Genomic DNA, 121,896 nt, shown 5'->3' on the forward strand with positions numbered 1-121,896 from the left:
GTGGTAACTTAAGATGTAAAGAATGGAGACGAATATATGCACATATATGTATGACTGAAACACTATGCTGTACACCAGAAATTGACACAACATTGTAAAGTGACTATTCAATTACCAAAAAAAAAAAAAAAAAAGTGTGCTCTCAGCAGTCCTGGCTCCAGTTGTAAATCCAAATGAGGGATCTGTGGCTCTGTCATGGCCAGTCACTAGAAACACACATGTGTTCCTCACACACGCTCACGTGTGTGCAGCCTTGGGCCAGGGAGCTGCAGAAAGACCATGTTTCTTTAAGACCAGAGTCGCATTTCTGGGAAATTGCAATAGTTTGATCTTTTGGTTATGGGATTGTGAGCGTCCTTCTGGGGGTAGAGTCAGGATGCGGCCTCTGTCCTGTTTTTCTGTAATACTCCTGAAATTAGACGTTAAGTTTAGCACAAGGAAAGAGGAGGGAGGGAGGGAGGGAGGGAGGAAGCAGGCTGCATAGCTCTGTCCACAGGGTGGACTAACCACAGTGGCCGGGCCTCCCTGCCTGGGTAATGGGGCAGTTAGGGTGCACGAGGGGCCTGTGTTTGTGGAGCCAAGTCACAGAGTCGATCCTAGCGCTCTCGGCAGAGGGGCTTTCATGAGGGGTCACTGGGGAGCTAACCCCAGGGTCATACCAGGTCACTTCCAGTCCCCACTGGGTGCTCTCTTCCTTGTAACGGGGTGCAGGTGGGGAGCCGATCTGTGGGCCCATTTTCTAAGGGAATAATGTGCCTGTGCTCCAGTCACTGCGTGGGTGGAGGGACTGGTGTGGAGAGACCCAGAAAGTTAGCAGAATCGGACGTTGGAGAGTGCCTCTGACGAATTCCACTTGGAAGGCGGCTGCCAGCATGGGAAAGGCTGCAGCACTGGGGCTCTGGCCCAGCTCCCCGCTCTCCTCTGGCTTCTGAGTGGACAGCAGTCCTACGGACAGTCCTGGAGCGAGCGCTGCACCGACAGCGGGGCGTCCGGCTGTCTGGGCTTCCCGCCAGGGTCCCAGCATCCACACCCCTGCTGGCTGGCTGCTGGGAGGGACAGAGGCTGCCTCAGGATTGACAGCGTGTGTGCACTTCAGGGCCTGGAGCGGTGCTGGGATGAGGCTGTGGCCTGCAGTGGCCGTTTCCCATTGGCTTCCATCGCTCACCTTCCTAGTGTTGGAAGGGAACCAAGGCCCTCTGAGTGGCAAGTTCCCGGAGAGGGAACCAGTGGCCCTGTTGTCCACCTAGGGGTGCCCTGCATGCTGACCGACCCACCCACATGGGTTCCATCTTTCCTGCTTGGTCCCTAAGTTCTGGTTTCTGCTGTTATTGTTGTTTGTTTTTGCTTTAACTGCCTTCAGTTTCTTTTCTTTCTCATTCTCCAGTTACTACACACCGATGTTTTCTGTGAAAGGAGATGATTGTGAGTCTTTAGTGTGAAGGAGTGGCTTAACAAGCATGTGTCTGTGACGGGGTCCACAAGGAGGGTGGTGCCTAAGAATGTGTGTGAATGTGACCCTAAAGGGGGCTGAGGTGTTTGTGTGGGTTTTCTGAGGAAGGATATCCTTGGAGTAGGCGTGCTGCTATGTGAATGCATGAGATCAAAGAGGGTTTGGAGATGTTAGGTAGTCAGATAAATGGGGGCACTGGGCAGGCAGGTGGAGGAGAGGGAGGAGGGTCCGGAAGATGGCATTAGGCCTGCCTCCAGCATAAAGGGACTTTATTTCTTCTACGTGTGTGCCAGCAAGAAACCGGTTAGAACCCGACAGCCGCAACTGCACGGTAGAGAGAAGAACTTAACTGGACGTGGCCCAGTGCTCATTGTATTACAATTAACAATGCAGTTTAGGCCCCCCACCATGGGTTTCTCTGTGTGTATCATGGGTAAGGACATGTGCAAAGGAAGCAAGCATGACTAAGCATTCCAGGGACAAGAGCATCAGTCACTCAAGAGACCACCTCTGAGCGAGGTCGCAAGAGGAAGGGACAGACAAGACAACTGCTCTTCCCCCTGAGACCAGCCCTCCTGCGGTGCTCGGGGGTGTGCTTTCCTTTTCTAAGTAAGTCCTGTAGAATCTTTCCCCACACACAGCACACTGTCTCCTGTCTATGACCTTATCTTTCAGCTACGACAAGAACTGGGGTCTTTTCCCTTTCCCTTTCTGAAGTAACAGAGAGCTTCTGAATCTTGGACCTTCTCAACCCGAGGACAGGGGAGGACACAGTTCTCATTCAGGCTGGCAATGCTGGCCAGTGAGGTGGGCACTTCTCATTTCAATTTAACTCGTTAAAATTGAATAGCATCATCTGAGTCAGCCTCAGGACGCTGCTGAGAGACAGCCAGCTTGTCCAGGATCACCAGGTTAGAGACCCAGACCATATCCATTCACCCAGCACAGTGGCCTCCTGGGACCAGGCTCTGCACCTGGTCCCACCACACAGCGCGCTCAGTCTGCACAGAGAAGGGTGCACCTGGCAGGATTAAGTGGATGATGGGGGCACGCCCTCAGGAAGAAAGCTCATCTTCAGGAGGGCAAGAGGCAGCCCCAGGTCACACGGAGGAAAACGGAATTTTAAGCTATATTCTAAGGACATTTTTATAACATTTCCTGCTTAATAAAACTTATGAATGACCATCTGGGAAATTTTGGAAATTACAGAAATCTATAATGGAAAAAGCCATAACAATTTCACCACTAAAAGATAATCTTATTACATCATTTTATACTCTTTTTTTGAACATTTTTTCTTTTTTTTATGGTGGAAGTCATATTGCCTGCACGATACGATTTATTATTTCCACCTTAATATAGTATTATCTTGTCAGTCTCCATTTTATAAACATGAACAGTCACCCTATATTCTACAATATAGACATATCATTCATTTAACTCCAAGAAGTTTACCCATGTGCTCTCACACACAAAGAATGGGCAGAAGGAAACACCAACTCCTGCTGAGCATTTGCTGTGAGCCAGGGACCTTTCCCAGCAAGTTCACACATGTTAATGCTCATTCACTCTATGAGCAATCATGCAGCTCAGGAATGACTGCTATCCCCCTTTTGCAGCTAAAGAAAGCAGGATTGTTTAAAACAGCTTCCTATTGTAAAAAAAATATATACGCACTTGAAAAATTAACTCAGGAAATTACAAAGACATATCCCTCTATCCAGAGGTGACCACTGTGGCCGTTTTGGACAAGCCCTTACAGGTATGGCTCAGCACATTTACGTACTCATCTCCGACTTGATTAATACCTAATGTCTATTGGTGAAATTTTAGGGTGTTTTACTTTTACTAGAATTTCTAAGGTATATTAGTAAATCTTGCAAAAAAAAAAGGTGTAATTTTAAAATAAGTGATAACATATGCTTTAAGATGCTTTTACTTCACTTCTTTGGGGTTCACGAGGAGAGCAACTCAGTTCAGTCATGGTCACACTGCTCAGCCTCTCCTTCTGGTTCATTCACCTTGTTTTCCACGGAGCTCAGGTAACAGACAACCCGACAGCCAACGGGATGAAAGCTTGTCTCTGCATCAGTTCTAGAAGCAAAGAGCGTGCATTTCACCCTTAATTCTAAACATGATAAATGTGGAGGGTCTGCAGTGATTTACTCACTACAAATGTATTAGATTGACAACTGACAAGCAAAAACTGGGTCAAACTCTTTGAATTGCCCCAGACAAATCCCACTTAGACTCTAAAATACACACACTTCCCCCATGGAAAATGGGCCTAAAACTATGTTAGTTCAAAAATAAATTACACTGCCCGATGGCCTGGGACTTCCAGAATGACTGAGTGAAGAGTTTGGCAAATCCTCTTTCCAAAAAAGAAATGACAAAACTTTAAAAAACAACAATCATTTCAGGACTCTGGAAATGGGCCCACAGGCAGGCAACAAACTGAGAAGCACTTACTCAAGGAACTACTAACCCTTGGACAGAACAGCAGAAATCTGCAGCAGTCAGCCGGTGGCCGCTGCTGTCCACCCAACCCCAGCTGCTCCGTGGTGTGGTAGTTCCACTGGGAAGGGCTAGCTTGATTTGGAGCCGAGTGTTGTCAGAACAACAGCGGCCTCAGAGGTGTCCCGTCAGGGAAGGCCAACATCGCAGCTGCCTGCAGCTGTGCTGCTATTCGGGGCAGATGCAAGCCAGGAGACCAGGTGGCACCTTGGCTGAGAAGGAGGACCAGGTATCACTGGAGTCCAGAGGTTCTTGGGAGTTTCGAAATGCACAAAGCTGCAGGCAAGCTCAGGAGGAGCCAGAGAGGGTCCTGGCTATGCCTTGTTCCTGGATGAACGCGAAGGCTTACAAAGGCTTACACGTGCAGAGAGTGAGGGCCAGGACAGGCCTGTGAGCTGTTGGAACTTTTTACATGGTCTGAAATGACACACAGATCCACTGGCCAAGGAGGAAGCTTCGCTGCCTCGTGGCGTTTCTGTGGACTGAGCTGTGTCCCCAAATGCGTGTGCTGAAGCCCTAACCCCCAGTGGGACTGTTATTGGAGGTGGGCCTCTGAAGAGGTGATTGCAGCTAAGTGAGGTCACAAAAGTGGGGCCCTGATCCCCTTTGACTGGTGTCCTGAGAAGAAGAGGGAGACACTGGGGTTGCAGATAAATGGAGGGAAGGCCATGGAGGACACAGCGAAAAGAGTTTCCACCTCCACCCAGACTGTGAGATGGTAAGTGTCTACTGTTTAAGCCACCCTGTCGGTGGTGTTGGCTACGCAGTCTGAACCAACTGACACAGTGTTTAAGTACAGCTTCCTGACTAATCATTGCCTTGGGCAATTTCAGAAGAAAAACATCTTGTGGAACAAAGGCTTACCCAGTAGACTGTAAGCAGAAGAGAAGGAGATGAATCGGACTTATTTACCTGTATCTGCATGGCACCCAGCACAGAACCCAGTACACGGCAGGTGTTCTGGATATCTGCTGATGATGGGACGCACAAGTGAACCACAGAGCTGAGGTCCAGCCCTGTCTCCACCCACATCAGAACCTCAGAGAGCTCCAAGGGTCAGATGAGGGATCAGAGGGTCCTCTGCTCTGCCCAAGACGATGGCTGGAAGGGCCCTCTGAGGTCAGGCTCGCCCTCTTTGACTGAGCCCAAGGTTCAGAACCTGTGCCCAGGGGAGGGGAGGCCCAGAATCTGCAAGGATGTGCAAGGGTTTGGGGTCGCCAGGTGCAGTCTCAGTGTCCAGACTCCTACAGGGGTTGATGCTTGCAGCACATCCTCTTGGTGGTTCTCCAAGACTGAGCTTCTGGAAACAGATGGAGAGATGCAGATTTGTTCACATGATGCTGCAAGGAAAAGCTGGGTTGTGACATGGTTTGGAATAGAAAAAGGGCCAATTTTTCCCAATATATTTTAAAAAATAAAATTTAGGGCCCCATTACCAATGGATAGAGTCGTTATGTAAACTGCTGGCCAGATTGTAGAGCCTGGAGCGAAAGTGCCAGCACCATCAACCTGTAGTTTAAACAACCTGTTCCTCCTCCTCTCTGACTCCCAGAGCCACCTCCCAGCCCTCCTGTCACCTCGACCCGCCAGCCACACTGGCTGCCCTCTCCAGGTCTCTCCTGTCCAGCTCAGCCCATCTCTCTCCACTCTTGCCCCCTCTGGTACATCTGTTTCTGCACCAGAGCCCCTGCGTGAGGAGACGGCTCCAGCATCAGTAGTGTCCCTGAACCGTGTCCATCCCCACCTCACTCCAACTCTCCTCAGTATATAAAGAGAGCCTCATAGTCAGTAACGAAAGGACACAGGTCCCAGTGAAGATGGGCAAAGATCAGACCAGAAAGTCACTCAAGAAGCAGAGGTGTCGGTGAGAAGTGAAAGACACGTCCAGATAGGGGCTTCTTCCATCTTTTCAGGCTCTAAGCCAGCATCCTATCTCCGAAGCACAGTCAGTGGCACATTTATTTGAAACATGCCTTTGCCTGTATACTTGTGACCAAACGTGGGTTATCTATTGTTCATTTTTTCAGATGCAAACGTGAGTTTTGCTTTCATGCTTGAGGAGTGGAAATGTTGGAACTTCTGGGACTCTGAAATTAGGATTTCTCAAAATGTATTTCTTCCCATAGTCAGGTGAAACACAGGCTGACCAGAGGGAGCTGGTCCTGCTGGGACAAGGCCAGAGGGCCTCCCTGTCCAGCTCACTCTGGGCACTCTGGGCCCTTCTTTTGTCCTGCACCCTGAAGTCTGACCAGGATGACCATATTCCTTTTGGAGCAAGTGCTCTGAGCTCAGCCACAGATTACTGCTTAGCATTGAGACACACAGAACAGGCTTTACTCTCTGCCCTGAAAATGTTGCAGGTACGTATGGGCCTGGGAGCAACCCAAAAGCTTTAGAAGACAAGTATTTCAGTTTTCTTTGTAGCTTATTCTATAAAGAATCACTAGGGTCTAAAAATAGTAAAGCAAGAGGCAGAGACCCCAACTCTTGTGTCTGGGAAAATGGTTCTTAGGACAGTTTGCAGAAACATGTACTGGAAACAGGTCTTTTCATCTGATAACTTCAACATGGTGAGGGACATTCTTAGAGAATGCCAGGTGCCTTTGGGAAAACTTCATTTGCCTTAAAATTTCCCACAAGCACCTGGTTTCTGACTTCCTGCCTGAGTCAGAATGACTGGGGCAGGGTGGAGGGTGGGTAGGGTTCTGACATTTGGGAGCAGAGACAGGCATTGACATGGTGTCTTGGAGACCCTGAGGTGTAGAAGCCCCCTTGTCCAGAACACTAAGTCGCCACCTTCAAGGCACTTTCAGAATTGGTAAAAACAAACCACCATGAAGGAAAACCAGTGAACCATTTTCACACCTACATAATTTATAAGTAGGAGCAATACTCAGTGTGCTGTTGAGTTAAATCACCCCCTTTGACCTCCATTCGACAGTCTTTTACCGAAACTAATCATGTCATGACCACATCCAGGGCTTATGTGCTCAAAGGCTGAAGAAAAGAGCAAACCCAGTGACTCCAACAGGGGTCCAAAGAAAATGAGTGTCTTCTCATTTCCACTTCACATTTATCTGCCCATCAGAGGTCTTGCAAGACCTGCCATGAGGCCAGCCTGCCACCTCCACGTGCCAGGCCAGCCCAGCCCTGCCATCAGCCTGGAGCACAGCAGCGCCTGGTGGTGGAGAGGGTCAGGGATGCAGTGCTCAGCCCCTCCCCAACTACGTCTGCGCTGCAGCTCCCAGCACGCAAGGCTGGCGTGAATCCTGGCCCAGGGCCTGTGTCCCCATAAAGCTAAGGCTTCCCCCCCCCCCCCGGGAGGCCCCATAAGGCAGTGAAACGCACCTCACTGGACCTCCAGTTTTGAGGCCAGACCCCAAGCTGCAGCCCCGCCGCAGGCCTTGATGTAGGTAGGGTTCTGCCCACCAGGAACCACTGCTGGGACTGGCGCCTGTGAGGCCAGGGCCACAACCCCCAAGTCTCCATCCATCCCTTCCTAACTTCCCGAGGCACCACTTCCCCAAGCCTTAGGCCAGCCGTCTGCGGTCTTGTAGGCTTCTGCTTGTGGGTCTAGACCTCCAGGTATGATGTGGGCTGAGCTCAGGCAGAATCACGGCAGCTGTGTTGGACCCAGGGGAACTTTAGAAGGAGGGCTGGGTCTGGAATAGAGAAAATAAAGGCTCTTTCCAAGGTGGGCAGTTAATCGTGTGACTGTGGAGTCCCCCTGTCTTGGGGAGGGGTTGGATGATAAGACAACAGAGTCCTCCCAGCACTCAGGTCCTTTGGCACTCTCTCGGGCCACCTCACTGGGTGTTGGGGAGGCAGTGGGGGCCGGGCTCACAGCTCAGAGATGAGAGAGGACACCCATGCACATCCATGGGCTCCAGCACCCACTTGGTCCCCAAGCCTCACCAGCCCCTTCCTCAGGAAGTGTGTTACAGGAATTAACCAACGAGGCACAAGACGTGCTCAGAGAAGGACCAACCCTGGCTGTAGGAAGAAATCCACATTCCTATTAGGGTGCGGGATAGGGAGCCTGGGGATATGAGACAGGAAGACAAGGAGGCTTGTTCCCCACAAAGAGGGGGAGGTAGTTTGTGGGGTCAGCCTCCATGTTTCATTCCACCTCAGAGAGAGTGCAGAGGGGTGTGTGTGTGCATACATGTGTTTTTGTATGTGCACATGTGTGTTGCGTGTGCATGTGTGTTTCACGGAGAGGGCCGGCTCCCCAGCTTTGGCACATGGCTTCCGGTTGGCTTGGCTGTCCCTGACCTGCAGGGGGTCTGCCCCTCCTGTCCTCTGGGACCAGCCTTGTTGAATTAGGGTCTCCAGAGAGCTGTGCTGCCTCTTCCTTCCTGCAGCCTTGGTTCTCAGCCTGGTGCACCCAGGGACTGGAAGCTCTGTAGGGGCCGGGCAGCCTGGGCCCTGGGGAAGGGGTGGAAGGGGTGGTTTCTGGCCTGGAGGGAGGAACGGGCCTCAGTCCTGCCCATCCAGCTGCCTCACACATGCCTCAGGCCTCACATCTTCAGTCTTGATTTTGCTCTTCCCTCATTGTTCTGTGGCCCTGACGTTTTTCTTACTTTTCCTGCTTCTTCCCCACTGATTTGTTGATTTGCTCTCAGACACCTGTTCTGGGTTTTCCAAGGACTGCTTGTCTGTGGAGTTCTCGTCACAAGAGCTCTGTTCTGTCCTGTCCTGTCTGACCCTCCATGCCCCCTTCATTTAACAACAGTGCCGCCAGATTAGAGCTCACTCAGCCTCCACATGCTTCCTCATTTGATCTTCCCAGAATCCAGGGGTCACTGGCAGGGGTGGTTTTGCCAGCCCCTCTGGCTCTAGTGGCCAGGCCCATCCATCACATGTCCCACTCACTGCAGCGCCCAGTGAACATGGACAGAAAGGAAAGGGACAAGAGAGTGCCCAAGACAGTCACCTCAGGAAGTGTTGGTGGCCAGGCGCAGTGTGGTGAGTTTACCAGGAAGGGGCTGTGGATGGCCAGGCAGCTCCTCTGATGCCGCCCTCCCCCGTGGGCCTCCATGGCCACCCTAGACAAGTGGTGTGGGCGGGACAGCCATGGGGAATCCTGGAGGCCAGCTCTTCTTGTCCAGCTGGGACAGGGTGAGGGGCCCTTTGTTTGTAAGGAAGCGGCTATCCCACAGTGACCAGCTTTAAGGAGGACCAACTCTAAGGCAATAATCCAGGGGCTTAGCACAGCTGCTTTGTCGTGAGAGTAAAAGTTCATTAGATTCCTTATCAGAGTGATTTGCCATGAATTTGACAGGATTAAAATGGCACCACATACTTATGGGTCCACAGTTATTTCCTGGTCACACGGCAGCCCTGGCAGGGGGTCCCCTGGCAGATGGCTCTTTCCTGCAAGTCATTCAGAGACCAGGTGTGCCTTCCAGCCTGTGGCCCTGCCTTCACCTAGGGCCATGCCACCTGTAGCCAGGTGACAAGGGAAGAAGAGCATGGTGGGGGCTTGGCTGGCTCTCCTGAGGGAGAGAGGGAGAGCCAGGGCCTGTGTACCTGCTCTGGAGGAGAGTGGACTTTGGTGGAGAAACCCTAAAACTGTTCATGAGGAGAAGTGCTGAATAATGTTCTGTGTGTAAATGTGACTTTAGTTACAAACATTTGACTATCTGCTATTTAACCATCGGCAGATTGGTCAAAACTAACAACCTAACGTGGTATTTTGCTTCACACATCGAAACTCACGTCTTGCGTGAGGAACTACAAAGTGCTGGAGTCGGTACTGGGACAGCAGACACGAGTGTGTAGGGTGGACGACGCTCCCCCGTGACCTTTTACACTGCTCTGTTACCGAGGCCTGACATTCCACAGAGCACTGCAAGGTTTTCTGAAGACTGGTTCAAAGCTGGGTCCAGACACCTCTGTCCAGGACAAAGAGGCAGGGCCTCCCAAGCCTCAGGAGGACCTTGTGGGAGGGCCTGACTCTGTAGAGGGCTCAGCCTGCAGCCCTTCCCATGAAGCAGCGCGCTGCGGGGACAGCCTGTGAGGTCGCCACTCTGGACCCCTTAGTCTGTGCTCTTTGGAATGGCCCTCTCCAGCCTGAGGGAGCTCCCTGACCTTGTGCAGGAAGTATCAGGTTAGGAAACTTCAGACTCACCTCCGTGACAGAGCCAGGCTCCCTCCTCATGCCTGGTGGGGGTGCCACAAGGTTGGGCCACTCACCCTGGGGTGCTTTGTCTGAAGCCCACAGACAGCCTTGGTTGAGTGAAGAGAGGCTTTAGGGCAGAAAGAAAAGTGCAGATCAGGAGTGAAAAGGGAGCTGGGCAGGTTGGTCTCCGACTGGGGTAAAGAGGGGAAAATGTGCCAGCAAAGCGCAGAGGGCCAACAGCAGACATAGGTCTTGCAGGGCCAGCAGCCCCAGCCCGCGTCTGCCGGGCCTCCTGGGCCCCGACTGCAGAGGGTGCAGCAGTGAGGGGACACTGGTGTCAGGAACGCGGTGTCTCCTGGAAGCTGTGGCTCAGCGTGCATTCTCTGCCCACTTGGCCAGATTCTTTCCTTCAGGGCACAGAAGGGCCTTTGCTTTCAAGCCCTGAGGCCCTGGGAGCTCCAGTCTCCTTGCTGTGGCTGTACCTGAGGCCCTGGAAACAGGGACCGGGGAGAAGAGCAGTGGGGGAACCGGGAGGAGGCTGAGCCCTCAGGCCTGCCTGCAACTGTGGGCACAGGTCACAGGGAGATACCCGATCAAAGAGGCTCCATCCTGCCTGCCCCACACAGGCCACCCATGGATTTCAGCTGTCCTCAGGAATCCCGGGGAAAGGTGGCTCTTTCTGTCTCTTTGGAACCAAGGTTTCCAGAGTGGAAACAGTCAAGAGTTCAAGAGGGGACATTTTGAAAAGCATTCATGGGAGAGAATTGCCTCCAGCATTACTGCTTTCGGCTCCCAAACAATGTGGGGTTTTTACATTTTTTTTTTAATTTTAAGATTTCTTTTTATTTTTTAATTTTCAAAACTAAAAAAAATCCTTAATTAATTTTTTCTTTTACTGAACAATGTGGTTTAATGATATTTGTTAACTCATCTTTCATGAATAAAATGGTCGGATTGTAGGAACGCTCAACTCACTGTGCTGACGCTATGTTTTAGTTCACAGAGGCAGACTGAGTTGTCAAGGTAGGTTTCATAAATAACCTCATGGAAATTCTCAGACATCAGCAGGGCAGGTGTCGGTAAGCTCAGGGTGGGGCCCTGGAGTCTGGCGGCAGGAGGGACCCCGCGGGGGGTTGTCGGAAGGAGGCAGGAGGCGGGGGGGGGGGGGGGGGCGGGGGCGGTGCTCAGCACAGCCTCATACCCAGCTGAGGGTCAGGGTCAAAGGTGGGACTCCAGCCCCTCAGCAGAGCAGGAGGCGGGAATGGGTTAGGTGGCTCTGGCCCGAGGGCCTCTCTGCAGCTTCGGGCTGAGGGCAGTGGTCAATCTGAAGGTCTGCTGGGTCCAGCGCAGGAGCTATGGCCACAGGTGGCAGCCAAGCACTTGAACTGGAGCTCCTTCAAATGGAGAGGAAGAGCAGACCTGACTCCATACTGGGTCTGTTTCTTTCACTTTAACCTTTACATCCCAAGGCTTTTGCTGCGTGTTAATGTGTTAATCGCTAAAGGGATGCTGCCTATAGATTAAAGAGTGTGCCTAATGGCGCACCCCCAGGAACCCTGCCTCCCACACTTGAGCCTGAAGCTAAAATACCTTTTCTGAGCTCACAGGAATATTTTGGCCAGGCCTACATTTGAATGTCTTCAAGAACAAAGACTTTAACACATCGCCTCCAGGGTCTGGCAGGCACCAGAAATTTGCAATAACTTTCAACCTTAAGCTCCCACTCTTTGCAGCACAAAACAAACTCACATCCACACCTGGGCAAGATGGTTAGTCCGCCACCTTCTCAGTCCCCTGGCTTTCCAAATAGAAGTGCTATTCCTTGCCTCAACACTTGCCTCTCTTGTGCAGCAAGCAGTACAAGCTTGGATTCGGTGACAAGCATGAGGAACACATAAATTTCCAAGACCAATGCAGAATAAACAAAACATCTCAGTAATTTCTCTATTGTATACATGCAGCCATAGCACTTCGGCTATATTGAGATACATAAAATATGGTATTGAAATACACTTCATCTGTTTAGGTTTATCTCTTTTTACCTTTTTAAATGCAGCTAGCAGAGACTTTCAGACGGCAGCCATGGTTCCCATTCCCCTTCTAGACCCTCGCCAGGGGTGGAGAGCCTGGCTCCCCTCAGCAGGAGTTTGTCACGGTTGCAGGCTTTGAGCTAAGCTGTTCCTGGTTACTGGGATCTTGTGCAGTGTATAGGACAGTGTTGATCATTGTGGTGGGCGACAGAAATTGACTGGGGCCGCCCACCAGAAACTGCTGGCTGCCACGGAAGAGGAATGTGACCCTAACAGCTACCTTCCCCACCCAATCCTGCAGTGAGGACACCAAGCAGGGTCCTCTTGGCTTTGTCTGCCCCATGGGGCTTCTGGTACCTTTTTCCATTCTGATGACCATCTTCCTGGAGCAGCTGCTTTACCTGATAAGGAACTCACAACAATATTGTCATGCTAAAGGAATTACACTGTAGCTGTGTCCTGGGTTTAAAGCCAGGTTTCTGTGGAATCAAGCATCATCACTCTTGGAGCTCTGCAGTTGGTTTGTGGGGGCATCACTGGCAGGTCATCCCCAGCATGTTCCTGAATTCGCTCTGCAGCCAGCCCTTCATCTCTCCTGGCCCTAACCACACCCCCTCCCCTATAGGTTCTAGTGATTCAGGGACAGGGACGGGTGCTGCCCTCCTGGAGCAAAGCCCTATTGGGGAAGGCAGATGTTAGCCAGACAGCTGACAACAGCAGCAGCTGCAGCCTTTGGGAGGGACCCAGCAGTTTGCAGAGGGAGGGATTAAGCTAAGATCTGCAGATGAGCAGGAGTTGGGGTAGGGGTGGTGGGGACAGAGCATTCCAAATGGTGGGAACAGCATGGGGAACAGCATGTGTGAGTCCCTGTGGGCACAGCTGGTCTGTAGGCTCTGTGTGCCCCTCCCAGTCACACTCCACCCAAGGCAGCTCAGACCTGACTCCAGAGCAGTCCACAAACTTCTGTAGCAGCTGATGTCGGGCCTCAGAGCCCTGCAGTGTTCTTAAAGCCCAGCCCAGCCTGGGCCTGCAGCATCTGAGCCCATAGCATGCTTTGTGTTTACATGGGTCCTTCCTGTCCTCCAAGGCAAGTCTCCCTGTGTGCTGAGACACACAGAAGGCCCTGCTCTGAAATAACGCCCATTCCAGGGAGGGGGAATATGTCCATTTGTGCTCTGCTGCATTGATGGAACAGTTGTGAGCAGACTCTCCCGCGTGGCCCACTGAGTGCCCTAGAGGGGACAGTAGCTGTGCAGGGTTACAGCAGGTAGATTTCATAATACTTGGTTTTGACTGTTTCTGAACTGAAACAATTTTAGTTTATATGCTGCGTGATGTTCTGCTAGTGATGGATGGTGTAGCTCCCATTTGTTTCTTGGAAGAATTAGCAAATTAACATGGTAGAAACTTCTAACATGTTTAAAAAAATTTTTTTGCAATTACATTAGAGTTTTAATCTTTATTGAAATTTGAAATGCCAATACTTTGAGACAAATACATTAAACATCAAAGCAAAACTTTTAAACAAATGCAGCTCTTTTCTTGTTGTGCTTGAGTAAAACTTTCAGCTGCTTCAGACAGGCACCTGTGGATCGTCTTTGTTTTCCTACTTTGTCCACAGTGAGCAGATGTTTAAGTGCTTTTGGAAAAGCTCAGTCAGGGAACCAGGACATGGGGATTTCCCCTCAGGCTATGTGGACGGGGCTGCCAGGGACACAAACCCTCTCAGCGAATCAACAGCGCCCAGTGTGCGTGGTGACCTACGAACAGGGTCGGCGGCCAGTACCTTGTCACCAGCAGGGCAGACAGAGCGAAAGCCTGGCCTTGGGTCCAAGGAGACTGCGTCTCTCTGCTGCTGTCCCTCAGCTGCTCTTGATGTTTGGTGACTGCGGACATATTTGCTGTGATCTATTGAAACAACAAAGGCCTGAAATAACATGAAGTGAACTTGCCAGTTTTTACATGTGAGGTCTGTGAAACAAAAATTATGAAAAGTTAAAATGTTCCACAAACAAGTAAATGAAGAAGCACAGAGTTCGCAACAAATTCGGGGCACTGAGCATGCTCAAAACGTCTCTTTATTTAAGACTTCTAAATGAACAAAGAACAGAACCTTGAAGTTCAAAAAGTACAAGCTAACAGCAGCTGTGGCCCACAGCCCGCCAGGGTCGTGACTTTTGGTGACAGAGCCTCATAGTCCTCTCAGCAGGGGAGTCCTGTCCCATTTCCAGACACTTCCTATTCCTGTCACTGACAGCCAACAGACAGCCCAGGTCACCCCCCAGGACCAGCCAGAGCCAACGGACAGCCCAGGTCACCCCCGGGACCACCCAGGGCCAACGGGACAGCTCAGGTCACTCCTGGGACCACCCAGGGCCAACAGACAGCCCAGGTCACCCCCGGGACCACCCAGGGCCAACGGGACAGCTCAGGTCACCCCCAGGACCACACAGGGCCAACGGGACAGCCCAGGTCACCCCCAGGACCACCCAGGGCCAACGGGACAGCCCAGGTCACCCCCGGGACCACCCAGGGCCAACGGACAGCCCAGGTCACCCCCGGGACCACCCAGGGCCAACGGGACAGCTCAGGTCACCCCCGGGACCACCCAGGGCCACACTGGCTGTGTCTCCAGCCCCCTCACCCACACACCCCTCGCCAGTTCTGGGGCACACTAGCTCTTTGTGGTCTCAGAGCACACTGTGTTCATCCTGCCTAGGGGCCACCCTGCCTGCTGTTCCCTCTGTGAGGTGGGCTGACCTCTGACCTCTGGGCAGTGAGCCCCTTTCCCCTTTCATCATCTACAGCTGAACCTTGGCCTACTCCCGCTATCTTTCTTCCTCGTGGCGCCCCTCACAGCTTGTTTTGTCTTTTCATTGGCTGAGGCCTCTCTTCCCAGGGTACCGGGGGCCTCTGAGGGCAGGGCTTGCATCTGCCCCTGTGAAGCTCAGAGTCCCGAGCGCAGCAGGTGCCCAGGAGGAGTTACTGGGCCCACAAGTGCCTCCTTCATCTCCTTGCTGCTTCCCTAGAAGGTAGACCTCACGGCCACCCTGGGTCGGAGGTTAACAAATGAGCTGCATCCACACCCACTCCACAGACACAGTTCCCTCTGTGGGCAGCCGTCTCACAGGACAGATGGGGCAAGCAGGGAAGGAGGCTGGGCGCAAGGCAGGTGAGTGTGAGCGAGCCCGCAGGGGAAGGGTGGAACCAGGATGGGGCTGGCCGACCACCAAGGTTTGCCGAGGCCCTCCCAGTACCCAGCTCTGCCCAGTGCAGCAGCTGCTCCATGGGGTGCACCCAGGCCTGCCCGCAAGGGCTGCCCTCTGGCCTGTGAGTGGAACTGCCTTGCAGTGAATCTGCACCACACTCTCTAGGTGTGCAGCCCCATCAAGGGGCTCCCTGAGCAGGAGGCCTGTGTGGATGGGGGCGGCATAGGCTGCTCCTAATGGAATTCTCATTTGATTCACACTCCATCCATCCTCGGCCTCCCCAAGACACCCACCTGTTTGTTTCGCATGTAATTGTTGTCTGCAGCCAGGACATTTCCCAAGATAATCTCTGATTACAACTTCAAGTGAAAGCAGAGCAAATGCAGAGTAGAATAGAAATTTAAATTTGAAAAGCAATGTGAACCATAAGCCCAGCCCTTGGCAGCTCCCATAGTAGAAACCCCAGACAGTGCACATTGCAACAAGCCTGGTGGTTCCTCATGCAACATCCCACTCAGAGAAAAGGCATCCAGGCCCCAGGGCCCCACAGCCAGATCTGAGCAGACACACAGGGTGCTCCTGGAATAAAACCTGTGTGTCACCTCACACAGGGCTTTACACTTTAACAGCACGAGCACGTGACGGTAGCAGTCCAGAGCACTGGGGGCATTTCTAGGGTTTTTACCTAAACGACACCATGCTGTTCTGGTCCCTTTGTAACTTGCTGTCCTTTCACTCAGCACCGCTTCTGAGGCTTCTCTGTATTCATTCACTTTACGTGCCACTCTCCTTTGCATAAAGGTCACAATTCATATTTTCACCCTCATGTTGATACGCCTGGGGTGTCTCTGAGCTGAGTTCTTTCAGCGCCGTGGGGAGGACTTCAAGCCTCCGCTGCCCAGCGCAGGCGCTCCACTCAGGTGTGTGCCCAGACGCGGTCTGCTGACCAGGAATTCACTGCGTATCCACCAACACTGGGCAAGCACCAAACACTTAGGATGTTTAAACCTCAGTATAGAAAAATATTAAGTATTTTAGCTTTGTGTTACATTTTAGAAAAAACATTTTTAACTTTAAATATTTTAGGCCTTAAGCATTTTGCTAAACGACGGGTATACGATGAGAGCTTGTTCACGCTTGCACTAGAAAGACTGAACATCTTTTGTTTATTGAACATCAGGGTTTAGTAAGAGTTTCAAAACTGACCTTTTGAAATACCAATTTACAACCTGCCTGAGTTCCCATTAGTCTGTCTTTCTTATTGTAAGCTTTTAGGCGCTCTTTATATATTCTGGATTCTGACCATTAGTTGTCCACAAGAGGTCCAAACATCTCCCATTTTGTGGGTCATTTTTAAATTTATCACCCAGAAGTATGAAACTTTAATGCAGTCAGATGTATCAATCATTTTATTCATAGACTGTGCCTTGTGCGTCTCATTTATTAAATACTTCCCTATCCCAACTTTCTAATGATCTTCTTTTCTAAGTTTTTGTTTGTCATATTTAGTTCTTCACTCTATTTGCAATTTATTTCTACTGAGGTGAAATTTATGTAACATTCACCATCTTAAAGTGCATAGTCCAGGGGCATTTAGTACATTCAGAATGTCGTGGAACTATCCCCACTACCTGGTTCCAGAGTGCTTTCATCTCTAGAAAAGGAAACCTTCTATTTAGCAATCATTACCATTTCAGCTCCTACTCCCAGCCCCTAGCAAACAATCATTTGCTTTCTGTCCCTGTGGATTGATCTACTTTACGTATTTCATAGATAGAATCATACGATGTGTGGCCTTTTGAATCTGCTTCTTTGAGTTAGCAAAATTTTTTTCAAGGCTCGTCCATGTTGTAGGGTGCATTAGAATTTTACTCCCACCTATGGATGAATGATACTCCATTGTATCATTCATGGACCATATTTTGTTCATCTGTTCATCTGTAGATGGACTTTGGATTTTTTCCACCTTTTGGCTATTGTGAGCAGTGTTACTATGAACATTTGTGTACGGGTTTTCATGTGACCTTACATTTCCATTTCTCTTAAGCGTGTACCTAGGAATGGAATTGCTGGGTTACATACTGACTCTATGTTTAACTTTTTGAGGAAACACCAAACTGTTTTCCACAGAGGCTGAACCACTTCACATTCTCAAGAGCAGTATACAAGGATTCCAATTTCTCCATTTCCTCACCTACATTTACTACCTCTGTAGTCATCCCAGTGGATGTGAAGTGGGGTCTCATCACGGTTTTGATTTACATTTCCCTAGTGATTGGTGATGCTGAACGTCTTGTCATGTACCTGTTGACTGTCTGTATATTTTCCTTGGGGAAATGTCTAAGTCCTTTGCACATTGTAAATGGGTCATTTGTCCCTGTTGTTTCTAGGAGTTCTTTCTATATTCTGGATGTCAATCCCTTACTGAATATATGATTCACAAATATTTTCTCCCATTCTATGAGTCGTTTTTTCATTTTCTTGACAGTGTCTTTTGAAGCACAAAAGTTCTTAATTTGGATGAAGTCCAGTTTATATATATATTTTTTTTCTTCTGTTGTTTGTGCTTTTGGTATCATATTTAATAAACCACTACCAAATTCAAGGCTGTTCAGATTTATCTCTGTTTTCTTCTAAGAATTTTGTATCTTTACACTTAGGTTTTAGACCCTTTTTTAATTAATTTTTTGTATATGGTATGAGATAAAGGTCCACCTTTATTCTTTTGCACGTTGATATCCAGTTTCCCCAGTATCAATTGTTGAAAAGACTGTCCTTTCCCCACTAAATAGTCTTGGATCCCTTGTTGAAAATTATTAGACTATATATGTGATGGTTTATTTCTAGGATCTCTATTCTGTTCCATTGGGGTATGTCTGACCTTATGCCAGTATCATACTGTTTTAATTGCTGTAGCTTTGTAGCAAGTTTCAAATTCAGGTTCTGTGAGTCCTCCAACTTTGTTCTTTTTCAAGATTGTTGTTGCTATCAGTGGCCATTTCCAAGTGGATCTGAGGATCAGCTTTTCAATTTCTGTGAAAAAGGCTGTTGGAATTTTTATAGGCGCTGTCTTGAATCTGTAGATCATTTTGGGTGGTACTGACATCTTGACAATGTGAAGTCTTCCTATACATAAACACCTGATGTCTTCCCATTTATTCAGGTTATCTTTAACTTCTTTCAGCAATGCTTTGCAGTTTTCAACATGCAAATCTTTCACCTCCTTGGTTAGATATATTCCTAAGTATTTCATTCTTTTAGATGCTATGTTATACATGGAATTACTTTCTTAATTTCTCTTTTGGATTGTTCATTGCTGGTGTATAGAAACGTGCCCACACTTAGAGGTCATGAGAATAGATGAGCCTCCTTCTCAAACTCTTCCAAAAAATTGAAGAGGAGAGAATACTTCCCTACTCATTCTCTGAGGCCAGCATTACCCTAATATCAAGGCCAGATAAGACATCACAAGAGAAGAAAATTATAGACCAAGATCCCTGATGAATAAAGATGCAAAAAATCCTCATCAAAATTTTAGCAAACAGAATCCAATAGCATACTGGAAAGATTATTCACCACGAACAGTGAAATTTATCACAGGAATACAAGGGCAGTCCAACATAAGAAAATCAGTTAATGTAGTACATCACATTAACAGAACAAAGGGAAAAAAACATGATCATCTCAACTGATACAGAAAACGTATTTTTAAAATTTCAATACCCTTCATGACAAGAGCTCTCAGAAAACTAGGATTAGAGACAAAAATTATTCAACAGGTTAAAAAATATTTATGGAAAACCCACAGTTAACATCATACACAATGGTAAAAGACTGAAAGCTCTCTCCTTAAGATCAGGGATCAGCCAAGGATGCATTTTGCTTCTTCTAGTCAACATTGTACTGGAACTTCTAGCCAGAGCCATTACAGACACAAAAAGAAATAAAAGACATTCAAATTGGAAAGTAAGACGTAAAACTATCTCTATTCACAGTGACATGATCCTATATACAGAAAATGCCAAAGAATCCACACACACACACACACACACACAAAAGGTTACTAGAGCTAATAGATAATTGAGCAAAGTTGCAGGATACAAAGCTAACACACACAAATCAGCTGTGTTTCTATATACCAGCAATGAACAATCCAAAAAAGAAATTAAGTAATTCCGTGTATAACATAGCATCTAAAATAATGCAATACTTAGGGATATATCTGATCAAGGAGGTGAAAGACTTGTATGCTGAAAACTGCAAAACATTTGCTGAAAGAAATTAATTTCTAACCCTAACCCTAACCGTGGTGCCTCTTCCCTTCTGTCTGCACATTCAGTTCCCTCATCCCTAGACACACCTACGTGTGGATGCTTCCAGGCCGATATTTCCTGACTTCCTCTCGGTGCCAAGCTCTCACAGCAATCCAACCACTCAACATGTCTAACAGCATCTCAGCACTAATGTGTCTTCTCCCAAATCTGCTTCTCCCATCTCAGTAAATGATACCAACTTCCACCTGCTCACCAGGCCTCAAATCCCTGAATCGCTGTCTTAGTGCTGATTCCTAACTGCAGAGAGCAGAATCCACTGCAGCTAATTTAAGCAGTATGGGAAGCTATCAGGTGAGGTATGCCATCTGTGACAGGGTGGGTAACCAGGAACAGCCAGTAACATCAGCAACCTGGAAAAACTCCTGACAAGTCTATAGCATCCTTTTAGGAAAACCCCACGGCCCTGTTCCCTCCTACTCAGCGCTAGCGCTGCTAAGGACAGGCCTTAACTGCCCAGATGAACCAAACACTTCAACCGCCAATTTGCTGAGACAGCCACCACTCCCGTGGTTCCTCCCACACCTTCGGTGGTGCATGTACGAGCACAAGCAGGCACATCTGCACCTCAGATGCAAAGGACCTGGGGCAAGTGGCTTTGCAGTTGCCAGCGTCTGCACGCAGGGAGCATGCACGGTGGCTGACAGGGGCCGAGATCAGCTAGTTCACTGCCTGCCACCTACCTCCTTGGCTTCTTTGTCCCTCACTCTCCAGACAGCTATCAGCCAGTCCTCTCAGCTCTACCTTTAAATGGATCCTGCTTCAATCATTTTTCACACCCTCTGTCATTCCCACCCTAACCAGCCCCCATCGCTCACTCGCCCCAGGATCACGGCAGTCACTTCCTGACTCACCCTGCCTCAACCAGCTGTGGTCTCCACCCTGAGCCAGGGTGAAAGGTTTGGAACATAAATCAGATAACATCACTTCCTGCCCAAAGTCTCTGCACAGTGGTTCCCCATGACACTCAAAATAAAACAAAACTCACCTCTATCACTACATATCCCTGCAGACTTTCCCATCTGGTCTCTTTCACCTGTGCCCTTGTTCACGGTGTCTTAGGTACAATGGTCTTCCCGTTGTTCCTCAAGCACACAGTTCTGTTCCTGCCCACCTCAGGGCCTCTGCACAGGTGGCTCCGTCTGCCTGGAAATCAGCTCCCTCCCAGGTCCCTGCACAGTCTTCCCTGGCTCAGCCATCTGCCTTATTCAGATGCGATTCTCTGTTCTTTGGTTTACTGTTTTGTCTCCCTCCATTGGAATGTCACACCCCCCAGGAACCTGACAGGTGTCATACAGTGGCTGGCAGAAAGGAGGTGGTAAGTACCTTCTGAGTAAATCAACCCATTTCAACAGTCCAAGTTTGGGGGGAAATTTCTTAGGAAACATCCCTGTTTCTATGCATACACAGCAAAGGACTCAGATCCCAGGACACTGCAGCTGGAGAGCACATGCGGACTCCCCTGTGCAGGCCCGGCTTTCCTTCTGCACAGCAGAGGTACAGCATCGGTGTGCCCCAGATCTCTAGTAAGAGCTGCACCCTGACCAGGCGTCCAGGTCACTGGTGACCTCCCCTGCTGCCAGCCCCTGGATCCTGGACGACAAAGCCCCCGTTCTGGAGGCATGCCAACAGTCCCGAGTTGTGTCCTGGCAGGACGGCAGAGGTTCACGCAGCGCAGCATGGCTCCTGTTCCTAGAGCGTCAGGCAGGTGAGCAGGTGAGAAGGTGGGGGAGGGGCTGAGGGAGGGGCACCCAGGTACCCAGCACCGAGAGGAATCCGGGAATCCTAGCAGAGGAGCCAGGCAGAGAGCCAGCAGAGGAATTCAAAACCCAGTACTGGGCGAGGGAGCCGAACTCAGGCCGCCACCTCAGCTTCCTTCACCCTATACCTGCCGCCCTTCGGCTCCAACACGACTGAACTTCATCGCTAAGTGACTGGCCTGTCCCGCAGTGGGCGGGCTGAGTCAGTGCCCCTGCTTCTAGTCCGGACGGCGTGCTGGATGAGACACCGGACGACGGGCGGGTGGCTCTGAGACCCCTGCGTTCCCCGCACACAGCGGGTGCTCCACGAGCCGGAGCCCCCGGCTCGGAGCTACAGGGAAGGAGCTGGCTTCCCGGGGTCGGGGAATACTTCGTTTTCGGAGGTTCTCCGCAAACCTAGGCGTTAGCGTCGCAAACCCAGAGAGAGCGCGTTCAACTCTGGCGCCCGACTCGCGAAGGAGGGGAACGTGGCCGCTCGCTCGAGGCCCAGAAGCGCCCAAGCTCTGTTTACCCCGCAGAGAGCGTCCCGTCCGGCAGGAAGAGAGGCCAGCCCATCCACACCGGCAGAAAGCGGTCCGCTCCATCTACCCCAGGGGGAATCGCGTGCTGTTGTCTTCACTAGTCTGTCTACACCGGCGCACGTCAGGTATGAGTCTGCCTACACTGGGGAAAATCACGGTGCGATAGTCTTCACCAGCACAAGTCAGGGTCCGGTCCACCCCCGCGGAAATTAGGTGCAATAATACAGACACTGGTCCGAGAACAAAATGGCAGGTCTCCAGCCCCGTGAGAACAAGAGTAACTGGGAACGCCGCCCCTGTCCGGCCCCCGCCCGGCGCTGGGTGGGGGACGGAGCTCGCCCCCACCCCGCCAGGTGAGGGCGCGGCCCCGGCACCCGCCAGGCCGCGGCCCCGCGAGCCTCCTCTCCCCCAACCCGGCCGCAGCCCCGGCCGCGCCCCGGCTCCTCCTCGGGGCGGGGAGAGGGCGCGGCCCGGGAGGGTCCGCCCCGAGCCCGGCGGGCGGGCGGCCTCGCGGCTCTGTCCTCCCCGCGGCCGGGACAAAGGCGGCGCCACCATGGCTCTCCGCGCGGTGCTCGGCCGAGGCTACCGGGGCTCTGGCGCCCAGGTAGGGACCCCGGGGACGCGGGAGGGTCCCGGGGCCGCGGCGGCTGGAGCGGGAGGGCGCTTGCGCTGTCGGTCACTTAAACGAAGGTGTAGCAAACTTTTCGCTTAACCTCATGAATATTTATGAGAGAAATACGCTTGTCAAGACAGATTTGCATTGCTGGAGTTTGAAAGGGGTGCAGGGGGAGGGGCTGTAGGACAAAAAGAGGCCTGTGAAATTGTCGCCGACAAGGAGAATGTTGCTAAGTTGTTCATTACCTCAAAACTGGTAGGGCAAACCGATGAACTTTGTGCACGAAGACAACGAATTTTACTTAAAAAATACCAGGGTAGGCTTTTATACTGGAACAGCCGCTGATTTAGACAACCGGCCCTGCCTGGTAAACAAGGCCCTCCGTACAGGTTCGGCAGAGTGTGGCGGGAGCGGTTTCCTACTTCACCTGATCTGCAAAAAGCGTGTTGGGCGCGTCTTTCCCTTTTTCCTGTGAAACGGGATCACAGAACAGTTTGGTACAGTAATTACACTCTCTTCTGTTACCCAACAGCACTTTCACTTAAGAAGTTTAGCTGGTACTTTCGGGTGTCTAATTAAGACTTAAAACATATAATTAAAAAATTAAGTTAAACATAACTGAAACTGCATAATTTACAGTGAGTGTCAAGTGAGCCTTGCTGCATCCTGAAGAGAGATTTCAGAGTGGGCAGAGGGGAAGTGAGGGTGGGCTTCCCCTTCTTGACCCTCCCTCGGATTCCCAGGTTCTCTGGGCCAGGAGGAACTTTAGAGACCACTATTTGCTCTCAGTGGACACGTTCAGACTTGGAGACGCTCCTGTTCACGATAGAGCCACATCCCTGTCCTGGAGGGCTGGGTTTCCCCCGCAGAGACCATGCACCCTCTTCTGAGGAGACACCCGGCTTTGATCTCACTGTTTGGTGTCCAGTCTGCAAATAGAAGGGAGGCCTGGGTTGGGTGCACAAGTGGACTGTCCAGGTGGGCCACAGAGGGCAGAGCACTGACCTTCCCAGAGGGCTGGGTACCCAGGTGCAGGTGACCTGTGGTTTCATCCTGTTAGAAGGGCCCTATGTGGGTCTAGTCTGAAATCACCTTTGTGAAAGGTAGGCCTTTATGTCTGTGGTATCTGTTAGTTCACGAGCCTGCTAGTGGTCTCACATGAATACTTTATTACTTGTAAACCATCCCAAATGCTGTGCTAATGAAATAAAGTTGGCCCTGAATTTGCCCTGAGGCTCTCTGAGATATGTGTTCACTGCTTGTATCATCCAAGTAAATACAGAAGACCCCAGATTCCCAGATCTCAGCATTTTTTATGAGAATCGTTCAAGCACAGCTCACATGCCTCCCTCCTCACAAACAGATAATGTGCCCTCTATTTGTGCTTAAACAAAAATCAAGTCACTCAGAGCCTGCTAGCCCTAACAGGAGTCTGCCACGGCAGGCTACCCATTCTGCAGATGGAGGGAGCCAGGCTTCTGCACTTGTCCTGTGGCTCCCAGCCGACAAGCAGCCTGGAAGCGGTGGCTTTCCTCTCCACACTCTGTGTCCTGAAGCAGTGGTGCCTCTGCCCAGTACTTACCCTCCTGCCCTGTAAGAATAGAGCTTCTGTGCCCTGCTCTCCGTGGGAGGGTCACTGGGGATTGCAGACTCCTTATCTGTGTCCCTCTGCCCCTGGCGGGGCCTGGCACTCAGTACACGTGCACAGGCCAGTGCTCACTGGTCCGGACAGAAGAATGAGCCCAGAGAGATGACTGGTCTGACCTTAGAGTCCAACACACTCCTGAGGGGGGAGTGAGGTGGGGGATGGAGGGGTGGGCTGTGAGGTGGTATGTCCTGTCCTCCACCTGTTGATCCTAAGAGGTGCTGGGAATCTGGGGTCCTGTGAGCAGAAGGTGTCCCTCAGTGGCCATTTACCCTACAAGAGGTCCAAGAAGACAGGTGCCCGTGGAGTGGGGAAGAGGCTCCCACCCTGACCCAGATTAGAGGTGCACCCACATTCACCCTCTGTTAGCTGTCGGCCCTGGGCAGGGAGTTCAGCCTCTTGGAGGTTGTCTGTTTACAGGAAGAACCTGTGCCCCACCCACCTCTTGGAGCTACATAGGCTCTAATTTTAAAATGGATGTGTAGGTGCTTCTTGAAAGGAAACCTAGGTCGTCACTTACCTGAACATTCCTGAGTTGAGGGCTGCCTCTGTGCTGATGTCTGGGACAACTTTCCAGGTGTCTCAGTTCACACCTGGGCCCAAGCTCTCAAAGACAGAGCTTTCAGATACTTCTAGACATCGTATAACCTTACAGAATTTTCCCCCAAAGTGAGATAATCAGGTTGTGCAAAAGATACTTTGTGGTGAATTTCTTCTATATGACATTAAAACTACGTCTGTTTCTGAGACCTGGGACAGGGATTAAATCTAATGCCAACAATGGTTTGGGACAGGAATTAATTCGAAGTTCTGCACTAGAATTGTTCAAGTCTGCCAGGTAATGAGTATGTGCACCCCCAGGAGGTGAATTCTCTTGGAGAAGTCTCACCTGCCTGCAGCTGCACAACCTGGGACCCCCAACCCTGGTAGGCTTCAGCCTCAGAAAGCCCCCTCTGCAGCATCCCCCCCCACCCCAGGCCCTTCCCTGCCTGGTTTCTCCAGACAGGATTTGAACCCACATCACCTTGTGCCTGACTCCTCAGTTGCCTGTCTCCCCAGGCGGCACTGGCTTTATTTCATTCCCCTGTTTCTCTGGTGCCTAGAATAGTGCACGGCACACAGTAGGTGCTCAACATGGTGACGACCCTGAAGCTCACTCTCACTCCCCCGCCCAGTGCTGGCCTCTGGGGTGGCACTGATGCACAGCTTGCCCTGTGGCCTGAGCTAGCATGATTCCTGAGACTTTTAAGAATAAAGTAGCAGCTTCAGAGGGAGTGCCAGGTTACAGCTGATTCTGGGAAACAACTTGTCCAAGTGTGATATGGAAAATAAGGCCCAGGACGCTTGCAGCAAATGGCTTGGCAAGACCTGGTGTGACATAATGCATGTGCTTTGTGTGTGGTTTTTGAGGTGGGGATGACGATGCCACAGAGCAGAGGAGAAGAAATGCCTGCATTAATTTTCTGGGACTTTATTGCCAAGTGGTTTGATAGAAATGCTCTGACCTGGAATTAGCTGCGGGCCATCAGGTGACCTTGCCCGGAGAGTGAGGAGGTTGGAATGAGTTTCTGAGAGCTCTTGGGCTCTGTCCCTGGCTAGACTGAGACATCAAGCAGTGTGGACGGAGGCAGAGGGCTCGGTGGTTGGGGATGCAGGCTATGTGGCCAGTGTGGCCTGGGATCAGTCCTGGCTCCCACACTGGGTGGGTGGGCAAGGAAGCCCCTCAACCTCACCATCCTTAGAATGGGGAAGACAATCACATTACAATGTGCTTAGGATAGTGTCTATTATTCTGTGATTCTGTGAGTCTGTGATAGAGAGGAAGAGTTTCATACAAATGGGAGATAAAAAGATTGAGTTACCATTTTTCTGTCAAATCATTTAAGGAAAGATATTTGTGAAGCTGTCTTCAAGATATGCTGATACACAAAGATATCCCCAAGGGAGAGGAATTGCAACTACGATTATGTGCTATTTTAACAATGTATTCGGGTAGTTTTTTAAAGAAATGCTTTGCACAAGTGCCAAAATCAGTATGTCATGAACTCCACTTGAGTTCAAGGGTCCCAGAACTCTCTCTATGGCTTAATCAGAAGGATGAAAGAAGACTTCATTGGAGCAAGCATTTAGCTAGCCCAGAGTACCAGGCCTGGTAACGGAGAGTGTTTAGTTCTCGGACTGATTCTTGCCTGTCCAGAGACACCAACAGTCTGTGACGGCAGCCCAGAGAGTCACGGTGACGTTGGCCTGAGCAGCCCAGCCTTGGAGACCAGTGTGACCTCTCCCAGAGCGCATGTTCAAACAGGAAAAGCATGTGGAAGGCTGCTGGGGACAGCGAGCAACAACAGCAACGAATGAGGAGAGAAGTGTCATCCCGATTTCTGGAAGGGGCTGGAACTAATTTTCATTTTAATTTTAATAGGGTTAAATTCACACAACACAAATTTAGCCATTTAAAGCAAACAATTCAGTGGCATTTAATCCATTCACAATATTGTACAGCCACCACGCCTGTCTAGTTCCAGGATTCCAACACCCGAAAGCAAAACCCCACAGCCATGAAGCAGTTTCTTTCATTCCACTCTCTCCCCAGCCCCTGGAAGCACTACTGTGCTCTCTGTCTCTATGGATTTTTCTACTCTGAATATTCCATATAAATGGAATCATAAAATATGGGACCTTTTGTTGTGTTAAAATACGTGTAACATGAAATTTGCCACCTAAGCCATTTTAAGGGTACAGTTCAGTGATGTTAGATACATTCACATTGTTTTGCTACCATCACCACCATCTGTCTCCATGGCTTCTCCAAGTTGTAAATCTGAAACTCTACACCTGCTGAACAACAGCTCCTCACGCTGCCCTGCCCCCAGACCCTGGCAACCACCATTCTGCTTTCTGTCTTTATGACTGTGCTACACTAAGTGCCTCTGTGAATGGGCTCACACAGTATCTGTCGTTTTGCAACTGGGTTACTTCACTGAGCACAAGTCCTCAAGGTTCATCCACATTGCAGCATTATCAGAACTTCATTCCTTTTTGTGGCTGAATAATATTCTGTTGTACGGATGGACCACATTTGGTTTTTTCATTTATCTGTTGATGGACATTTGGACTGTTTCCATCTTTTAGGTTTTGTGAATGGTGCTGCTATGATCATGCGTTTAAAAGTTTTTGACTCTAACTTCTCCCAGCAATGTTTTGTAGGTTTCAGTGTACAAATCATTTATCTCTTTGGTTAAATGTATTTCTTGATATTTATTCTTTTTAGATGCCATTATATAATGGAAACTATTTTCTTAATTTCATTGCTGGGGTAGAGAAACATAAGTGATTTTTGCATGTTGATCTTGTACCCTGCAACTTTGCTGAATCTACTTATTAGCTCTAGTAGCTTTCTTGTGGATTTTTCTTTGGGATTTTCTATATGTAAGATCATGTCATCTGCAAGTAGAGATAGTTTTACTTCTTCATTTCTAAATTGGGTGCCTTCAATTTTTTTTCCTTGCCTAATTACTCTGGCTAGAACTTTAAGGGCAGTGTTGCATAGCAGTGGAGAAAGTTAGCATCCTTGACTGGTTTCTAATGTTAGAGGAAAACCTTTCAGTCTTTAACCACTGAGTGTGAAGTTAGCTGTGAAGTGCCTTTTTATCATGTTGAGGAAGGTACTTTCTATTCCTAGTTTTCTGAGAGTTTTTTTTTTTATCATGAATGAGTGTTGGAGTTTGTCAAATGCTTTTTCTGCATTATTTGAGATGATTATAGGATTTTTTCTCTACGTTCTATTAACATAGAATATTATTTTGATTGGTTGTTGAACTACCCTTGCATTCCTGGGATAAATCCCACTTGGTCATGGTGAATAATCCTTGTAATATGCTGTTAGATTTGGTTTCTTAGTATTTTGTTGAGGATTTGGAACAAATGTTATAACTCTGCTTTTAAATTTCATTATATTATGCAAGAATACTTTTTTCAAGTATATATATATAATTTTAATTGGAGTATAGTTAGTTTACAATGTTGTGTCAATTTCTGGTGTACAGCATAATGCTTCAGTCATACATGAACATGTATTTATTTTCATACTCTTTTTAACCATAAGTTACCACAAGATATTGAATATAGTTCCCTGTGCTATACTGTATAAACTTGTTGTTTATCTATTTTATATATATTTGTTAGTATCTGTAAATCTCAAACTCCCAATTTATCCCTTCCCACCACCTTCCACCTGGTAACCATGTTAGTTTTCTACCTCTCTGAGTCTGTTTCTGTTTTGTAAATAAGCTCGTTTGTCATTTGTTTTTTCAGATTCCACATATAAGTGATATCTTATGGTATTTTTCTTTCTCTTTCTGGCTTCCTTCACTTAGAATGACAATCTCCAGGTCCATCCATGTTGCTGCAAATGGCATTATTTTATCATTTTTCATGGCTGAGTAGTATTCCATTGTATAAATATACCACAACTTCTTTATCTAGTCATCGGTCAATGGACATTTGGGTTATTTCCATGCCTTGGCTATTGTAAATAGTTCTGCTATGAACAATGGGGTGCATGTATCTTTTTGAATTAAGGTTCCCTCTGGATATATGCCCAGAAATGGGATTGCTGGATCATATGGTAAGTCTATTTTTAGTCTTTTGAGGAATCTCCATACTGTTTTCCATAATGGCTGCACCAAACTACATTCCCTCCAGCAGTGTAGGAGGGTTCCCTTTTCTCCACACCCTCTCCAGCATTTATTGTTTGTAGACTTTTGAATGATGGCCATTCTGACAGGTGTGAGGTGATACCTCATTGTAGTTTTGATTTGCATTTCTCTGATAATTAGTGATACTGAGCATTTTTTCATGTGCCTATTGGCCATTTGTATGTCTTCATTGGAGAATTGCTTGTTTAGGTCTTCTGTCCATTTTTGGATGGAGTTGTTTGTTTTTTTCTTATTAAGTTGTATGAGTTGTTTATATATTCTGGAAATTAAGCCCTTGTCAGTCTTGCAGATATTTTCTCCTGTCCCATAAGTTGTCTTTTTGTTTTGCTTATGGTTCCCTTTGCTGTGCAAGTAAAAATACATTTTAAGAATGTAAGTTTTGAAATAAGAAGTGACCTCTTTAAAAACAAATTGTTTCAAGGCTGAAACATAAAATTACTAGGAAATCTGCAGAAGTTTAAGACCAATTTTTAAGACTTCAAAATGTAGCAACTGGGAAAAAAGCCACTGGGGAAGGAGTGTTGTGAGGTGAATCCCTGTAAAATGCTTAAGCAGTGTCTAACAGGTACCAGTGCCTGTGGATCCTTGTGAGGATTCAGCAGCCTGGGTCAGGCCTTCTGCACTTGAAACACTGTCATCTGAAGGCACAGATGTCAAATGTTTACCACGGTCTAATTAACCTCCTGAGCCATTGAACGGACATGCAGACCCAGCAGTGACAGCGCTTCAAGTAGAGTCTTGATTAAGTGGGTGTTCAAAATATCCTGAATTGGTTTTAAACAGAATTATAACTGGAAACTACACAAAAAAACCACTCCTCACTCCCCTCCACCCTCGCTCACTTCCCTCCACCCCAACCTCCACCCCACCTCAACCCTCACCCACCCCAACCTTTTGTTCGATGGTGTACTCATTAGTGGCACCAATCAAAATGAAGATTCAGGATTAAACTTTGGTTACTTGAGCTGAGAGCTGTCACTTTATGGGCTCAAGGAAACCTATGTTACAAGCAGAGTGGGTCTATCACTTGTTGTCCAAGTTGAAACATTTTGAGGTGAAAAGAGAGCTATTGCCTTAATCACAAGTGAAAACCTGAACTATGTGGGAAGCCCTGGACAGGACTCCGGCCTATGACTTGGGGTATCACTACCTCCTGGAGATGGCTTTCTGAACAATGAGGGTCGCTCTCCACCGTGGATGGGGGACACTTATGGACAGGTGTCTGCCAACTTCCCCCCTGGACCAAGTGTGTGACTCCCAGTGTGAGCACCTCAGCTGGACGGTGTAGACCTGCTGCCTACATGGCCCCCCGTCAGTCCCCAGGGAGCCCCCACGTGGAGCCAGCTGGACCATCAGCAAGCGGGTCTGCACCCTGTCCTCACGAGCCAGCACCCGGCAGCTCTGCCTGGTCAGCTGCCCACACTCTGAGCCTGGCAGCCACTGGTGCTTCTCATTTGCACCGACACTGCTCTCTCCTGTGTTCACCCCTAGGGCTCTCCTCTGTGGACTCCAGGAGTCGTAAGCACCTGCCAGGCCGTTCTGAGTGTGGTTTGGGGCTCCAGGCTCAGCCTCATCACCAGACTCAAGATCCCACCAGTGTCATGTGGCATGTCTTTCTCTGTCCCTCTCTCAGGCCCCCACGTTGGAAACCCACCACCCACTCACATTGCAGCAGCCACACTCACCCACCTGCCTGTGCCTGGGACCTTGTGCTTTGTGGTCACTTTCTTGGGGCTGGGGAGGCAAAAAGCACTACTGAACACTCCAAGTACACTCATCACAGATTTCTCCTTAAACTGTCTGCTTTGCTGTTCTTATCATGCATAAAGGTATTTTGGAGGGGTGGGGGTGCTAATTTTGCTTAACTGTGCCGCCGCTTCCCTCTGCCTTCCTGCATCCCAGTGTCACCTCATGAGCTATCCCTGTAGAGCTTTCCCTGCCAGAACTTCTGCAAACTTAGTGCCTCCACTCCACCTTCTTTCTGAAAACCAAAGGTGCTTCAGCCCAGGCCCAGCACAGATTCCCGACAACCTCAGCCCAGGGTCAGCAGTCAACATATGTCCCACCAAAGCTGAAGATTAAGTCTAAATCACGAGGTCCTTTAGGAAAGCATGGAATCAGGGGTAATTTAAAAGCATATCTGTGGTTTTCCAGTAACACCAGAAATTGTGGGCTTCGTACCTTAATGGTTAATATCAAATTAGGACCTGGAATCAGCCGCCTTCAAGGCACTGTCAGGCAGAGGAGCACTGCCAGGCTGAGAAGCACTTTCCTGGGACTCCTGCACTCCCGTTTGAAGAGCCCACATCAGACTGACCCCGACTTTGCTCACAGCTGTGTCGGGGGTCCCCACTCAGGATGGTTTGGAAAGATGTTAGTTAACACTTAAAACTAGTAGTGCAAACATAAACTGTCACACTCCCACTTAAACTTTGTATCTGATGCTCTTGTCTGTGTAGGAATGTAATCTGAAAGTGTAAAAAAAACCAAAAACACAAACTTGTAATTGGTGATTTAGGTGAAGTCTGCTGTCATATCTACAGTTTAGAGAAATTAGTTCCAATCGTCCGTCAAGAGTGTCACTTGGAATTAGCTGTTTCTCCGTGGGAAACATGTGAACGGTGTGGGGAGGCCAGGTGTGCTGGCTGAAGCCAGGATACCAGGCAGACACCGGCCAAGCGGCTGGGCTCAAACAAAAGGAAACTTAATCTGCTTTTGAAGTTGTTCTGGTTTGGCTCAGTTTAACAGTGAGGTGAACGAAAAAGGACGACAAAAACTTGGAGGGGTGAAAATAAGTTTTCATCTTCATGCATGAGAAGCACACATCTAACTGAGCTGAAAAATTTCAGGAGCACTTTTCTCTCCTGCCAAAGGGTTTTCTAGATGCATTAAGCGGGAAAGAAAGGCTGTTACCCATGTTTCTCCGAAAGAACTGTAAGTATGGATGCAGAGACAACAGATGCGCCTTGGCCGAGCAGCCCAAGCTCGCCCACAAGCCTCCTTGCTCACTCACACTCTGCCTGTACTGCATCTGAATGGAGGAACCAGGGTAGGAAAGCTAAGTTTGTTGTCATTAAAACTACAGGAGATATTTTTTTTAGGTTGACACGATCTTTTCTGGTTTAGCCGTGGTTTAGAATAAACAAAACTCTTACTTCCAGCTGAAAGCATATTTCAGCATGGGGACACCAGTCTGTGCTGATGGTGGTTAACATCAGTTTTACACACTTTTTATCGGGCACCTTCAAAGAACTGAAAGAACTAAAGAACTGAGTTCACCCAAGCTGCCTTAAAAACCAATATTTCATTGTCAGTTTGCATTTTGTATTAAAAGATAAAAAGCTTTGAAGTCCTTTCAAGATGAAATACACTGTTACCCTTGTGGACTAATTGGTGAGTTAGATTCACAGTAACGTTCCATTGACAAACAAAGAAAGCAGATAAGCAGAAATGTGGGGGCTTTGTGCTGTGCCACCGCTGATAGAGAACTGGTTGACGTTTACATGTGGTGTCCCCCAGCCCTGGCCTCAGCCCAGAGACACAGCCCACCCTGGCTAGCCTCTTCATCCTCTGCACCTCCACACCTGCCCCTTGCTTCCTTTACTTCTTTGGTAGGTCCGTTTCCCCTTCACCCTGAGGGCAGGGCCGTGTGTGTTGACCGACCACTGCAGGATCAGCAGGTGAGCAGTAAGGTGGGGTCACTCCCTGGTCACTGCTGGCACAGTGGGCTCCTGAGCCCTGGGAAAGCCTTGATCCGGGACCTTGTGTTTGTAGCTGCTTCTGTCCTGGGTAAAGACCAAGTGAACATGAGCAAGGGCTTCCTGTGTGTATCCATCATTACCTAAAGGTAATGCTGCATGGAAAGCTCCTCCCAGGACTTTTACAGCTCCTGGGTTTTGAGCTCCTTGATGAGGCTATGAAATGCAAGAAAGGATAACTGAGGACTCTGCTTTTAGACGTTTTGCATGCACTTGACCATGAGGAGAAATCAACAAGCCCCCAGAGACAGAGGCAGTGGGTGGCCATCCCCTCAACCTCAGGCTCAGACCACTAACTGCCCAGCCTCCAAGCACAGAGTGAAATAAGGAGGGATTCCATGTCACCGTCAGTCATTTGGAATTTGTGTTGGGTCAGAGAATGGTGGTGTTAACACAGCACTTGCTCCTCCATGTCTTCACCCAGAAGGTAGCTGGGGCCCATGGGACTTGGCTCAGGAGGCAGAGTGGGGCTGCCTTGTCCTCTGTTCTCATGCCCCTCGCAGCCTTGCAGGGGTTCCTTCCCAGAGGTGGGGTCAGCAGGCTTGCAGTGAAGGGCCAGACAGAAAGCAGCTGAGGCTTTGAGGGACCGTTGGGTCTGGGTCCTAACTCCTCGCCTCTGGCTGTGTCACAGCAGTGACCGTGGGCAATACACAGAATGAGGGTTGCTGCATTCCAATGAACTTTACTTATGGCCACTAAATTTGAATTTCAGATAATTTTCACATGTCACTGACTAGTGTTTTTTTCCCCAAGCACTGGTTCCATGGTTTGCCAGCCCCTGAGCATCAGGTAGAGAGCTGGAGGTCACCAGGGTGCCCCCCACACCCCTGGTGACGTCCTGGGTACCCCATCTGCTGGGTGGAGGCTGAGAGGCAGCCTCTGCAGAGAGCACCCAGAGGAAGAGTCTGAGTGCATCTGGTGGAGGGCGACTCACCAGAAGATAAAACAAGCCAATTCTGTGAAGTCGGGCTGACTCAGGGGTAAGAGGGGGGCCACCGTCATGCCTGCAAAATTGATGCGGCCTCCTAGGCCTAGCCTGCAGCAGAAGAAGGTGTGCAGGAAGAGAGGCAGGCAGTCCAGGTGTGCAGCTCCTGTGGGAGAGTGGCCAGCAGGAAATGGCCCCCACCTGCCCACTCGGCTTCCCCACCTCTGAGGAAAGGCGCTCTGATGTTCTGTCCGGGGAGGACTGGTTTTAGAAATGCTTGAGAAGTTATGTTTATTTGATTTTGTTGTCTAACCTAAGGTTGCTTCTGTCTGTGATTTGTTTAATGCCAAGCCTGGATAGGAAAGCAGGCCCCTTAAAACATGATTAAAATGGGGAAATGAGATCCTGCTTGAACAGAAAAGGGAATCGTGTTGATAAAAGGCCTGTGGCTCTGGAGCTGAGGGCTGCAGGGCGTGTTGGCGGGGAGGGTGCAGGTCTGCTGCTCGTCCCCGGAAGAGAGCCTCTGGTGGGCCGTCTCAGATGCCCACTTGGCACCTGCGTGGCCAGGCCCCCTCCTGAGGCCCAGCCCTCCGTCCTTGCAGCCACTCTGTGTAACCGCTGAGGGAACGGAGGTGAGACCCCGCGAGCGCCGGGCCTCGCCTCTTCCTCACACCTCGGTCCCCCGGACACACGCCAGGGACCTGCGGGGCTCGATGGGCAGGTGTGGGGGGGTCCCGAGTCCTTCCCGCAGAGCAGCCTCTGCCCACCATACTGCCAGCCAGCTGGTCTCAGCGAGTCCCTAAACCTCGCGCTGGTCTGGAGTCTGGGTGGGCCTGAGGAGCGAGGATCAGTTTTAAGGCGAAGTAGGTGGGGTGTAAGCCTTCCTTGCTCAGGGTGGACTCGGGGGTGGACTGGGGCATCTGATGCAGGAGGAGAGTAAAGGAAGTGCAGCCTCTATCTGCTCGGCCCCAGAGAAGCGGCGTACCAGCTCCCCGCTGGCAGAGTGTCCAGCGCTGGTGGATTTCCAGTGATTACACGCCAGCTTTAGAATTATCAGTCAGAGATAGCGTGATGCAGCCTCAGTAAGTCATGTGTAAATTCAGAGAAGACATTTTCAGGGTTTATTTGGAATCATTATTTTCTGGATTCACCTGCAAGGCCTGTTACAGAAAGTACAGCCCTGAAGCTTGAACCCTGAAATAGCTCCTTTGTTTTGGCATCCTCCTAATTTGGCCCCGAAAACTGAAAAGTGTTGGTACCATGAAAAAACAAAGTCTGTGGATGAAGAAACTCTGTGTGGAAATGTTTCTGGAACACTGTCAGTCCCCCCACCCCTGGAAATACAAACACCTAGAGCCACCAAGCCAACAGGGAGGCTGGAGCCCCGGGTTCTGCTCCCACCCCTCCCCCCAGGCTAAGTCCACCAGAAAGCTCCAGCTCAGGATGCACCCATGTGTCTGCACACAGCTGGTCCTGCAGGTGCACTTATCAGGAGGGCACCTCAGTGTGGGTGTGGCTACCCTCGTGGGAGGGGTCCCAGATGCTGCAGGCACCAATGCCCTGGCTCCCAGAGGGCATCACATCAGCTTCATCTGGGATCTGGGGTGCTGCCCAGCTCGCGGCAGAGGGAGGGGTTCGAGGCGGAGCATGGGTCTGCTTGCAGAGCTTCTGCTCAAACCGTGTGTGCGCTGCCACCACGTTTCCTTGCCAGGAGCCACTCCTGGTGCCAGTGGGTGGGGGCGTGCCATCCTCCCAGGGAGGCAGAGATCCGTGGATAACTGTCCCCACAGAGGGTGTGCAGTTTCTGCCGGCTCCGTGCCCATGTGGAAGGCAGGTCCTCTCTGTCCAGCACCCTGCAGGACCGGTGTTCCTCAGAAGGGTCTTCCACGTAAATTCAGCTCCTTTACAGCCTGAGCGTCTTGGTCATAAGATTTGGTTAGGCATTTCCCTGCCTCCCTCTTCTAAAGATGCTGTAGGTGTAACTCAACTCCGTGAACGGTCCGGGCGACCACATGGTGCACTGGCTGGGAGCAGACCCTGGTTTTGGAGACATGGGCCCAGAGGACAGCTAAGCGCTAAGTGAGAGTCTGAGCTTACAAGAGAGCTCTCCTGGGTTAGGGAGGCTGAGAAGTGTCTGTGGAGGGTGTGCAGTGAGCCACTACAGCCTGGGGTCAGTGCTGGGAGCACTGGCCAGAGAGAGAAGACCTCAGCCCAGGAAAGGCCCAAAACTGGAGGCTGGACTGGGTGGTCCAGCTCCTGCCTCCTCAGCCCAGGACAAGCAGGCCACACCAATGTGGATCTTGCCCCTGGGCCCTCCATTCAGAGGCAGCTGCAGCAAGACCATCCTAAACCTCCAGTCCCCTGTAGAACGGACGCCTCCCACCCTTGGGGCCCTTCACACAGGGACGTCACTAGAGCGGCTCCTCTGTGCATCTCGGACGCGGAGACCTGCCGGCATCTAAGACTGGCAGGTGACAGAGGCTGCCAAGGCTGCTTCCAGAGTCTGGCAGTATTTCTGCTCCTTGTTATGAAGCCCCTGCCCTGATTCATAGTTCACTGAATCCTTAGAAAACAACTCCTGGGCATCTGCTCAGAGGAGCCAGAATTTCCCTGGAGACAGCTGCCTTCTGCATCTGTCTGGACACCTGCAATGTGTTTAATTAAAGACCACATCTCTGTTAGGCCTGCTGCTTCCTCCACAGGCCGGTAACCTTAGCAGTGTTGCCATGGCTCACTGACAGAGCTGTGGCAGGTCTAGTCCAGGAAGGAAGTCGCGGATGCAGGAGTCCTGATCAACATCTGCACAAGACCCGTGCTGTTAGTATCAGAAAGGAGAGCAACGAGCTCAGACAACAGGCTCCTTCAGAGGCTCTACTCGCTGCTATGAAATTTACGGACCCTTAGTTTGAATACGGAAGAGCTGGGAATAGCCTAGTCTGCTTCCTTTCCTGAGAAGAACACCGGCGGGGCCCCGTCCAGCACTTGTATTTTCAGATGAAGGTCCTGGTCCTTAGATTGAAATTTTGCTTTTGAGATTTTAAAAACACCTTAGGCTTAAATACAAAGTTGTTTTTTAACATTTGCATGTCTATTTATTTTAACACTTTTTTGTTTTTAGTCTGATAGAAAAAATTGTATGCAGTGTTTAATATCATAATTTAATAACTATGTAGTATTTAATAATGTAGTATTTCATTACACACTGCACTTTTAAAAGTTTCGAGTTAGACAGTATTTTCTCATGACTGTCTCTGCCGTCTCCCTGCGTTTCTGGAGTTCTGTCCAATGGCTCCTCCCACTGCAGAGTGGCCGAGAGCAGCTCTCGATGAAAAACAAGGCTGCAGAAGTGAGAGGTAGAGTCCAGGGAGGTGCACGGCAGGAGTGAGGTAAGTGTGGGCGTGCTGAGTGTGTTTGTGTACATGCCTGTGCTTCATGCTCATGTGTGTACACATGTGTGTGCATGTGCATGTGTGCAGGGAGGTGAAGGTGCAGGGCACTGTTTTGTGTGTGTACATGTATGTATGTGTGTGTGCATGTGGGGAGACCGAGGCACAGAGTGCAGTCCGGTCCCCTTGTCCTCCCCTTGGGTTTGCTCAGTGTGCACTGTGGATGGCAGGCTGGAATGTGCGGCTTTCTGGGGCCTGCCCGCCAGGACGTGCTCTCAGGCTGTAGAAGTTAAACACAATGGGCTGATTATCAGTCTGTAAGCCAACTCCAGCTCTGCCTTCTCTTGCTGCTGGAGGAGGGGTGTGCCCAGTGGGACAGCCCCTCGTGCCCCCAGGGCACTTCCTCCCAGGACCTAGCTCACACCGACAACTGCTTAGCCCACTGGGCTCTGCCGGACTTGCTGTTCTCAGCTGATTGCCCCCATCCCAGGCACCCAGGCACCCAGTCCCTGGCCCCATCCTGTCCTCCTTGTGGGTTCCTGGACAGCCTCTGGCCATTGCGGGGGATTGGGGGGGCCCTGCAGGAAGGCAGAAGGAATCCCTGGAATGCTTCTTGCCCACATCTGCACTCTGCTTCCATGGTGAGGCCGGCCTGGACCCCAGGCACTGCTATCTGCTGTGCTCCCACGTGCCCTTCCTGCCTGGGGTCTGGCCTTGTTCCCTGGGGTCAGTTTTGAGGGTCCTCTCCACCTCAGATTGTGAGTCAGTGAAAGGCAGGGTCACCTTGAGCAGGGGTTTCTGGGAATGTTGGTGTGGACGGGGGTAGGGAACTAGGCCAGGCGTGGGCATCCTGAGGCTTCAAGCCGGACATGCCTGGTGTGGGAGGGGGCTCTGGCCAGATCACAGGGGTGTCTGTCATGGCTCACCTGGATGCCCCGCAACTTAGTATTCCAGGTGGGGCTGCAGCATGAGACCCAGGTTCCAGGTGGGCCAGGTTTTCTGGGCTTCAGAGAGGACAGGTGTCAGAGGAAAGGCAGAAAGCTGTGCTCTTTCTGCAGTCACCACCCTGGGCTCAGTTACAACTGAGAGGTTTAAAAGGCAACTGTTGAATGGGCTGTGGGGTTGGGAGAGAAGGGGTCTCAGTGACATAGGGCTCCCTGGAGCCCCCTGCCCAGCTGCTGGCACCCAGAGTCTCCCGGAGGCTTCTTGTGCCAGTTTTGGTAGAACAGGGCCAGGAAGCTGTGTGTCAGGGAGCTCGACGTTTGTGGACAAAGCTCTCACCAAGGCCCAAGGTCTCTAAACCCTGTCAGAGAGATTAGGGTGCGTGATTAGGACGCTCTTGGTGATCCCGAACTCTGACCTCTCCCTCCCCGTGCAACTTTGGGCCAAAGGAAGCTCCACCCCTTAGAAGCATCTTCAGCCTCCCCTGCTGGGGTGGGGCAGGGAATCCCTAACGAAGCAGCCTACCAGTGGAGAGCAGGGCCGGTACAGACAGATTGGTTGTAGACAGGCTAGCACGCCAGCCCAGCTGGGAGACTAAGCTTTCCAGACAAGTTTTCTTTGACTCAGAGGTGGCTTCCTGGTCTCCACACACAGGAAACAGAGCCGGCCATCAGTCCCCTTGGGCAGGACACCACGACCATCGCTGGGTGCTTTCAGGAAGAGGCCTCTCTTAAGAGCACCTGAGTGGCTGGAACCAGGTCGGCTGCCCAGAGCAAGTCTCCTGGGGAGTGTGGGTTTCACCCCCACAGGGCTGAGAAAGTGGCTATTGATGGAAAGTGGGCCAGAGCGAGGCCCAGTGTGGACGCCCCTCCATGCCTGGGGCCCCTGCTCAGGGGAACTGCAGGAAGGGCTCCAGTGCCCCATGGCGGGTGCCTGCTGCCCCCACATCCTGATTTTTGTGTATAAAATCTGGCCAGAGGCAAAGGCCACAGTGGTGAATTAAACAGTTACCTTGACCTTGTGGGATGGAAGTGCCTAGCTGACAGACCCCCCTCAGATGGTCCCATCCTAGGCTGTCGCCACCAGGGGTATCATGGGGCTGATCAGGGGGCTGCAGGCGGGGCCTTGATGACCACGGCCCCCACCCCACCCACCACTCAGGCCTTGCCGTGTTCTGCTTGCTTTTTGCACCCCAACGTCCGCTCCCTGTGGATTCTCAGGACGAGGTGACTGGCTGGGTCCAGAGAAGCCCCCGCCTAGCTGATGGTTGTGGACAGGACTGTGCCACACAGCTGCCTGGTTCTCCCCTCACCCCATCTGAGACCCCACTCTGTGTCCTAGACACCCCTACTGTCCCTGGGTGCAGTGACCCAGGTATCAAGGGCCCGCCACAAGACTGAGCATCTGGGCTTCTTGGTCACCTGGGGTGGTCACAGGGCAGGCATCCCGAGGTGGCTGTGCTGCTGCCTCTGACATTCTTGCACTTTCTGTCCCCATGGGGACATCGCACCCTGACTGTCCAGCAGTCTGTCGTCTTGGTGCCTTCCCTGGGGCCCTCAGTGAGCTCCTGCAGACCCTCTCCCAATGTGTGGGTCACCCTGCCTGTGGCTGCTGGCGACCAATGGCTCTGTCCTGGGCCCACACCTTTCACTCCCTCTCTGAGACGCTGCACTTGAATTAAAATGAGAGCCCTGAGGGGCAGTCTGGTAGGCTGGGCTCGGCCACGTCTTTCCAGCCAGCCAGGCAGGCCCTAAATGGGTGCCCCATTCAGCTGGCATCATTTACGTCCTCACACACCTGCAGAGAGAAAACATCCCTTTCCTGTGACATTTAGCTGGTTCTTGCCTCCGGAGGAGAAGCAGTTGTTTCCAGCGTGTGTCCTTCCTGCATCTCTACGACAGGCCCCCCACGAGGCTCCCAGCCCCTGTCGTCTCATCGCCAGCACTTGCAAGGTCTAGAGGGTCATGGGGAGGGCCTGTGCACTGAGACCTCGTCATCTCCCCCAGGCCCTGCGCTGGGAGGAGCCTGCTGAGTCGGGGGCACTGCTGTGACGAGAAACGATAATCGCTCTCGTGTCAGTAAAATTTTACTAAAGTTCATGGGGAAAATACATCCATCATTGAAGACCGAAGCTTTCAAATGTTTTCCCAGGCATAAATTTCCTGTTGTTAAAATGCAAAGGCAGCTCTGCTGTTGGCCAAATGACGGGAATTCCCAGTGCAGCGGAAGGGAAGTCACATGCTTTTACACCAGCGCTGGGTGAGCTGTCCCACTAACTGTGTCACACTGGTCACAGCCTAAGCCACGGTGAGGTTTATGGTCCAGTAAACAGGCGCAATCCTGAGTCCTGAAGCCGACTTGTGTTCGTGTGAGTGCGCTTGCTTCAAATTGGAACCCTGAGTTACCTCCGGAGAAGTCAGCCCTTTCCTTTCTACCAAGTCACTGGCATCTCTCACTTGGGATATTTTGACAGTTTGCTAGGTTTTGGTGGATGAGTGAGTTACAGCTAACAGAGAGCGGAAGCAGGTGGAAACAGAAGTGCTCGGTGGACATTCTCCCACCCTGTGTCCATGCCCTCCTCATCCTCTGCACCCGAACAATTTTAAGATTTGCCCACACATACTTCTCCTGGGTCAGTACTTATGTACACGCACACATGCACACACACACTCGGCCAAGCAAACATCAGGGAGCTGATGCTAAACAGGAAATATTCCACGTGATGGAAACTTACCCTTGAAGATACTCAAACAACATTCTCTTTTTAAGCATTCTTATGGAAATCTTTCTGAAACATACTGTATACTTTCCTGTTTTCTTAAGTGGAATCGAATATATTCCAGGTAACTTGGTTTTGCTGTGATGTGGTAGTTTTTGCCTCTCTGCCCGCGGGCTCCTGTATGTCTGCTACTTCCTCATACAATTTGTATGTCCTAAGCACACTAAGTTGTCTGAGTCGTGTGCAGGTGGAAACGGTTTCCTGTACCCATGGCTCCAGCCTGGGGCCGCCCTTCATGCTTCGAGTGGTTTGTATCTGTTCTGGGGTGCAGACCCTAGACGTCTGCTCTGGTCAGGTACCTGGCTTATCCACCAGAACCCCCTCCCAGGGCAGGAAGGGCACCATCCTCAGAGTGACTGGGGGCTCTGTCAGTGTCCTGAGCGCAGCCTCATGTTGCCAGCTCTCCCTGGACAAGAAGTGCCCAGAGAGCAGTGTCAGCAGGAGGGGCTGTGCACGCAGGGGAGGCTGGAGAAGTCGCTCCCTTGGCTTTCCCAGGGATTCCTCGACTTACATGCCCAGAAGTAGCCTCACAGCCGGCAGGCAGCTCCCCTTGGCAGCTCTTGCCCAGCCAGGCTTTGAGTAGGGATGGCCACACAGGGCGTGGGGGCTGAGTGTGGGGCCTGACTCAGGCACGGCGGGAACCAAAGGGCAGAAAAAGGCCATGGAGGCCGCCATTGCCCCATAGGTGACCAGGGCTGTGGGATCTCGGTGAGTGGCGGTCCCTCCTCCTCACACTGGGCAGTTTTCAGAAGGTGAGCCGGTGAGACAGAGGCTGGAAGGCTGCTGACCACAGCTAACCTAGAAGCAGACCGGCCCCGTGGGTCTGGGAGAGGAATTGGCCTGGGTTTGGGCAGCTGAGTGGCAGGAAGATATCTCTCCCCAGGAGGGCCCAACATTTGCATTTCAGTTCAAGGGAGGTCCTTCAAGACTGTCCCCAGGATCACATCCCACTTCTTCCTGCCAGTCTCTGTCTCAAGTAAGCATTTGCTTCCAAGGAGGGTGGGTCCTGCCCCTGCTCGGAACCAGCTCTGTTCAGTCCCTGCACTGACGTTTGGTCCTAAATCAGGTGTGATGTGGGCCCTTGGAAGTCAGAGCACATGGGCACTTTTGGGATGCAATAGTGTTTAGAGTATTCCCATGGCCAGAGGAGTGGCCCTGCCTAGTGGGGAGGCAGCCGTGTGGAGAGGGAGCAGACAGGAGGCCTGTGCGAGGGACAGGAGGGAGTGGAGCCGGTCCCAGCAACTGGACTGATCCAGCAACGCATGGCTCCCCAGGTGCTGTGTGGCCTGGCCCACTGGCAGGACAGACGGCTTCTCTACTAGTCCTCATCCACTGCAAACCCAGAGGATTCCTATTTTATTTTCAATTTTCTTGAGATTAGCCATTCAGAAGAGTCTGCGACAGTAACCATTGTTCCTTTAAAAGTTGATTTTGCAATTTTAACCTCTTTGGCTTCTGTTATTTGTGGCCTTGTATGTCTTCTCCAAACGAATGAGCCTGGTGGTATCTCCTCAGGAAATGTTACATCTAAAAATAGAATTAACATTTTTTAAACTAAAAAGCATTCTGTCTCTACATAGAAGCATGTTGCACCAAACATTTAAAGAGGGATTCAGACACCAATGATACTGTTTTCCAAATGGCTGCATGAGCACAATCCTGTGGTTTTGAGGAAGGCTGCCATAATGCTTTCTGTTTAACTTTTTAAAAATCATCAATATAAGTAAAATGTTTCCTGGGATGAAGTTTTCTGACTATAAAATGGGACATGGACCAGCTCTGACCTCCCCCAGGGCCCCGATTCCCTGCGCAGACTAGGAGTGCCGGGGAGAGGGACCAGGGAAGGGAAGGCCCCCAAGAAAGTGCACAGGCTCCCAGAAGAGCCTAAAACGCAACATTTAAGGTGCATATTTCAGAATTTGATGGGATGGAACTTAAGTCAAACCTAAACTCACTTGTGCCTTGTGTAATAAGGGACAGTCGTCACTCACATGTGTTAGATAGGGTTCCCCACTTAGGGACAGGTGTCAGGTGTACCTGTCACGATGTGCTTCTGCTCTGTGATGACGTGAGGACCAACAGCAGGAGCCCTGCTCTGTGCTGGGGGTTCGCCAATACCTTCTTCATTTCACAAAGATGATTCACCTTCCCGGACTTGAGACAGGCGCCTTCAGAGCGGACACTTAAGTGCCAGCCTGGGAGAGTGTCCAGTGCACCTGTTCCTAACTTCCGGAACCTCTCTTTCCTTTCAGGACCTGGAATCCCTTGACACCTGTATTCAGAACACACTCTCTGCTCTCTACCCACCTTTTGAGGCCACGGCAGCCACGGTGCTCTGGCAGCTGTTTAGTGTGGCCGAGAAGCTCTACGGTGGGGACGGGCTGCGCTGCCTCACGGACTTCCTCGTCCCAGCCAAGAGGGCTCTACAACACCTGCAGCAGGAAGCCTGTGTAAGTACCTCCCTTGGGGGTGGAACCCATGAGCCCCTCCCTCGGGGGAGTGGAACCCGTGAGCCCCTCCCTCGGGGGTGGAACCCGTGAGCCCCTCCCTCTAGGGGGTGGAGCCCGTGAGCCCCTCCCTCGGGGGTGGAGCCCGTGAGCCCCTCCCTCGGGGGAGTGGAACCTGTGAGCCCCTCCCTCGGGGGGGGTGGAGCCCGTGAGCCCCTCCCTTGGGGTGGAGCCCGGGACCCCTCCCTCGGGTAATACAGCCTATGTGAGATCCTCCAGCGGGGAACCCCTTACATTTTTGACTAGTTTAGAGACAGGCAGTGCTTTATCTGGTACTTGGAGAGCATTTAATCTGAACAGTATGAATTTTAGATCCAAGGAAATATGCTGGTGAAGGGGCAAAGGAGAGTGTGCTTCTGTGCGTTTCAAATTAATCCAGGAATTAAGCAGATGTCATTCAAATGGGCGTTTGTCGTTTCCTTTCAGAAAGAAAGCGGGAGATTATTAAAAAATAAAAATAAATTGTCATCTCAGCCATTTTTTTTTGTAGCGTTTAAACACGCGACTGGGGAAACCGCCCCATTTCCTCTATTTCGTTGAGTCCACTAGGCACTGGCTCCACCCTCTCCTGGGTTCAAATAACGGTGAAATAGGCGCAGGTCCAGAAACAAGGCTCTTCAGCCTCCAGTGGGTGGGGGCCCGCTGTCTGCAGACCCCTCCGGTTCTCCCAGGCAGCTCCCGTCTAGTGGCTGAAGGAGGGAACTGAGTCCCGGCCTGAGCAGTGGTGTCAGGGGTGTTGGAGCAGCTCCAGTTCCTTCACACAGACCCCACTTAATAACTGTCCAATGCACTTAGTTTATTGGGGGATGTTTTTGAGGCAAGTTGAAACTAATGACGGCTAAGTTGTACATGTGTTGTAGTAGGCTGCTGGAAAGATTCATGGCTAGATCTTAAAAAGTACGATCTTTATTCATCCCCAATATTCCACAGCATACGTGTTAATTTAGGAAATGGTTTCTTGATGTAAACCTGTGCTGCTAATCAGCTGGTACACCTGTTACTGTGACAGATACTGAGCGTGTCTCTTGATGACAAATTGGTCACGAATCATAAAAGACCCTCATCACCTTTGATCCTGTAATCCTAACCCCAGAAAATGATAATTTAAAGGAAGAAAAACTGTCATGAGAATGCTCCCTGCATTTTTTATTTACGGTGGAAATGCACAGAAGCACTGTCAGTTTCTGACAGTAGAGGCACCGCTACGTAGTCATCAGGATGGTAACTGAATAACAGAGAAACGCTTGCTGAGGGTGGCTGCCAACAAGAATACAGAACCTGTCTACATTATTATTGCTTTTAGAATAACTAATAATAGTAATAAATTGTGCATAAGGGCACAGAAAAGTTTAGAATCTCTTTAGATATATTAGGATGAGATTCTCTTTTTTTCATTTTCTCTATTATTGTAATAGTGTTTGTGCAGTAAGTCAGTGCTGGAATAGCGAAATTTGCGCGCACACACAAAAATACCGGAACTAAACCCAAACAGTAGCATGCAGTCCTGTTTCAGAACCTGTAGCTCCAGCTCTGACATGCCAGCGGAGTCCCACCTACCCCTGTTCTCTACCAGCCTGACACCCTCATGCCCCACGAAGACACTGGTTCATCCATTCCTTAAATCGAAACCTTTTCTAGAGCAAGTTCTTCTCAAAGAAGCGCTTAAGGACTCACCCCATAGTCAACAGCTTGGTTGCAAACTTCACTGACCCCTTCAAATAAGCAGAAAGGACCGCTGTTTTGGGTGGGAGCTTGCATGGTGTGGGGTGTCCTGCCCGATCAGTGCGCTCTCACCGTGGCCCCCACACCGTGATTCCAGAGGCAATGCTCTGCTTGGGGGCTGCCTGTAGGTGTCAGGAGCTTCCACCAAGGGCTGCAGGGGCAGATGAGACATCTCAGCCCTGCCCAGGGGGGGACGACTCCTGGGAGGGGCTCACCTCTCGCCCCTGGAGCGAGACTGTGCCAAGGGTGGCTCCTTCACTTGGCTCCCCTTCCCCAGCTGTCCAGACCCCCAGGCCCCCAGGAAGAGCTGTCAGAATTAGTTTCTAGCTGCCCTGCTTTCAGTCCTGATGATTCCTTTGGGGTTTTGAGGTGCTGGGAGGCTCAGCCCCCTGCTGGACAGGTTCCGCGTCGGCTGCTAATGTCCCTCCCTCTTGTCCCAGGCCAGGCACACAGGCCTCCTCTTCCTGCATGAAGGCTGGCCACTGTGCGTCCACGAGAAGGTGGTGGTGCAGCTGGCGTCCCTCCGCGGAGTCAAGCTCAGGCCCGGGGACTTCTACCTGCAGATCACAGCGGTGGGGAGGCAGTCAGCCAGACTGGTCTTGAAATGCCTCTCCCGGCTTGGACGAGGCTCGGAGGAAGTTGCTGTACCTGAGGCCCTGTATGGCTGCGTCTTCACGGGAGAGTTTCTGGACCTGGTGAATGAGGAGCGGAACTGTGTCCCCTTGCAAAACTGTTTGCTGACCTCGGGCTCCGAGGTCTACCGCACCCCTTGGAGCAATATCACAGACCCTGTCTTTGTACCCACCACGGGAACTGGCCTGTCTAGCTGCCCCAGCCATCCCAGGCCTCAGCAGCTGCCACCCAGCAGCACCTCGGAGACCTCAGCCCCAGAACCAGCCGTGATAAGCTCCCCTCCTCAGGGGGGCACCCCTTCCAAACACACCGCGACCGTGCCCCACCATGGTGGGCATCCCGGCAGAGACCAGCACCTCCACCTTCCTTCCTCCCGAAGAGCTGAGTGTGAAAGCCCCAGGAACCTGTCCAGGAGTTCTGACAGAGGCATCTCGGGTGTCAGCCCCTCAGAGCAGGGCCCCTGGGAGCCCCCTGAAAGCCTTGCAGGACCAGGAGGGAGGCTGGACCCCATGGACAAGAATGATGGCCCCCAGGACCTCACCTTCCATGCAGAGGGGGGCAGCCAAAGCTCCAGGAGGCAGCCACCTAGGGCGCCGTCCAGTGTGGAGGCCAGACGCTGGTTCAGGAAGTCCTACATGGAGGCGCTGCAGAACCCCATGCCCCTAGGATCCAGCTGTGAGGAGTCCACTGGGGACGAGGCCTGTGGTTCCCAGATCCAAGGCCACAGAGCCAGGGGAGCCAGGGCAGCGACCAGCCTGATCCAGAAAGAAACAACTGGCCACCGAGGAGACCCCCAGGGGATCCCGAGTCAAGAGAGTGTTTCTGGAGCTACAGGGAGAACCCTTCCCAGGAGGTCTCAGTCCTGGGACAAGTCCCTCAGAAGCTCCCGAGGAGACACCCAGCGGGCCTCCCACCACTCAGCCAGTGCCAGTCCTGGGGGCCTCCTGGGAGGACAAGCTGTGGGGACTAGACTCACAGGGTCCAGCCGTCCAGGCACAGCGGGGAGTCCCAGCTGCACCAGTTGCACCAGAGAGGAAGGTAAATGTCCGCCCATCCTCCCCCTGCCCTCCCCTCTCCTCCCCTCTCCCACCCCTCTCCTCCCCTCTCCCACCCTGTCCCTCCTCTCCCTGAAACTCCACTCACCCCCACTCCCCACCATACACCCTGCACAGCCTCTCTTCCTCCCTCCTCCTGCTCCCACCCTGTCACATTTGGTCACTTGATTGAGTAGAAGCCCGTCCGCGTACCAACTGTTGAGTTTCTGGACCTGGCGAATGGGGAGTAGAACTGTGTCCCCTTCCAAAACTGTCTGCATACTAACTGCTGAAAGCGTTTACATGTATGCGTTTCCTGGAGCCTCCACAACAAAGTACAGCAGACTGGTGGCTCAGGACAACAGAAGTTATTCCTTACAGTTCTGGAGCCAGAAATCCTAGACAAAGATGCCCCAGCACCTCGCTCCCTCCAGAGGCTCCAGGGGAGGGTCCTCTTCCAGCTGCTGGGGCCCCAGGCATCCCCTGGCCACACTCATTGCCCTTCTCTGTGTCTCTCTGTCTCAAACCTCCCTCTCGGTTCCCTTGTATGGACACCTATCATTGGATTTAGGGCCACCCTAAACTTCACTAATTCACTTCTGCAAAGCCCCTTTCCCAAACAAGGCCACATTTACACATTCTGGAGTGGACACCTCCTTTGGGGGTCACCATTCAGCCCACCACATTGCATTAGTACTCCTCCCAAATATATAAATCAGGTGTAATGTTCATTTTTAAATGGGACCAGGCCAGTGAGTTTGTGCTGCTTGAAGGTGTGTAACGTCACTGAGCTGTGCCTCTAAATTCTGGAATTGCTACCTTTCCTTACAGCTCTGGAGGGAGAAGGAGATGATATAACGGCGTGTTTGCAGGGTACAAAGAAAGAGAAAGAGAGAATGACAACGTATTTCTTAAGTCAAATATTTCTCTTTTTTTGTTCTTTTTAAATGTTTTTTAAAATTGAAGTATAGTCAGTTTACAATGTGTCAATTTCTGGTGTACACTATAATGTTTCAGGCATACATATACATACATATATTCGTTTTCATATTATTTTTCATTATAGGTTACTACAAGATATTGAATACACTTTCCTGTGCTATAAAATATTTCCCTTTTTTGAATAAAGAAATGTTCTGTGGAGAAAAAAACAATGCCTTTGGAAGCAGTGAAGGTGTGAAAGTTCCATTGAGTCCCAGGAACCTGATGCGTCAGCTCTTCTCTCTGTGGCTCCCTCACCTGTGAGACCCACACCTGGCTGCCCACCTGGCCCTACCTGGGCTCTGCGGAAACTGCCCCTGGGCTCTGGAGACCCAGAGAGTTTCTTGCAGCTGTGGAGGGCCTCTCACTTCCAAAATTAGGTTGTCTGCTCCGCTTGAAATCCTGACAGAATTCCAAAAGTGCAGAACACACACTGGACTTACTACAAAAATTTTTATAGCAAAATTATTTACTTAGGGTTAACACTTTTAAAATATATTCTATTGCCTCACTGCAATTCAATTAAAATTAAAATAAAAACTGGACAGCTACATGTAAAAGAATGAAATTGGAATGTTCTTTAACAGCACATACAAAAATAAGTTCAAAATGGATTAAAGACCTAAATGTAAGACCAGAAACCATAAAATTCCTAGAGGAAAACATAGACAGAACACTCTCTGACATAAATCACAGCAATATTTTTGAAGATCTGTCTCCTAGAGTAATGGAAACAAAAGGAAAAATAAACAAAGGGGACCTAATTAAATTTAAAAGTTTTGTGTAGCAAAGGAAATCATAAACAAAACGAAAAGACAACTTACAGAATGAGAGAAAATATTTGCAAATGACACAACTGACAAAAGGCTAATTTCTAAAATATACAGCTTATGTAGTTCGATATCAAAAAAAAAAAAAAAAAAAACCAAACAACCCAATCAAAAAGTGGGCAGAAGACCTAAATAGACATTTCTCCAACGAAGATATACAGATGGCCAACAGGCACATGAAAAGATGTTTAACATCGCTAAGTATTAGAGAAATGCAAATCAAAACTACAATAAGTTATCAACTCACACCTGTCAGAACGGCCACAATTAAAATGTCTACGAATGATAAATGCTGGAGAGGATGTGGAGAAAAAGGAACCCTCCTACACTGCTGGTGGGAATGTAAATTGGTACAGCCATTATGGAAAACAATATGGATATTTCTTCAAAACCTAAAAATAGACTCACCATGTGATCCAGCAATCCCAGTCCTCAGCATGTATTCGGAAGACACAAAAATCTAACACGAAAAGACACATGGACCCCAGTGTTCATACCGGCACCACTTACAATAGCCAAGACTTAGAAGCAACGTAATTGTCCACTGACAGATGACTGGATAAAGAAGATGTGGTATACACTACTAAGCCACTAAAACTGAAATAATGCCATTTGTGACAACATGGGTGGACTAGGGATTATCATACTAAGTGAAGTAAGTCGGACAGAGAGAGACGAATATCATATGATATCACTTATATGTGGAATCTAAAAAATGATACAAGTGAATTTATTTACAAAACAGAGACTCACAGACATAGAAGACAGACTTATGGTTACCAAAGAAGAAAGTGGCAGGGGACAAACTGGGAGTTTGGGATTAACAGATGCACACTATCAACTACATCTATAAAAACAGATAAACAACAAGGCCCTGCTGTACAGCACAGGGAACTACATTCAATACCTTGTAATAATCCATAATGGAAAATAATGTGAAAGAGAATATACACAGTATAACTGAGTCACTTTGCTGTACACCTGGAAAGTAACACAATATTGTAAATCAGCTATACGTCAGCTTCTAAAAAAAAGCTTCGAACAATAAAAATAATTAAAATGAAGCAATAACTCACTGACCATTGTTTCTAGGTCCTGGAAGTTCCTTTATGTCCATTTTCTTTCCTGTTTGTTTTGGACGGAAAACACACACAACCACACCCACAGGATGACGCAGTGAAAACTCATGTCTGCAACTTCTTCATGGCTGGGAGACAGTCTGTCTTCAGCTCCTGCGTCAATATAAACTAAATCCAGCGATTTTCTCTCAAGGGAGACATGCTAGCTGTGCAGGGCTCTCCCTGGCATAGCCCAGCGTCGCAGGCATTGCAGAACCAGGAGGTGGAAGTGGGGCCTTGGCTGGCAATTCCCCTGCGAGGAGCAGACGTCTAAGAAACTCAAGGTCTTGTCCTCAGAGATGTCGTGATCTTAAGAAATCACATCTCTTGGCCCCGCGGGCTTTGCCTACACACTAGTCAGAAATTACTTGTGAGTGGACACTGAGGCTGTTGGGTCAGAAGTCTCCCTGCCCAAAGAACCCCTGGGGAGGGGTTCACAGCCTGGGAGAGGCCTCTTCCTGGCTAAACACAAGCTGGCTGTGCAGGACAAAGGAAGACGCTGTGCATGCGCAGAAGCTGCTTCTACCCACGAGGATGTAGGTGGTGGTGCCAGAGGTCTGGTCAGAAGGGCCAGGACCACTGATCACAGATGCAGGAGACCTGCTTCCATCCCTGCTGCCTGGGACCACACACCTGTCCCTGGAGCCCACAGTCCGTGGTGTGGGCCACACCCCATGTGCTCATTCACAAGGAAAGAGCCTCAGAGGGGATCCCCTGCCCCCGCCTGGGTGGGGCCCCATCCTTGAGGAGATGGGTGAGGGCGAGACCCCCTCTCTGAGGGGATGGATGAGGGCGAGACCCCCTCTCTGAGGAGATGGGTGAGGGCAAGACCCCCTCTCTGAGGGGATGGGTGAGGGGTTATGTCATCCTGAGGTTTCACTCTGAGGTGACATTATTCAGTATTAAAATATTTCCCCTTAAGATGTTTTCAGGTGGTGAGGATCTGAGAAGCGACCTCCCTCATTGTCTCCTCTCTGTGTTATTTATTCATGACTTCTCAGGGAAAGCCTGACCCCTAGTCAGGCATGCTGACCTCTCCCACCGTAAAGAGGACAAATTCATAGAACTCTTGGTTTCTTCTTGTGTTTGTAGCTCACTGAGCCTCCTTCTAATCAGAGAAGTGCTTCATTTTCCACCCGGTCTCTTTCCCTCGTGCAGCCCCTGTTGATGCAGAGGCCAGCCCCCTCCGGGGAAGCAGCCTCAGCAGGTATTCAGAGCTGCCTGGAGGACTGCTGTGCCGGGAGAGAGAAGGGCGGACGCCCCACACAGGAGAGCTGCCCAGCCCAGTGCCCAGGCCAGTGCTGGAAATCAACCAGGAACTGCTGCAGTCTGGGGTGGTCACCCTCCCAGGTGAGCACGGCTGTCTAGCCAGCAGAATACACAGAGATTAACAACAGAACTTTGTTTCTCACAGTCCTGGGGCTGGACGTCTATGGTCAAGGTGCAGCACGGTGGGTTCTAGTGACTGAGAATCCTTCCTGGTTCATAGCCAGCGCCTTTTCACTTGTCCTCACGTGGCAGGTGGGCAAGGGACCTCTGTGGGGTCCCTTTCATAAGGGCACTGATCCCATTCATGAGGGCTCCACCCTCAGACCAAAGCACCTCCCAATGTCCCCCATCCAGATTCCATCAGAATTTCAACATGAAAAATATTCAGAGCATGGCGTTGGCCCTCACCCGCCAGGTGAGCACTGGGCTCTCCTCTCCCCCAAATCTCACACTAAGCCAGTAACTCAGCGAACGTTTGCAAACCCTGGCTCTGTAGTCCTCAAGCCTGAAGCCACACGTGTTCCCTTTGGGGTGCCCCTTTCATGACACCCCCTTGTTAGTTTGCAACCTCCTGAGAGCTTCCCAGGTAGAATCTGAAATTGGTCACATTCTCACAGAGGCAGAAAGAGACCTGAGAAATCGGCAGACGCGCCATGTTGGTAGGTGTCAGGATTAATAAGCAGGTAATTTGTGTTGGACGACTGCGGGATTTCTGCCCTTCCCACCAGAATCTTAAAGTTTATGCAGAGGCCTCAACTGGGCTCCATCAGGTCATCATCCACATGGCCTCAACACCACATCATTATCACAAAGCTGCATCCATGGGCAGCTTCTGGGAGCGGGGAAGGCAGAGGAGCACACAGGGCCAGGGTCCAGCTCGGGGGTCAACCTGTGGTCAAATCCTGTCAAGTGACCCTCACCAACCTCTCTCTTTCCACAGGAACCCGAGACCGGCAGGGGAGGGCGGTGGTGCAGGTCTGCACGAGGGGCCCACTCTGGTCCAGTGAACACACATCCAGTGCTGAGCTGACCCGCCTGCTCAAGTACCTCCACAGCATCCCCAGGTGGGACCGTGCCAGCCGCCACCTTTCAGACCCTTTGGGGGTGAACCCACAAGAGGTGTAACCTCGGGGGCTCCTGGGCTCTGCAGTCTGGTGCCACTGCCGCCAGCCCGATCTCCCATCTCCCCCTCATTCTGGGCCCTCGGCTGTCCCCACACACCATTGGACCCCTCTCCTCCCAGTCAGGCTCTGCCACACTCTGGCCTTGAAGTGTGCGTTGCTCTAAGCATCCTTTATTCACATGTTTATACACCACCTCATTCTAAAATAGATTTGAAGTGGCCTTGATTAGAGACATGAGCCGATACAAAGAGAATATTTAGAATAAACGGGAGGAGGTACTTGGTACCAGGAAGCAGGAAGGACCGAATCATGCTAGCTGAGACTGGTGTTTGTCACTGGGCCTCCGAGCAATTAGCAGTGCTACGTGCCAAGAAATCTCAAGAGACACATCTCCCTGGTGTGGAATTCCAGGGGAACTCCTCCTGACCCTGCGTGAGGAAAAGCAGACGTGCAGCCTCCTTCAGGGCTCTCCATGGACCAAGGGTGAAGATGGGGGTAGACAGGAGAACTGAGGTCAAGGATGGTTAAAGTGCATTATTCAGGGCCCCTCAATCCTGTCAGGTGCAGACACGCTTAGACCTCACAGCTGTCAGACCAGGAGCCCCCGTGGTGCTGGGTGGAGGCAGTCCCCAGGGCTCAGTCTTGACCAACTCAGTTCTAGGTCAACTGTCCAGGTTTGAACCCTGGCTCCGAATGACATGGGATGGTGGCAGCTGTCTGTCTCACAGGTGTGCTTCAGGGGTTGGAAATAATCTCCACGCAGTCCCAAGACCAAAGTCACGTGACACACCATCAGGTGACGTGACCTCATGTGAGAGCATGTTGGGTGATGGAGCACATATAGGAACGTGCGACCTGGTTCACCCCCACGTGACGTGAGAGCGTTCCGTGTAACCACACCTCTTCATGGTTTATCGACTTTATGTTGAAATGTCTTCTGAAGTAGCACAGGTATAATCAGTGTGGGAACATGCAGGCAGAAAAGGAATCAAGGTGTTCTCCTAGACTCCTTCACAGAGCAAGGCTCCCCATCATCTGCAGGGCTTGGTTTTACTGCCTTCAGGTGAGCCTAGGATTTGAAACATCCTTCAGCACAGGTTGCAAAATATAATAAAGCATCTCTGAAAAAAATTAGTTTCATCCTTGCATTAGTTCCTGCTCTATAAGCCTCCAGGAAACACCTCCAAAGCCGTGGGATAACGACATTTTCTGTTTACCAGGAGCTCTCCTTCGGCCATGACAGAGAACATCTCCGATTGACAAGGCCTGTTGGGGCCACACCCTTCCAAACGCTTAGCTTCTGAGCTGTGTGCAGTGCTCTCCGCCTGGCAGTGAAATGCCCAAGATAAAGGAGTGGGACTGCCATGGGGCCTGAGGGGCCAGGGCTCCAGCTGGGGGGCCGGCCCCCCGCTTTTCCACTTTGCCGCAGCCAGTGGAGACCCACCTCCCCTCACCAGCTCATGAAGCGCTGGGAGGAAAACGTCTCTAAAGACTTCAGGAAACTCGTTCTGGAGCCTCAGGGTTTGGCTGACTGTTTCCCCACAAGCGCTGTCACTTTGTTACATCCTGACGATGAGCAGCACCTTGAGAAGCCATGAGGTACCTGGGATGTCAGCGTCTTGGGGAGGTGCATCCTGCAGAGTCTCACTCCCGGCTCCCACAGATGTGTTCTGAGAGCGTGCCTCGGGGACAGACCGCCATGCCAGTCTCGGATATGTGGCGTCTTGGAAAGGGTCTTGGCTGCCACTCATCCAGCCTCCTGTGGGTGCAGGAATTGACCTGTCCGTCCCTCTGCCGACACTTGCTCGGAACACAGAAGCTCTGAAGGAGACACGTGTGTGGACCCAAGTGATCACAGCCCCCAGCGTGAGACAAGCCCATGGAGCTTGGGAGGAGCCGCAGCCACAGCCTGGCTGGACCTCCAAACACGCTCTGCATCCTGGAGGTGGGCAAGTGTTTGCAGACACAAAGCTCCTGGGCAATCGGCCACTTTCTGAGTCAGGACATGGCCCTGACGCAGGCGGTGAGTGAGGATGAAGGACACTGTAGAGGCAGCAGGCCTTCCTGGGCCAGAACCATGGTGTGCGGCAGCTGAGGGGCCAGTGGTAGCAGGGCAGTTCTGTGGCTTCTGCAGAAACGCAGACTGGACGCCCAGGGCTGGTGTGCACAGATGACCAGGGACCCCAGGGGCTAGACTGGGGGAGCCTGCAGGTGGACCAAGACAGGAAGCAGAGGGGCTAAGGAGCCACTCTGTCCACCATGGGGGCAGGGGGGTGGGCAGCAGAACAGAAGCAGATCTGGTCTGGGAGTTCATGGGCAGTTTCCTCCCTTCTAATCCGGTGCCAGCGTGGCTGCAGGAATGAGTAAAGGGTCTGTCTGGGGCGCCCAGGACCAGGGTCTGGCAGCTATCTGACCCAGGAATAGCCCCAGGAAGGGCAGGGTGATCTCTCAGCACAGTCACCAAGCGGACGATTGCGGAGGAGAAGCTGTGGTCCTGCCAGAGGCCTCTTGCTGGACGCAGACTCTGGGGTGCAGTCGACTTTGTGGGTGAAGGAAAACCCCAGGGCTGGGGGCCCACAACAGAGCAAGATCTAGCCGTCCCTGCCCCGAGTAGCACTGGGCCCCCGAGGAAGTGAAGTGTGGTGCCCAGCTCCTGGCAGAACTGACCAGGACTGCAAGGAGAAGGCCTCGGTGCAGGGACTCCGCGCCCACCGCCTGCTCCCACCTGGGCCTCCCAGAGCAGTCAGTGCTGGTGCATCCATCCTTGATCTGCAGCTCCACTTCTGTCCTCAGGAACTGGTCTTCCCCTGGAAACACCCTTCAAAATGTTCTTGAGCACTCATACCCCAAAATGAACACAGCCTGACTCGGGGCAAACAGGGACCCAGCACTAAAAGTCGGTGTGGCTTTGCCGCTTTTGTGTGAGTGGACGTCACGCCCCCGGCTCAGTGAGTGCTGCATGTTCAGTTAAAGACTAGCATCCAGACGTACACCTGAAGTAGAATGCTAACTGATGCTGGAGTCAGGGCTGGAGACAGATCCCGGGGAACACCGAAACCTTTGAAGAGTGAATGTATCAACTGCCAGCCTGTTATTCTTTCCTCCCAAATTTAGAACAGGAGCTTCCGCACACTCACAATAGAGACAAAGCTTTTAAATGGGGATTTCAAAAGCAGGTGGCGAGATGTTTAGTTTCAGGGGCTGCTCTGCAGTCCTGCATCAGCTCTGGGTCAGTGACGCCCCAACAGACAGACTAGTGAAGGAAGCTCTGGAGCCCTGGTCTTCTGACAAAGGCCTGCTTCATCCACCCAGAGCTGCCCCTGGAGGCAGTGCAGTGGGCAAGGGAGATGGTAACCCCGCAGACGTGGCGCTTCCCTGGCCTGGAGATGCGTCCGCTGCAGTGAGTCCTCTCTGCCCTGCCTCCAGCTGATAAGAAGCTGATTCCTCAGGAGCAGAAGGCTGATGTATGAAAAGTCAAGTCCTGAACTTCTGGAGCCAGGATCTGGGAGGGGATGCGTCCCCTCCAGTGATGGAGAAACTTGTTCTGGAAGAGATATAATACCTCCTGCCTTTCTTTCTCCAGGAAAGAGGTACGGGAGCGGGGCCTGGTCATCCTGGTGGACGCACGCAAGAGACTGGCCACCCCTGCCCTCTTGCGGGCCCTGGCAGCACTGCAGGTGAGTCAGTCAGTCCTGTCCTGGGGCCTGAGCCTCTTCAGGTGCAGGGGAACTGCAGCAGAGCTCCCTCTGCCTGGACCTGGAGGTATGGGGAGGGCCTGAGCTCAGAAGGAACAGAGCAGAGAGCCCTCTCCTGTCCCCATCGGACCACGCGCCCCCTCCGGGTCTTGCTGCAAACCTTACCAGCCCAGCTGGCCAGGATCAGTCATGCAGGCTCATGTCCTGACTTGGCAGGAATGGTAGTGACCTCCCCTTCACAGCATGTCCATGTCTAACGTCTGACTAAGTCGGGGTGCAGGGTGGTCTGTCACCTCCCAGACAGGGACAGAAGCCTGGAGAGGCAGCTGCTGCTCACGGCGGGGAGAGGGCTCTGGACTTTGGTGCCCAGGACTCCTGAGAGCCCTCTGGGATGGGGTCCAGGGAGGTGGTCTAGCAGTGGCCTCAGGGAGCCCCATCCTGGATTCCAGGTCATGAGTAAAATCCAGAGGGAAATGGGAGTCCCTGGAATGGGGAGAGAGGCACCACTGGGATGTCTCAGGGACCCAGAGCCAGACAGGAGCCTGAAAATTTTGTCTCCCTTAGATGTGTGTATAGGGGCCCCTGTGCACCCAGCACAGCGCGGGGGTCTGGGCTCTCACAGGTGCCCAGAAGCCTGTCCAGCTGCTCCACAGGCTCTCTGAGCTCCTCAAGTTCTGTCTCTGCTAATGGTGCAGACAGCTCACTGTTCTCCCCCCGGTTCCTAAGTTTTGGGAACACTGAACAGGAGTTCTTTCAAGGAAAGATTCAGTGACAAGGTTGGGGCAAATCTGGTCCGCTGGAGATGAAACAGTAGGAACTGGGAGCCCAGCAGACAGGCTGTGCGCAGGGCAGGGGCTGGGTGGGCCTGGCCAGAGAGGCCTGGGGAGACGACCCAAAGTTCCAGGTAGGAGGAGAGGCGTGTGTGCCATGGCATGTGCGTGCTGGTCCGTGTACGTGCTGGTCCATGTGCATGCTGGGTGTGCTGTGTGCTGGACTGGGAGCAAAGCAGGGCAGCACAAGCAGGAGACGCAGGTGCACGCCCATACCCACACGCTTCCACAGGCATTTCCTGAAGCCGGAGGACTTGGTGGTTTTGCTCCTTTGGCATTCGACAAAAACATGAATATTGGCAATGCCAAGGAGCAAGGAAAATCAAGTGTCCAGCTTCGAACAGAGACGACCGAGTCTTTTGTGGAGAGTCTGCAGCGCTTCCTCACCTGCGCGAGCCCCAGACAGGCCCCACCGTCAGCTGCCGATCTGAGCTCTAGGCAGACTGGACAAATCAGCCCAGAAGCACCTACCTTTCCGCTTACCAGTTTTCCCAGCATTTATTTTGTACAGACTTCCCTTAGATCCTGGGCCCCTTGAGTCCCACGGAGAAGACGAGCCCAGAGAGAGACGGTCCCTGTCCACCTACGTATCTCCCAGAGCAGAAGCTGGGAGCCGGGGAGACATAAGCTACATCATGGACTTCTATCACAAGCAAATAGTCTAAGGAGCTTCGTGACGGGGTGCGAGCCAAAACCCAATTCTTTTCCACATCTGGACAGAACGATTCTTTAAAACTGGCGTTCAGACCTCCCTGAGGACCTCGCGGATGGAGAAGCTGGCCTTGCAGGCCCCCCCCTCCCCAGTTTGGGCTCTGCCGACAGCAAGATTGTGATCCACACAAGAGAAGGGGTAACAACAAGCTGAAATTTAAGGGTCACGTGTCCATTTTCAGTTTAATTTTTAAGGGATGTAAAAAAGTAAATATTTTTACAGAGGGCAAAAATTTCAACTCTTTTTCACATTTACCTCAAGTAAGTATACTTCAAATTTATTAAATTACTAAAGTTCAGATATGATAAAAGCCTTCCATTTAAAAAAATTTTATTTTTTCTCGGTGGAAAAACATTTTAAGAATTTGCTCATTCCTGCCCCACTCTCAACATAGTGATTGTCACAAAGCACTAACTGTTCTCACTTTTCTGAGAATTAACAGTAATTCTCTTTGCAATAGTAATATCCTAATAGTAAAAATTCACTCAAATAGGAATATATGAGAAATATAAAACAGTTTGCCAAACTGTTTGTAGTTTTAATGCCTGATAACTCAAAATTTTAGCTAAACTGAATGAGAGAAACAGAATATGGCTCTAAAATAAGAAAGCAAGATGGTCTTTCTATGGCTTTTCTATGGCTTATTCATTCAACAGATATTTACAGAGCGTCGTGCACAAGAAGCCACTTAACAAAGATCTAAGTATATACGATGGACTTAATGCAAACAAGACATCAGTTAGTTCTGAGGCCCATCTATTAAGTTCCTTTCAAAACAGGGGATAACAAAAAAGCCTAAAATTTATCACTACAAGAAAGTGTTAAAAAATAAAGCCTTAGGAAATATAAATGAAGAAACTCTGGGTACATAAAAGTATTTTACTGCTGAATGATCTGGCCTCAATATAATCTAGCAAACAGAAACCAAGGAGGTTAGATTAAAGTCATAGACACATCAAAAAATAAGATTTTTTTCAACCAGTAGAGTTGGAACAATTGTACACCTGTATGCAAAAGAAAAGGAAAAAAAAAGAAATCCTCAACACATACCTCATATGATGTACAAAAATTAACTGAAAATGGGTCATAGACCTATATGTAAAATCTAAAACTACAAAGCCACCAGAAGAAAACAGAAAATCTTCATGACCTGGGTTTAGGCAAGTATTTCTTAGCTCAACCACAATAGCATAATCCATAAAAGAAAAAAATGATAAATTGGGCTTCATCAAAATTTAAAACTTCTCCTCAAAAGACACTAACCAAAATGAAAATGCAGAGCCAAGACTGTGATAAAATGTTTGCAAAACATGTATCTGATGGAGGACTTGAACCCAGTATATATAAAGTCTTAACACTCAATAATAAGAAAACAAACAACCCAGTAAAATGTGGGCAAAATATTTAAGCACACTTCACCAAAAAAGATTGATAAACGGCAAGTAAGCACATAAAAATATGCTCAGCATCATCAGTCACTGGAGAAATGCACCTTAAAACCAAAATGAAATCACACACACAACCACCACAAACGTGCCAGAGTAAGAGCTTGGTGTGCTGCTGGCGGAGCGGCAGCGTGGCCACTCAGGAAGACTGTTTGGCTGTCTCTTCAGAAGCTGAACACACACTTACTTAGCTCCCAGCTAAGTATCCATGGCTGGATGCTTACAGGAAAGAAATGGAAACACAGCATTTACAGCGGCTTTGTTTATGATCGTCAAAAACCAGAAACGTTTGAGATTTACAAATGTTAGGCACTATACATAAAAATGGATTTTAAAAAAAGGTTTCTGTTGTACAGCACAAGGAACTATGTTCAATATTTTGTAATAACCTTTAATGGAAAAAATATAAAAACAAATGTATGTCTGTACATGCATGACTGGGACATTGTGCTGTACACTGGAAATTGACACATGGTAATTGACTTCACTCCAATTAAAAATAGTAATAAAAATGAAAACAAATTTTTTAAAAAGCAAAAAAAAAAACAAAAACAAAAAAACCCTGGAAATGACCCACATGTACTCCATCTGCTGAATGGATGCCTGTGTTTGGTGGGCTACGACCCAGCGGTGGGAGGAATGACCACTGATCTCACAGCAACTTGGATGGACTTCAGGGCACCATGCTAAGTGAGAGAAGCCAGTACTGCATGAGTCTGTTTTATGACATCTGGAAAAGGCAAATTTATTGAGACGGAAAACAGATCGGTGGTTGCCAGGGGCCTGACTACTAAGGTGTGTGAAAAAATTTGGAGGGGGAGCCAAACTGCTGTTTATCTTGATGGTGGTGGTGGTGACATGACTATAAGCTATGTCAAGACTTAGAGAACTGTACACCAAAAAGGATGAATTTTACTTTATGTAAATTATAACCAGTAAACCTGATTACAAATTCGTAAGGGCAAATACTTCACACTCAGAGCAAAAGCAACTACATTTTATGTGTTCTAGCTTCTTTGGGAAAATATCAAAATAGAAGTAGAACCAATTAAAATTGGACAATTCTATTAGCTCAATGAAGTTAAAAATTAGAAAGTGAATCAATATTTCTTTCTAATTTCAGAACACATCTCCTCCCATAATCCATAGTATTTTGCTATTGGTGGATAAAGAATCAGCATTCAGGCCTGACAAGGATGCAATAATTCAGGTAATGGTTTTAGACCCTCAGCATAAGAGGTGGCGCTGAGTGATGCATAAAACTGGAAAGTAAGGCACCTGGATGAGATAAAACGTATTGAAGAGTTTCTGTAGGTTCTGGTTGCATCCGTACAGGAGGCTAGAAACCTGTCTCCGATCCCTTGAATTCTTGTGGGTGCCCTGCAGAACATAATAGCAGAAAACTTTTAAATATCTGGTCTTTTTTCTCAACCTCTTTTGTTTTCTTTCCTCCTCTTTCTTCTTGCTTCTTTCTCTTTTATCTGAAAATGTCTTTACTTTGCCTTCATTCTTTTTCCTTTTTAAAGCAGTCTAATTTTATTTATTTATTTTGGCTGGGGGGAAGCAATTAGATTTGTTTACTTATTTATTTAATGGTGGTACTGGGGATTGAACCCAGGACCTCACGCATGCTAGGCATGTGCTCCACTGCTGAGCTATACCCTCCCCCACTTAGCCTTCGTTCCTGAAGGATATTTTTGCTGGGTGTAGAATTCGGCTTGACAGTAGGTTTTTTGTTTGTTTGCTTGTTTGTTTTTCAGGACTTTAAAGATGTTGTCCTGTTGTCTTCTGGCCTGCATAGTTTCTGATGAAAAGTTCATAGTAAATCAAAAATTACTCATCTATAGGAAACCTACTTCTGAGATTTTCTCTTTCTTTTTAGCAAATGGACTGTAATGTGACTCAGCCTGGTTTCTTCTTACTTATCCTGTTAGGTTTGGCTGAACTTCTTGAACTTTTACTTTTATGCTTATTACCAAATTTAGGAAGTTTTAAGTCATTATTTCTAAAGAGTCTTTTTTGCCTCATTCTCTTTTCTCTTGATTTAAATTACATATACGTTACTGATACTGTCCCATAAACCTTTAAGAATCTGGAGGTTTTTCTTTTTTTAATTTTTTTAAAGTTTCTTTAATATATTTTTATTTATTTATTTATTTATGTTGGTGGGGAGAGGTAGTTAGATTTACTTATTTATTTTTAGAGGAGGTACTGGGGATTGAACCCAGTACCTTTTGTTTGCTAAGCCTGTGCTCTACCACTTGAGCTATACCCTCCCCGCTTTTCACTTTTTTCTTCTCTCTTCTTCAGATCAGATCGTCTCTATTGATGTATCTTCAAGTCTGTCATCTCCATTCAGCTATTAAGCCCATCCAGTGAATTTTTTTAGTTCAGCTATAGTATTTTTCAGCTATAAAATTTTCAGTGGGTTTTAAAATACATTTTCTGTACCTCTGCATAGATTTCCTATCCTTTCATTAATTTCAAACATTTTTCCTATATATCATCAAGCATAGTTGTAATAGCTGCTTTAAATTTTAAGTCCTTGTCTAGTTTTGACGTCTGTGTCTCTTCTGGGTTGGTCTCTGTCGATCATTTTTTCCCTTCAGAGTGTCACATTTTCCTGGTTCTTTGTATGTCAAGTAATTTTGGATTGTATCCTGGACATTGTCAGCATCCTATTGTAGAAACTGGATCCTGTTACAAACTTTCATAGAATGCTGTTTTAGTGAGCGTTTGCTTGATTAGACTGAAAACGATCAGCTGTGTGGGTCCAGCTACACACGGCTGGAGCTCCCTTCCCCTGCTTTCTCCGCTATGGAAACTGACCTTCACTTTCTACCCCAGCTCAATCCTCTGGCTGTTCAGGCCAGAAAGATGCCCATTTTCTATCTGAGCTTCAGCCACACCAGTCCCACCATATTGGCCACCTGCCTTCAGACCAAAGCCACAAAAGCGAGGAGCCACCCACGCTGGTCCTTTTACACAGGTTCAGCTGCCTCCACCGTAGCCTGGTTGTGCTCACCCTGCAGAGCTCTCAGATGGGTGTCATGACACTCAGCGGGCGTAATGGGTCTGTGTCGGGAGGGGCAACGTGCCAGACCAGAGGTAGCTCATCTGTGATGTGTCCTCTGCCTTTTCCTGCCAGCATCTTCCTTCTCTTCTTCCCTGATTTCTCCATTCCTTTGGCCTTTCCTTCATTTCTCTTTGCTGCCTTCTCCTTTCACATCTCACCTTCACACCTGTATCCAGTCACATGCCCTCCAGTAGTGCTGCCAGCAGGCAGGATAGCTGAACCCCAAACTCGCCTCTCAATGCCCTCATCCCAGGAAGACCAGTTCTCCCAGGAGTGAGCCATTCTAGGGGTTTTCCTGAGAGCTGCCTCTGTGGCCGTGACCAGTGAATGCCTGTCCTTGGCAGTGTGAGCTCGTGGGCTCCCTGAAGGCCCTGCACAGACTCATCGACTGCTCCCAGCTGACTGCAGACCTCGAGGGCTCCCTTCCCTACAGCCACAGTGCCTGGCTCTGCTTCCGTCAGGTAAGATGCAGCTCACAGCTGCTGCCTGGGCCAGTCTCCTGGGCTTCTCCTCGGATGCATGTGTTCACTCAAATCAGAAAAGGCTGTCACCCCCCTGAGTCACAGTCACTATCCACAGTCTGTTTCTGGACAGCCGCACAGTGGCGGGCTCAAGATACCCAGCCCTGGGCAGAGCAGAGGCTTCTGTGGACACTTGGAGGCCACTGGGCGACTGGACAGCAGGCTTTACAACTTGGGAACTCGCTACTGCTGGTTCAGCACCTAACAGAACCTGCATTTCTGTCTCCTGCCTCTCAAACCTCAACAGAAGCTGGACCCTTTCACCACAAACTGCGAGGAGGCCATTGTTTTCCTACAACACTCAGTCCGCTCCCTGAACACCCCCAGGACCCCGAGCACAGCACAGGTAGGTTCTTGTGCATTTTGTTTTATTTGACAGGTGGGTGGGAACACAGAGGTTTGGCCAAAACCATCATTTACAGTGGAAATTTTTGAGCCCGTTTTGACTCTATATCCCTTTCAATTAGCAAAAATCTTCCAAACCACTTCCTCCCCTTTGTGACCATAAAAGTCCCACTCCGCCCAGAAGAGAAACATCACCACTACATTTGCTGATGCGCCGCCAAGGCACAAGTAATTGCTGTTAGGAGTGAGACACAGAGGTGGACTGGTGGGAGGGACCTCGATGGCTTAGGAACCCAGGACCTGGAGACAGCGCCCAGGGTGTGCGGTGAAATCCGCTGGCCTCATCTAAATGCCGGGGTCTCTTGCTGCTGCCTTCAAGCTCTCCTCTTTCTACCTACCCTCAGCTCTTCCTTCCCTTGGCCGAGGGCATCTGAGGCTGTGCTGCCTTCCTGCTGGTCCAGGGTGGCAAGTGTGGATGTGCCCGACCCGCCGCACTTTAAGCTCAGTTGAAGGAGAAGGGACATGGGTCGGAGCCAACATGTCCACGTAGTGCTAGGCTTAAGAGGAGTGGCCTGGAGGAGGAGTTCCATGCGTGTTTCTCCCACCCCGTGCAGGAGGTCGCAGTGTTGATCAGCAGGCACAAGGCAGTGATGAAGCATGTCCTGGAGGACGCAGTGTTGGTGGCCCTCCGGCTGGAAGGTGGCACCGTGCTGGCCCAGCTGAGAAGGGAGGGCTTTGGTGCCAGCCAAGACTGCCGGTGAGTGTCCCCCAGAGCCGCGCTGGACTGCAGCCCACCCATGGCAATTCCCAGTGTTCTGCCTGGTCAGGGGAGGCGCATCTCCATCACATGCAGTGTCTCCAAGGAGTTCAAACCTCCATTCCACTGACGGACCCTCTGTGACTGACTAGAGCTCAATTCCCTCCAGAACCAAGGGAAAGCCTAGCAGATTCCTCTAGGGCTCAAGTAGAGACAGAATTCATTTCATGGGATTCAGCAGTCTGTCCTAAGCGAGTGCTTCCTCGTCATTCCCTCGTGGTGCTGGGTCCACCCAGCACCCTTCCTCTGCCACCAGTGCAGTGTCTGAGCCCATGGATGGTGGAGCATCACAGATCACAGTCTGTGGGCCTGCTTGGGCCGTGAGCCTCCTCTGGCTTCCATTTCTGTTAGATGTAGAGAGTGCAGTTGTGTTTGTAACCAGGTGGTCACAACAGACGTTGCTTGGGGACTGGCTGTGAACAAACAGGTGATCAGGACACCACACCGACTGCTGCCTTCTCTTTCCAGAGATGCTATCGAGGCTGCCTCCAGGCTGTACAACCAAGTGGATGAGGAGGTCCACAGGCTGGTCCTTGCATCCAACAGGTGTCTGCAGGAGCTGGAGAGTCTACAGGAAGGAGGTGACCAGGTCAGTGTCCACGGGGAGGCAACCAGTCAGGGATCCAGGAAGTATGGGACCAGGTTGGTCTCTGCCACCTAAAATGACTGGTGTAACACTCAGTATTTTAATCTAGAGTCTTTTCACATACATAGGCATATAAGGCTTTTTAAAAGTTTGTATGTATTTTCAAGTGAAATCTGTATTATTTCATGAAGCACTAAGTCCAAGTTATGAGTGTGTAGCCTGGAGCCCCCGCACAGCCAGCAACATTGGGCGACAGGAAGAGGGACTGGGAGATGCTGGATGCTTGTGGCCTCTGCGTCCCTCTGGTGGCAGCTTGCCATGGGGCAGGCAGGGTAGGAGTCCCCAGGATGGCCAGCAGACCCGGTAGGGTGTGTATGCTGTGTATTTTCCCTCCCTGGTCTCCCCACAAACAACTCCAGCTCCCCGCCATGGGCCAGCAGGGGCCCAGGTGATGGGAGACGGTGACACAGCTTATCCAGGCTTCAGGGAAGGGAACGAGAGACTGCCAGCACCCCTGGGCAGGAGCACAGGTAAGAGCCTGACCAGCTGGCCAAGTCCTGGTGGTGGCCGCCTGGAGTGTGGCTGACTCAGGACACCCCGCCCTGGAGGCGGCCCTGCCTGGGGCTCCTCTGTCCTTGGGAAGTCCTGGAGTGGGGGTCTCCTCTGCCTCCTCCTCCCTGTGGGGTCAATTCCCTGTCCTGTAGGGCCTGTTATTTCTTATACATCATGTATTTTATTATAAATATGCTTCAGGGCTTTCTGGAGAAAGACCTGCGTGTCCGATGATATCTTTTCTGGCTTCACATTTCTCAGTAGCTTGTCTTCCCAGTGGTGACTCTGGGTCATTTAACTTCATGGGGTGCCGCCGAGAGCCTGCTCTGCCCTGCTTTTGACTTCGGTCTGCGCCCTGCTTCTCACTGGACGCTTGTCCACCCAGGGCCTCAGAGCACCTCCTTGGCCAACCCCGGCCCCCTGCTCTGGGAACTCTGGGGTTTCCTGGATCCCGCGCTTGCTGCTGGCTCACTCATTTTCCTCCTGTTCCACCTTTGGTGTCGCCAGTCTTCCTCCACCTTCAGCATAGGTTTTCTCGACTTTAGCGTTTACCCCGCTTGAGAGTTCTTCCTTCTTCTCAAACGTTCTTAGTTTCCTTGCAGTTTCTGTTTGCTGGTTCCTCTCAGCGTCCCCTCTTCACAGCACCTGAAATACTGACCGTGGTGTCTGGCCAGCCTCTGCCCCTCCAAGGGGGTTTCTGCAGGCTTGTTCTGGCTTCTCCTTTTCATGCTTGAGGCTCCCTGGTGACCCTGGGCTGCTGCCCAGGTCACTGGTGAGGATGGGCCATTGGAGGCTTCGTGCTGGTCCCTCTTCCTGGGCTGGTCATCCCTCTAGAGGCACCTGCAGGTCAGGGAGGAGATGAGACTGAGTGTCCACTGGCCTCCTGCCTGCCTCATCCTCTGCAGAGAACACCCCAGGCCCTGCAGGGTGGGGTGGGGTGTGCACGTGGGGCTCCTGCCCCTCCACAGCACCCCCAGTCTACGTCGCCTCCCCCTCAGTTTCCCGACCGCTCAAGATGCCCCAGGGGCCCCCACTGCCCCTGCCTTTCCCGGCTGTCTGCTGTCCCCTGTCCCCACCCTTTATACCTTAAAAGAGTTTACTAAAATTTCAGCAGTGCTTCAGGAAGGAGCAAAATTAGTTATGTTTTAATCTGCCATCTCTGCCCAAAACTAAACTCATTTTAACCTAAAAATGAAATCATCCTATATAGCATGTTAAATTGTCTTTTTGACCTGAGAAATGCATGCACACTGTGGAAGAATTAGCAAGGAAATAGGTTTCACCAGAGTGGGCTCGTGCTGCACATGCAGCTCTGCTCGGCCCTGACTGGGGCCGGGGTGGGGGGTGGGTGCTGCAGACTCCAGCGGGAGGTTCCTGGGCTCTGTCCCACTGTTGGCTGTTACAGAAGTCACCCCATGGGCTTCACACCTTGTGAGTGTTTGCAAGTTACTAGGCTGGGATGGCAGGTCAGAGCACGCATTTTCTAAGGTTTTCGCACACCTGTCAGTGGCCCTCTGACCGTGGCCGGCCTGCGCTCTCTGCATCCTTTCAAGGCCCACTTTCTCGTTTGCCAGTCTGACAGGTGAAGATAAAATGGCTCATCACTGTCTGAGTTCAGATTTTTTATGCTACAATTGAACGTTTTTGTCATATGTTTATTGGTTATTTTTATTTATTCTCTAATAAATTGCTTTTTCGTGCATTTGGCCAATTTCTCAACAATTTGCAATAGTTCCACTGTGTTACTTCTAATCCTTTGATTGTGTTGCAAGTATTTGTAATTTGTCCTTTCATCTTACTTATGATTTAAATGGCCTTTCCTACCTTAAGGCTACAGAACGACTAAAGTATTCCATCAAAAGACTTTCATGGTTTGAATTTTTCCATTTAATTCTCCAAACCAACTGGAATTTATTTATTTTGGGACTCCACCAATAAGGTGCCTCTGCTCTGCTGACCCGTTCCTCCTTCTCACCTGGCAGTTCCAGAAGCTTCCTCACAAAAAATCTGGGTTCATGGTGTTTTCCATGACTCTGTCCACAAAGAGCACATACACTGGTCTCTCTCCTCTGCTCTTACATCTGAGACCATTGAACACAATTATTCTGGTTGCAGATCTAGCCCGATGGCTCTATTTTTAATAACAAACCTTTTCCTGGGTGAAAACAACCAGATGCCCCTGCATTGCTTTGTGGCAAGAACTGCTCGTGGAAATGAAGGCTTACCTTTGACGCGCTCAGTGTGAGCCCAGTGTTGTTGCCATGGGAGTTGTGTCTCTAAAGCAACAACCTTGACCTGGTGGGGCTGCATTGCGGGTGGGCCTGCCATCACCCCTCCATCTCCCAGTGGCCCTCCAGAGTCCCAGCGCCACCAGCCTGAAGAGTATTTCTGGGGTTTGGGTACCATAGTAACAAATTTGAAATGGAAACGTCTGGATCTATTTTTCAATGACCTTAATTTCCTTTTCCAAACAATGAAAATAGTTATAAACTTGAGCTACAGAGATCTGTGGTCATCCCTCCCCAGCCCCATCCACAGACTGAAAAAGCACAAGTGTCAGAACAGTGGTTCCACCTGCAGCTGCGTGGCCTTCGTTGCCATGATTATGTAGGACGCAGTCAGGAGATGTGTCAAGACAAGGTGTATGGCTGTAGGAACCAGGTGTACCAGCCCTGAGGAGGCGTCTGACGCCTCCTGCATCCTCCGAAATCTTAGATCTGGACTCCTTCACATGTATAAAAGTAAACCCTTCTTTTCCTACATAGATCAAATCGTGGCTTGGAAAAGGAGGGGAGGAACTCCTCGGGCCTTTGGAGCTGCTCTCTCTGGGAAGCATGAAGCAAAGGCAGGCGCCCCAGGACAGGCAGATGGTGGGTGCCCCCCAGGATACACGCAGGGATGCCCAGAGGAAGTGCCAGGGCTTGTTCTGATTGTTTGCTTCTTGGGCCGCAGCGGTACTGTCAGAGAGGACTGGGGCCGACGGGAGGGAGCGCTCCAGGCACAGAGGAGGTGACCCAGGACTTGAGAAGGAGTCTAAGCACCACAGCCAGCCAGGCGGAGCAGAGGGAGGGGGAGTTCTGCGAGGAGGTAAGAGCCCCAGCGCAGTCTCTCCTGGGCCCAATGCTTTGCTGCTGGCACTCGCTGAGTGTCATCTGGGGCCCGAGCAGGCCGGGCTCTGGGATGGCTGCAGCACCCCTGTCAGACCGCCCCTAGGCTCTCCATAGACCTGTGAAGAGTTTATTTATCGTACCAGACAGATAGGCCACAGGGACACGTGAGCTTTATTTCACGTTTGCCAGTTCAGTGATAAAAGCTTCGAAACCATCACTGCCCATGGCAGGCACCTGCACACTTGCAGTGCCCTAGAATTGCCCACCGTGTAGGCGCCAGGGCCAGAGCCCTCAGGACACAGAATCCAAGGGGCCAGGGCAGGGCAGGAACTCTCTGCCCTGTCTCTGCCCCTCGGGCTCCCACACCAGGCAGAGGTGTGGATTGCTTCATGGTCTCTCCAGCCCTGAGGCCCCCAGTCAAGTCTGGTCAGCAGTTGTCCCTGTGGGCCGAGGGTCTTCCTCTCACTCTGGCCTTTGACTCACCCTGGTCCTTGGTTTGGGCGACTTTGTCAGCAGGACAAGCATGACCTGAGTTTACTCCAGTTGCTTGTTGGCTACAAGCTACTGAGTGGGGCCCACCAGGCCATCTGGGCCATGACCATCCCTCATTGCTCTGACCAGTGCCCTCCTTTGCTGTGCAGGTGAGCAGGTGGACACCGCAGTGCAGTGAGTGCCTGGAACACCTGGTTGCTGAGGATCTGAAGCGTTGTCACCAGGAGACCACAGAGCCACCCATGCAGAGCCTCCCCAGGGCGAGTGTGGCAGTGTCGGGCCTGGGCGGCCAGCAGGCACTGCCTCAGGGGCACACCTCGTGGCTGCAGTGCCAGCAGACCCGACTCCCCTGGCAAGAGGCCTGTGGAGAGGCAGCCCTGGGCCCTAGCACCCCGCCTGTGGTCCAGAGCCCCCCGAATCATGAGCTTGCCCGGGGCCTGGAGGAGCAGCCCCCTGAGCCTGCCTGGACCCTCGTCAGTGACCCTGAGGGCTGCACTGGAGAGTCGTCCCGACGGCTGCCCAGCCGCCCTGGACAGGCTACTCTGTGTGGGCAGGAGGGTGAGCACCTGGGCACAGGTGTGCAGGACCAGAACAGCAGCTCCACAGGCTCCTCTGAGCCCTTCCAGACACCAGCTTCCCAGCCCAGGAGGCACCCCCTGAAGAAAATTATGAGAAAAACACAAAGCTTTGAGATTCCTCCACCTGAGAGTGACCCCAGGGACTCCCACCAGCCAGGCCACAATGAGATCTTTATCAAAGGAGTGGAGGTGACCAGCATCGCGACCTCAGAGAAGCAGCCCCTGCCAAGGCCACGTGCCGAGAGCCCCCTGGTCCCTCGGAACCGGAGTCTGTCCTCTCCCTCCAGGATCCACCCCACTGCAGGGGACAGGCAGGGGCAAGCAGAAAGGTAAGGTTAATTCCCCCCAGCCTGCGAGCCTGGTGGTCAGGGGGACCTAGACCGGCCTGAGGGTCTGGTGGTCAGGGGGACCTAGACCGGTCTGAGGGCCTGGTAGTCATTGGGGACCTAGACCGGCCTGTGGGCCAGGTGGTCAGGGGGGACCTAGAAACCCAAAGCTGTTAAGTGTGCTTCTGCAAGGTGGGAAATCCACAGACACCCTACAGGCCCACCCCATTCAGTCCAGGTGGAAATGCTCAGGTCTGAATTTAAACATGACATTAGTTACCTCCCTGTGCTCAGAACAGAATCCTGAAAACTGCTTCCTTTTCTGGGCATGTGGTGACCTAGTACACCCGCTCTGATGGTTAAACAACCAACCCGAGTTATTTAGAGTCCATTTGTAGAAAATCATAATAAGCGAGTCGAGCCCACAATATGAATAAATTACCTTAAAAACTGCTTTTTAAAAAGTCTCTAAGTATTGAGGTAAGAAGTGTGCTTGTTTATCTGTTGCCCAAAGATGTTTATTTCAGTTTGTTAAATCTATAGGAAGATGTTTGCAGAAAGATACTTTTTGTTAGTTGTTGGGATAAAAAGTGGTCGAGGGCCCCGCCCACCCCAGTGGTGGTCGGTGGCACTGGCCTGGCCTCGCAGCCTCTGAGTTGCTTGTCCCTGTTCACAGTGAGCACTGGGCTGGAGGGGGCGTCCTCCTGGGGGTTTTTTGCTCACATGAAGGGCCCATGTGTGCTTCCTCCAGAAAGCAGCTTGAATCTGAACTGAGATGGTTATAGAATTCTCCTCTGAAACACCTTCTACCTTGTTAAAGGTGGAACCTTGTAGGGGACGAGGAGGTGGCAGGGGTGCATGTTGTGGGCGGCCTGCTGGCTCCTTAAGTTTTCGAGACAGCAGAAGGCAGGAGTTAGCCGGTCCACTCGCAAAGGGCCACACGGTCACCCAGAGTGGATGTCTGGGGTCAGGGAGGGAGCAGGCTTATGAAGCTGTCCTGACTTTGCCGCAGGTGACATGTCCCCCTACACTGTTCACAAGCCTGGAACCCCCAAGCCCAGGTCTGGTCACCAGGACTCCATGCAGCCAGGAAGTCCTCACACACCAGGGCCGGGGCGGGGGCTTCATGTGAACCACCCCATCTTCCCTGGAAATCCAGACCTGCTGCCTGTTGTCCAGAGGGAGCTCCTGTCCCCTGGCCAGCAGTCATTTCCACAGAAATTTCTAGCCCTTATGACCTCGTGAGTCAATGTCCATTTACTTGGTCCAACTCTCCAGACCAACTGGTGTGTGTGTTTTAATTCTGGGTGTTAAAGGACACGTTTTCAGTGAATGTCAACAGGGCCCTCTGGTGTGTGGGGGCATCTCGCACCACAGCTCCAGGACCCTGATGAGCAGAAGGTGCTGTCTTCCCAGAAGCAAAAAGCACCTATAAAGTCTGTTCTGTGCTGTGGAATGGGGCAGCCCGGGTCTGCTGCAAACAGATGAGCTCACAGCATTCTGACCATAGTGCTTTTTTTCCCACCTGAAAAAAAAAAAAAAAAAAACCTCAAGTAAGGACAAATAATGGCAGAAAACACCTGCCAGCTCCCATTGGTGTCAACAGGGTTGAGCAGTTTAAGAAGGTAACTGGTAGGGTGCCATCACAGGGTAGAGAAGCAATGAGCCTCGTTACTCATGATGGGGCCAGTTCACCAGCGACCACAACTTCAAAGTGCAGTTGGTGGGTGCCATCTGCAGGACAGAAGTGCATAGCTGCATGGACCCCACACCAGCCAGAGCCCAGGGAGCCCTTGCAGGGGGACCCAGCCCAGGCAGGGAGGCGGTGTCTGCTGCTGCCCATCTCTGCCTGCACCATTCCGGGCCTAGGCCGGGTCTCTGTCTTCTGCTCCAGCTGCTTCTCTGCCTCTGGGTTGGATGCCGCTAAGTAAAGCTGACTTGTGTGTGTCAGGAGCCTGTCTTCTCATAAATGTCCACTACAGCCTTCTTGGCAGAGGGCTTGCTGTAGGGGGCCTGCGAATCTTCCTCTTGCCAGAGCTGACCCTCAAAGAGGGTGCAGGGGTCAAACCAGCTGGACCTGGGGGTGACTTTAGGGAGCCTGCGAATCTCCTCCTCAGTTTCCAGAAGGGTTTTCCCTGGAAAAGCGTGGTCACAGCGTGGAAGTGCTTGTACAGCAATGTTCTTCCCGCTATAACCCCTCCATGCTACTGCTTGTATGTACGTATGTACGTACATACGTATGTATGCATGTACGTATGTATTGTGTATGTACGTACGTGCGTATGTATTGTGTGTATGTATGTACTACGTACGTATGTACATACGTACGTACATGTGTATGTACGTACGTATGTGTTGTGTATGTATGTATATATGTACGTATGTATTGTGTGTGTATGTATGTACGTATGTATTGTGTATGTATTATGTATTTTCGCAGCAGAGGGGCAGTAATTAGGTTTATTTACTTGGTTTTTTGATGGAGGTGCTGGGGATTGAAACCAGGACCTCGTGCATGCTAGGTGTGCAACTCTACCACTGAGCTACACCCTCCCCACCCTTTTTAATGTTTTTTTTTTTTTTTTGCTTCTTGTCTTTTCTCATCTCAGAGGAGCAACTCCAGTAACAGATATGCAGCATGCTCAAAGCTATTCGTTGCCAAAGACAGGAAACCTTATGGGAGTCTTTTTTGTGCATCTCTGCTGTGTGTAACCCTGTTAACTTCTCTGGAGTTTCAGCCTCTTCTGTTTCTCACGAGGCAGGAGCCTCATGAGGCCGCCAGCCGCTGGCCTGAGCATTCCCTCCGGCTCTGTCTTCCAGCAGCCGACTGCAGCACATAGTGGCCGAGATGATCTTCACAGAGAGGGAGTACGTGAGGTCCTTAGGATACGTCATCGACAACTACTTTCCAGAAGTGGAGAGGACCGACCTGCCCCAGGACCTGCGAGGGAAGTGTGGTGTCATCTTTGGGAACTGGGAGAAGCTCTACACCTTCCACCGCCAGCACTTCCTCCAGGAGCTGGAGCGCTGCAGGCACTGCCCCTTGGACGTGGGCCGCGGGTTCCTGAGACACGTGAGTACCCCCAGGCCCAGTGTGGGGGCAGCGCAAGGCCAGCCCAGCGCCTCCTGGGAGACACCCACATTTCAAGCGGGTGGATCCCTGCGTCCGGGTCGGGAGACGCATCCCTAACAGTCACCACCGTCGATAGGCAGAGACCACAGCCCGTAGGTCTCCCAGCTCTGGGCTCTCCACCCCTCGTATCAGTGGATGGCACCCTCGTCAAGAGCCCTGGCACAGGGGCTGCACCTGCGTCATCACACCTAATCTGTCCACAGCCCTGCTGCTCATCACTTGAGGCTGGTTGGCCAAAAGAAAATTCCAAAACCAGTTTGCTCCCTGCATGTAGGAAGCCCACCTAGTCCCTGTCACAGGCCTCCTGTGAGCCCGCCCCGCTCTCCTCCAGGTGGGCCCTAGGACCTGCCTGGCCAGTTCTGGGAGCCACGTGGACGCACAGATTAGTCTGAGATAAGTCTCCTCGCAGTCGTGAATGTTGAGTCTTCAATAAAATCCTTAATTTACTCTGAAAAGAAAGCTCTTTCAACAAGTAGTACCAAGCACCGTTCAGGGCCCTGGGGCAGTGTCTGTGCTGGTTATCATGTGTGAATCACCGTGACCAAATGCCCGTGCTCGAAAGAAACCTCACGTTGTGTCTTTTCAGCCATTTCTTAAGAGCTTTTTGCCATAACGTGCAACTTCCATGTTGTTTTATGTTGACAGCAATCCTGAGAATTTTAAATGTTAATGAATATTGCAGACTATCCGCAGGCCTGCACTCTGAGCAGCCCCCTCGCCTCTTCCCCAATGCTCGGTACTTTAAGACCGATTCTAGGACTGTGGCATTGACCCCAGGAGCTCCCACCATGCTTGGGGAGCTGGCAGTGTCTAATGCAGCAGGGTCCCCTCTCCTGACTGCAGGGAGACCTACAGGGCTGGGCGGGCTCGGGTTCTGACCCCGGGCCAGCTCAGGCACCCCGCTCTCCTTTGCAGGAAGAGCAGTTTGGCCTGTACGCACTCTATAGCAAGAACAAGCCAAGGTCGGACGCCCTGCTCTGCACCCACGGCAACGCCTTCTTCAAGGTTGTCCCCTGCCTGTGAGCCTGCGAGCCTCGTGGCCCAGTGCAGCCCAGGCTGACCCTCTGCCCCCTTGCAGGACAAGCAGCGGGAGCTGGGGGACAGGATGGACCTGGCCTCCTACCTGCTGAAGCCAGTGCAGCGTCTGGGCAAGTACGCACTGCTGCTCCGGGACCTGGTCAAGGAGGCCAGCCACTGCCCCACCCGCGAGCAGGAGCTGGGGGAGCTGCGGGCCGCTGAGGATGTGGTCTGCTTCCAGCTGCGCCACGGCAACGATCTGCTGGCCATGGACGCCCTCCGCGGCTGCGACGTGAGTGCCACGAGCCCCAGTGGGCTAGAGCAGGCCTGCAGGGGAGTGTCCACGCTTAAGACCCCAAAGCCCCACCCGGAGGGGAGGGGAGGGGGCTCCAGGGAGACATGGTGTGGAAGGCAGGATGGCTCTTAATGTACCTCAGCTTGTTGGGCAATTTTTAAATAACTGGATGCCTGAAAATTTGACCTTGGCCTCAGGCTTTGGGCCTGGACCTGCCAGTTCGCCTCCTCTAGAGGCTGGCAGGGAGGGCAGGGGCGAGGCCAGTGCTCAAGACCAGCATGGGACCTCCCTCCCAGGCGGGACAAGCCCAGAACTCTCTGGTCGGAATGGAAACACTAGTACCTTGCTAAAGCAGCATTAAGAGTCTCAAGACACCACAGATTAGCCCCAGGTGGTCACCCCCAGAACCCACAGGCCTGATCTGATTGAGCGATTTGGGAGGGCTCAGCGCCACTAAGGACAGGGCCATCCACGGGAGGGAAATGTGGGAGAGGCTGCTCCCCTGGGCTCAGTCATTCGGGAAGCTTTCCACAGAGAGACGTCAGCCTGACCCCCACCCCAACACAGCCGGCACACGGGCTGCAAGGACCGCCTGGGCGTTAAACACACAGTGAGACTCCAGCAGCATCGACAGGGGGCTTTTGTTAAAGTGGACAAAGCAGCTGTCAGGTGGAAAGTTAAGTAAAATTGAAGAGAAGTTTCCACTGTAACCTCTGCACAGAGAGTGGGGACGTGTGCATGCAGCCCCCACGGATGGATGCAGCACCCACATCCCAGCCAGTCTCAGGCACAGCTGGTGTCCTACAACCAGCCCAGTCTGACACTGTCTCCCCAGAGCTGGCGTCAGACCCCAGGCCAAGGGCTCAGTCACGAGACCACCCCCTGACCCTGCACACACTCCAGATGCCAGTCTGAAGTCAGGCCATGACCTGTGCTTCTGACTGACTGGCTATAAACCAGGGGTTCCCACAAGCCCCCCAGGGTTCAATTAATTTGCGAGCATGGCTCACAGAACTCAGGGAAACACTGACCACAAGGTCGCAGTTCATCTTAAAGGCTATGACTCAGGAACAGCCAGCTGGAAGAGACGCATAGCGCGAGGAGCGGGGAGGGGGCTCAAGCCCTCGCCCTCCCCAGGGGTCAGGGCTGGGGTCAGGTCCCACCCTCCCTGAGGGAGGCTCGCTCACCTGCAGGTGGACCTGAGGGAGCAGGGGCGGCTGAGGTGCCAGGACGAGTTCCTCGTTTGCTGTGGGAGGAAGAAGTACCTGAGGCGTGTGTTCCTCTTCGAGGACCTCATCCTGTTCAGCAAGACCCAGAGGGCGGCTGGAGGCGGGGCTGTGTACCTGTACACGCAGTCCTTCAAGGTAGTGCCAGCGGTGTGTGTTGTTTTCTGTGGTTCTTCCACTGAATTCGGAGAGCCTTGGGCCTCCAGCGGCTGCGAGGGGACATTTGTCCTTCCCTGCTCCAAGTGCACATCCCAAATGTCTCCTCAACCAGTGGCTTCATTTTGGGCTTGGGTGAAGGCAAACAGAACACGGAGGAGGCATGGCCCCCACCTGTCCCCCTGCTGGGCCCTGGGGGCGAAGTCTCCTGGGAAGGGCCCCACCCCAAAACCTCACCTGCCGAGCTGGTCAGTGGGGTCCTTAGAGGAGGTGCCAGGGAACTTTTCTGGGGAAGGGATGACTGAGGCCCACGAGGGAGCTGTGCGGTCAGGGCAGGAGTGCGATCATCCAGCCTCGAGCCAACCACTCGGTTTCTGGGGGACGGGACCTCCAGCACTGAGGTGTGGGGTCAGACATCAGCCAGGAAGCAGTCGGTTGTCCAAAGGGAAGAGTCTGAGGTCCCCTTGGTGCTTGTGGCTGCAGACGGCGGAGATTGGGATGACAGAGAACATCGGGGACAGCGGCTTGAGGTTTGAGATCTGGTTCCGCAGGCGGCGGAAACCCCAGGACACCTACGTCCTCCAGGCGAGCTCCGCAGAGGTCAAGACCGCCTGGACGGATGTCATAAGGAGGATCCTGTGGCGGCAGGCGCTGCGGAACAGAGGTGGGGCAGGGCGGAGGGGAGGGCCTCTCTGCATGCAGAGCTGGGTATGGGTCATGGGCAGTCCCAGGGCCCCTCAGTCAGCTCATTCACCGGGTAGTGCCTGGATCCACCCCTCAGCACACAACACTTCCTCTTAGAACAATGAATAAGACCCCTGCCCCACACGCTAGAGAAGGATCCCACCCAGGCTCCCAGACGCCCTCAGACCTGCTGAGTTGAGTTTCCTGCCCCACCCTGTTGTCAAGGACCCCTGGTCCCCTGGATGCTGCGCTGATGGCCAGCCTGTGGTCTCCCCGCAGGGAAGGCCCCCCACCCCCGTCCTCTCCTCCCTTTGACTTCATCACTGGGGCACCTCTGTCTACCCCCAGGTGCCCGGCTGCTACAAATACCATTGTCATAGCGACCCCTCCAAGCAGGTGCTCCTCGAGGCTTGACCCCAAGGCCTGAGAAACCCTAACACCCTAGCATCCAAACATGACCACCTGGCCCTCAGGGCCTGCCACCCTGGCCAGAGCCTTGACTTGTCACCAGAGATGCCCCACAGCACCCTCAACTGCTGCCTCCTTCAGCACACCAACATGCACAGACATGCATGTGCTCATACAGAAACATACGTACAGACACGCGTGCGTGCACACACACACACGGCTGCTGTACTCAGGGCACCCAGTGGCTCCTCAGCCCTCTAGGACTCAGTCAGCCCTCGTGAGGAGCAGGACGCCTAGTCCCTCCACCCTGCCATCCCCTCTGCTCCTGTCTCTCCTTCAGCCCCCCAACCACAGTTGCCGTCTTGTTTCTCTCTGCTTGGTTTTCCAAGCATGAACTCACGCTCAGACTCTCACCTCCTCTCAGTATCAGGCACGTGGACACTTGTTAGTTTGTCTTTCACGTGGCCACGCCCTGCCTGGGGGCCTCTGTCCCCCTCCAAGATGTCCCTTCATCTGCAGACAGGGACTGTCCCCTCCCTCCCTGGTTGGACACCCAGTTTCTTGGCTCACCCCCTTGGGCTCCCTGAAAAAGGCTGGGCCGGCACTGCAGCAGGTGCAGTGTCCCAGCAACACCCGGGAGCAGGGCAGGGAGCAGAGCGTCGTCAGGGTGGAAGTAAACCCAAGGAGTCGCATGGAAAACTACCCCACACGCTCCTGTCTCAGAACTCAGGATGCAGGAGATGGTGTCCATGGGGCTCGGCAGCAAGCCGTTCGTGGACATCATGCCCAGCGACGCAGCCATAAGCCACCGGGCCATCGATTGTACCACAAAGGGAGCAGGTTAGCAGCCGTGGCCCTCTCACTGCACCCTGTCTACCCCGTGGCCACCACCTCGGGCTGGATGGGTGGCGGCCACAGGATGCCCGATGTGACCGCGGGGGAAGAAACCTGGTCGGTCTTCCAGGTGGCCATCTTGTTCTTAAATCTAGGCTGCACCTCCAGAGTAGAGGCCAGACTTGTCTTCTGTTCCCATCCAGAGGGACCAACCCCGGCATGCATAGCTGTGCCCTCCTTCAAGAGACCGCACTCCACCATCTCGGACAGCAGCACCTCCTCCTCCAGCAGCCAGTCCTCCTCTGCCCTGGGGTTTCTGCACCTGCAGGCATCTGCCAGCACAAACCGTGCAAGCCTGCTGAGCCCTGCCTACTGCCCTTGGCCACAGGACATCCACGAGGAGGACGAGCCGGAGCAGGGTTCCGGGAGCCCACCTTCCCTGCGTGAGTGCCCTTGTACACTGGAGCAGCTCGGGTCGGGTGCCAGCTCACGTGTTCAGTATTTCACCTAATTTTATACACTGCCAAAAGTTTCCAAACAATGTGGAAATTTTCTTTTATTAAAGCAAAAAAAAGGTCTTCCACTTCCACTCCAGACAAGGTAACTGGAAAAGATTTATAACAAACAAGCAAAAAAACAAAAACGGACAGAACAAATGCCCTCCAAAGCCCCAAATGTGCCACTGCTACCCATAAAATCATCTCTGAGGGTGTCCCCCACCTACCCCAAAGGCATCTCTGTGCCCGGAGGTGCTGGTGCTGGGCATTGAGACCCACTGGGGGAGCCCAGGCGAGCTGCTCCATCGCCTGCCCTGAGCGACCACTCTCCTGGGCGCCTCCTTCATGCTCAGGCTGCAGGTGGCTCCATCTGGACTGCAGGAGGCAGCCTCAGGTCAGGCCTGAGTCTGGATGTGGGGTCTCTCCGGCATGGAGCCCATTTGTAAGACGAGGCAAAGGGTCTGTGCTCGGCCTCCTACCCCCAGCACAGCACGTGGGGAAGCCACCCGACAGCCACTTGCAAGGTTGCTCTTGAGCTCAGGCTGGGGCCCCACTGTGGGGAGCGACCCTGTGGGCCTGGACCCTGCAGCCGAGGCTTCATCTGGGGTGACACGGGACAGGCCCCTGGGAACACACCTCCCATCCAGTCCTAGTCCCGCTTTCTATGGAAGCCACGTGGTCCTTCTTGCCTCACTTCTGGCTTTCCTCCCGTGGACTAGCACTTGGTGCCAAGTGTGAGACTTCTACTGGCGGAGAGCTCGGCCTGAGCACCTCCCTGCCAGCCTTCCCTGGCCTCCTGATTTCCGAAAAGCGGTCAGAACTCTCTTGTCCACGAGCATCAATGTTGTCTGACCTCTAGTGGTGCCGTCCCTCCTGCTCTGACCGGCCGTGAATCTACACTGTCTCATCCTCCCTTCACAAGGCTCAGGGTCCGAGTGCCGGCCAGTTGGTGGGGGGGCACCGTGGGGCTGGAGGACAGTCCTCACTGGGCCCCTCTTTGCAGAGACTGAGAGCTTTGAGCCTTCACACTGCACGTCGGGGGACGGCGGCCCTGGCCTCCACCGGCCGTCTCAGCGCCCCACAGAGCTGTTCTCTGATGAGGATGCTCACCTGGCCCTTCCCAGGAGGGGCTCACAGCCGCAGCACGACGGGGGCCAGTTCATCACCACGGTGAGTACCCTCCTCCAAGCCCCCACATGAGAGGCCCAGGTGCTTTGGGGGGTCAGTGCCTGCCCAAGTGATGCTGGGGTGCCCGTGACCACACAGACCACCCCTCACGGGCCACCCTGTGTGTGAATCGGCCCCACACTCCAGCGCCCACTGGCTCCATCCCCAATTCCGAGTTACTTAGAGATTTGCAGGCCTTCTGGGCACCTGGATTCCACCCACCACACAGAGGCTGCACTCGTGCTGTCCAGCACATGCTGGTCCCAGGCTCAGCCAGGCCCACTCCAGGCCTTGCTCGAGCCCCCACAGTCCTGGGTGAGGGAGGACTTGCAGCTGGCCAAGGAGGTTTGTGAAGCCAGTCCCAGATGGGCCAGGGTCAGGGGCTCACCTCCAGCCCCGCCCTCTGACAGGATCGCATCCTGGGCAAGTCACAGTATCTCCTGTGCTGATGCTGGTGTGGGTGTGTCAGGAGGGCCTGACATCTGCCCCAGCCTGGTGCAGAGAGCACGGGAGACCCCAGACACCCTGGTTGCGCACAGGGACCTCAGACCCTGAAAGGGAGAGACTGAGGGGACAACCAGACAGGAAAGCACACATCACCTCTTTCAAAGACCTTTCGTCACCTGGGCCCGGCTGCTGGCTCAGTTCTCTGCAAGCGCGTTCCCCAGCCCTGTCGTGGGCAGCACCGGGAGAGAAGGTCCGATTCTGAGTGTGTGCTGAGCCACAGTCCAGAGAACAGGTTCCTCACAGTGACTCGTGACATCCCTGCCCTCTGCCAGAACAAAACCCCTCATGGGCTGCTCCCCAACCCCTGACTCACTTCCCCTGGAGTCTCGCTGCCTAAACACTCTGGAGCCAGCGTAGCCGCAAGAGGCAGCACGGGTGAGTTCTGACAGCTTAGGCATTTCTCCAACAGCAAGGGGTCAGGCCCCTGGCCCCTGGTGTGGTCCACAGAGGCCCAGTGAGGGGGCCAGCAGAGCCCACCTCCACCCACCCCAGCCTCCAGGGGTGGCTCCTTGGGCCCTCAGCACCTCTCCCTCTGAAAATAGGGGTCTCCCTGACACCCATTCACATCTGCCTGCCCCCCACAGCCCCAGTCCACCTGTCCCCACAGCCCCTCCTCCTCCCACAGCCGGCTGCACTGAGGGCCTTCAGCTGCACACATAGGTCCGGAGCTAATCACAGGTCTACCAGTAACTAAAATAGACTGTTTCCCACAAGCCACATATAAAGTCGTCTACGTGCTTCTGTTCACACAATCTGCTGCTCGTGACACGTGGACAGACACACACATGTTCTGGGGTCAGAGCAGCAAACACTGAACTGACACCTTTCAGGGCCAGATCCTTTCCCCTTGAAGTCAGATGCCCGGTGATGCTGGCTGGCTGGCTGCTACAGCCCCGCCGCTCACTCCATTGCCCAGACCTGCGAGTGTCAGCCTTGCAGAGAGTGTGTCTGGGTCTGGAGCCCTGTCCCGTCCTTGCCTGGCCCCAGCTGCTTCTTCAAAAGGATGCGTGTCCCCGAGTCTGAGCACACCTCAGGGCAGGAGGTCAGGGGGCCAGGTGGGAGGAGGGGACTTTGGTAACAGTGGTCCTTCTTTTGGCAGCTGTGATGGGTCTGGATGAGAAACAGCCCCTCCAGGGAGAACCCCTTGCAGAGCAAAGGAACCTCAACCTGCACATGTGCATGAGGTCACAAGGTCTGGGAATGAGACACTAAAGCTGGGGCTCCTGACCACCCCCTTCTGCCAGTCATGGGGCCACCGGTCAGCATGCCCCCTGAGGCCTGGGCATCATGTTATGGGCCTCCCCCATCCTGCCTGCACAGATGCCCCAGGATGCCCTGAATACTCGTAAGCAGCGGGAGGCCAGGGCAGGAGCACAGGGACCCCCACATCCAGAGCAGAGGCCCACAGTGGAGGGGGTGCGTCTCAGAGGAGGGGGTGCGTCTCAGAGCAGGGGGCCTCTGGAACCATGTTTCCCCTGCCCTCCAGGCAGCTCAGGCCATGGGCGATGGTCCTCAGGTGCAGCCCCTACGAGGTGTGTCCCAGACGCAGGGGCCGCTTTCCTGAGTGTAATTGGAATCTCGGTCTTGTTTCCTTTTTAGCAAGCTGTGTGTGGCTAGTGGCACTAGAGTTAGGCTCCACCTGTGAGTCTGGGATGAGGCCACACCCTGCATCCCAGGTGGACCCCAAGCTGGGGCCGGGGCACAGCAGCTGGACCTGAAGCTCTGACCTAGCCTGTGCTAGGAAGTCCTGTCGGTGTGGGTGGTGCCCCAAGAGGACCCCTCACCACACAGAGGAGAGTCTGGGTAGACAAAGCCCTTCAGTGGCTTCCTGCCACAGGTGTACCCCAGATCCCACCCTGGGGCAGTGGCGTCGCCCAACGTCAGCCACCCAGCACAGGAGCAGGTGGATGGGCAGGGTCCTCACCTTCAGGATTTGCCGGCTCTGAATTGTTTTCCCTGTCACCAGTCTCGGTGCTGACAGTCCCAGACTTCAGGAACATAAATAAACTGGACATTGTTTTTTCTGCCATGTGGTCATGGTTCTCTTGCTGGGTTCTGTTGTGTTGGGGATGTCACCAGCACGCCTCCCCCAGGGAGCTTGGCCCCTGTGACTTTGAGGGGACAAGGCCCTGGGAGGACCTTCAGCTGGAGTGGGGGAAGCCGCTGCCCACTGTCCTCAGCCTCAGTCCCTCTGATAAAAGAAGGGGGTCCCAGCAGCGTGCAGGCACCTCATGGGGCCATTACTTATCTTCTCTTGAAATCAGGAATCAGGTGTCAGAAGTGCCCTCACATGCCCACTACCATGTCCCTAACTCCAGATGTGGGTCAGAAAGAGGGACTAGGCCCCCAGGGGCCCAAGAAAAGTTTTGTTAGTTCCTCCGACTGTGGGATGGCCCAGGGCTGGGGCAGACCCAGTCCAGGGGAGGGGGAGCAGCCCCCAGGATGGGCCACCCCCACAGTAGACACAGGGAACACTCCCAGGGGCCCAGCCCCCTTTCCCCAGCCAAGCACTGGGCAAGTGTGCTTTCACCAGCTGAGAATCAGTAGGACAGGCTGGCCACCACCAGACACCTCCACAGCCAGAGCCAAACCGGCACCCGGGATGAAAATAGCTGTCAGATGACTAGAGGGCTGGCTCACCACCGTCCAAGCAAGCTGCTCAAAGCAGCTGCAGCTAAAAATAGGCCAGAAGGGGACTGTCTTTGGAGAAGCACAGGGGAGAGCTCTGTCCTGCTTGTGGCCAACACGGGCAGGCACAATGTGGTCGCTACGCTTCATTTCTGCTGAGGCTCTGGTGTCCCACCCCCAGATGGTCCAGCATAGTCTGGGCGGGGTGGCCCACAACATCTACCCATTGCTGTTCAAAGCCAGCTATCTGCTGGAGCAGCCAGAGGTGGTCCGTGCTCTGCTGGAACACTGGCCGCTGGAAGAGTTCCGGCTGGGTGCTCTGCTGGGGCCCAGCACAGAGCACCCCGGGGACCTGCGGGACCGGGCCTGCAGGGCCTGCCTGGAGGCCTGTGTGCGGGGCCTCGCGGACCACGTGCTCCGGGGCAAGGGCCGCAGGCGGCTGCGGCTGGCGGACCTCACTGGCATCCGAGACGTACAGGTGCAGCAGTGCCCCTGCGGGAGGGCGCTGGGCAGGTGGGGCCGCACGGAACTGCTGGCCAGGGTCTGCTGCGAGCTTCAGGCGGAGCACCATGCAGCCTGGAGCCCGGTTGAGGTCCTTGCTGACCTCTTTGTCACCGGGGGTAACTTTGAGATGGTGGTGCAGGCCCTGGGGCCCCCAGGCCATTCCCCACTGCGGGTGCGCTGCATCTCCTTCCGGGCGGACAGCCTGGGCCCCAGCCAGCTGCTGCAGGTGCTGTGTCTGGCTGGGCCTAGCGAGCTGCGCCGGCTTGAGGTGGTGCACAACGTGCGGCTGCACGCCGGCCACGTGCAGCAGCTGCTGGCCCAGGTGGGCTTCCCCCGGCTGGTCTCACTCACCCTGCCCGCCAAGGCCTTCGACACACCCCCTGCCAGCACTCCAGCCCCAGACGGCAAGGATGCCCTGCTCACCTCCATTGCCAGGGAGCTCAGCCGGATGATGCAGCTCACTGAGCTGAGCGTGGCCTTCTCCACACTGACCGGGAAAATCCAGAACCTGCTCGGGTGAGTCTGGGGTGGCTGGAAGGAGGGCGGCACAGGGGGCGGGTGACCAATGCACCTGCTCAAGCCCCTCAGCCCCAGACAGGGCAACATGGGACCCTCCCTAGAGCCCAGCTTAGGACACGCTGCAAGACTGCAAATCAGACCTGGTTACTTACAAAGCCACAAGCCCCCAGCTTCTTGATTTTTGCCCAGCCCAGAGCAGCAGGAGGGGACAGATAGAGGAGGAGGTGGCCTGGCCGAGGCTGGTGTTGTGTGAAACCTGGGAGCATCAGGACTCAAGGAAGACTGTCTCCAGTTGTAAGAAAAAGGGAAAAGTCCTAATTAGCAAGCAAACAACATAGAAGTAGCTCCATTACCTGTGGTAAACAAATTCACCCAATGCTGGGGCTTATGACAAGACAGGAGCCTGGGGAGGGCAGCTAGGGTCTCCCCTGAAGGCTTGTTGGGGTGGAAAGGTGGGGCCATCTGCTTCCACGCTCAATCACATGGCTGCCGACAGCCTCGGCTCCTCAGCACATGAGCCGCTCCACAGGCCACCGGGAGTCCTCCAGATGGAGGCCAGTCTCCTGTAACCTTCCCTGGAGAGCACCGTGTGGTTGCTTCTGCACATTGTGTGGTGAAGGCCGGTCACCAGGTCATGGGAGGGCATTACAGGAGGTTTGGAATGTCCAAGGGCTGCAAGGCCACCTTGGCAGCCACCAGCTATGAATATGCTTATAAAAATTTATGGAAAATTAAACTTCCCATTTCTTGAGCCAGTGAGTGTGAAGATGTCTTTTCTGGTTTAGGCTGTCCTTGACTTACAGGAATTTCTCTTTGACTCAGAGGAAACCCGAGGTAGCTGGCCCCAGGTGGCCGGGCCCACGTTTGCCTCCCCTTCCCTGGGGGATACCTGGGCTCTCCCCATCCCTGCTCCTCCACCCCAGCACCCAGTCTCCCACCTTGGGAAAGGTGGCCCTCAAGTCCACACACAAATACAGCTCTGCCACACGGTGACTCCCTGGGACCCTCAGGATGGTCCTGTGTTTGGCTGACCTGGGTCCTCAGCCAGAGGTGCCTGCGCTCTGGGGACATGTGTTCCACCAGCCAGATGACTCTTCACAGGCCTGCAGGGCTGTCTTGTTAGCTGGGCCCTGACATCACCCCACATACTCTGACCCTCTGCTCTGCACACCTATGGGCTTCGGTCAGCTGGTTGCTGAGAGCCTGTCCACGGCCCCAGGAAGGTCCACGCATGGAGTGTGGCAGGCCTAAGTGGCAGGGAGAGCAGTGGGTGGTCTGGATCCCAAGGTGACCTTCGAGCAGAGGCCTGGCACAGTGGGCGGGCGGAGGGCTTGGAGAGGGCATGCTAGTCAGGAACCCCGCGGGTGAAAGGCCTGAGTTGGGGTGAGGCAGGACAGGGGTTGGTCCACAGGGAGAGGACTGGGATCAGGAGCCGGCACGTGAGGGAGGGAGCAGGGAGGGGAGGAAAGGAGGGACAGAAGAGACAGGCCAAGCCCCGGAGGCTCTGAACAGGATGATGTGCGATCAGCTTCATGTTACAAGTGTCACTCTGCTTCCTTGGCCCACACAACAGACTCAGATGAAGGGACAGGCAGACAGAGCAGGACCCCGAAGACCACCCAGGTTTGGTGCGTCCCAGTGAAGACTCTCTGCTGAGATTTATTATAGCAGAAGGACACAGGGCAGAATCCACCAAAGAAAAAGGCTTGTGGAATGGGGTCTGGAGGAGATGGGGCAGGAGTCCAGAGTCTCGTCCCAGTGTGGCCAGCACCCACTGTGATGACATATGGGAGGTTTACATTGGAGACACAGGCCCAGGGGTTTTACCTTGAGTGGTTGGGTGGGCACGCACCGAGCCTGGCACGCACCGAGATTCCAGACCCCAGAAGGAGAAAGGTGTCAGGCAGGGACCACATTGTTTGTGCAAACAGCTCAGGTCAGGGACCCCTCATCAGTTGGGTGAGGGACCCTCCCTAAATCCAAGCTCCCAGATGCAGGTGGGCAGTCAGGCCTGCCCTTTGACCCTTTTCCACACCGGAGGCCCCCCCAAGGGTAGGGAGCAGTGCAGGTGGTGAGAGGGTTCCTTGTGGCTGGATGTGGAAACACTGCCTGCAGCTCAAAGCCTGAGCAGCTGCCTCTGCAGAGCCAGGCCATGGGGCGGGCACTCCGCACACAGAGTACAGGTGCAGGAGGCAGTGGGAACGGCATTCTCAGCAGGCGGGCAGGACAGAGAGCGGGGCCCTATGTCCCCTGGCACTCAGCACTCAGCCAGCTGACCCCGACCAAGGCCCAGCATCCCAGAGGGCAGGTGTGGGTCTGTTCCTGACTTTGAGAACCGCGGGCAGGACAGTGACTCACCCACCCATGCGTTTCCTGATGCCAGCCACCTACACTCCTGGTTCAGAGCGCCAGAGGGGCTTTCAGGTCCCAGGTGATGCTAAGGACGGACCGGATAGCTCCAAGGCGCACTCAGCCCTAAAACCGTGGGCTTTGGCTCTTCATTCAGAGCCAAGCCAGTGTTTCATTTCCTGCCAGTTCACAGCTATCTCACTGCCCCACAATAAGCTTGTGAACACACAACATGCTGACAAAACAGATTTATTACTTTAGTTGCTGAGGACAAAGGCCAGGCCTGTCTTCTTTGGGTAAAGTTAGCTCTTCCTGGACATGACCACACACTGTCTCCATGACCCAGCTCTGCCATCACCCCAAGGCAGCCAACAAGCAGTAGGTCAATGAAAGTTCCTGGCTGTGTTCCAATTACACTTTATTTACGGGCACTGAAACTTGAATTTCATATCACTGTCACATGTCACAAAATATTCTTCCTTTGACTTGTTCAACTATTTAACACGTAAAAACCATTTCAGCTCTCTCACACTGAATGAAGTCAGGGGCTGGTAGGTTTGGCACTCAGGACAGGACTGGCCTAAACAGCCCCAGAGCTCCTGCGGCGGGAGGGGCCCCCTCTCACCGGCACTGCTTCCCGCCCTGCCTGCAGCCCCCTGAGGACCCCGCTGAGAGTGCTGGACCTGGCCAACTGCTCCCTGAACCATGCGGACATGGCCTTCTTGGCAGACTGCATCCACGCGGCCCACCTGGAGGTGCTGGACCTCAGCGGCCACAGCCTGCTGGACCTGTTCCCCTCGTCCTTCTTCCGGCTGCTGGGCCACGCCGCCCCAACACTGAGGGCCCTCACCCTGGAGGAGTGCAGCATCACAGACCGCCATGTGAGCACGCTGATCCTGGCCCTGAGCCCCTGCCAACGGCTGCGTGAGCTCCGGTTCTTGGGGAACCCACTGTCGGCCCGTGCCCTCAAGCGCCTTTTTGCAGCTCTCTGTGAGCTCCCCAGGCTGCAGTGTGTGGAGTTTCCAGTGCCCAAGGACTGCTACCCCGAGGGCAGCGCCTACCCGCAAGACGAGCTGGCCATGACCAAATTTGACCAGCAGAAATATGACGTGATCGCCGAGGACCTGCGTGCGGTGCTGCTGCGGAACGGCCGGGGCGACATCCAGGTCTCCACGCCCCTCTTCGGAAGTTTCGACCCAGACATTCAAGAAACCAGCAATGAACTTGGAGCTTTCCTGCTGCAAGCTTTCAAAACTGCTCTGGAAAAGTTTTCCAGAGCACTGAAGCAAATGGAGTAGGCCCTGGATGGCCCAAGGCAGGGCTGCTACGTGGCTGGTGCCCTGGGCTCGGCCAGACCACCAGCATCCCAAGCATCTCTTGTGAAAGCTGCGAGGCGTCCTTTAGGCACTGTCCGAGCAGGATCCTGCCCTCCAGGAGCGGTGGCGGCGACTGTGGGGTGTCCGAGCGCAGTGCGGTCCTGGAGCGGGAAGCTCCGGGGGCGACCACCGCAGCGGTGACAGCAGAGGAGCACCCGACCCCGCGGGCATGGCCAGCCTGGTCCCCATGTGCCTGGACTTCAGTCCTTGTGCGGTGTAGATGAGAGGACACTTCACGGACACAGGATGACAGCAAGCAGCTGAGGCGAGTAAAAGCGAGCTGCAAGGTGGGTCCCTTGAGGCAGTGGCTGGCTCCAGGGGTGCAGGGAGCCCGCAGGGCCGCCCCCAAACTCCAGTCCAGCGAGGATGTGGGCTTTGATCGTTTATGGCTCTGTCCCTGCTCTCTGCCGGTGGGTGGCAGGCCTGGGCTCTGCTGGTGCCAGGCGGAGCCCCCAGCACAGGGCAGCCTCTGACTCGCACTCGAGACTGCGATGTCCCATCAGCTACTGCTCCCACTCCCACCTCCACAGACTCTAGGCCGGGGTGGGTGTGGGGCTCAGACTCCTCTGGGCAGTTGTCTGAGTCCTGGCGCTTGAGGAGTGGTTAATTCCAAAGTCTGGACTTGGTTTCTACCAAGATCTGATTTGTGCAAAGGGCTGAGTATTAGAGTAATTAAATACTAATAAAACAGAAGTGTGGCTTGTTCAAATGTGGTTTGCTTTCTTTCTTTTTAAATCTAGTGCATGATAAAACGTCTTGTATTACTGTGTATTTCCCAGACGTTCATGAAGCTGGGCATGTCTCCATATGCTTGTTGCCCGTTTGCGGTTTTTTCATGATTCCATTTATTTAAACAAAAACAAAATCAGTTCACCCATTTCTGCCCCACGCGGCCCCCCCAGCTCTGGCGACCACCAGTCTGCTCTCTGTGTCCATAAGCGTGGAGACATGTATCTGTATCTCAGTCCACAAAATACATTCCACATAGAGTGAGATCATACGGTATTTGTCTTTCTTTGACTTACTTCACCTAGCACAATGCCCTCCAGGTTCATGTTGTCACAAATGGCAGAATTTCATTCTTTTTATGGCTGAATAATGTTCCATGGTGTTCCATATACCACACATTTATCCAGTCATCTGTTGATGAACACTTAGGTTGCCCTTGGCTATTGTAAATAATGCTGCAACAAACACAAGGGTGTAGATATCTTTTCAAATAGTGAATTTTTTTTTTTTGGATAAACACTCAGAAGTAGAATTGCTGAATCATATGGTAGTTCTAAGGTTAATTTCTTGAGGAGCCTCTGTACTGTTCTCCATAGTGGCTTCACCAATTTACATTTTCACCAAGAGTGCACAAGGGCTCCCTTTTTCCCACACCCTTTCCAGCACTTGTTATTGCTTGTCATTTTGATCATGGCCATTCTGACAGGTGTGAAGTGATATCTCATTGTGGTTTGATTTGCTTTTCTTTGGTGATTAGTGATAATTGAGCATCTTTTCATGTCTCTTCAGATGTTCTGGCCATTTCTTAATTAAACTGTTTACTTTTTTTCCAAATGAGCTGATAAATTATTTATATATTTTGGGCACTAGCCCTTTATCAGGTACATGATTTGCAAGTATTTTTTCTCATTCTGTAGTTTGCCCTTTTTTTGTTGATGGTTTTCTTTGCTGTGCAGAAGGTTTTTAGTTTGATATAGTCTCACTTGTTTATTTTTGCTTTTGTGTCTGTTGCTTTAGGTGTTAGATTAAAAAGATCATTTCCAAGACTGATGGCAGGGAGCTTACCAACTATGTTTTATGATTTCAGGTCTTATGGTCAAGTTTGAGTTAATTTTTCATGTGTGTTGGAAGACAGTGGTCCAGTTTCACTCTTGCTTGTGGCTGTTCAGTTTTTCTAGCACTATTTATTGAGGAGACTGCCTTTTCCTCATTGTATATTCTTGCCATAAATTAAATGACTATATATGCATGGGTTTATATCTGAGCTCTTTATTCTGTTCCATTGATCTATGTGTTTTTATGCCAATACCATACTGTTTTAATGACTATTACTTTGTAGTATAGTTTGAAATAAGGGCATGTGATGCCTCCAGCTTTGTTCTTCTTTCTCAAGAGTGCTTTGACCATTTGGGGTCTTTTATGGTTCCACACAAATTTTAGGATTTTTTGTTCTATTTCTGTGAAATATGCCATTGGAATTTTGATAGAGATTGAATTGATTCTGTATATTGCTTTCGGTGGAATGGACATTTTAACAATATTAATTCTTCCAATCCATGAGAATGGAATAGCTTCTTCAGTTTGTTTCATTATCATCTTGTCATTTTCAGCATACAGGTCTTCCACCTTCCTGGTTAAATTTATTCGTATTTTTGATGTGATTATAAATGGGATTGTTTTCTTTATTTCTCTTTCTGATAGTGCATTCTTAGTGTATAAAATGCAGCAGATTTTTGTGTATTTATTTTGTATCCTGCAGCTTTACTGAATTTGTTTATTAGTTCTAACAGCTTTTTGATGGTGTCCTTGGGGATTTCTATATATAATATCATGTCATCTGCAAATAGTGACAGTTTTACATCTTCCTTTCCAACTTGGACTCCTTTTATTTCTTTTTCTTGTGTGACTACTGTGGCTAGGGGTTCCAGTGCTGTGTTGAATCAAAGTGGGGAGAGTGGATATCCTTGTTCTATTCCTGATTTTACAGGAAATGTTCTCCAGTTTTCACCACTGGGTATGATGTTAGCTCTGGGCTTGTCTTATATGGCCTTTATTATATTGAGGTACATCCCTCCATACCCACTTTGTTGAAAGTTTTTACCATAAATGGATGTTGAATTTTGTCAAATGCCTTTTGTCAGAGTTGGAAAGGAGAAACAGCTCAAAGGGCAGATTCAATTCTATTTTTGGAAAACCTGCAGAGGGGGTCTCCAGTTAGACTGGAGCCTGTGCTCTGTGTACAGGCTTTGGGAAAGACCTAAGAGTATGAAAATAAAACATTTTATCAAGAGAGAGGCTAGTGTTTGATGTGTGTGTGGCCGAAAGCTCCTCACAACGGAGCTGAGTGCTCAGTGGGGGTCTGAGTCATCGTGTGAGTGGGCTCTGCCCTCTGGTCCAACTCCACGCGGCCCCTCCCCCAGACATGTCCCCCTCCATGTGCTCCTGCGCTGCCCCTCCCCCGGGTGTGTCCCATGCGTTTCTCCCCACAGTGGAGTGAGAGTCATCTCAGGGGTCTGCCTGCTAGGAAGGCAATAACCTTCCTCCTGGGTCTTCAGGAAAGGGCTGATGCCCCTGAGTGGGCAGGAGCAGGGAGGGACGTGGTAACGTCTCACTCCTTGGGCTCCTCAGCTCTGCTTTCTTAGCTGGCCTCTGCGCATCTCCTCAGATGTGTTGTGCTGGTAAAGTCTCATTGGAACCCAATTTCAGCCATATGGACTTCGCTACTGCAAGTTCTTGTAGAGTAGGCATGGGGGAAATTTTTTTTGAAATGATTTGATTCTAACCCTAAAGAGCAGAGTAGCTTCTGCTGATTGTGCCCGTAGAATTTTCTTGACAAGAGACCTGGCCTCTGGGTGGTCAGTGGGTAGAATCCAGCATGTGCATGGCTGAGCCAAGCAGCTGTAGTAGACAAGGGCCCAGAGATGCTGCAGTGGCCTAGGACCTGAAACTTGGGGCAGGAGTGGGCACACAGGTGGAGACTGCTCCTGACAGCCCCCGCCTCACCCTGAGGAATAACCCATTCTTATGAAACCGAAGAGGCTGGGAGGCTCACCTAGAGCAATTCTGAGACACACAGAGCAGCCCAGGCGAGACCCACGCCTCCCACACATCCCAGGGCATGGATGCACTCATTCAGGGGACCTGCTCAGCCCCAGTCCTGAATGTGCCACTTGCAGCCACGATGGGTTTTGCCTGCACCTGCCCAGCCCAAGACTGGTGGCCCTGAGCACGCAGGTGTGATGCTGGCTGTGACGAGGGTGGGGGTTATCTGCCAGGGCCCAGGAGCGCCCCTGTACTTCTTGTGCTGAAGAGGGCAGGGCTCACACACAAGGGCAAACTGAGTGGGACAGAAAATGCACTCAGCAGAGGGCCAAGGATCAAGGAGGTGTGAAAACGCCACAATGAAGCTGGACTGGGGCTCCTCCTGGTGGCCTTGTAGAGGGGGGCTGTCACCTGTTCAAACCCACCTGGTCTTCCGAGGGGCCAGATACTTGAATTGAATGGGAACATTATGGGATCACCATCCTGGGCACATAGGGACTACCAAGATGGGCACCCCTGTCCTGGGCATGTTGGGGCCCTCATCCTGGGCACATGCGGACCACCGTCCTGGGCATGGGGGGACCCCCACCGTTGCCTCCTTCAGCCCCCTGCAGTGGACTCATCACTGCCCTTCCTCCAAGAATCAGAACTGCCTCCTGTTGACCATCCTGGCAAAGAGTGGCACAGATCTGGTGGCTTCCTCTTGTCCTTCCCACCATAACAGTTCTTGCTCCAGACGGTTCTCTTCAATTATATACTTGGAGCTTAGGAGACACCTGCAGACCCAGTGGACTCTGTGCAGTGGCCGTGGCCAAAGACCTGGGGACTTCAGTCTGCAGCCCCCTCGTCAGCTGCCACCCACCAGATCCCAGGAACCCTTCTCTCCACCAGCCGCTGGCAGGCCCCATGGATAAGGGTACTAGGGTCTTGACACCCATCACGGGGTTCGCCTACCTGCCTCCACCAACCCAGGACCCAATTCCATGGTGTCACCTGCGATAGTCAGCCCTGGTCTGCAGGCAGCAGCCACCACTGAGCCACCCCGCCAGAGCTACAGCCCTCATGAGTGGGGCTGGAACTCCCTGTCCTCCCATGGTTAACACCCCCGCCTCCACTGACCATGAGCCCCGAAGGCGCCAGCAGGTCCAGGAGGGAGGTTAAATACAGGGTTGCACATTGACTACCCACAGTGGCACATCCCCCAACCCTAGACCCCCTCCGCCTGGACCCCAAAGCCTGCACTTCCTCCAGGAGCAGAGGCCTGACTTCAACAAGCAGCAGGCGACGAGGGACCGAGCATGGCCTGAGGCAGGCAAGGGCTGACCACCACCGTCCCACTCGGGGCTCTGCATCTAGAGGCATGGCTTTGGCCTAGGAGCCCTCAGGGATGTGGTTCAGGCCCCCTTGCAACCCTACCACCCGGACAAGATCCCTGACTTGCCAGAGGGCCTGCAGGAGGTGAGCTTCCTCCCCCAGGGCTGCCCAAGTTGGTGCCCTGCTTTCTTCTCTCAGCCCCAACTCTCGCTTGCTCGCCACAGTAACGCGCAGCCCACTGTTTCCTGGACTTGGCCACTCGTGGGAGCAGGACAGGTGGCTGCTCTTATTGTGGGATCTGAGCAGAGAAAGCGGGTTTGCAGGGAGAGATTAAACACACACAGAGATCTCAGGCCAAAGGGTCATCACTCCAAGGCCCTTGATGTTTAAGAGCCGTTTCTGGTTCTTCTCTGATGCTTGGCCGACTCTCCATTCTTGCCCTGAGGTTTCATCAGGCAGCCTTAAAACAAGCCCCTTTAACTGGCCAGGCTGGCTTGAACTGATCTCTGTTGCTTGCTGCCAGAGTCCTAATGCAGAGAAACAGAGAGCTATTTCTGTCAAACCGCAGATGGAAGGCAGAGAAGGGCACTTCTGGCATCGTCCCACATAACCCGCTCAGTTACTCAAAAAGGATCTGGTCTCACGTGGGTCAGAGAGACCTGAGGCCAAGCTGCCTGGGTTCCTTCTGGCTCCAGTACCACAAGTGTGACCGCGCCTCAGTTCCAGGTCCCTCGCCCGCCAAACGGGGTGGTACAGAGCCCTACAGCAGTCTGAGACCGCAGCCCTCTGCTGGCACCTGCACTCCGATAGGAGGGCTCCCTCCACCCATACCCTGCCTACAGCTTGGACTCAGCTCCTGCTTTCTTTGGGGGGTTTGGAATTGGGTCTGTGCCAGGCAGAGGGTGCCGTGCAACCCACCCTCCAAGGAAACCCAGGACACTGTCTGAGGAGCCTCCACGTGGCCATGACCATGGGCAGGACTCAAAGCTGTGCCTGTCCCTCTACCCTTTCTGGCCTTGTACCCTTTCTACATGAGTCTCAGCTGTGCATGCAATCACATGCTGAGTCCTCATAACTCTCAGCGAGTCACTAAGCCTGGGGAGGTCTCAAGGACTCCACCCCATGGGTAGCAACAGTCCTTCCGCACAGGACTCAGGTCAGGATGACACGGGGGATGTGCCTAAAGCATACAAAAGCCAGTTCATATTAGCTTTGTGGAAAATGGGCCTAAGCTTGCAGTAAAACTTGAGATAACCCCTATAAAAAAACTGCTTTGTAAAGAGTAAGGAATCACACTCATAAAAAGTGGCATTCTTGCTTTTCAATTGCAGGTGTTTTAATTATACATCACGGCTAATAATTTTTTCCTAAAGCTGAAATAGGAGGTTATACTGTTCTGCCTAATAAAATATGGACAGCTTAAAAAGTGCTTCTGAGAATCTGCATCCTTAGCTGCGGAAGGGGATGGAGCAGGAGCCCTGTCTCCCAAGGCCTGCGGTCCTGCTTGGGGGAGGCAGGGCGGAAGAGGTGGCTGTGAGTGCGCAGGCGCAGCCAGGGCGGCACCGGCAGAGGATCAGTCCCAGGGACTGACCCAGCCAGAGGCCCGCCCACCCTCGAGTCACTTCACTCTGGCCTCCTCTTCCAGGATGGCCTTCTCCGCACTCCTGAACTTCTTCAGCTCCACGACCAGTTCCCAGTACTTGAGATACAGCCACATGAGCCTCCCATTCTGGCGCCTGTCGGTGTTCCAGACGTCACCACAGTACGTGTCATGCTTGAATATGTCAACCAGGCCAGCCGCCACCCCCAGGTCCACAGCTACTGGGTCCGTGGATGCTCGGACCAGCCAGCTCTTCTCTAGCTCCAGCCGGCGGCGGCGTGGGAGCAGGAGGCTGCAGTAAATGCCCTGCCTCTCAGTGAGGGCACCTTCCAGCTCCCGCAGCAGGAGCCGGGCCCTCCGCTGCCAGTCCTCCTCCCTGTCCAGGCAGCTCAGGTAGGCCCTCCGCAGGGGCTGTGCATTCTCCCGCAGGACCCGCGCCCGTTCCTGCTCCAGAAGCTTCCTTTCCTCCACCATCTTGCGCCCCTGAGAGATGAGGGCTTCTCGGTAACTAGTCGTCCTATTCTGTTCCTTTTCAAGCTCCAGGGACAACTGGGCCACAGCACGCCGACTCTCTGAGATTGTGGCCTGGTACTTGGCTTCGAGGTCCCGCTGGAAGGCAGCTGTTCTCTGACGACACGCTTCCCTCTCAGCTTCTATTTCTTTCTGGGACTCCCTAGACCAAATCCAACCTGCACAAATGAGTTGGGGGAGGAAAACACACGTAATGAAACATCAGAGCACAAGTTCTATAATCTTTAAAGAAAACATAAAGCTGCTAAGAACAGCATTTCAATAAAATCTTAAGTCCTGAGAGGTACGAGTAAGATAGCATTTCGTATGAAACTACATAATACACAAAGTTCTTAACTTAAAAATCAGATAAGGGCTCCCAAAGACAAGCACGGGACGGCTGCAGAGAATCTGCCTTTCAGCCTCTGAGTTTTTGAGGCTGAGAAAATCTACCACTGCTTTCTTTTGCTCCCAAGCCCATCACCGTTTGTCTGCTCTGGGCACAGAGCTCTCACGTACCACTGGCAAGGTTTAAGAATGAACGTGGGTGAGTATGCTTCAAATACTCTCAGCCAGGTTATTGCAGAACTAAGTTCCAAGTGTGTTCAGCTTTGCCTGCTCATCAGAAGTAAACAGCTGAAGCCCAAGATGTTTGCTTATGTTCCGACAGGGACCACATAAATAAGGAGCTAGGAGTTCAGCCTCAAGACAAGATGAGGCCCCACCATAACCTCACAAACACGGGACAGAAGAGTGCGGAGAGCTGGGGTGGGTAACACCCCGCTTTGCCTCACAAAGTGAGGAGCCACCAGGCACCTGCAGCGTGGAGAAGGCCAAGGTCAGAGAACGGGAGTCTGACGACCACAAAGCCTGGGGCCAGCAGGTGCCTGGCCCTGGGTGTTGTTGCCAACTTGTCCCCATCCCACCAACAATAAGAGGAAGATGGTGTGACGCCTCCACTGGTATAGGATACACTCCTGCCCAGTAATTTCATCAATGTGGGGGCAGCCACGCTGGGTCCTGGCTTTTCACAGTGACAACTCGTCCGGCCAGTACTTGCGAGAAGCAGCAGGGATCTGAGCCCCTTGGAAAACAGCAGGATTGCTCAGCAAACCTTCAAAGGCACCAAGAGGACCACTTAAAGCATCATTTTACACCCAGCCCTCCAAACGCAGCCAGGGGGCTCACACATTTCTCTCCCACTTCCTCTGCCTCCCTGGTGTCCACTCCCCAGTGGAAACTGCTGGAGTGTCCATCAACCGTCGGTTCTCTTTCTGCTCTTGATGGTCCCTCCCCATCAACACCAAGGCGGTGTCCTTGCTGTGCGGCCTGTCCCCTGGTCCCGACGTCACTGTCACCCATGAGGACAGCACTTCCAGGTGCCTCAGAGCCGCCTTCATTCTACAACCATGAGACCAAGTGCACCCTTCCTCACTTAAACAGCCTCCAGTCCCTAAAGCTGAGGGGTGGGGCAGGACAGAGCTAGCCCTGCTGTACCAACCCACTCCAACTCCAATGCCTCAAACATGGAGCCAGCGGAGGCTGATTCATAACATGGCACACACCTGACATGGGAGCACAGAACATAGCTCATCAGGAGGGCCTCCAGAAAGAGGAGGCGACTGGGCAGCTATGGAGACCAAAGTGCAGGATGGAATGGTAGGTGGACACCCTAATTCTGGTCTGGGAGTCCTGCCTCATGACTCTGCAGACACAACTTGGTGGAGCCTCAGTTTCAGAAGGCACATGAAAGAGCTGGGAGTCCTGCTTTTGGGAAAATGGAACACAAGTACTCTCTCCTATTCTTCTTGCTAAGAACAATAAAGCACCCGGACGCTGTACGTAGAACTAACACAAGACGCCCATGGAGGGCGGACAGGAGCAGGCAGGCCGGCGAGGGACCTTGGCACCCAAGGACACCGTGGCAGTGGGTCCCCTGGGGCTTCATTTTGCCTTGTGGTCCCAGATTTGAAGCTGAAATGCCACAGCTAACATTTACTTAATGGTGAAAAGACCGACTGCTTTCCTCCAAGATCAGGAACTATTCAGCAATCCTGGAGGTTCCAGACAATGCAAGAAAGGGTTAGAAAGGAAGACAGAAAACCTGTCTCGCACCTCACAGAAAAATTACTTCCAAATGGATCATGCACTCCACGTAAAACGCAGAGCTAACACTGCAGGGAAGACACAAGAGAGAACCTTCTGGACCCAGGGCCAGGCTAAGAGTCCCCACACTCGGTATATGAAAGCATGAGCCATCAAAGGAAATACTGATAAGCTGGACTTTATCAAAGCGAAAACTTCTGCTTCATGGAAAACTCTGTTAAGAGGCTACAGGCTGGGAGAAGATACCTGAAAACCAGACAGCCAACTAAGTACTAGAAGCTAGAACACAGTAAAAACTGTCCAAACTCAACATGAAAAAACAATCTGATCAGAAAACAGCCAAAAGACAGGAACAGACACTTCAAGAAAGCAGGTAAACCAATGCAAGTAAGTGTGAAAAGATGTCCAGCATCATCAGTCATCAGGGAAATGAGGTCAAAACCACATGGGGTGTCACTGCACGCCCGCAAGAACAGGCAAGGGCAGTGGTGACCACACCAGGAGAGGGGGGAACCCAAGAGACCGGACGAGAGAGCAAAATGGTTCAGCCACTCTGGGGAACATCTGTCACTTTCTCAAAAAACTGAACATTGACTCCCAAGGAGGCTGATGAGCAGGCGGGTTCTGTGATTCAGGGATCTGCAGCCCAACTCCAGCCCTAAGGGCGCTGCTGTTTACAAACTAGCCTGCTAGCTTGCAAAACCCTACCTAACACCCAGAGAGGCTGCCTGTGGCTAGGGCGATGAACTGCTGAGTGACACCACTTACTCAGGTAATAATTAGCTAGTTTTGAGGCTGGGAAAGGCCCAACGGGACTTGTTTTTCCGACTCTCTGGCTTTTACAGCTTGTCTGGTGTGAACAGGACGCCGTGGTTATCAAGCCTTCCCGGGAGCCCTGAAGAATAGACACCAAGCGGGAAAGGGGGAGGCTGACTGCTGCCAAGCCCTCGGCCACAGCAGCGTCCCCAGTAGTGGCGCCTGAGGGGACTCAGGGTAGGGAAGAACAGGACACTGGCCCTGGGCAGCTCAGGTGCACATCGCAGGAGTGATTTCAATGAGCCCAGATGCCTGCGTCTTTCCGTGCGTGGAAGAGTGCTATGTATTTTACACATTGTATTAATGTATTAACACACTGATCGCCACATCACCCAAATCTGGGTGACAGCTGTGCTTCCTCAGGCACACCAGATCCACAGCGTTAACTCAAGATGCCTGGTTTTCTTTAATTAACAGTAATCTTTAATGTTCCAACCACCTGGTCTTTGTTAACTGTTGAGCAAACTCCTACACATCCTGGCTCCTCCCCTCCCTCTTGGGAGTGGTCCCTCAGAGCATCTGAGAGGCTGCCTCCTCGGGCCTGAAGTCCTCAGAAAGTCTGCCCAATGAAACCACCCTCAACTTTCAGGCTGTGCATTTCTTTTCAGGCGATGATGGTAATCAGCACATTTGAGGTTCCTGCCTGCTTGTCGTTTTGAAATGATACTTTCTGTCCCTCAGAAGGGTTGAAGAATGTTGTACTTTTTCGTCTCGGTTATCTTGCTCAGGGTAATGTGATCAGAGAAAACTTCTAAACTTTGCATTCTTGTATGGATTCTCCAAAAATGTGTTATTACAAGGTTAAGAAATTATATGGAAGACATGAGGGTTAAGTAGCCCCCAGCACAGTCTGAAAGTCACGGCAGACAAATGGAGTGATAAATGCTACTCTTGTCAGCCTCCACTTTCTCGGCTCCAACCTGTGGGAGCCACTCCATGCGTCACGCAACAGAGGGGAGCTCTTGCTGGTCTTCCTCCCAAGTTTTCAGTTTCTCATACTCTTAAGTGCCAACCCAGAACCATGGGAGGTGATACGGGGTAGCAGAATATGCCACCCTCACTATGTCTCTTTGGCATAAGGGTTACTTAAGACTGGTTATTTTCTAAGAAACAGCAGTCATGGGAGAAACTTGGAAAACCAAGCAGGCGTTATCCTTTCGTAAGGAACACTTAAAGTTACAAGGGAGACCTCCATTTGTAAGGGTGTCTCCCTGGCTGAAGCAGGAAGAGGCTGACCAAATCTCTGGAACTCTTACCAAAGGAGAAGGCTGCATAACCACCCCACCCTTGAATACTGCACTTTTCCTGGTCATCTCTGGTAACTAACTCTCCACCCTGAAACCCTCTTTTGTCTTCAGTGGGGGATGGTATGCAGGGTGAGGGCTTATGCCCTTCTGGTGAGTTACTCAGTTTTCCTGGGTCTCTCCTACCTGTACATGTTAACAACTTCTGTTTGATTTTCTCCTGTTAGTCTGTCTCATGTCAATTTAATTCTTGCACCAGCCAGAAGAACTCAAAGTGTAGAAAAAAATTTCTTTCTCCCTGACAATAACAAAATATAAAACTAACTCCTGCACATCAGGATATTTATCGGGTGGCAGGGACATAAACTAAGAACTGGAATAATTACGACTGACTGGCGACTGGTAATTTCCCCAGAGTAGACAAAGTCAGTTCAAAGCAGAGAGTTTCTGGCCTGAGCAGAAGTTTCACAGATGAAGCCTCCCGAAGACCAATTTCCTAAACATCACACAGACATCCAAAACAGCTTTTCTTTTCTGCCTGTTTTATTCTTCCTCATAGGTCCTCTTAGGGCAGCTGAAGCAAGGGAGCCCCTTCAGAGCAAAGACGCCGTAAAAGGGTGCAAGCAGTTACTCAACTCACTCCACATGAAATGCCTCCAAATGTCCTGTCTTATTTACCCCTCACAGTGCATGCAGATGACTGGCGGTCAGAGTGGCCAAGGCTCAGAGGGCTAAGTACTTTGCTAAGATACACGTCTGTGATAAAACAAGGCTGTGCACATGCATCTGTGTCAACAAAGACTGCTGTCCAAAACTCCAGTCACAAAAGGGTCAAGCCATCAGCTGCAGCAGCCGCTGACCTATAAGTTCAGCCTGAAAGGCATTTGGGACGAAGGCACTCTGTGTTCTGGATGCATAGGACCCTGCACAGTTAAGACGCACAACTAAGGAAGACTCTCAGTGACCTTCCCTTCAGAGGTAAGCACTAAAATCATTAACTTGCGATACCTGGATTGTTTTGTGACAACTGGTAATCTTTTACCAAGAGGTACGCTTCCCAGCTAAAACATTCACCTGTATCCCAGCTCCTCCCCGGCCTCTTCAGAGCTGTTCCTAAGAACTGTCTGAGAGGCTCCCTCCTGGGCTATACTCCTCAGTAAGACCCTGAATAACACTCAACTTGCAGCTCTCACTTTGGGCATTCCCCCCACCACCCCCAGTCAACAGTTGTCAGGTTCCAAAGCCCAAGATGTTTCGGCTCCACACTTTCAGCCCAGAAAAGTGAAATGTCAGGAAAACCATGACTTACGAAAAGCAGCCAGCCCCAGCATCGGCACCAACAGGGCATAATTCCATCTGCTTCCATCACCACCATCAGCCCTGGAATTAGGCCGGATATTCCAATTTGGAGGGTTATTTAAGTTATTCATGGAGATACACCTTGAAGTAAATAATAACGCACCTTGAAGTAAATAATTAACCATACAAAATGAGTAAAATAACACTGGTCACAATTATGACATCTACATGGCTCATGAGTCCTTTTTCCCTTCCAAAATTTTTAGATCTAGGTATGTGCTTCACAGCACTGAGCCCTATGGGATTAAAAGGAGAAAAAAAAACAAGATTTCAGGCAAAAGCCGCTCACAAACCGTAGGGGAGAGAGATGTGTCTCAAATAACTGAAATACAAATAGAACAAGGTGAATATATGTAAAAGGAACCCAATTCAGCTTTTAAAAACTCTTAATGGGCTTTTCAATAAATACCTGTTAAACACCTAAAGACATAAAATTCTAATTGGCAATAAAGAGACGACCACAAAAAAAAGTTTCAGGACTTACTGTTAAGGAGCTTGTAGCGAGCACGGAATAAAAAACTCAGAGGATGAAAAGCACTAAAGCGTGGAACCCCAAGAGGGTAGGTCTGGGAGCAGCTTTCCTTCCCCTCGAACCCCATAAACTACAGGGTCCGGACCCTCCCCCCCGACCCCGCAACCTACGGGGTCCTCCTCCGGAGACGCACAACCCTAGAGCAGCGGAACCCGGCACGCACCGGGCGCCGCGCAGTTAACCCCCGAACGTCGGCCCCGGGGGCGGCCCGTCCAGAACCTGCTCGGCACAGTAACTCCCGCTCCGTCCCGGAGGAAAAAGCGGGCGGAGACCACGTACCAGCGAGCACTGGTTCATTTCAAAAACTCCAGTAAACTCAACAAAAACCAAACACCGTGTGGACAGGAGGAGAAACCAGGCGAGTCCGTGAAGACGCCTGACCCCCGACTCGGCCCGGCCCCGCGGGCCCAGACCTCCGGGACACCGACCTACCCCGAGTGGGGAGCTCCGGACCTTGTCCCGGGCGCCGCCGTCTGCGGGTCGTCTCTGCGCAGGCGCGCCGTCGCCCGTTGACCCCGGGCGCGGGGATGTTAAGAACCCGGCGCTGCGATGTGCGCAGGCGCGCCGCTCCTCCCCCACCTGCCCCGCGGCCAACCCCGCGTCGCGGCGACGTGCGCAGGCGCAGTCTGCGCGGGGCTTGCGGACGGCTGCGGAGAGCGGACATGTCGGGCGTCCGGGCGGTGTCGCGGCTGCTGCGCGCCCGGCGCTTGGCGCTGAGCTCCGGGGTGAGTCGGCGCCGTGCGTGGATAGGCGGGCGGGGCGGACGCCGGGCCCGGGCCCCAGCCCGCGGCGGGGCGGGCTGAGGAGGGCCCGCCGGACTCCGCGCCCGCCGGCCGGGCTGCGGCGCGGTGAAGGTCACGGCCCAGGACGCCGGGCCTCGGCGGGCCGGGGCTGGGGTCCGAGCCGAGCCCGGCGCTGGGTTCGGGTCTTCCCTCTGGGGTTCGTGCGCTGACCCTGCGCACTGACCGCAAAGCCACAGGGGCGGGCGCGGGACGCGCGTGCTTTCCTGAGTCCTGGCTGCTGGACCGTGTCCCATGCACTCCTGGCAGGTCTTCAGAGTCGACCCTTTAGGGTTCTGTTGAAGCACTGGACTTAGAGGGTTTAGTTATTTGGCGTTTTTACGTGAACTCGCCCAACCACCTAATTAGTAATTTAATTACAAAGTAAAGGACTTAATGGGAACCAAGGCTTTTAACAACGTTGATTTATGCTTGTAATTGTACCCACAATTTTCTCCTTTTTAAAATACAAGAATTAAAAGTTATGTTAAATGTGAGAAGGTTTAGTCAGACATCCCACCAACCTTTTAAATGCTGGTGCTTTGAGACCCCAGATCTGGGGCTCAAAGACAGTGGTAGCAGGGGACCCCAAGCAGGAAATGGTCGGTAGGGTGCTTTTAGTCAGCCCAGCATGAGCAGACTTGTAAGTGGGCCCTCTTGTCCGGTGAGAGGAGATTGGAGAAGAGCTGACACGTCTGTCTTGACACAGACTGCACCCAGTGTTCCATGTTGCAGCCTGGGAGCTCCCCTCACCCACACCCGCCCTTTGTCAGTTTATGAGAATGTTGATCTAGGCTGGCCTAGAAGGAATTCAGCTCTGAGCTTTTAGCTGAGAGTGAGAGTGCAGTTTGAAGCAGGACTGGTTGGAGTGTAAGCCTCTCCTTTCCTATTGGCTTGGTTGAGCTAGCTGTTAGCTGCCAGCAATTCACTTCATTATCTCCTTGAATCCTCACCACCAACCCGGGCTCAGGTGCTTGTGAACATGGTGGCAAGCTAGCGTTTGCAGAACTGAACCACGGGTCAGGTCTACCAAAGAGATGGGCTTGAGTTTTTAAAGCCTCTTTATCTTGGTTAAGATAGCTGTGGAAATTGTTTCCATCTGTGGAAATGAATTCTGTCCCCAAGCTGTGTTTATTAGAGTTTAAGATTGGTGAGAACAAAAGCATCAAGTTAGCAGAAGGAAAAAAAGAAAGAAATTCTTATCTCCAGCTGAGGAATGTTCGCAGAGCGTTGTTGATGAGGGTAATTTGAATAAAGTCCACAGAAATTTTTTCTATATCTCATTTTGTTCAATTTTGTGGTGTTTCCATGTCATTTTATATTTATAACTGCTTTCCAGTTAAAAAGCTATCCAACCTATCTTGACTTTGTCTTTTTTGATTGTCCCAATGCACTGACAAAATTTGCAAACTATTCCAAAGTTGTTAAACCAAAAGGAAAAGTAAAACCAAGGACCTTAAATAGTAGTTGGCTAACTTCTCATTTCAGATGAGATTTTTCAATTTTCAATAAAATATTGTTCTAGAGTAAGCCAATTTCTTTTCTTTGTGTCATTCTGAATATGTTTTAACGGTGTATCTAGATTTACAGTATTTAGGCCACTGTAATAACCTTTTGTTTTGCTTCTTGGGACATTACAATGCCACTAGCATTCAGTTCTGCATTCCATGTGATGTTTTTCCTGGTTGACTTGAAAAATTGTGGCTTGATTTGGGTACATAACCTGTATATTCATCTTAGTTTGGAGTCCCAGAGATTTTTCCCAAGGATCCCTAGTTAGTGGGGAAGTACAGGAGTCAGACCCAGTCCAGACCTCCTGTGTGCTGCAGAGACTTGGTTTCTCTGTGGGGTTAGTGAGGATTTTGTGAGGTAACATGAGAAAGTTTTGTGTGGTGCTCCTCCTCTGTGCAGGGCTCACAGCCTGTGCTTAGTAACTGTGTGAACTTTATTTTAAACATCCCTATTTTTAGAATCTTTAAATTTTTAGTGAAAATAATTACACATAGTAGTTAAAAAAAAAAAAGTCTGTGAGTACAGAAGGCTTTATACATGAAAAGGGCTAAGGCCACCTCCCTCCCCAGACTTGTTCCCCAGGGAAGCAGTGCTGAATTGTGTTGGTGTTGCCCTCAACTGTTTAACCTCCATTTCTCTAGCTAGTATGCAAGTGCATTTTTATCCATTTTAGACACTGGTTTTTGCTGGTGAGTGAGGTTTTCGTTCACTTAACCCTTCCTACTGCCCACATCCTCAGTTCTCTCTAATGTAGTTATGCAACCTCTCAGATCCTTTATTGGCTACTTTTGTAATTGTATAGGTTGTACTTACAAATTACCTCCTTGTTTGTGATTCATAGGTGTATTTTATTAGATGAGGACTCCCCACTTTGCAAGATGAGGATATCAGTGTCTCTACTCTTCGCGCTTTTTTCTCCCTTTTTCCTCCTAATTCAATTACCTGTACTTTTATGCTATTAAGAGCTCTGTGTTCTTTCAATTCTACCTTAGGTAGATTTCCACATTATTTTTCATGTTACCATCTTGAAAAATGTTTGATAGTTTCTCTTCAAAAAACATTAGACTAATAAGTGACACAAAATGAGTTTTATCTAAAGACAGATGTTGGATTTAAATTGGACTCTCCAAATTCTAAAATTTTTCCCCAAATTGGTTTTAGATGCAAAGAAGTATTGCCATTTTCCGCAGAGAGATAACGTGATAATTTGTTCAAGATTTCTTTACAGTAACTGCCACTTTTTAAGTTAGCTGTGTGTGTGGTATTTGTGTCTCTCTTTATTCAACATGAACATTCTGGAAAGAAGAAATAAATACCTAGGGAATCTGTTTCTACTTTAATTTTCTTTGGTGTCACAAAGTGTGTCTTTCTTATTGGTGCTATTACTTATGTTTATATTGTACTTTATGAAGTTTTCAAGAAAAATTGTATTAAAATTCTTTCAGTGACTTAGTTTTTTTTAAAATATGGTTTTACCATATTTTATAATATTTAAAAATTAGAATAAAGCTGAAGAGTTTGTTCTTTTTAATTCATATCTGAAAGAAAAAAATTAAATTGGTTTTGTTGGTAAAAACAAATGTACTTAACATTGCTATTAGAGAATCAAGGATATCTCTCTTAACAGTTCAGATCTACTTAGAAGTCCAAAGAACTACGTTGTGATTGGAGCCATTAAAATAAACTCAAACATCTGTGTCAGCCACCACTCGGCCTCAGGGTTAGAGGGGCTGCCTCTGCCCCTCCTCACAGTGGCCAGGTCCTCCATCCCTGCCTGAGTCCTACATCTTGTCAGGATGTCTGTCCAGTTTAAAACACTCTGTTGAAGTTCATTTTTTGTTGGAAATTCTCCCTGTGACCCCAGCTTGCTTGTCCTGTAGTCATATCTGAAGGCATCTCCCATATCCCCTCTTGTCATTGTCGAATGTACTTATTTCCCAGAACTGTTCTGTCAGTAGTCTGCAGTCAGCAGAAGGGAAAGACGTACTTTCTAAATTGCTGACATTCTTAGCGCATGAAGAATGTTGCCTCTCATGCTGGGCTGCGTTGGGGAAATGGTTACAGGATGGGGCATTGAAGATGGGACTTGGAGAGTTGCAGAGGTTGGCCAGGGACAGGTGTCCAGGTGTCCAGGCAGAGGGCAGCGTAGGTCAGATGAGGGGTGTGGCTGAGCCTAGTGCCCACGTGGAGAGTGGTGAGGCAGGATGGGGAACATCCCTGGGCCTGCGTCTTCACATCTGCAATGAAGGGATGGTACCACTGGTGCCTCAGTGCCACCATGAGGAACAGAGCCTGCTCTGGAGCCTCCACCCCAATGCACTGCTGTATGCTGGTCCCAGGTCCCAGTGAGCTGCAAACCTCCTGGGGCACCAGTGTGAAGAGGGCTGTGATGGGTCCAGGAAAAGCACCTCACTGTTTGCAAAACTCCCACTTAGGCAGTAATACAGACATCCTTCCCATTCTCCACTAAATACCATGATTTGAGAAACTAACGTGAAAGTGTGCCTTTTTCGTTTCCCGAGTCAGTGAGCATCCTGTCTGGAAATATGCTTCATCTGGAAGGGCCTTGCCAGAGTGCTGGGTCCTCGCCTCCTGGGCCTACCTTTGCCTTACCCTTCAGGGTTAAGTGGAAGGTTCCAGGTGAGGTTTCTGGGTGAAGGGGAGCACCTAGGTGCATAGAAGGGTAATGACTTAGAAGGGAAGTTTTAATTACAAGACACTGAACTCTCGCCATCTGTGTTTCAGCAGCAGCCAGCAGCATTGCAGACAGGAGCCCGCAGTTTCCACTTCACCATTGATGGCACTAAGAGGTCGTCTGCCAAAGTTTCAGATGCAGTAAGTTCATGGCTCTTTGTTCCGTTATAAGTGATTTCTTGACTTCGTGGAGTGATGTTGCCAGTTTTTAATATATGTGAGTAATACACAGGTCTTACTTGAAATAAAAAATTCTCACTCTAATAATGCTTAAATTGTTTTTAATGTACAAATACTTAATTTTAGTACTAATATAAACATAGGTGTTAACATTTTTGCTGTAGCTTTTATATATCTATAAACCAGGTTAAACTTTAAATCAAGTAAACAGAATGATGAAACAGACGTCAGATGAGTGGCATTTACTGGGGTAGATGGTGGCAGCCATGCTGCTCAGCTGAGCAATGTGTAGCCCCTTCGGCTCTTGAGTTCACTGGGCCCATCTGCTCTCTGTTGGAGGAACTGAAGTTTGCTTATGAGTTCTTTTCTCACAGTCTCACGATCATTACTAAATGCTAGTTGGCACCTTCTCAGACGTAAACACAAAGTGGATCTGGAGTAGCCTTGTGTCCTGGGATCCTGGGTGGTCACCCAGGTGAACTGGGCTCTGCTTACCTAAGTGAAGACAACACTTCAGCATTTTCATGAGCAACTTGTGAATCACAGGCTGAGAATCATGGTCTGTACTACATTGTAAGTTTAGATTTGTATAAGCATATGTATCTGGGTACAAACATAAAAAGAGAAGACAAGTGAAAATGATAATTGGAAAGAAAACCCATAGTTGAAACTGGTATTTTGACTTGTGGTGTTGCTTTCTTTGTGTCTGGTTGCTTGCCCTGGGTTTTTGGCATTTCAGCTAATGGTGAGTGTCCTAGCCCCATGTGATGGGCTCTCTGCTGCTGATAGCTGTTTGGCGGCCCCGTTCAGGGTGAGGGTGAGGGTGTGCCCGCTGCCCACCTGCTGTGATGGCTGTGCTGTGCTCGGTGTTCGGGCCCAGCACCAGGCAGGGCCCTCTGGGCGTGGCAGTTGCCCTTGTGTTACTTCTTTCCCTTCAGGCTCTATCACCGCAGCCACAGTCTCTGTCTGGCCTTGTTGCACCAGTGACTGACAGGTCGATTTTTCTTTTCCAGATTTCTACCCAGTACCCAGTAGTGGATCATGAATTTGATGCAGTGGTGGTCGGCGCTGGAGGGGCAGGCCTACGAGCTGCATTTGGTCTTTCTGAGGCAGGGTTTAACACGGCCTGTGTTACGAAGCTCTTTCCTACCAGGTCACACACTGTCGCAGCCCAGGTAGGAGGAGGGCTCACTCCGTGCCTTCAGTGTCTGCGCGGCGGCACTGCATGGATGGCACTCTGCCAGAGCAGCCTTCACCGCAGGCCACTCTCACCGTGCTCCCTCTGCTCCTGGCACTCACTCGCCAGGTCTTGGGGTCTCTGTCCACACTGCCCCCAGCCCACTGCCAGCAGCCTTTTTGTCACATATTTCTGCTCCAGTCACACCCCTGGTGCCTGCCCCCCTTGTGGTGTGATTTCCTTCCTTGCACCTCCCCGATCTGAACCAGCTTGCTATGGACTTGGTCCCCAGCTGCCAGAACCCTCAGGGCAGCTCTCCAGGGTGGGCCTCCAGGGTACTGCTGGCGAGCTTTCATGGTGGCACAAAGGTGCAGCACAGAAAATGGTGGCCCTTGATGCTCTGAATTGAGGGAAGGAGTGAAGGCATGATGGGAAATCATGTGGTGATTTTATCATTTTGTTTTCTTACTCTAGACACATTAGACAGTGCCTGGCGAGTGTACAGGTCATGTTCTGAAATCACGTTTGCCGTCTTTTCTTGTATTTGAACGCGTCTCCTTGTGGAGACAACAGAGGGTGCGGTGACTTTCTGGGAATGAGTGAAAGCCTCCTAGCCATTACATCTGGAGCAGCTGTGTTCAGGGCGCAGCAGCATTCTTCAGGCACTTAGCTGCCCAGATACTTGTGGTGAAAAGCTCTGCTTTTTAAACTGAAGAATAAGTAATATATATCTTTGGGGAATTCATTGTCTGGAAGGAAAAAGGGACATAAACAGGTAATTTGGAATGATATTGCAAAATAATACAGCTTTCAGGTAGTGCAATATTAATAAAATAAAAAGAATGAGAAAAGGTGGCTTAACTTGAGTGCTGGTTCTTGAGAAAAGGTTTGAATGGTGGAAGGATGGCAGCATTTATGCAGGTGCCCGGGCCACATGTTTCTGCATTATTTTAAACCAGCTGTCTACTTCTGCTGCTCTGGAACTGAAGATTTTCATCAGGATTGTGTTTGGGTTTGCAGTTGGAGGCGGGAGGGAGGAAGTAACTTGATGGCTCCTGTAGTGTGTCTGTGCTAGGTTCCTTGCTCTGTGCCAGTGCGAAAAGATAACATGGGGAATGAGGCAGCGCTCAGGGCAAGGTTCTGCTTGACTCAGAAGTTCTGAGTGAATAACAATTGGGAAAAAGTGGGAAGTTAGAAAACATGCCTCTACTTGAGAAAAAGAGATAGAGGAGTAACTTGGTTTTAAGGTGTGGGGGGGGTGGGTAATGTTTGTCCCTTTGTCCCTGTTCTGTGATCTGTGTGACTGAGGGATGTGTAGTGGGGGTCGGTGGGGAGGCACAGCAGAAGGAAGCGGGGGTTTAGGGAGAGTGGCTCTGAGCCCTTGGCAGGAGGCACTTCTGTCTTTAACACATGCCTGTAATACCCTTGGGAACGCTTGTCACAACATTATTGGGTACAGGTGACGAGTCTGTTCTACATGTGGGCTTGGGAGTAGGAAGTCTTGTCTGAGGAATCTTGGCGACCCTCCAGGAGCTCCCCAAGGAGCTGAGCACCACATCCTACTACAGATGAGGCACCGAGGCTGGGGGCTTCCAGAGCTGGGCCCTGTCTCTAGGTTGGCAGGGAGGGGGCGCCCGTTGGAGTCTGCCAGGTCATGAGATCTCTTTCCTGAGCCTGGACCCAGGGCAGAAGGTGGTAGGGAGGTGGGCCTGGAAGGTGCTGCTGGGTTCCTGTGAGGCTCACGGCGGCTCCTTCCTCCAGGGGGGCATCAACGCTGCACTGGGGAACATGGAGGAGGACAACTGGAGGTGGCACTTCTATGACACTGTGAAGGGCTCCGACTGGCTGGGGGACCAGGATGCCATCCACTACATGACGGAGCAGGCCCCCGCCTCCGTGGTGGAGGTAAGGTCTCGCTGCTGTCCAATGCCCAAGGGATCGTGGTGGGAGCAGTCAGCCGGAGGGATGGCGGTGAGCTGCTGTCATGGGAAATCTTTCTTGGTGCTGACGTCTTCATAGAATGTGTTCATCTTGGGTCTGCAGATTAGTGTTGAAGTCCTAGTGTAACTTAGCCATGAGTGTCTTGACCCCTTTAAGATACTAGGTGTTTGTTTCTGTGTTTCTCAGCTGGAGAACTATGGCATGCCGTTCAGCAGAACCGAGGATGGGAGAATCTACCAGCGCGCCTTTGGAGGACAGAGCCTGAAGTTCGGGAAAGGCGGGCAGGCCCATCGGTGCTGCTGTGTGGCTGACCGCACTGGCCACTCACTGCTGCACACGTTGTATGGAAGGGTGAGGAGCCCTGGGTGCTCAGGGGGGGAGACATGGCCAGGCCAGGCCCGTGGTGACAGGCTGGAAGCGGGCCACCCTGGGGATGGGTCAGCCTGTCAGCCCACGGATCACTTAAAAAGTAGCAGAGTAACTTTGTCATTGTTAACTTGGAAGTATCTGTTTTAGAAAATTCAATTGATAATCATTCATACCAGGTTTGAACTTGGGGTCTGTCACACTGAAAGTGTGAGAACAGAGTAAGTATTTTGAGGCTCTTTTCCCACCTCCGAGTTCCTCAGCTGATTGATTTGTTTTAATATTTAACTGTTAATACTGGCCTGTGACTTGAGGGACAGTAGTCACTGGTTAATCAGGGCCAGCTTTGCTAAATAATCAATATTCTGAATAATACTGCTTTAGCACAGTTAGACAGTCCTGAATTCTCATTCTCCAGCCAGGACAGATCATTGATTTGCAAGTGCTGAGACACTGGCCTCCATGGCTGAGTGTTGGCAGTTGTGTAGCAGGATCTGCCCGTCCCTGGGAATCATGTGTCACTTGTAGGGCTGGTGGCTTGACGGCCGCCCTGTCCATTAAACTGGGGCTGTCAGATCCTGAGCCTGGTGCCAGGGCATTGTTCAGGTTGACCCTCCTGCTGTGTGGAGATGAGCTCAATGTTTTGTTTCCTTGGCCTAAGTGGCCACGTGGCAGCACACCTCCATGGTACAGGCCGGTCCAAGTCGAGGCCCTGTGGTCTGAGGGGAGCTCAGTGCTGCAGGTGGCGCCGCTCCGGGTTGTGTAGAGCTGAGAGCTATGTCCATGTTGCGGCATCCTTTTCTGGGGTGCATCGTTTGTGTGGCAGCACTGTCACATGATGGCTTTGGCACGGTCATCCATGGGCTGCCGTCTGCACCTCTTTCCAGCCTGGTGTTCCCTGAGGGTTTGCCTGCACCAGATCCAGTCTTTAGCCTGTTGGCTTTGACAATGTGATTGCAAATGCCGGATCCCTTTATTTCTCCCCCTTTCCCAGTCTCTGCGATATGATACCAGCTATTTTGTGGAGTATTTTGCCTTGGATCTCCTGATGGAAGATGGGGAGTGTCGTGGAGTTACTGCCCTGTGCATAGAGGATGGGTCCATCCACCGCATCAGAGCAAAGAACACTGTTGTGGCCACGGGGTAGGGATCTACTTTTGCTGTGTTTAGTTTCTTCACTGTGGTGAAATAGAGGCATCACGGGGTCCTGGCTGAGGCGCAGGCTGCGACTTTACCCAGGGAAGGCAGTCGCTTTGCCAGCCCAGGGGCGACACCAGCACTTGCCTTAGGTGGCAGGCAGGTGTCCTCAGCTCACAGCTGGGGGGACCCTTGAGGAAATAGGCCTGGAGGGTCATGTGATGTTTTCTAGAATAACATCTTTTTTGCTTTAATGGATGTTGTGTTTATACTGATTTCTGGGTAGATAAGTGGTGTTCATTCACATGAGGGAAGTAAGTAAATTCCATCTCATATGCGATTAGTCTGTTGTTTTAACCCTTTTAAGTAGTGAACTCTTAAGTGGTTTTTAATTTCATCAGGAAAGTAACATTAGCTTATCAGGGAAATTCACACAGCATGAAAGTGCCCTAAAGTACAGTGACAGCGCCGCCTCTGCCCCAGGCTCCCTTCCGGCACCCTGGCACCCTGTGCGGTCGGCACCCACAGAGGCGCTGCCTGGGCTGCTCCGTCTGCCCAGGGCCGTGAGAAGGGAGGTCCTGACTGGACGCTGGTGCAGTCAGCTCTGCCGGTCCATCTGTTTTCCAGAGGCTACGGGCGCACCTACTTCAGCTGCACGTCTGCCCACACCAGCACCGGGGATGGCACTGCCATGATCACCAGGGCAGGCCTTCCCTGCCAGGACCTGGAGTTCGTTCAGTTCCACCCCACAGGTAGGGCAGGTCAGGGCTCTCTGTCCTTGGAGCACTGAGTGCCTGCGGGAGCTCCTCTGTGGTTCGTGCAATGCTGCTTTCTGGATCTCAGACCCTGATTGAGACTTGCTCAAGGAGGCTCGGCCCTGTTTCCCCCAAGGCAGTGGAGGTCACCGTTTTACCTCTGCACCCTGTCTTGGCGCACTTACCCAGCCAGGAAGCGGTGGTTGTCCAGTGTCGTCCTCCTCTGCTAGGGGGCGGGGATGGGTCTGCCTCGTGTGTCCTGCGTCCCTCGGTGCCCAGCCCGTGGTCAGACCTCAGGCAGTAGAGAATGGTGCAGACTGCAGTTTGCAGAAGGGTGTCCGTCAGGCTGCTGCAGGGAGAGTGTGATGGGGGTCCCTGAGCTGTGGACGAGTGCGGGGACCAGCATGCATGGGAGGGGAGGCTGAGGGGGTGGTTGGCAAATCCTGTCCTGAGCTTTCTGGGTTTTCTGACCTGTCAGCGGAGGAGCTGCCACTGCGCCAAGGAACCAGGTCTGTTTTTCTCTCTGCTCCATCAGTATGTTCTTTCTGAACCCTGGCAGAGATAAGAAGTAAAAAATGTATTATGTGGTCATTTTATTGCTATTTTTAACTAACAAAATGTCTGAGGCTTCTGAGTTCTCTTTATAGTTAGAACTCCAATTCTTTTGCTTCCTTTTCAACATGTGAGAAGTAAACCACTGGAAAAAATACCATCGAAACCAGGAAAACTGGAAGATGAGATGCAGGAATTTGCATCTTATTCTAAAAGCACAGTGATCTTTTGTGCACTGCTTAATGTGCCAGCCCTTCCAGCTGCACTGATGGATGTGTTAACATCCTGCACTGGGCGTCCTTGTCCTCGTTATACTGGGCGACAGTCCAGATAGGGCACAACTCCCCCCCACCCCCACCCATTGGCAGACGTGGATTTGGGCTCTGCCCTTCCCAGTGTCGTTTTGGTGGGCTCATCTCTGAAGATGGGAGCCACCCTGCTGGGACCGTTGTGAGGTGTAGCTCTCACACAGTAGGTGCTGCCTCGTCATCTTGTTACTTTAGAGGCCAGCTTTCCAAGATCCTTAGTCACCACAGTTCCGTGGTGCAAAAGGATGTTCACAAATTAACACAAAAGCTGAGGTATTTAACATACACTTAGTCGTGTTGAGAGTTTAGAACACAGCTGTAATTGGGGTATCGGGCAGAGCTGTGTTGTCTATGCAGCCGACCTTTCTGCGACTTGGTCGTTGCTTGTCGTTGCCAAAGCGTCATGAGTGTCATGCCCTTTGTACACCCTTTCCTCTCTCCCCCCAAATGTTCTCTCTCCCCCCAAAATGTCTTGGGGAAAATATTTGCATTTGAGATGTAGACCCAGCGATTGTCGGGTCATAAATGTTTGATCAGCTCGTTCCTTGCAGGCATATACGGTGCTGGCTGTCTCATCACGGAAGGGTGTCGCGGAGAGGGCGGCATCCTCATTAACAGTCAAGGCGAAAGGTTCATGGAGCGGTACGCCCCTGTCGCAAAGGACCTGGCATCCAGGGACGTTGTGTCCCGGTCCATGACTCTGGAAATCCGTGAAGGAAGGTCTGTCCCCAGAGGGCGTGCACCCCCTGCCCTGATAGCTGTGGTTCGTGTCTGCCTGTCAGCGTGAGCTGGGTGGCTTCTGTGTGAGTGTCGGCCCCCCGCCCGCCCCAGAGCACGTGTGTACTTACCTCTGACTGCCTGGCAGTTTATGATCTCTCTCTGCGTTTTGAGACATCTGGCCAGTTTGCTGTAAGTCTTTCTCAAATCCGTGGAACATAGTTTGTGTGAGTGAGTGTGTGACAGGGGCAGACACTTAGTTGGGGGCAAAGACATACCCCCAACCTGAGGTTAGTGTGTGAGCCTCAAACAGCATGTTGATTTAACCCCCAGACAGTTGGGGCCCTCAGGGTGGGTGGGCTGTTCTTCAGTAAAGCAGCCTGAGGCGTCAGTGCTCTGCACTGTGCCCACTGGTTAAATGCCTGGGGATGTGGCCTCTAGAGGTTTGACATTTGTGCACAAGGAGTGAGAAGTCCGATGGCTCCTTGGAGCTTTGGCGTGAAAGGATGTTGTAATGCACTCACCAAGGAGAGCGTGGCAAGTTGTGACCTCCCGACACTTGGGTGGGCTGTTTAGGGCAGGCTGTCCATGGTGTTCACGGCTGCGTCCAGCACCTGGAGTCCACCCTGGTATGTGATGGGAGCCGAGAAGAGGTGCCATGTAAAGGTGGCCTTGGTGAAGAGGACATTTTCTCCGGGACCAAAGAACATGGAGCCTCCTGGATTGCTACTCCTGGCCTCATGCTGTGATGTCCTTTATCCCCAGAGGCTGTGGCCCCGAGAAGGACCACGTCTACCTGCAGCTGCATCACCTGCCCCCAGAGCAGCTGGCGATGCGCCTGCCAGGCATCTCAGAGACGGCCATGATCTTCGCAGGCGTGGATGTCACCAAGGAGCCAATCCCCGTGCTCCCCACTGTGCACTATAACATGGGCGGCATCCCCACGAACTACAAGGGGCAGGTGATGGCCAAGAGTCCCCTGCAGGCCCTCGCAGATGCCTTCCCGCAGGGTCCTGGGTGGTTGGGCGGGGGCTGTGGTCGCAGTCTAATTTCTGCATTCATTTCTTAATTAACTGTGAACAGTTTATAATCTCTGCTTAGTCACAGACACAAGGTCACGTGCAGTTTTTCCAGTGTGTAGTTACATTTTCCTGCGTGGTTGCATGTTGTGAATGGTGAACTGTGTGCTCCTTACAGTCAATACCTTTGTGTGGCCTGTGGTTCACAAAGAGCTTTCTTGCTGTTTTGCTTGAGGTGGGAGGGAATTGCTGGAGGGGTCTGAATCACCGCCCCAGGCATCTGCCTCCAGCTAATTATTCCTCCACCCGCCGTGCACCCCTCCTCTGAGTCCACAGTGGGGGTGTGGACCTCTGACCTTGGCTCAGGGTGGGAGGAGGCTGGACGATGCCGGTAGGGTTCCCTGCAGGTGGTGCAGGCCCAGTCTTGACCTCCTCTCCTTTCTCCCACCCCTCGTAGGGAGGGGCATGCAGACCACGCTCCATAACCTTAGTCTTCCGCAGGTTCTGAAGCATGTGAACGGCCAAGATCAGATCGTGCCAGGCCTGTACGCGTGTGGGGAGGCCGCCTGCGCCTCTGTGCATGGCGCCAACCGTCTGGGGGCCAACTCACTCCTAGACCTGGTGGTCTTTGGCCGAGCGTGCGCCCTGAGCATCGCAGAGTCCTGCAGACCCGGTATGTGCTGCCTCCAGTAGCCTGGCTGTTCCAGGAGGCAAGAGGTTACAGTCTCGACTGTGATTGGAAATCTGCTTTGTGGTCATACAGTGTGGGTCTGGATTTTTCCCCTGGAATTGAGGAAACAGGGATTCCGAGACTTTTGTGGTGATAGACTTGAGACTAGACACAGGCTGTGTGGGGCAGTTAGGAGAGTAACCACTTTTTTTAGTCAGATTTTTTTGCAGTCATTATTACCTGCTCAGGAAAGTCACTACTGGAAAATTGTTATTTCGAGGGGGTTTATCACGTTACTTGCCTGGTATGAATTACCTCCAAAGAAATGTTTTCAATGGTAGGTATAAATGAATGTACTTACAGAAAGTTAGTAAAATAATAAAAAAAGAATAATCTGTTAGAAGAAAAGGGATGGGTTAATGCAAACAGTAGAAGCCTGGGTCACGGCTCTGCCTTTTCTCTGAGGGAGTGGACTCCGTCAGTGATTCTCTTCTTGTGGTAACTAAATAATTTGCCAATGAAAAAAATACTACGTGTTGGTCTGACGCCAACCCTGGTGCTCACTGCTGTAGTCTCTCAGAGCAGAGCAGGAAATTAGACGTTCCCTTTCATTGACAGTGAGAAAAAGGAAGTTCTGTAAGAATGTTTTATACTTTTCTATCTGAAAAACCAATGCACACTTTAAAAAATTTTATGGAACTCAGCAGTAAAAAGGAGCAAACTACCCACACGTGCAGTAACACGGATGCATCTCCCATGTGCCAGGCGGTGTGATCCCGAATCAGGAGGCCACACATGTGTGGCTCTGTCTGTGTGGCGTCCTGGAGAAGGGGAGCAAGGGCAGGAGCCAGGGGGCAGTCAGCAGGGCTGGGGCTGCGTGTGGTGGGGCTTATGCAGCTCTGCTTGTCAGAACCAGCAAACTGCTCTAAAAGTGATACCATGCTTTAGTTACACTTTAATTTTTAAAAAGAAAAAAAGGAAAGGAAAAATGTTTGTACCACAAATTTTCCGAAAATATGCGTATTTTAAACATTAAGATGCATAAACTGTGTTCTGTGCTCTGATGTTGGCGGTTACGAGAGTCTAGATGTGCGTTAAAATTTATGGAACTGTGCACCTAAGGAAAAACTCAGTTTTATGGAATATTCATTTTTAAAACATTAAAAATAAGAGCTCAGGCACGGCTTGGCCTTGGAGGCCTTTGTTTCACACTGACATGTTTTCTTCTGTAAAAAATAAATCTAAAAACATGCCATCCCAAAGAAAGTTTAAAACCCTCGAAACGTTTATCCTTTTAGAAAGGCGAGAATAGCAAACCTGGAGGTTTGGGTAAGAGCTGGTTCAGGGCCAGGATCAGCAGGAGGCTGTTAAACACCTCCAGCCAGTGAACCCCCCACTCCCCCACCTCCAAGTCTGAGAACTGCTGTTCTGGATAATAGAGCCGTGGTGTAAGGGCTGTTTGCATAAATCTAACTTTTTGCCTTAGGAGATGGTTTCTGTTTTGCTTATTCAGAGGTTACCTATTGGACACCTACTTTTTGCCAGAAATTTTGTCTTTTTGTTTACTTTTTGGTCCCAGGTTAGTAGATACTTTCTCAGGAATAGGCTGATCCAGTGGAGGGTTAGCTCAGGTTATGTGTACATTTTCCAGATTCCCTGGAAGGGTGTAATACACATTTGATGTCATGGAAAATCCATCTGGGTTTTCTCAGTGTTTTACAGAGGTTAAATTCTGGCTTTTTTTTTTTTTCTTTAAGGAGATAGGGTTCCCTCGATTAAACCAAATGCTGGGGAAGAATCTGTCATGAATCTTGACAAATTGAGATTTGCTAATGGAAGCATAAGAACATCGGAACTGCGACTCAACATGCAGAAGGTAGGAGCCTGGACACTCTGGTGCGGCTCAGGCCTGAGCAAGAGAGAAGTGCGTGTGTTCCGCACTGAAGGCTGGGGGTGGCAGCTCTGGTGTCAGCACTCAGTCTCCTCTCAGATGCACCCAGGTGCTCGGTTCAGCTGCCCTCCTCACACCACCTCTGGCCATCATTCTGTGTCCCAGCCTGAGAAGGGACAGGGGAAAGTCCGGGAAGCTCGGTTCCCAGCTGGGAGCGTCCCCAAGCACAGCGTGTCTCATCTCTGAGGAGCTATCCAGCAGCTCTGGAACTGTCCTCAGACTGGGCCTGTGGATGCCTCTGAATAAATTCAAGGGGTAGCGTGGGAATGTGCAGAGGCCGTGTCTGTACACTGAGTTACTGCCTCCTAGGTCAGCACGTGTGATGGGGCGACCTGTGTTCTGACCACATGTGATCATGGGGCCAGTCTCAGTTTTAGTTCATTTCAACTTAAGCATACATACCTGTGGTTAGTGGCTACTGCACCAGGTAACAGGTTTAGGTTAATTGAAAACATGTAAATCAGCTAGGAATCAATAAAGTTCTTTTAATATAGGGATTCTTGGTCTGTGAATGAGGTATCTGTCCACCTGAAATTATTTACAAGGATTTCTGTGTGGGGTTTTTTTCTGGAAAGAAGCCCCTCACTTTAGTTTCATTCTGAAAGGGTTCCAGTGGCCCCGACACACAGACACCGAAAGGGAAAAGGTGCTTCAGGCTATTCTCGTAGGGCTGTGTGGTTCTGTCTTCAGATGAGGCTGGGCTTCGGAGAGGCCTCATGCGATGTAAGGAAGGTAGCAGGAGTAAAGCAACAGAAGCCTGGGTAAAGGGAGTCGAAAGGTGCAAACCTCCAGACAAATGTAACTGCATCCTGGGGATGTCAGGTGACTAGAGTGAATGTCACCGTACTGTGCATTTGGAATTTGCTTAGAGGGTACATTTTTAAAGTTCTCATGAACAAGCAAACTTCGTTTTAAAATTCAGAGTAACAAACTCATAGTCTGAATTTCCTAGATTTTCTATTTACATAAATATTTTACAGAAAATGAAATGCATCAAAAAAAACACTAAAGGTTACAGGTTCCTGGCATGGCTTTTCCTGATACTTTGTGTTGCAGTCGATGCAGAGCCACGCTGCAGTGTTCCGTGTGGGGAGCGTGCTGCAGGAGGGCTGTGAGAAGATCAGCCAGCTCTACCGCGACCTGCAGCACCTGAGGACGTTTGACCGGGGTGAGCGTCCCGGACCCTGTTCATACTCGCCCTGCTGCATGTGCATGGCGGGCTGCTGTCAGGCCTGGCTCGTCCCATTTAGCTGAGTGAGCCCTGGCTGGACCCTGTTGTCTGACGGGTGCCTTGTGTCCATAGGAATGGTTTGGAACACTGACCTGGTGGAGACCCTGGAGCTGCAGAACCTGATGCTCTGTGCCCTGCAGACCATTTACGGAGCAGAGGCCCGGAAGGAGTCACGGGGCGCTCATGCCAGGGAGGATTTCAAGGTGCGCCGTCATGTGCACCCCTGTCCCCCCAAATTTGTCGCTCAGCCCCTGACCCTGCACTCTGCGTTTCATTTCTCTGCACTTTCTCTGCTTTTCCCAAGAGTAAATTGAGAAGAATGCTTTTTCTCTTCTGATGACTCAGTTCAGTGCTAGTGTGACCTTTTTCTTGCTCTGGATGGGTGTCTGCTGCTGCCGACGGTGGTGTCCCCAAGCCTCACTAGAGCAGGTGTTAGTGCACAGCAGATGCTGTTGCCTGAACATGCTCACGTGCTGACTAGAAACGATGAGTAAATCATTGGTTCACACCTGCCCTCTGGTTTGGGAGAGGGATTATAGAGCCTCATCTTGGGTCACTGTTTTTTTTAATGAACTGATTTTTATGCAGAGCTCACATGTCAGATTCTGCAGAAAAGAGCTCTCGGCATGGGGTAATGGAAGAGGGTGTTCGGGGGCCGGTTGGGTTAAGGATGGAGCACATTTGCTGGACCTTAGCTCCTTTCCCTACAATGGACACACAGGCTTTGGTCCAGGACAGTGTTTGGGTGGCCCAGCTGGAGGCCAAGCAGGAAGAACTAGGTTTTGATCCCCTGTGAGACTTAGTGATCCCGTGCTGATTGGGGCGGGATTAGGTTTGCCGTGTGCGCAGTTAGAGGAGGAGGTTAGTGAGCACACCCGTCTGCACAAAGGACAGAAGCCTCTCCCCAAGGCCTGGGGTTGGTGGTTCATGTGGCTGAGACGTGACAGCGGACATGCAAGGGGAACGTGCTTGCCCTGGGAGGGCTCGTCCCCCACAGGCACAGGTGTAGAGTAGGCAAGTGTGCCCCGCGCCGCGTGGTAAGATTAGCCAAGGGGGTGGGTGTTTTGGGTTTCATGTGAAGAGGCTCGTGTGTCTTATCTGTTACCATGAGTGAGCAAGGTATTCTTTACTAGTGTTCAGCTTCTCTTTAAAAGTTTTTGAAAAATTTAATGTGAATGCCAAAACTACATAAAAATAAAAAGGTCTTAAAGAAAAGTTGAACTCTCCAAGAGTACAGAGCAAAAAGACAGGAAAAATATTTGCACTTTTTAGTGTATAAAAGACCAATTTAATTGCAACATCTGTCCAGTAGCCATAGACAGAAAACGCAGAAGCGGGTTTCTGCTCCTCGCTGTGCTGCAGGCCTGCGGCACAGCTGTGTGGCTCGGAGGCCTGACCTGTTGGAAATGGAGTGAATGAGGGGTGGGGGCCCCAGGCTGGGCCAGCACAGAGGGAGGGGCTTGTCAGTGTGTCTGGAGGACCGACAGCTCATCAGAAAGGGCCCATCGGTAGGTCTACAACACTGACCGCTGGCCAAAGGATCCCAAGTCTCGTTCCCATCCCTGCGTGTGGTGCTGGGCGACATGTTCTTGCTGTGTAGTCTTCCAGGTCAGACCTGCACACGCAGTTTCAGTGGGAACTGTAGCAGGGACGCAGGTTGGAAACGGACCGGGAAGGTCCTGGCTCTCTGAACAAGGTCTGCGTTGGCGGTGGGGCCCCGCCTGCTGAGTGGGGTCTGGAGGATTGACGTCAGATCTCTCTGATGAGTTTGCCATGTTTTCTGGTTTTACTGCTCTGCAGAGGAATGAGTTTGGACATGATGGCGGGTTGCGTTCTCTGAAATGAACTTACTTTCTCTGCGGCCTTAGGAGCGGGTTGATGAGTATGATTACTCCAAGCCCATCCAGGGGCAGCAGCAGAAGCCGTTTGAGCAGCACTGGAGGAAGCACACGCTTTCCTACGTTGACATCAAGACAGGGAAGGTACGTGTTGTGCGGTTGAGCATTTGGTGAACTGGGAGAAGCAGCGTGGATTTAAATGGACTGTTGGCAGATTTGAGTCACCACAGAAGACACTATCAGTCAGGCTTCTGCCTGGAAACAGAGCCCAGCACAGGTGGTCAGAAGGGTGCTCCCACAGCACTGGTGCTGGGCAGGTAAGCGCCCGAGGCCTGTAGTAGGGGCAGAGGTGGTGGTTCTGAGCCTGGTGGAGAGGAACAGACAGGAGGACCCCCTCCCCTCCTGTCCCTTTGGCAGGCCACCTGGAAGCAGCCTCAGGGGAGCCCAGGCGATGCCGTGCAGCCTTAGCTTCCCCTGGGCAGGAAGGGGCGGGGCGCCAGGGTCTGGAGACAACCAGCCCAGATGCAATGGCCCTCAGTCGGTCTTCATCAAAGCATAACACATCCTTTTGGCATTTCTGCTAGGCATTAAGATTCAGAAATAATTACAGTATTAAGTGTTTATGCCCTTAAGCTTTTCAGAACTTGTAAAGGATAGTCTTAATCTTTTTTGGGATCTACAGCAGTTACCTTGTGCCGTGTCCTCATCACTTCCACAGAGTGCCTGGTGTGTATTTAATCAGGCGGCGATAATTTTCTTAATTTTTCATGTGGGCTGTTTTCTGGCAGTGTCTAGAGTCAGAGTTCCCTCTTAGTACAAGCCAATTTTTGTAACATTGGGTTTTTTTTCTGATTGTAAAAAATATATGCTCAGCTTAGAAAATATAGATAGAAAGAATAAAGTTAACGTTTCTAAGCTCACCAGAGATATGCTTTATTATCATTTTGAAATATTTTCTTCAAATTTTGTGTGTATATAAACTTTGATTTAGAAGTAGAAAAAACTGCAGACAGTTTACACAGACTCACAGGATGACAGTGGACATGGGGCTCCCTACTTTTTGAGCATTTTCCGTGTCAATGTCAGAGCATTGGCAGCTCGGTGCACTGTAATTATAGTTGATGTAGCCACCACGTGGATTCATAGTCCTGAGTTTGTGGTTGAGAAACACTTCAGTGAATGCCTTTGTGTTTAAGTTCCTGAAGGCTTGTCTGCAAATCTGCTTTTATGGTTGATTTTCCTCAGGCACACAAGGGAGTGTGCTGTTTGTGCATTTTTGTGCGCTGACTCACCACCAACTCTTCTTCTGTAGGTCTCGCTGGAATACAGACCTGTCATCGACAGAACGTTGAACGAGGCTGACTGCGCCACTGTTCCCCCAGCCATCCGCTCCTACTGAGGAGACTGGAGTACCCCGCTCTTGTAATTATGTGTAACAGCTCACACCCGTGTTCGTGTCGTGACCGCCGCCTTCAGCTGAGGACGCATCCGAGGGAGATTGCCTGCAGTGACCAACAGCCAGGAGTGTTCCACTTGTCTTTATCCCTGCTTCATTCTTGGAAAGTAATCAAACTGGGCATGATTCTTAAATGAAGCGAAAGTTACAAACTTGCTTTTACTTCCAAGCTCATTTATAATCTTATACTGTTTGACTTGAGGCATATTGTTGACCTGAAATATGTGCCTGTCTTTTTATTCTGTCACATCAAAGTCAAGAAATTTTGTTGTAATATATGTTTGAGTTAGAAATGAATTTGGGTGCCTGACAGCAAATGCAGAAAACAGACATTTCCTCCTTGTTCTTAGCATATGGTTTGATAGGTGAACATGTGTCCTGAAGTATTTAAATGACCAAATACTAATGGAAGCTGATGTGGCTGTGAATGGATTTCTTCCTTTTCCCACTTCTGTGCAGATGCCGCTTGGGCCACCTTCTAGGTTCTTGTCTTGGGGCAGTTTTTGTAGAATCCAGTCCTAGGCAGTCAGGTTCATTTGTTTCAGATTCTATTCTTCAAGTTTAAAGATTACCTTTAAGATTTTCAGTTTGTAAATATGTAAAGTGTTTACATGATTCCAAGGCCCGTGTGTTCAGAGCTCACCTCCTTAGTTGTCCCCCCTGCTCCCTACTCCCCTCCATGGCCCCCACTGTGTTTTTTCTTTCTAGTTAGTGTCCTGAGGAAGAAGAAAGGAAATACATGTTTGTATTAATTAGTAAACTGCTCTGCCCCTTGCCTGCACATTCGGGGTCCTTCCTCGTCAGCCGACCTTCCTCCCTCCTCCTTTTGGCTGCTTCGTGCTCCACTGCACGAGTGTTCTGTCCTCTAGCGGGACGTTTGTTGCCTCAGTGAGTAACTGTGTGGAGTCGTTTTCTTTGCCAGTTTCTCAGAGGGGGAGTCCTAGAAGTAGGATCCCTGGGTCAGAGGGCAAGTACACTTGTTTTGTGAGATGCTGCAGAATTCTCTTCTGTAGGGGCTGTGAAATTCTGCATTGCCACCAGTAGTGCCCGAGTCCCTGTTTCCCACAGCTCTGCAGAGAAAGTATGGTGGTAAACTTCTACCATCCAAACTGTAAAGATTACATCTGATTGAAATAGGTTGAATATATTAAAAACTGAATTCATAATGGTAATTTTAAAAAACCAGAACCAAATAAGAATATAATGAATGACTCTTGGAAGTAACTAGGGCACTGACTGCTAACACTGACAATGGACAATTAAAGGAAAATGATGAAATGACTATCCTGCCTTTTCTCTACAAATTGCAATTCATGATAACCTAGTTGATTAGGGAACTTCACAGAGGGCTTCCTGAGATAGATGAGTGGCACCATTCGGCAGTCCGGGTGCACTTGACTGTATCAGCATCACCTTGTTAGAAAATTCCCATCCCCACTCCACTCCAGAGCTGATTCTGTAGGTCCTGGGGTTGGGCCTGAGAATCTGCATTTCTAACATGTCCAGGGACCACACTTTGAAAACTACTTGCATGGAGTGATGTGGTCCGACAAAACGAATGAAGTAATTTCCAGGAGAATATAACAGGCAGAAGGACTGCTGACCACCTCAGACCGCTTCATCCCAGCCAGGAGATATAATGAAGTTTATACCAAAGTGCTTTGTAAACAAGGTGGAAGTGTTACTGCGGGCATTCGAGCAACATTTAAGTGTTAGGACAAGAAATTTAAAGCCAGCACAGGTACCCCTGAGGCATGACAGGATGGTAACAGGAGGGCTGATTCGGTTGCAAAGAAATAACTGATGGGGTGGTTTCCTTATCTCATCTGCTACTTCTGAACCAAAAACAAACTTTCAAACTATTTTCATGAATATTCTGGGACCAAGAAAACCACTGGGAAATGGGTTGTCTGGAAATGTAAGTTTCTACGGGCTCCACGAGGTAAGGAACCACGGGACAGAACATTTCGTACTAGAAATGTTTGTAAAATGTGTGTTCAGGGTTTTAGAGGAACCCATGTGTTTTGGGGGAATTGATGCACCAGGG

General features: G+C 51.4%; 4 protein-coding genes across 10 annotated transcripts; 3 read left to right on the top strand and 1 right to left on the bottom strand.

Annotated features, from left to right (window-relative positions):
• The first annotated feature begins 22,424 nt into the window (after positions 1 to 22,424).
• PLEKHG4B (pleckstrin homology and RhoGEF domain containing G4B) lies at positions 22,425 to 80,965 on the top strand. 2 transcript variants are annotated; one of them, XM_064479017.1, is made up of 23 exons: positions 22,425 to 22,546; positions 42,964 to 43,161; positions 45,381 to 46,611; positions 50,695 to 50,886; positions 51,746 to 51,869; positions 55,513 to 55,606; positions 59,735 to 59,821; positions 62,032 to 62,148; positions 62,456 to 62,554; positions 63,168 to 63,310; positions 63,839 to 63,959; positions 67,274 to 67,378; positions 67,461 to 67,595; positions 68,260 to 69,017; positions 71,835 to 72,087; positions 73,063 to 73,152; positions 73,226 to 73,456; positions 74,653 to 74,823; positions 75,325 to 75,505; positions 76,657 to 76,773; positions 76,971 to 77,210; positions 78,268 to 78,434; positions 79,211 to 80,965. In XM_064479017.1, exons 1-23 carry the CDS (start codon positions 22,496 to 22,498, stop codon positions 79,244 to 79,246), a joined length of 4,941 nt encoding a protein of 1,646 aa, XP_064335087.1. In that variant the 5' UTR covers positions 22,425 to 22,495; the 3' UTR covers positions 79,247 to 80,965. The 2 variants fall into 2 exon arrangements, with proteins under 2 accessions (XP_064335087.1, XP_064335093.1); XM_064479023.1 differs by having other exon boundaries at positions 80,038 to 80,965.
• A 142-nt stretch (positions 80,966 to 81,107) lies between these two features.
• LRRC14B (leucine rich repeat containing 14B) lies at positions 81,108 to 87,013 on the top strand. The gene is made up of 2 exons (XM_010995465.3): positions 81,108 to 82,586; positions 85,591 to 87,013. Exons 1-2 carry the CDS (start codon positions 81,697 to 81,699, stop codon positions 86,234 to 86,236), a joined length of 1,536 nt encoding a protein of 511 aa, XP_010993767.2. The 5' UTR covers positions 81,108 to 81,696; the 3' UTR covers positions 86,237 to 87,013.
• Positions 87,014 to 92,710: 5,697 nt separating this feature from the next.
• CCDC127 (coiled-coil domain containing 127) lies at positions 92,711 to 100,075 on the bottom strand. 5 transcript variants are annotated; one of them, XM_010995458.3, is made up of 3 exons: positions 99,999 to 100,075; positions 98,985 to 99,115; positions 92,711 to 93,688 (listed from the first exon to the last, which is right to left on the bottom strand). In XM_010995458.3, exons 2-3 carry the CDS (start codon positions 99,103 to 99,105, stop codon positions 93,018 to 93,020), a joined length of 792 nt encoding a protein of 263 aa, XP_010993760.1. In that variant the 5' UTR covers positions 99,106 to 99,115; positions 99,999 to 100,075; the 3' UTR covers positions 92,711 to 93,017. The 5 variants fall into 5 exon arrangements, with proteins under 5 accessions (XP_010993760.1, XP_031298338.1, XP_010993764.1 ...); XM_031442478.2 differs by having other exon boundaries at positions 99,995 to 100,051; XM_010995462.3 differs by having other exon boundaries at positions 100,020 to 100,049.
• A 102-nt stretch (positions 100,076 to 100,177) lies between these two features.
• On the top strand, positions 100,178 to 121,131 carry SDHA (succinate dehydrogenase complex flavoprotein subunit A). Of its 2 annotated transcripts, none has more exons than XM_031442370.2 (15): positions 100,178 to 100,291; positions 104,606 to 104,692; positions 105,745 to 105,906; positions 107,670 to 107,813; positions 108,036 to 108,200; positions 109,210 to 109,358; positions 109,980 to 110,104; positions 111,519 to 111,687; positions 112,450 to 112,645; positions 113,205 to 113,376; positions 115,131 to 115,249; positions 116,381 to 116,492; positions 116,628 to 116,758; positions 118,424 to 118,537; positions 119,706 to 121,131. In XM_031442370.2, exons 1-15 carry the CDS (start codon positions 100,229 to 100,231, stop codon positions 119,790 to 119,792), a joined length of 1,995 nt encoding a protein of 664 aa, XP_031298230.2. In that variant the 5' UTR covers positions 100,178 to 100,228; the 3' UTR covers positions 119,793 to 121,131. The 2 variants fall into 2 exon arrangements, with proteins under 2 accessions (XP_031298230.2, XP_031298228.2); XM_031442368.2 differs by having other exon boundaries at positions 100,182 to 100,291; positions 104,603 to 104,692.
• Positions 121,132 to 121,896: the final 765 nt, after the last annotated feature.

This window comes from Camelus dromedarius, chromosome 3 (assembly GCF_036321535.1).
Source record: "Camelus dromedarius isolate mCamDro1 chromosome 3, mCamDro1.pat, whole genome shotgun sequence".
NCBI lineage: Eukaryota > Metazoa > Chordata > Mammalia > Artiodactyla > Camelidae > Camelus > Camelus dromedarius.

Bases quoted from the DNA above. Each gene is read 5' to 3' on its own strand.
- PLEKHG4B (XM_064479017.1), top strand. From the start codon at position 22,496: ATGGCTCTCCGCGCGGTGCTCGGCCGAGGCTACCGGGGCTCTGGCGCC. The intron at 55,607-59,734 runs GTGAGTCAGTCA...TTCTAATTTCAG, and splicing joins GGGCCCTGGCAGCACTGCAG to AACACATCTCCTCCCATAAT. The intron at 59,822-62,031 runs GTAATGGTTTTA...TGTCCTTGGCAG, and splicing joins ACAAGGATGCAATAATTCAG to TGTGAGCTCGTGGGCTCCCT.
- LRRC14B (XM_010995465.3), top strand. From the start codon at position 81,697: ATGTGGTCGCTACGCTTCATTTCTGCTGAGGCTCTGGTGTCCCACCCC. The intron at 82,587-85,590 runs GTGAGTCTGGGG...CCCTGCCTGCAG, and splicing joins AAAATCCAGAACCTGCTCGG to CCCCCTGAGGACCCCGCTGA.
- CCDC127 (XM_010995458.3), bottom strand. From the start codon at position 99,105: ATGAATAACTTAAATAACCCTCCAAATTGGAATATCCGGCCTAATTCC. The intron at 93,689-98,984 runs GTAAGTCATGGT...TCATTTGTGCAG, and splicing joins GCTGGGGCTGGCTGCTTTTC to GTTGGATTTGGTCTAGGGAG.
- SDHA (XM_031442368.2), top strand. From the start codon at position 100,229: ATGTCGGGCGTCCGGGCGGTGTCGCGGCTGCTGCGCGCCCGGCGCTTG. The intron at 104,693-105,744 runs GTAAGTTCATGG...TTTCTTTTCCAG, and splicing joins CTGCCAAAGTTTCAGATGCA to ATTTCTACCCAGTACCCAGT. The intron at 116,493-116,627 runs GTGAGCGTCCCG...TTGTGTCCATAG, and splicing joins CCTGAGGACGTTTGACCGGG to GAATGGTTTGGAACACTGAC.